We start from the raw sequence: 144,179 nt of genomic DNA, 5'->3' as shown, positions 1-144,179 counted from the left end.
CGAGTGTGTGTTTGAGATCATTAGTAAAAGCAGACTCCTGATTTGAGGGCTCAGGATTGATGCTGGAGGGAATTTTCCATTCATCGATTTCACTCCCTCTCAGACATCATTATACGGCATGGGAAATTCAGAGACAGTAATGCATCATGCAGCACAAGATATGATACATGAGTACATGAGGGCAGAGATTAAAACAATGCTAATGATAGTTATGGAATATTTGTATTAAAAACACTTGGGGGGGGGGGGGGTGTGGAGGAATCAAACATTGGCAAGAGATAAAGTGGAGAGAGATAAGGTACCAACAAATCAGCTCCTATCTGTCATTTTTTTAAACAAAGTTTGCAAGATGGCAGTTAGAAGCTGACTGATAGGTACTTTTATCTCTCTCCACTTTATCTAAGCTTTGATACATCTCTTCCATAGCCTCATATTCTAGTAGTCACCCAATAAATATTATTTTATATAGTTTTTATTGAGTGAATTTTTCCCAATAGCTGCTTGTATATACAATATTGCGCCTAAATTTAGTGCCCCCCCCCTCTCTTTTTAACCCTTTGAGTCTGCAAACTACAGGGGAGAGCCTGGGGAGCTGTCTTCCAGCTATACTGTGAAGAGAAAATGGCGCCAGTGTGCTGAGAGAGATAGCTCCGCCCCTTTTTCGCAGACTTTTCTCCCGCTTTTTTATGGATTCTGGCAGGGGTATTTATCACATATATAGCCTCTGGGGCTAAATATTATGATATATTTGCCAGCCAAGGTGTTTTTATTGCTGCTCAGGGCGCCCCCCCCCCAGCGCCCTGCACCCTCAGTGACCGGAGTGTGAAGTGTGCATGAGGAGCAATGGCGCACAGCTGCAGTGCTGTGCGCTACCTTGGTGAAGACTGATGTCTTCTGCCGCCGATTTTCCGGACCTCTTCTTGCTTCTGGCTCTGTAAGGGGGACGGCGGCGCGGCTCCGGGAACGAACACCAAGGCCAGTTCCATGCGGTCAATCCCTCTGGAGCTAATGGTGTCCAGTAGCCTAAGAAGCCCAAGCTAGCTGCAAGCAGGTAGGTTCGCTTCTTCTCCCCTTAGTCCCTCGATGCAGTGAGCCTGTTGCCAGCAGATCTCACTGTAAAATAAAAAACCTAAAATAAACTTTCTTTCTAGGAGCTCAGGAGAGCCCCTAGTGTGCATCCAGCTCGGCCGGGCACAGAAATCTAACTGAGGCTTGGAGGAGGGTCATAGTGGGAGGAGTCAGTGCACACCAGGTAGTCTAAAAGCTTTCTTTTAGTTGTGCCCAGTCTCCTGCGGAGCCGCTATTCCCCATGGTCCTTACGGAGTTCCCAGCATCCACTACGGACTACGAGAAATAGATTTACCGGTGAGTAAAATCTTATTTTTTTCTATCAGTCTCTCTTTCTATCTATCCCTTTCTTGTTACAATACCCTCAATGTTTATGCAAGCAGGGTAAGTTCTGATTGTACTTCACTTAACATAAGTGAAGGCTGTCACATTTACTGCAGATAGTTACACTGCTGTGTAAATAATATTGTTAAAATGTCCTCTTGAGGCAAGGGTAACAATGCAGTGCTCGCACCCACTTTATTATCATGTTTGTCCTGTAAAGCAGGGTTAACCTCTCAGGTCTTGGTGCACAACGGGTTGTTTGGTAACTGTTATAAGTTCATGAGTAGCCTCCAGCTTTGGGAACAGCTGGCCCTAGGCCAGGAACAGCCCTCCTAAACACTTCTTCTAGATATAAGATCCATGTGATCACAAACGGAGAACCATTCCCAAGCTTTCCCCAGGGGTCATGGTTTGGCTATCTACCCGTAATCTCAGACTGAAGGATCCTTCGATGAAGTTCGCATCTCGATACATTGGATCTTTCCCCATGGAACAAATCATTAACCCTGTGGCCTATAAATTGAAGCTACCATCTTCGCTACGAATATCAAACCATCGCCAAAGGGATATTGCTTCCCTTCTGGCGAAATGTGAAATGCAGTGTATTTTTGAATTTAATACACTCCATCCACATGGCATCAATAATGACTTTGAATTGAAGTAGTTCCTTTACTATATATCATTACAAACTATTTGTTTGTTTCCCCCTCTATTTATGTGCCTCTCTTTCTTTTTATAAAAAATGTTTTATTGTGTTTTTGTATTTTAACTGAGTGTTTTGTATTTTAGATTTTGTGTGGAGTTTTTTCACTATTTTGGACATTCTAAACGTTTTTTTTTTATCAAGAAGGACTTTATAGATTGGATTTTTTATTGTATTTATATTTATCGCTATGAAAATGAAAACGAATGTCCGTGGGTATTTAGAGATATTTCCATGGCAACAAACAAGTCATGTGGGCTGTAGAACGTGAGGACAATGTTCTACCGGAAGTGACGTCACGCATTCCGAACGCGCGGTGACGGACTTCCGGTGGGACGCGCTTTGGACATCACAGAAGCGGCGCCGACTTAGGATGGAAGTCCCGCGCGACGGAGGCGGGATGACGCACTTCCGGATAGATCACACTTCCGAGGTTGTACAGCTATGATTGACATCGGGACCCTCCATAGAATACAATATTGAATGAAGATGGAGGCTCCCGATTGGCTTAGTGATCATTGTATGGACAACGTTTCTGATTGGATATGTTGGGTTTTTAACAAGATCTGGAAAAGGAACTTTTACATTGCTTTGAGAAAGAACCAGAGCATTTGGGTTGAAACACGTTGGGTGTACTTGGACCCCTGAGTTCCAGTGGAAGGTTGGACCGCTGTTCGTTTGCCTGAATGCCATCCCAGACTGTCCACCCGGGAGTACTATTTGGTGACTACCATCTTATATGCATTTGATAGCTGTTTAACACCAGTTCTCAATTAACTCTGGTAATTGTTCAGCTAGTAACATCCACACTGGATGTGGGGAACCTTTTGGATCATATTTTTGTGCATTTTGTGTGTATGTCATTAAAAATTAAGCGTACTGCATATGATATTCTGCTCTTTCCTTATGTGCTGAGTATATACTGTTTGGAAGAGGATGAAGTTTTGCGGATAATCTCCATTATAAGGAATGTATTAACGTTCTACTCACTTGCGCCCGGTTTAAGCATCTACTTAATTTCTTTATGATATCTGTTGTTCTAAAGTGTTTTGGAGGGACGCTTTCTTTGGTATTTGCATTTTCCAGGCATCCTACTGTGCGCAGCCATACTTACCACTAAATTCCTTTTGTAAAATACGAATATCAAACTCCTTCCACATCTCCCTCTTAAAGCCATAATCCTGAATCATTTCCAAGCCTCCTTACCCAGACCACCCAAAGTTCAGTCTCAGCACGGAGAGGAGTTTGAGATAAACAAGATTATGGACTCTCAATGCCGGTATGGTCAACTCCAGTATCTTCTGGATTGGAAAGGATATGGTCCAGAAGAAAGGACTTGGGTTAGTTCCAGAGATGTACACGCTCCTCGTCTGATCCAATCCTTCCATCGTAAATATCCTGAGAAGATTTTTAGGTGTCCAGTGGCCACCTGTAAGAGGGGGGGGGGGGGGGTACTGTCACGGCCTCCAGCCACGACTTAAACCCTGTACCCCATCATTTACCTTCCTGGCCGCTTCGCTGTTTCAGCCGCTGCTTGCGGCTCTCCAGAACTCTCATGACAGAGTCTTCCACAGTGCCTCCTATGTCTGTGTCACCGGCTGAGGACGATCCTCTGTGTCTAGAATGGCCGCAGTCTTCAGATGGGAACCTATTGCAGTTATAGACACCATCTTCTTCCTGCTTCTTCTGTGCTGATTCTGGACACTTCCTCCCCAGCAATGATCACCTGACTCCAGCCTCCAATCACTGACCTCCTCAGGGTATATAGCCCACAGGACTTTGTTGTTCAAATTGCCAGAACTTTGAGTCATTCCTCTTGACTAGTACTCTTAGTGCATGTGCTCCTACCTGTTCCTGGTTATCCAGCTCAGTGCATTACACCGGTTCCACCATGTACTGCTATTCCGGTTCCAGCCTGGATCATCCTGCCGGTTCCAGTCTAGTTCCCATCCGGTTCCAGCCCGGTCGCCATCCGGTTCCAGTTCAATCATCTGCCAGTTCCAGTCCGGTTCCCATCCGGTTCCAGCCTGGTCACCATCTGGTTCCAGTCCGGTCACCTGCCGGTTCCAATCCGGTTCCAGCCCAGTCACCATCCGGTTCCAGTCTGCTTACCTGCCAGTTCCTGTCCGGTCCCCATCTGGTTCCAGTTCAGTCACCATCCAGTTCCAGTCTGGTCACCTGCCGGTTCCAGTCCGGTCACCATTCGGCTCCAGTCCCGTCACCTGCCAGTTCCAGTCTGGTCTTCTCATCTCTGCATTACTCCTATGAGGAGAAACTATCTGCGACCTCCCTGTTTCCTCCCACCCAATATCAAACCTACACCAGTTCCTGAAGCCTCATTAGATACAGCATCAGGTTCAGATAGGTCCGTGACAGTATGGAACAAGAGAACAGTTATCCCATATAGCTAATATCAAGCAAGCAGCTGCATATATTGATGAAGCATGGGTATATTAGCTTCTCAAGCTTCATCTTCCTTAGTAACAGCTCGTAGAGCCATATGGCTACGTTCGTGAAAGTCTTATTCGGAATTAAAAAGGTATTGGATTCCCTAACTTTTGTTGGAAATATTCTGTTTGGAACAGAGTTGGACAATATTCTAATGTCTAAAGAAAACGCCCAAAAAAATGGGTTTCCATCGACATCCACATCAAAACCTAAATTTCCTGCATTTGGATCTTTTGGCCACAAGGTAAAGCAGGATAGAGTATATAACCAAAAGTGTGCAATAAATGTCACAATAGGCAGCCGTTACACAATAGTGAGGGAACACCACATCCCAAAAGTACTGAACAAGAAAAATTTAATGCATACATAGGCGCCTTATGTGACAAAGATGACAAATGGCATGAGTGTTTATAGATAAAAACACAATTTATTATAGAAATAACATAGAAACATGAATAATATAAAAACATGATATAATGCACTGATCTCAAAAATAGTTCTCACCCTCTCTTAGATTTGCGGTGGGCAGATAGCTTTTATGGCAAAAAAGCAATCAAGTCCCGGTGGAATTTAGATGGCACCACCGCAAAAAGGCTTTTTTCTTTAAGAGGCAGAGTAGGGAGTCTAGCGATACACTCACAAGAAGCTGTCCATATCGTCCAAACACAAGGTAAAGCAAAAGGAAAAGCTTATGTCAAGCAGTCTCAAACAAGTGAAGCTGTTAAGTCCAAGGTCAAACAGGCTTGGTCGACTAGGCGCCCGACTGCTAAACCAGAAGACAAGTCTTCTGCCTGACAACATGGGCCTCCATCTAGAGGACTTCTTCAATTTGCACAGGTCTGGCAGCAGTCCGCCACAGATACCTGGGTGCATGAAGCAGTGTCTCATGAGTACGTTTTGTCCTTCAAAAAATGCCCCCCCATAACAGTTCTTTTGTACCAGAACACCACCAGTGGCAACAAAGGCCTGGGCTTTACAAGAGGCAGTTCAGAAGTTGCTACATCAAGGAGTGATAATACCAGTTCCTTCAGCACAACGAGGATGAGGTTTCTATTCAACCCTGTTTCTGGTTCAGAAACCAAATGGGTCTCACTGACCCATTCTCAAACTCAAATCTCTGAACAAATATATTTGGGTGCCTAGATTCCATGTGGAAACACTACAAACCATTATCCTGGCTATGGACCGGGGGGTGGGGGGGATTTCATGGTGTCCCTGGACATTCAAGATGCCTATCTACATATATCAATAGCACCTTCTTATCAGTTCTATATCAGGTTCGCAATCCTCAAACAACATTTTCAGTTTTAGGCTCTACCTTTTGGGCTTGCCACAACTCCAGGGGTATTTACCAAAATTATGGTAGTGATGGCAGCTCACCTACATTGTCATGGAATAAGAATTTTCCCATATCTAGATGACCTGCTAATCCTGGCAAAATCCCAGAAAACTCTCCACTGACATCTACAAGTGACAATAGCCTGCCTACAGGCTCACGGCTGGCTCATAAATTGGACAAAGTCTTCCCTACTTTCATCCAAGTGAATGACGCACCTAGGGGCTGTGTTGGATACAAGTATACAGAGAATCTTTCTACCTCAGGACAAAATATCCACGATACCGATGATATTTTGCGGATTGCTACACAATCGGAAAGTAACCATCCATGCAGCAATGCAGATTCTGGGATCAATGGTCTTGGCATTCAACATGGTAGAATACGCCCAGTTCCATTCAAGACCACTTCAACATCTGATTCTCTCCAGATGGAATGGACAGCATCAGACGATAAAAAGTCAGACAATGACCTTTCCACAGAAAGTTCGTCAGTCATTAACCTGGTGGCTACAGACGCCTCATCGAGACAAAGGTCGACCACTTTGTATCTCAGTGTGGGTGTTCCTGGCAACAGGCACCAGTCTCCAAGGCTGGGGTGCCATAACAGAACAATACTCTCTGCAGGGGCGTTGGACCAAGGAGGAAAGTTGTCTGCCAATCAATGTCCTGGAACTTCGGGCCATCTATATGCCACTCACCCAGGCAAAAGAAGTACTTCACGGCAAACCGATTCTGTCGGACAATGCCACTGCAGTAGCGTACCTCAATCATCAAGGAGGCACTCAGTGTCGAATGGCAATGAGGGAGGTAAGCCGCACATTAAGGTGGGCAGAACTTCATCATCCAGCCATGTACACAGTATTCATACCCGGAGTCCTAAATTGGGAATCAGGCTTCCTCAGTCAGCATGACATTCATGCAGGAGAATGGGCCTTGCACCCTGAAGTCTTTCAGATTCCTGTAAACAAATGGGGCCTGCCGGAAGTGGACCTGATGGCTTCACGTCAGAACAACAAGATACCAGCATACGGGTCATGAATAAAGAATCCTGAAGCAATCTTCATGGATGCCTTGTCACTGAGATGGAAATTTCATCTGGCATATGTCTTCCCACCAGTCTCCCTGTTGCCCAGGATAATTAGAAAATTCAAACTGGAAGGGGGCACCATGATAATAATAGCTCCAGCGTGGCCCAGACAAAATTGGTACATGGATCTGCAGAGGCTATCCGTGGATGCTCCATTCCCACTGCCTCAACAACCATATCTACTGATTCAGGGTCCCTGTCTCTATGAACACCTGGACCGCCTGTCTTCGAAGGCATGGCACTTGAAACATCCATATTAAAAACAAAGGGCTTTTCACAAGTGGTAATTCAAATGATGGTTGAGGAAGCCATCCTCAGCTTGCATCTATTACTGGATATGGCATGCACATTTTCAGTGGTGTCCTACCAGAAAATATGATCCAAGATCTTTCAGAATTTCAAGAATTCTATCATTCCTTCAAGCTGGAATGGAACGAGGTCTCCGAATATCTTCCCTGAAGGTACAAGTATCAGCATTAACTATTTGGTTCCAAAGGAAAATTGCTAATCTACAAGATGTTTGCACCTTTTTCCAAGGAATGCTTCACATTCAGCCTCCATTTGTACCACCAACAGCTCCGTGGGACCTAGGATTGGTTCTCAGAGTGCTTCAAGTTGCTCCATTTGAACCACTGCATTGTGTGGATCTCAGATGGTTAACAGCTAAAGTTCTCTTTCTACTTGCAATTGCTTCAGCTAGAAGAGTATGTGGTAGCAAGAAAAATTAGGTATGCCAGGATCAGATGAAAAGCATATATGGTTTATTTGCACCTAGGCCCAGGTGGGTGTCTAAGAGTACGCAGGCTCAGAGAGAGGAATTGGTTACAGAGCCTACAGTTTATATAGTATACAATATAATACACATTACATCAGAAATGGTTACGTGACAGAGAACACAATCCATCTTTATTACTGTCATCCAGATACTATACTTATTCTTAATTATGAGCATGCAAAGACCTCTGGGCAGTCAGCAATAGAGCACTATCCACTACTCCTAGCCCCCTAATAACAGAAAGAGGCCCTTTTAGAAATTACATTAACAGAAACAGGTGCAGGGTGAGAGATGAACACTTTTATATACTGTTCAGAATATATGTTTCCTGCACCCAGATTACATAGATACACAGAGTTTAACCCTATAAGCATTCAGTCCCATCAAGGGGGTCCAGATTTCTCTGATAAGTATCATACCCCATTTCTGGTATTCCATCCAGACAGAGCGGTTCTCCAAACCAAGTCAGGATATCTTCCTAAGGTGGTATCAAAGTTCCATCTTAATGAAGAAATAGTAGTTCCAGCTTTTCAATCATCGGATCTCTCTGTGGGAGATGCATAATTGGATGTAGTTCGTGCACTAAGAATCTACATGGATCATACCAGTGCTATCAGAAGAACAGACTCTCTTTTTGTTGTATATGGATTTCACAAGAGAGGATGGCCTGCCAATAAGCAAACATTGGCAAGATGGCTTCGGATGACTATTTCAGAAGCATACTCTCAAGCCGATCTCCCTATACCGGATAATGTCTCTGCTCATTCTACCAGTTCAGTAGGTCCTTCATGGGCAGCCCACCGTGGTGCCTCAGCTGAGCAACTCTGTAAGGCAGCCACATGGTCATCCATAAATACATTTATTAGACATTATGCCTTTGATACCTTTTGTCTCAGGATGCTGCATTTGGGCGTAGGATTCTCCTGTCTAATCAGGAGCGTCCCCTAACTTAATTGCTGCTTTGGGACATCCCAATGTAATCCTGTGGAATACTGTGGACCTTGAAAGAGAAAAAGAAGTTATGGTATACTTACCATTGATAACTCTGTTTCTTCGAAGTCCACAGTATCCACAGGGAACCCACCCTGATGCAACTGATTTGAGAATCTATACACTTACCAACTCCTCCCTTCTGGTATGGAAGTGTGTTGTGTTCTTCTCACCTGAATAGGTCTTCCTTCTCACTCTGATCCTGCTCCTACCTGGGCTTTATGACAAAACTGAATTCCCTGGGCCAGGAGGCGGGGTTATAGGGAGGCTGGACCGATGCATGCTGGGAGCCCCAAAAGCTTTAACTGTTTGGTGCCCGATCCTCTGACGCCACCTACAACCCAATGTAATCCTGTGGATACTGTGGAATTTGGAAAAACACAGTTATCAACAGTAAGTCTACCATAACTTCTGTTTTCCACACCTGCCTAAAACTTTTGCACAGTACTGTATATAATATATATTTGCAGTTCTATTATGTGTGAAACAGTTGCCAGGTTTTAAGACTCTGTGATAGTGTAGGACCTGCATGAAGGTGGGGTACCTTGGCGATCGATTTGCAGGCTTCTGTGCATTGGCCAATTCACTAACTAAACCCCCATCATTTATTTATTGATGTGTTGAGGATAAGTGAGCTTGCTATGGTGAGTGCTGGGTTTTCTGTTTGTATGTATTTGAGTGATGTGGTCATGGACTACATGCACCCCACCCGATGAGTGGTAAGTGCATCTGTGTACCCCGCTTCTGAGGTGGCGAGTGCCGAGGTTATGTGCACCTCACCCTATAAGTGGTGAGTGCACTTGTGTGCCCCGCTTCTGGGGTGACGAGTGCTGTGGTTTTATATTTGTGTGTATATTACTTAAACTAGGTATGTAACCTGCAGAAGTTCCTACAGTTGTACGGATGCGTACACACTAGGCGATATTGCATACGATCTGATGGACTTGCATGAAGGTCCGATGGCCATATCACAGACGAGGGCCACACCGCCGAACGCAGCCGATATCGGCAAGGATGTTGCATTGTGCAGACATTGCTGCAATGTGTACATAGCCTTAATGCTGCCCAATATGTGGTTGAGTTCTCATTTGAGAATTCTCAATAGACAGGATTAGCCAGGGCCGTAACTAGGTGTGTGTGGAGTGTGCTCCGCACATAGCGCTGCAGGATAGGTGGCGCTGTTGGCAGCACTTGTCAATTATAAATTATCTAATTACTTTTACTTGCAGCTTCCCCGAACCCCCCTTCCCCCCTTAACCTTTTTGAAGTCCAGCATCTCCTGATCGCTAATACCTATACAGCAGGCCTGGCAAACCTGTGGCTCTCCAGTTGTTGTGAAACTACAAGTCCCAGCATGCCCTGCCACAGTTTTGCTACTAGGGTATGCTAAAACTGGGGCAGGGCATGCTGGTATGTGTAGTTTTGTAACAGCTGGGGAGCCACAGGTTGGCCAGGTCTGCTATACAGCATTCATGGACTTGACTTGAGAGCTCTTTGTTGTTCAGTCGCACTGTCCTTTCTTACATTTCAGGATGCTGATGTGCCCGGGATTCAAACCCATTGCCTATAGCACTGCAGTCGGACACTTTATTCATTGAGCTATCTGCCCTTGCAAAGAAAGCTAGCGAATTCTAAGCTGGACAGTTTTAACTAATACCCCTTTTCCACTAGCTTTTTTAAACACGGGTAAATGCGCGGGGGTGCGCATTTACCCGTGTTTTTCCCTAGTGGAAACGGGTCCCCCGGCAAATTCCCGGATCAAGTGATCCGGGAATCCTACCCGGGTAGCTAGCCGGGTTGAATACGTGTTCAACCTGGCTAGCTGTCTAGTGTGAACGGGTGCCGTGTCGAGCTTACCTTGTACTTTGAAGGGGTGATAAGCATTGCGGCTTGGCAGATTTATGTAGTGTGTGGCTGCAAGGGATTGGATGTATGGCTGCACACTGCATGGATCTGCTTTATTTTATATATATATATATATATATATATTTATGGAAGTGATGGATAAGATCTGAGCGACCAATGGTGGCAGAAGATTAAAAAGGACTGCTATATCAATTAAAAGAAGGGGGTTTATTTAGGAACAAAAAAATGTTTTATATATAAAAAGACTTATAAAAACACATAACTGGCCAAAACGGGGTTACAACATCCAAGGTGCTGAATATTAGCACGATGGGACCCTAGGCACATAACAATGAAAAAGCATCAGAATTAAACTGGCAAAATAACAGTTTAAAATTTATATGGAGCACATAAAAAGTTTGAAAGCAAAATAAAAAAGCATGGGGTTAATAAAAATACAATTCAAATGTTTAAAAATTAAAAATCAAAAACACGGAATTGATGAGAGATAAAAAAAAGATTTGGAATGCAATTAAAATAATGGAGATGGATAGAAGTAGCTTAACTGAGGATTCTGTAGTATCAGGATTCAACCAACGCGTTTCGTCTGGTCTGACTTCATCAAGGGGTCCCCCTTGATGAAGTCAGACCAGACGAAACGCGTTGGGTGAATCCTGATACTACAGAATCCTCAGTTAAGCTACTTCTATCCATCTCCATTATTTTAATTGCATTCCAAATCTTTTTTTTTTTATCTCTCATCAATTCCGTGTTTTTGATTTTTTAATTTTTAAACATTTGAATTGTATTTTTATTAACCCCATGCTTTTTTATTTTGCTTTCAAACTTTTTATGTGCTCCATATAAATTTTAAACTGTTATTTTGCCAGTTTAATTCTGATGCTTTTTCAATGTTATGTGCCTAGGGTCCCATCGTGCTTGTATTCAGCACCTTGGATGTTGTAACCCCGTTTTGGCCAGTTATGTGTTTTTATAAGTCTTTTTATATTTAAAACATTTTTTTGTTCCTAAATAAACCCCCTTCTTTTAATTGATATAGCAGTCCTTTTTAATCTTCTGCCACCATTGGTCGCTCAGATCTTTGATAAAGCTAAATATTTATCTTATAACATTCACTATATGTGGGTAAGAGACTCAGTACGCAATTGGCGTATGGGGTACCGTAAGGGTACGCACTTAGTGTAGCAGACGCTTAGCCGTGGTCGAGACGCACATGCGGCACGCTCGCTCACAGCTTAACACTTGGTGTCGAGCACGCTATAGGCGGCCAACTACCGTAATGCTACGCTACCAGCGTAGCGGACGCTCGTGACCACGAGGGGAACACGAGCGGCGCAGACGCTCACGGGATGACACTCAGTAAACCTTGTATGCAACACAATGAAAGGCTGAGCCTATACTGTAAACCTTGGTTTTGTAATGTGAGCACAATGCAATGCTAATTAACCTCTATTGTATGAAAGCCTCTTGAGCGATTGAGACGCTCTGAATATTCTCAGCAATGTAATAAACACACAATACCTTGCTAAGGTTCCAAAACCTTTACTAACAATATCTAGCTATGTAAAAAGGGGAAAACAGTTAACAGTTCATACACTACAGGCTAACATCAATATCTAAACATAATAACTACACATATACAATATACAACAGTTTAACAATAACAGAGAGAGAGAGAGATAGTATGGCAAATACAAACAGGGAACAAGTTGGTTACAGAGAATTACTTACACACTGGAGAATGATCGCTGCGCAGTCCTGGTACCAGCTCCCTAGTTAGTCAATGATGAAAACCGTTGTGGAGAGAAAGAGACTGTGCTGGCCAGGCTGGCTGTTCTTTTATACACTGCGTACAGTACACTACAAAGGGACCTATAATCTCATTGTTCATTGGGCACAGGAATGTCTCCCCGCATTATAACAAAAGGTCATAGGTTAGTTTGAACAGGTGATGTGTGACTATATCGAACTGCTCAGGTGGGAGGAAATCTCAGGATTCCCGCCGCATGGATAATGAACTGCAAATATAGTAAATGTCCAGAAACTACTAATAGACATAACTATACGCAGGAGCGATTAATCTTTACCTAACCAGCACCGGATTGTTTCTAATAAAATGTTCTTTAGTTAGGTACCAAACACCACTGCTCAAACCCTGTCTGACCCTTCGTATCATGCAAAGAGGAATTCCCCTGTCCAGCGACCAGTTACAATAAACAAACTTACAGTTATTATTAAGGGGAACATTACCTATAAAACATACTATTTGGATTTACTATGTAACATTTGAGTCGCCCGCTAGACGCACACAAACTCTACCGTAAATGCACATACCACGCGTCAATGCGCATGGCCGTAGAAGCTTCATTACGCAACTGCGAATATGCGCACGCACAGGAGAGAATGTGCACATGCAGCGGGCAAGCGCATGGGGTGAATATATGGCAACGTGCAGCATGATATTTTTTCGACTTTGACAGTCCACCCTTTGGCAGTCATCAATAACTGCCACTTCCTAAAACAGTTTTTAAAAAAAAGAAAAAATATATGTCATCATGTAAATACCTTTTTATGATTGGGTAAAGGGAGGAGAGGAGAAGATGGGGAAAAAAAGTATGACCTAGTGAGATAGTAGAAGCATGTGTGTATGAATCCATGTTTGAGGGGTCATGTATCATCGTGCCGTACGTGTTTTAAATCAAGCTTCGAGGTATTGCGAAGTATACATTTGAATCCTTCTTATCCCTTATCAGGGATCTGTGGATGGGCTGTCAAACTCTACCGAGCTCTTTTCGGCTTTTGGTTGCAACAAATGGGGAGCACATTTAGTTGATGATACATGAAGGGGGGGGACATGTGAATGCTGATATATGTGTCTATATTCCCTGTCGACTATATGTGTCATTACCTGGAGGTTGTAGAGATGAAGATAAGAAACAATCATTATAAATGCAGTCGTAAACTATGTGAGTTTAAATAAACAGTCGCCGATTGAGGTCTTGTCTGATGTCTTGTCTTGATGTACATGTTGTCTGATGTCTCTCGGTGCTTTTGCTATAAATAGCGAGCAAAAGCTTTTCCATTGTCCATAAAGTTACAGTCTCTAAAGTATTGGGCTTGCTTAAAAGTTAAAGTCACTAGGGATATTGGGGGCTTGTAGCATAGTTCATCAATGGTCTGTATAAAAGAGGTTGTCAAATTCTTCTTCCAAGCGGATGTCTTTGTACCTTGGAGGAAAACAAAGGAGAAACGGGTGAAAGAAACGGACCGTGGAATCACATTTTCATCACAACATTGTCTCTATCGTTGGGTCATAAATCAAATTAGTTGTTATTACAGTGTCCTCGCTCCTCAGACTCATCACTCTGGTACTACCTTTACACTTCGTTAAAGTCCGAACGCATCTAAATATCAGGCCAACCAATATGACGACTCCCAGAATACACAAGAGAAATTTCCCTACGTCCATTATAATACCTTGGGTCCATTCTCCTAAACCGGAGAACCAATTTCGTGGGTTCAACCATGACACCCAACTGGTCAGCTCATTACCCACAGCAGCGAGTGTGAGATTGTGTTTCCTTCGAAACTCCCACTTTAATTGTAAAATGTAATCCATCTTTTGGTCTATGACCTCGGCTGGGTCCTCCGTGCTGTTTGTAATGTACGTGCAGCACTTTATTCCATACTGAGTTGCTAGGGTAACACAATACCCACCTGTCACTGCTGTGAGGTAATTGAGAATCATCCTATGCTGAACCAGTTCTGTTTTGTAGGCTTGTAACTGTTTCCCAGTGTACCTGAACGTGTCGTCATACATTTCGGTGATATTGTCTAACAAGTTCGCTAGCGCAGATATTTATTTATAATTTATCACTCCTCTGGCGGTACGAGTGATATCTAACGCGAGTAGGAATTGAATCCCGGTGGATTCATGGATCAGATCAGAGGCCGAGTGCTCCGTCCTCTCTATCAGGTGCCGTTTAACGATGTGCTCGTAATGAGTGTGAGTATAAGGAGCTTGGGCACTGCGGTGAATATCTTTCATTTTGTTATGGGTTACAGTCATTACTTCAGGCAGTACTTTTCCAATGTAACACAATCCCTCTGAGTTTGGGGCAAGCCACTTATACGCCTTTCTCCCGCATATGAAATATGCATCATCGGGGAGAACAAATGGGACGGAGTATGACATTACCATGTTACAAATTTTCCATGTGAAATCTCCTAACCCTAACTCTCCCATCTGTCTAGTACACGTATCAGGTTGTTGTGCACAGTATCCTGGTGATACTTCTCCAACTCGCATGGTCCTACTTCCTAGAGTATACCTATACCGGAAATATTTTCCATGGTCGGCTATCTGGCGTATAAGTTCTGTGTCTATGGGCATTCTATCGGCTCTATATGAAAATGTCATGGTTTGATTACTCCATGACACTTCCCAATTTCCCGGCTTTCGGGGATTGGAAATGTTAAAGCATACTAAAGACCTATCCACATGATACTGGTGGAGCTTCAAACTAGGAGGACTAGAGATATTAAACCTCTTGTCCACCGGCCTCCCACCACTTAACTCAAGTACCTCTCCTACAGTTAAAGGGAATGGTACTAGTCCTGATTTGCTATGACCTTGAGGTACTTGAGAGCATACCCAACAGTCTGTCTGATTTAACACTTTACCCACTAAGGAGTGATAGTCACTCAATGGATGCCGGTCCATGTGGACATTAAAACTGGACTGACATTTCTTGATGCACCCATCCTCAACTATATTGTCACAATGCCTACAGATGCAGTTCTCTTCAGCTAACAATCCTTCACAATTCCTTCTATTGTCAATGCTACCAGATCGTTTTCTGATACTCGCCTTTACTCGGAGATTATGTCGCTTTTGGAAATTTACGCCTCCATCCTGGTCATCAGAACCCATTCCAGATCCTTTCTCGACCTCCATGGTACTCTCACCGAAACAGACTGCTCTGGTCAACATCATGGTCAACAGGAAAATCCGGATCACAGTCTCTTGGGGCAAGTCCATCTTAGAGGAGTAAAAGGAGAAAAATAAGAAGGGGGAAGGGAAATAGGAGGGAGATGGGAACTGGAGAAAATAACAAATGGGAAAAAGAAATCTGGCTCGACAACCGCCTCCGATCTTATTATTCTCAGCGCTCAGGTGTCGTCTCAATCTTCCCGGAACAGACACTCTAGTGATACAACCTCTACCGTCTGTTCTTTATCACGGGACCTCTCTGGGTCAGCAACCTTTTTACAATGAGACGAATGGACCCAAGTCTCTCTCTCGGCAACCTTCAATGCTGTTGTGCTGGTCAATAAGACTTGATATGGTCCTTCCCATCTGTCAATAAGGCAACCTGAGCGTAGAAAATTCCGTATCATTACATAATCCCCAGGTTCAATGTCATGACAATTACTGTCTGGCAAATCAGGAATCACCAACTTTAGATTATCATTCTGATTCCTCAATTGCTTACTCATCTTAACCAAATACTTTACAGTGACTTCATTGTTACATTTCAAATCATCCTGGGGGTTAATCATAACATGGGGTTGTCGACCAAACAGAATTTCAAAAGGAGACAGATTAAGAGGGGACCTGGGAGTGGTTCTGATGCTGTATAATACGATTGGCAAAGCTTCGGGCCACAACAATCCTGTTTCAGCCATTACCTTGCTTAATTTGTTTTTAATAGTGCTGTTTACTCTTTCCACTTTCGCACTCGCCTGGGGGCGGTACGGAGTGTGCAGCTTACTATTAATTCCCATCAACTTACACATTGCTTGAAAAACTTCACCTGTAAAATGGGTACCCCTATCACTCTCAATGATTCTAGGGATACCAGAAAGAGATGAGCGGGTTCGGTTTCTCTGAATCCGAACCCGCCAGAACTTCATGGTTTTTTTCACGGATCCGAGCAGACTCGGATCCTCCCGCCTTGCTCGGTTAACCCGAGCGCGCCCGAACGTCATCATGACGCTGTCGGATTCTCGCGAGACTCGGATTCTATATAAGGAGCCGCGCGTCGCCGCCATTTTCACACGTGCATTGAGATTGATAGGGAGAGGACGTGGCTGGCGTCCTCTCCATTTAGATTAGGGTTGAGAGAGAGAGAGAGAGATTGACCTGAGGCTGTGATACTGTAGAAGAGAGTGCAGAGTTTAGTGACTGACGACCACAGTGACCACCAGACAGTGCAGTTGTTTGTTTTATTTAATATATCCGTTCTCTGCCTGAAAAAAACGATACACACAGTGACTCAGTCACATACCATATCTGTGTGCACTGCTCAGCCCAGTGTGCTGCATCAATGTATATATATATCTGACTGTGCTCAGCTCACACAGCTTATAATTGTGGGGGAGACTGGGGAGCACTGCAGTGCCAGTTATAGGTTATAGCAGGAGCCAGGAGTACATAATATTATATTAAAATTAAACAGTGCACACTTTTGCTGCAGGAGTGCCACTGCCAGTGTGACTAGTGACCAGTGACCTGACCACCAGTATATATAATATTAGTAGTATACTATCTCTTTATCAACCAGTCTATATTAGCAGCAGACACAGTACAGTGCGGTAGTTCACGGCTGTGGCTACCTCTGTGTCGGCACTCGGCAGCCCGTCCATAATTGTATATACCACCTAACCGTGGTTTTTTTTTCTTTCTTTATACATACATACTAGTTACGAGAATACTATCTCTTTATCAACCAGTCTATATTAGCAGCAGACACAGTACAGTGCGGTAGTTCACGGCTGTGGCTACCTCTGTGTCGGCACTCGGCAGCCCGTCCATAATTGTATATACCACCTAACCGTGGTTTTTTTTTCTTTCTTTATACATACATACTAGTTACGAGTATACTATCTCTTTATCAACCAGTCTATATTAGCAGCAGACACAGTACAGTGCGGTAGTTCACGGCTGTGGCTACCTCTGTGTCGGCACTCGGCAGCCCGTCCATAATTGTATATACCACCTAACCGTGGTTTTTTTTTCTTTCTTTATACATACATACTAGTTACGAGTATACTATCTCTTTATCAACCAGTCTATATATTAGCAGCAGACACAGTACAGTGCGGTAGTTCACGGCTGTGGCTACCTCTGTGTCGGCACTCGGCAGCCCGTCCATAATTGTATACTAGTATCCAATCCATCCATCTCCATTGTTTACCTGAGGTGCCTTTTAGTTGTGCCTATTAAAATATGGAGAACAAAAATGTTGAGGTTCCAAAATTAGGGAAAGATCAAGATCCACTTCCACCTCGTGCTGAAGCTGCTGCCACTAGTCATGGCCGAGACGATGAAATGCCAGCAACGTCGTCTGCCAAGGCCGATGCCCAATGTCATAGTACAGAGCATGTCAAATCCAAAACACCAAATATCAGTAAAAAAAGGACTCCAAAACCTAAAATAAAATTGTCGGAGGAGAAGCGTAAACTTGCCAATATGCCATTTACCACACGGAGTGGCAAGGAACGGCTGAGGCCCTGGCCTATGTTCATGGCTAGTGGTTCAGCTTCACATGAGGATGGAAGCACTCAGCCTCTCGCTAGAAAAATGAAAAGACTAAAGCTGGCAAAAGCAGTAGCACCGCAAAGAACTGTGCGTTCTTCGAAATCCCAAATCCACAAGGAGAGTCCGACTCCAATTGTGTCGGTTGCGATGCCTGACCTTCCCAACACTGGACGTGAAGAGCATGCGCCTTCCACCATTTGCACGCCCCCTGCAAGTGATGGAAGGAGCACCCGCAGTCCAGTTCCTGATAGTCAGATTGAAGATGTCAGTGTTGAAGTACACCAGGATGAGGAGGATATGGGTGTTGCTGGCGCTGGGGAGGAAATTGACCAGGAGGATTCTGATGGTGAGGTGGTTTGTTTAAGTCAGGCACCCGGGGAGACACCTGTTGTCCGTGGTAGGAATATGGCCGTTGACATGCCTGGTGAAAATACCAAAAAAATCAGCTCTTCGGTGTGGAAGTATTTCACCAGAAATGCGGACAACAGGTGTCAAGCCATGTGTTCCCTTTGTCAAGCTGTAATAAGTAGGGGTAAGGACGTTAACCACCTCGGAACATCCTCCCTTATACGTCACCTGCAGCGCATTCATAATAAGTCAGTGACAAGTTCAAAAACTTTGGGTGACAGCGGAAGCAGTCCACTGACCAGTAAATCCCTTCCTCTTGTAACCAAGCTCACGCAAACCACCCCACCAACTCCCTCAGTGTCAATTTCCTCCTTCCCCAGGAATGCCAATAGTCCTGCAGGCAATGTCACTGGCAATTCTGACGAGTCCTCTCCTGCCTGGGATTCCTCCGATGCATCCTTGCGTGTAACGCCTACTGCTGCTGGCGCTGCTGTTGTTGCTGCTGGGAGTCGATGGTCATCCCAGAGGGGAAGTCGTAAGCCCACTTGTACTACTTCCAGTAAGCAATTGACTGTTCAACAGTCCTTTGCGAGGAAGATGAAATATCACAGCAGTCATCCTGCTGCAAAGCGGATAACTGAGGCCTTGACAACTATGTTGGTGTTAGACGTGCGTCCGGTATCCGCCGTTAGTTCACAGGGAACTAGACAATTTATTGAGGCAGTGTGCCCCCGTTACCAAATACCATCTAGGTTCCACTTCTCTAGGCAGGCGATACCGAGAATGTACACGGACGTCAGAAAAAGACTCACCAGTGTCCTAAAAAATGCAGTTGTACCCAATGTCCACTTAACCACGGACATGTGGACAAGTGGAGCAGGGCAGGGTCAGGACTATATGACTGTGACAGCCCACTGGGTAGATGTATGGACTCCCGCCGCAAGAACAGCAGCGGCGGCACCAGTAGCAGCATCTCGCAAACGCCAACTCTTTCCTAGGCAGGCTACGCTTTGTATCACCGCTTTCCAGAATACGCACACAGCTGAAAACCTCTTACGGCAACTGAGGAAGATCATCGCGGAATGGCTTACCCCAATTGGACTCTCCTGTGGATTTGTGGCATCGGACAACGCCAGCAATATTGTGTGTGCATTAAATATGGGCAAATTCCAGCACGTCCCATGTTTTGCACATACCTTGAATTTGGTGGTGCAGAATTTTTTAAAAAACGACAGGGGCGTGCAAGAGATGCTGTCGGTGGCCAGAAGAATTGCGGGACACTTTCGGCATACAGGCACCACGTACAGAAGACTGGAGCACCACCAAAAACTACTGAACCTGCCCTGCCATCATCTGAAGCAAGAAGTGGTAACGAGGTGGAATTCAACCCTCTATATGCTTCAGAGGTTGGAGGAGCAGCAAAAGGCCATTCAAGCCTATACAATTGAGCACGATATAGTAGGTGGAATGCACCTGTCTCAAGCGCAGTGGAGAATGATTTCAACGTTGTGCAAGGTTCTGATGCCCTTTGAACTTGCCACACGTGAAGTCAGTTCAGACACTGCCAGCCTGAGTCAGGTCATTCCCCTCATCAGGCTTTTGCAGAAGAAGCTGGAGACATTGAAGGAGGAGCTAACACGGAGCGATTCCGCTAGGCATGTGGGACTTGTGGATGGAGCCCTTAATTCGCTTAACAAGGATTCACGGGTGGTCAATCTGTTGAAATCAGAGCACTACATTTTGGCCACCGTGCTCGATCCTAGATTTAAAGCCTACCTTGGATCTCTCTTTCCGGCAGACACAAGTCTGCTGGGGTTGAAAGACCTGCTGGTGACAAAATTGTCAAGTCAAGCGGAACGCGACCTGTCAACATCTCCTCCTTCACATTCTCCCGCAACTGGGGGTGCGAGGAAAAGGCTCAGAATTCCGAGCCCACCCGCTGGCGGTGATGCAGGGCAGTCTGGAGCGACTGCTGATGCTGACATCTGATCCGGACTGAAGGACCTGACAACGATTACGGACATGTCGTCTACTGTCACTGCATATGATTCTCTCAACATTGATAGAATGGTGGAGGATTATATGAGTGACCGCATCCAAGTAGGCACGTCACACAGTCCGTACTTATACTGGCAGGAAAAAGAGGCAATTTGGAGGCCCTTGCACAAACTGGCTTTATTCTACCTAAGTTGCCCTCCCACAAGTGTGTACTCCGAAAGAGTGTTTAGTGCCGCCGCTCACCTTGTCAGCAATCGGCGTACGAGGTTACATCCAGAAAATGTGGAGAAGATGATGTTCATTAAAATGAATTATAATCAATTCCTCCGCGGAGACATTGACCAGCAGCAATTGCCTCCACAAAGTACACAGGGAGCTGAGATGGTGGATTCCAGTGGGGACGAATTGATAATCTGTGAGGAGGGGGATGTACACGGTGATCTATCGGAGGGTGATGATGAGGTGGACATCTTGCCTCTGTAGAGCCAGTTTGTGCAAGGAGAGATTAATTGATTCTTTTTTGGGGGGGGTCCAAACCAACCCGTCATTTCAGTCACAGTCGTGTGGCAGACCCTGTCACTGAAATGATGGGTTGGTTAAAGTGTGCATGTCCTGTTTTGTTTATACAACATAAGGGTGGGAGGGCCCAAGGACAATTCCATCTTGCACCTCTTTTTTCTTTTCTTTTTCTTTGCGTCATGTGCTGTTTGGGGAGGGTTTTTTGGAAGGGCCATCCTGCGTGACACTGCAGTGCCACTCCTAGATGGGCCCGGTGTTTGTGTCGGCCACTAGGGTCGCTAGTCTTACTCACACAGTCAGCTACCTCATTGCGCCTCTTTTTTTCTTTGCGTCATGTGCTGTTTGGGGAGGGTTTTTTGGAAGGGACATCCTGCGTGACACTGCAGTGCCACTCCTAGATGGGCCCGGTGTTTGTGTCGGCCACTAGGGTCGCTAGTCTTACTCACACAGTCAGCTACCTCATTGCGCCTCTTTTTTTCTTTGCGTCATGTGCTGTTTGGGGAGTATTTTTTTGAAGGGCCGTCCTGCGTGACACTGCAGTGCCACTCCTAGATGGGCCAGGTGTTTGTGTCGGCCACTTGGGTCGCTTATCTTAGTCACACAGCGACCTCGGTGCAAATTTTAGGACTAAAAATAATATTGTGAGGTGTGAGGTGTTCAGAATAGACTGAAAATGAGTATAAATTATGGTTATTGAGGTTAATAATACTATGGGATCAAAATGACCGCAAATTCAATGATTTAAGCTGTTTTTTAGTGTTTTTTGAAAAAAACACCCGAATCCAAAACACACCCGAATCCGACAAAAAAAATTCGGTGAGGTTTTGCCAAAACGCGGTCGAACCCAAAACACGGCCGCGGAACCGAACCCAAAACCAAAACACAAAACCCGAAAAATTTCAGGCGCTCATCTCTAATACCATACCTGCACACAAATTCCTGCACAATTTTCTTTGCAGTAAACACAGCGGTATTTGTGGCCGCGGGAAATGCTTCAACCCAATTTGAGAACACGTCAATACAAACCAATACATATTTTAAATTTCTACAAGGTGGCAATTGTATGAAATCAATTTGTATTACCTGAAAAGGGCCATCTGTCGGAGGGATATGGGATGGCTCTGTCGGTATTGCCTTTCCGATATTCTTCCTCAAGCAGGTGAGACATGTCATCGCTCTTTTACCCGCATGGGAAGAAAATCCTGGGGCGCACCAATAAGCTCTTACCAATTTACACATTCCTTCTTTGCTCAGATGAGTCAGCCCATGTGCCGCCAACGCTAGACTTGGAAGGTATGCTCTGGGTGCCACTGGCTTACCCTGTCCATCTGTCCAGAGTCCTGAGGACTCCTGGCCATATCCTTTTGACCTCCAAACTGCCTTTTCTTGTGGTGAACACAAATTTTGCATTTCATATAATTTCTGTGTGATTACAGTATCAAATACCATCAGTTGTGTACTGTCTGTTTGTATGGGGTTACTGGCTGCTGATTTAGCAGCTTCGTCTGCTCGGCTGTTACCAAGTGATACCGGGTCTTGGCTATACGTGTGAGCTTTACACTTGATAACAGCCACTCTGTTGGGTTCCTGTATAGCTGTTAGAAGTATTTTGATGTGGGCTGCATGCGCTACGGGTGTGCCGGCTGCCGTCATGAAATTTCTGAGGCGCCATAGGGCCCCGAAATCATGGACCACTCCGAAGGCGTACCTAGAATCTGTGTAGATATTGGCTGACTTGCCTTTAGCCAATTTGCATGCTCTGGTTAGGGCAACAAGTTCAGCAACTTGTGCTGAGTGTGGTGGGCCTAGCGGTTCCGCTTCTATGGTACCGTGGTCATCTACGACTGCGTATCCAGTACACAAGTCTCCCGAGTCCGTCTGTCTGTGACAACTACCGTCAGTGTAGAAAGTAAAATCTACATCTTCCAGTGGGTTGTCACTGATGTCAGGCCTTGCCGTGAAATTTTGGGCCAAATATTCCATACAATCATGTGTGTCATTTTCCTTACTAAATCCTCCTTCACCATAACTCTCATCCTCCACCCTTTGTGCCTGTCCAGGCACACTTGGGAGATATGTTGCAGGATTTAGTGCGCTGCATCTCCTTATGGTGATGTTTACGGGGGCCATCAACGCCAATTCCCATCTTGTAAACCGTGCTGATGAGACGTGCCTGGTTTGGGCCGAATTCAGTAAAGCTGACACTGCATGTGGTGTATGAATTGTGAGGTTGTGTCCTAGCACTACATCTTCGCTTTTACTTACTAGCAATGCTATTGCTGCAACGCTTTGCAAGCATGTGGGGAGGGATCGCGCTACCGTGTCTAGCTGAGTGCTATAGTAGGCTACCGGCCTGCTGGCATCACCATGCTTCTGGGTTAAGACACCTGCTGCGCACCCAGCACTCTCTGTTCCGTACAGTTCAAAGGGTTTTCCATAATCTGGCATACCTAATGCTGGTGCCTGCGTTAGGCACTGTTTAAGTCTCTCAAATGCCATCTCAGACTCGTCTGTGTGCGAAATCCGATCAGGTTTGTTTGAGGAGACCATCTCCTGTAAAGGCAAGGCCAGTATGGAAAAACCTGGGATCCAGTTACGGCAATACCCACACATTCCTAAAAACGTTCTAATCTGTTGCTGGGTTTGTGGCAGGGTCATGTCACGAATTGCTTGAATTCTATCAGCGGTAAGGTGTCTCAGTCCTTGTGTTAGGCAGTGTCCCAAATACTTCACCCTGGTCTGGCATAATTGTAACTTATCTTTGGAAACCTTGTGTCCTGTGTCTGAAAGATGAAACAGGAGTTGTTTCGTATCTCTCGGGGACGCTTCTAGTGAATCAGAACACAGCAGTAAATCATCCACGTACTGTATTAATACTGATCCACTCTCAGGTTGGAAAGACTGTAAACAATCATGCAAGGCCTGAGAGAAAATACTTGGACTGTCAATGAAACCTTGTGGTAATCGAGTCCAGGTGTACTGAACTCCTCTGTATGTAAATGCGAATAAGTATTGACTGTCAGGGTGCAGAGGTACCGAGAAGAAGGCGGAGCAGAGGTCAATCACAGTGAAAAATTTGGCAGTGGGAGGGATTTGCATAAGGATGACAGCTGGATTTGGCACTACGGGGAATTGACTCTCAACTATTTTGTTGATCCCTCTTAGATCCTGCACTAATCTGTAACCCCTCCCCCCACTCTTTTTAACAGGGAAGATGGGACTATTGGCAGTGCTGGACGTTCTTACCAGAATGCCCTGTTGTAGCAAGCGCTGTATTACAGGAAAAACTCCTAACTCCACCTCTGGCTTCAGAGGGTATTGTGGGATTTTTGGAGCTATCCTACCATCTTTTACTTGTACAACTACTGGGGCTACGTTTGCCATTAATCCAGTGTCTTGTCCATCCTTGGTCCAAAGTGATTCCGGTATCTGGGAAATCATTTCCTCTACCTTGGACGGACACCTATTTACAACAACAGTGTGGGACATTAATCTTGTTGGGGAGTCTAGCATATCCTGCACTTCCTGAGTGTGGTTTTCGGGTATGTCCAAGAGCACACCTTCAGGAGTACAATATATGACACATCCCATTTTGCACAGTAAATCTCTCCCTAGGAGCCGATGCAGCCAGCAGAAAAGAATGCTTGGTATGCAAAGGCCCTATCATAATCTCTGCAGGTTTGCTTAAAGGGTAGTGCTGTACTACTCCTGTTACTCCCATGGCTGGAATTGTTTTACCAGTGGTTCTCAAGCCCACGGTCGAATTTATCACTGACTTGGCCGCCCCCGTATCTACAAGGAAATTTAGAGATTTACCAGCTACATCAATTGTGACCTCAGGTTCATTTCCACGGCTCGCAATTATTTTCACTGGCTGCAGACTACAGGTGTGGCCCAACCCCTATTGTGTGTGGTGGCCTCCCAGCATTGCGCTGGCAGCTATTACCTGTGAAGGGGGTAAATGGGAACTATCAGAGACTTGCCAGTCTCTTCTTGGGGGATACCTTTTTGTTTCCCCTGCGTGTGGCTCATAACTCCGTCTCTGCGGTCCTTGATCCCAATTTCGTGTGTCATGTCGTTGTCTAGGGGGTTGATATGATTTTTGTGCATTTTTCGATCTACAGTCTCATGCAAAATGTCCCTCTTTATGACAGTAATAACAAGTTACCACATTTGACTTACCCACAGGGGTCGGGGACTTATATTGAGGTGGCCTTGTGGTCAAGGCATGTATACTTACGGCCATTAACTTATCACTCTGCGACTCCCTGTGTCTGGTGATGTTTCGATCATGATCAATAGCGGCCTCTCTCAAAGTAGCCACCGACAAACCTCGCCAACATGGTTGGGTGGTCTGTACCCTCGTCCTCAATACTTCCTTTAAACCATCCATTAACACAGATACTGCTACTTCTCTATGATTCACATTTGTTTTAATGTCTTCTATTCCTGTATACTTAGCCATTTCCTGTAGTGCCCGATGAAAATAATCAGCAGCTGTTTCTCCCTCCTTTTGCTTGATGGAGAAAATTTTGTTCCATTTAGCAACAGCTGGGAAATACTCTCTTAACTGTAAATTTATTCTCTTTACATTATCTTGGTTGTACACATCCGTAAGGGGTACCTCTTCGTCTAATTTACAGTCAGCTATAAATCTCGCTGAGTCGACATTGGAGGGTAAACATGCCCTCAGCAATATCTGCCAGTCTTTGTTATTGGGCTCCACAGTATTTCCTAGCTCTCTAATGTACTTCTGGCTTGCAACTATATCTTTCCTAGGATCAGGGAATTCAGACACCATTGATCTTAATTCCATTCGGGAAAAGGGGCAGTGCATGGCGATGTGTCTGACAGGAGTGACTCCTGAAGTGTCAGTTTTCCCATTTGGTACTGCAATTACCCTAACGGGATAAAGATCAATAACATCATTCTGAGTAGATTCTACAACATGTGGTGCAATGGTTTCAGCATATTGTACAGTGCCGTACTTACCAGTTGATACGACCTCACCTGTCCCTCCACTAGGGGCCTTTGATACTGCTCTTACTGGTTGGGACGTGCCCACTGTTGTTTCTGCTATGGTGGCTGCTAGAGAGAGTGCCGATATTGTTGTGGGCTCATCCTCTTGGTCACAATCCTGGGGAAAGTTTAAAACAGGGTACAGCTTGCACGAGTTAGTATTAGCATCAACAATCTTAGTTACATTATTCTTAACATTTATACAGTTACTAAGTGCATGTTTATCATACACCAGTGTGCCATTCTCTGTAACCACCTTCTCTCCCGTTATGTATGGTGGTGGTGGAGCGGTGGCTATCAGTTTTCTGATAGGGTTAGATCCAGCCGCTTGAGCCAATCCTCTCTGTATTTCACCTTCCTGTTGCCATAACTGTAAATAATCATAATGTTTGATCCGTCTCTTTGCAGATTTAATGAGACATATCCTTCTCCTTAGATTTTGTAACACCTCGGGACTAAAACTGCCTACCCGTGGGAACTTTTCCCCGTCATGCACAGTCATTCTTTCCCATTCATCGCACAAAACCTCTGTGTGTGAACCGTATTTCTCACACATGATATACCTTGCCGACCCGATTGGTCGGTTTACTAAGTCAACCTGAACCGAGGTTGATCGCCCCCTACCTGAACAACTGGCCCCCATCTTTGCAGGTGTTGCTTTCACTACCTCTGACCTTCAAATTAGGGTCTTCAGCGAACCCTTACAAAAACCAAGATGTCCGGGGTAGGCCGGCGGCGGAAGTTTACCGAGTACCTCCACTCACTCGCCCACGTCGACCAATATGCCCACACACTGCCTTAGCGCTGGCGTTCTCAACCTAGGGCCCCTGCGACCTGAACCTCTATTTACTGGAACATGTGGGTGTGATCCGAAGAGCACTTAACCCTTCTCAGTAACTATTGGTTGTTAGAGAATTCCCGAGTGACCAGCGAACCTCCCTTAAAATAAAAAAAATTACACAAATCACGTTAGAATGTACAAATAGCGTTTATGACCCCTCTAGCGTACGCAAATGGTACTGGGTCAAGTTACTAACTAATGCACACAATTACATGCGGTACAATCGTTCTGCACATAAGCAACTAATCTTATGTGCGGAACGACCAGTGGAATCGAAAATTGTGACTGCGAATTCCTTCAGCCAGAGCTTAATGGCCTATATGGGTACCGCACCAACCCTTCCTGGTGTTGTGCTTCTTTACTCTTTATCTATAGCGGACTTCCTAGTCTGCTGTACCTGGAGCTCCTGGTCCGTGACCTCCTGGTCTGTGCTACAGTAGACCTCCTGGTCTGCTATACTCTAATGCTCTTCTTTTAATATGTTTAACAAGGGATGCCTCCCAAGCCACCGTGCCGTCACTTACACGTATGTACCTCACGAGAACTCAATGATTTCCTGTGGTTCCACCCAAAAATTAGAAACTTATATATATGTATACACACACTTTCACCTCATATACTCTTTACTTTCGTTTCTGCGCAGAAATCCCTTTCATTCAGTATCGCAGGCTAATCCCGAAAGGAGTTACAACTAGAGAAGGATCTATTAGCTTAAAATTTAGGACACTGAGATTGACTTGCGCTATTATCTCGTTGCCTCCATATCGCCTACTAAAACAATACTATCGTGTGATTTGTATTATGTGGGCGTACCCAGACGATCCGTTGCGTAATATACGCTCCGTGCGTCGGCCCTTGCGTCGCATACGCTAGTCCCGCCCTTTGTTAGAGACACATGTACGCAAGCCAGGTATATCCACAGAAATACAACTAACACGTTTATATCAATGTAAATTATCTTTAACTGTAATCATCTACCGAGCACCACACAGAACTTCCTTGTATTTTAGGCAAGCCGTGTGCGTGTTTTACAAATTACTCCTTAACGTATTAATATTACTTTTAACTACCAATAGCAACAAATCTTTCTCAGCACGTTATCAATGATAAATGGCAAGCAGGAAGGTGAGACGTGAAAATACACAAATAAAAGAAATGCAGGTGTGTGCGTGTGTTGCGTACGCAAAACATAGATAAACAGTTTTAAAAGACAATAGCGTTTTGTTCTTACCTTCCGGTACCGGATTCCACCAGCACTCCTACAGCGTAGCGATGCAGACGCTTATCTAGTCTGCACTACTGTATCCCTCACCACCAATACGGATACGAAGGGATATTGCTGACAGATAAAGTCTGTGTTCGCTAGTGTGGATATGTGGAGGACGGACGAGCCGCCAATTGATAAAGCTAAATATTTATCTTATAACATTCACTATATGTGGGTAAGAGACTCAGTACGCAATTGGCGTATGGGGTACCGTAAGGGTACGCACTTAGTGTAGCAGACGCTTAGCCGTGGTCGAGACGCACATGCGGCACGCTCGCTCACAGCTTAACACTTGGTGTCGAGCACGCTATAGGCGGCCAACTACCGTAATGCTACGCTACCAGAGTAGCGGACTCTCGTGACCACGAGGGGAACACGAGCGGCGCAGACGCTCACGGGATGACACTCAGTAAACCTTGTATGCAACACAATGAAAGGCTGAGCCTATACTTGTAATGTGAGCACAATGCAATGCTAATTAACCTCTATTGTATGAAAGCCTCTTGAGCGATTGAGACGCTCTGAATACTCTCAGCAATGTAGTAAACACACAATACCTTGCTAAGGTTCCAAAACCTTTACTAACAATATCTAGCTATGTAAAAAGGGGAAAACAGTTAACAGTTCATACACTACAGGCTAACATCAATATCTAAACATAATAACTACACATATACAATATACAACAGTTTAACAATAACAGAGAGAGAGAGAGATAGTATGGCAAATACAAACAGGGAACAAGTTGGTTACAGAGAATTACTTACACACTGGAGAATGATCGCTGCGCAGTCCTGGTACCAGCTCCCTAGTTAGTCAATGATGAAAACCGTTGTGGAGAGAAAGAGACTGAGCTGGCCAGGCTGGCTGTTCTTTTATACACTGCGTACAGTACACTACAAAGGGACCTATAATCTCATTGTTCATTGGACACAGGAATGTCTCCCCGCATTATAACAAAAGGTCATAGGTTAGTTTGAACAGGTGGGCTGTGACTATATCGAACTGCTCAGGTGGGAGGGAATCTCAGGATTCCTGCCGCATGGATAATGAACTGCAAATATAGTAAATGTCCAGAAACTACTAATAGACATAACTATACGCAGGAGCGATTAATCTTTACCTAACCAGCACCGGATTGTTTCTAATAAAATGTTCTTTAGTTAGGTACCAAACACCACTGCTCAAACCCTGTCTGACCCTTCGTATCATGCAAAGAGGAATTCCCCTGTCCAGCGACCAGTTACAATAAACAAACTTACAGTTATTATTAAGGGGAACATTACCTATAAAACATACTATTTGGATTTACTATGTAACATTTGAGTCGCCCGCTAGACACACACAAACTCTACCGTAAATGCACATACCACGCGTCAATGCGCATGGCCGTAGAAGCTTCATTACGCAACTGCGAATATGCGCACGCACGGGAGAGAATGTGCACGTGCAGCGGGCAAGCGCATGGGGTGAATATATGGCAACGTGCACCATGATAATTTTTCGACTTTGACATCTTATCCATCACTTCCAACTTTAATCTTTATCCTGCACTCGTACTAGTGCAGAACCCATTTAAGAGGTAGCAGACGCCCTTTATGCTTTAGGGAGTGGCATGTAGAGACTGTTTCTTTGGAGTTATTTTTAAGCTGACATACTGTGAAAAACTTGTGTCCACTGCATATATCTTTTTGGCGCTGTTTGCTCACCCCATACACATATATATATATATATATATATATATACACACACACATATATATATATATATATATATATATATAAGATAGAGGGTCCACACTCACGTTTGAATATAAACAGTGCTGGGGTGACATCCAATGAGGGAGAAAATTTCCACTCCAATACAATTCCAAATTAGGGGAGCACTCACCACTCTTCAAGTAGAAAAAAGTTTATTCAAACCATCAGCAGCAAATAGTTTATGTCGACGTTTCGGTCATGGTTCTGACCTTTGTCAAGATACCAGTGCAATGAACTAGTGCTACCTATATACCCATGTAAATCCCTCCCTCCAATTAATCTCAGCAGCTCCCCCACACCCCATATCACAAACAATTACATACATTAGACATTTCAACAGACATATACAGGTTGAGTATCCCTTATCCAAAATGCTTGGGACCAGAGGTATTTTGGATATGGGATTTTTCCGTATTTTGGAATAATTGCATACCATAATGATATATCATGGCGATGGGACCTAAATCTAAGCACAGAATGCATTTATGTTTCATATACACCTTATACACACAGCCTGAAGGTCATTTTAGACAATATTTTTTATAACTCTGTGCATTAAACAAAGTGTGTGTACATTCACCCAATTCATTTATGTTTCATATACACCTTATATACACAGTCTAAAGGTCATTTAATACAATATTTTTAATAACTTTGTGTATTAAACAAAGCTTGTGTACATTGAGCCATCAGAAAACAAAGGTTTCACTATCTCAGTCTCACTCAAAAAAGTCCGTATTTCAGAATATTCCGTATTTCGGAATATTTGGATATGGGATACTCAACCTGTATTAAAATCAAAAGGTCACTGTATTATATCGTATCACCATATGAATGATATCTCTCTCACCCCCTCTTGCAGCCAACATCCCATTCTTACACAATAGAATCAATAAACACGGCGTGCGTTCCACCGCCGGCCGCACTTCCGGTTCGTGGAACGCATTCGTGAAAGCGCATTAGCATACAGGACATCATCATAGTGTGTCCTCAAGCGGCGGGTCACATGATCGACGCTTCAAGGTGCTACCTAGCAACAAGCTTAGTGAGATCCAATGCGCTCCACCATAGGCCGGACATCCGGACTGTGGAACGCAAAAGGTCACATGATCGGAGCTTCAAGGCGCTACCCGGAAACAAGTTTAATGAGATCCGATGCACTCCACCATAGGCTGGTCATCCGGATTGTGGAACGCATAAGTTCACCACATACTCAGTTCTTCAAGGCGCTATTTACTAACAGGCCCAGTGTAATCAAATGCGTTCCACCATAAATCGGACATCCGGGTCGTGGAACGCAAAAAGCCACTACCACAGAGAGAGGTGCGTCTTAAGGGCGCACCACATTCCTATTGAGTTTATAATGCACAGTTAGCAATATAGTATATGTAATCACCTTAATAGGACATATGTGTATATAAAAAATATACACACATATATATCTAGTTAAGGCTGCAGAAGGAGTAAGTTTTTGTCAGAGGAGAATAAGATATACTGAGTATCATTATAAAGACCATCACATAACAATTCAAGATCTATTACTTGGTCCTAATTATACACATACGATGGATCCCGTCCCAATCATTAATATATGATTCCTCAGAGATCCCTAATGTGTACAATAGGATCCTATATCTCATATTGGTTTTCGGTTTCAAAGATTGTATAGAACAAAAGAAAAATTAAAAAACCGACGACAGGAACAAAAAAAAAAATATATATATATATAAAAAAAAAATGAATAAAGAAATAACCATGGAGCCATCATGGGACCGTCATTACAAAAAGATACTGCAGTGTATTCCATCATTAAGGCCACGAGGTCGTATTGTGTCCAATCTATGAATCCACGCAGCTTCTCGTTTCAGTAGAAGTTTCGCTCGGTCTCCACCTCTTTTTGGCAGCTCCACTCTGTCAATCACCATACTCCTCAGGGATGCCAAAGGATGTCGTGCTTCACAGAAGTGTCTGGCCACAGGTTTATCTGAGGTGCCACTTGTTATAGCATTCCTGATGGAAAGTCGGTGGTTGGCCATTCTTTCGCTCGCCATGCTTCGGGCATGGTGCCTTCGCTCCGCTCCGCTTCGCTCGGCACAGATTACCGTTCCAATCGTAGTCCACGTGGATCGTTAAGTATGAAAAGGTTCCAAAAAAGAAAAAAATTGTGAAAAACTCACGTCGACCTTTTTCCATGTCGACCTTTTTCCATGTCGACCTTGTTCCTGTCGACCTTTTGTCAATGTCGACCTAAGGTGTGTTGACCAATTGGCGTCGACCTAAGGTGTGTTGACCTTTTTGTTGTCGACCTGGAGTCCTGATACCCATTTTTCTAGCGGGAGGATGAGTGCTTCCATCCTCATGTGAAGCTGACCCACTAGTCACGAGGAACATAGGAGAGGGCCTCAGCCGTTCCTTGCCACTCCGTGTCGTAAATGGCATATTGGCAAGTTTACGCTTCTCCTCAGACGCTTTTAATTTAGATTTTTGGTTCATTTTGCTGAACTTTTGTTTTTTGGATTTTACATGCTCGCTACTATGACATTGGGCATCGGCCTTGGCAGACGACGTTGATGGCATTTCATCGTCTCGGCCATGACTAGTGGCAGCAGCTTCAGCACAAGGTGGAAGTAGATCTTGATCTTTCCCTATTTTACCCTCCACATTTTTGTTCTCCATTTTTTAATGTGTGGAATTATATGCCAGTAATATATCAATAGCAATGGCCTACTGTACCGTACTGCTATATATTATATACTGGTGGTCAGCAAAATTATGCACTGTCCTCCTACTACTGTGCACAACTACTAAAATGCACCACAGGTATGGATGGATAGTATACTTGATGACACAGAGGTAGGTAGAGCAGTGGCCTACTGTACCGTACTGCTATATATTATATACTGGTGGTCAGCAAAATTATGAACTGTCCTCCTACTATATATACTGTGCACAACTAAAATGCACCACAGGTATGGATGGATAGTATACTTGACGACACAGAGGTAGGTAGAGCAGTGGACTACTGTACCGTACTGCTATATATTATATACTGGTGGTCAGCAAAATTATGCACTGTCCTCCTACTACTGCGCACAACAACTAAAATGCACCACAGGTATGGATGGATAGTATACTTGACGACACAGAGGTAGGTAGAGCAGTGGACTACTGTACCGTACTGCTATATATTATATATTGGTGGTCAGCAAAATTATGCACTGTCCTACTACTACTGCGCGCAACAACTAAAATGCACCACAGGTATGGATGGATAGTATACTTGATGACACAGAGGTAGGTAGAGCAGTGGCCTACTGTACCATACTGCTATATATTATATACTGGTGGTCAGCAAAATTATGCACTGTCCTCCTACTACTGCGCACAACAACTAAAATGTACCACAGGTATGGATGGATAGTATACTTGATGACACAGAGGTAGGTAGAGCAGTGGTCTACTGTACCGTACTGCTATATATTATATACTGGTGGTCAGCAAAATTATGCACTGTCCTCCTACTACAGTATATATACTGCGCAAAACTTAAATGTACCACAGGTATGGATAGATAGTATACTTGACGACACAGAGGTAGGTAGAGCAGTGGATTACTGTACCGTACTGCTATATATTATATACTGGTGGTCAGCAAAATTATGCACTGTCCTCCTACTACTGCGCACAACAACTAAAATGCACCACAGGTATGGATGGATAGTATACTTGACGACACAGAGGTAGGTAGAGCAGTGGCCTACTGTACCGTATTGCTATATATTATATACTGGTGGTCAGCAAAATTATGCACTGTCCTCCTACTATATATACTGCGCAAAACTTAAATGCATCACAGGTATGGATGGATAGTATACTTGACGACACAGAGGTACGTAGAGCAGTGGCCTACTGTACCGTACTGCTATATATTATATACTGGTGGTCAGCAAACTGTGCAAAACTGAAATGCACCACAGGTATGGATGGATAGTATACTTGACGACACAGAGGTAGGTAGATCAGTGAACTACTGTACCGTATTGATATAATACTGGTGGTCACTGGTCATCAAAATTCTGCACTGTCCTCCTACTATATACTACAATTTAGCACAGATATGGAGCGTTTTTCAGGCAGAGAACGTATAATACTGGTGGTCACTGGTCAGCAAAACTCTGCACTGTCCTCCTACTATATAATACTGGTGGTCCCCAGTCCCCACAATAAAGCACACTGAGCACAGATATTTGCAGCACACTGAGCACAGATATGGAGCGTTTTTCAGGCAGAGAACGTAGATATTTTCAGCACACTGAGCACAGATATTTGCAAGCACACGGAGTACAGATATTTACAGCACACTGAGCACAGATATTTTCAGCACACTGAACACAACTGAGCAAGGCGGGAAGATTCAAGTCCGCCTCGGAAACGTGTAAAATGGGTGAAGTTCGGGGGAGTTCGGATTCCGAGGAACCGAACCCGCTCATCACTAGTTACAAGCTATGTTTGAAAAATGATAGTAGCTGATTGGTTGGTAGTTTAGTCTCTCTCCACTTTACCGCTCTCTAAGGCTTAATATATTTCCCCCACAATGTCGTTTTTCTGTATTGCAGAAGATATGAAAGTATGCCTCGGCATGCAAGATTATAGTATATTACATTCAATGGCAATAGCCGTTGTGGGTATATTAGAATGTTTAAATTACATGGGGACTATCACAGTGCTTAAACACAGGACTATTTGCCTGATTTTTTCTGGTTCACACTTGTTTGTTACTGACAGGTGAATAGGGACTGATTGTATGTAATATACTGTATATTCAACTCATTTGGTACCACACTCTTACTCTACCTGTTTTTAAAACAAGCTGAATAAAAGGGATGTGTATCACCACCTGCTGAATATAAGTGGCACTACAATCCCCTCTAAAATCTTTTCAGCAGTACTGGAATCAATAAAGGATGCTTCTGTTTCTATGTAACAAAAAAGACACCCGAAAAAAAGAATGAAGAGAAACATTTTCATAAGGTCACCTGCAGCCTACTTCTGCTCAATTTTCAGTCAAGTTTTGTGCAAATGGATTCGCGATCAGTGATATTTTATGAAACATTCATATCGGGTGGTGACAGCTGTAATGCCTATTATTATTTTAGTTTCAGTAGTTTTATATTTGTCGCCGAGTGTACCACCCCTCAAGATTGTGTACATATATCATACAATTCACAAAGGGGTTTATGGGCACTTTAGTTATACTGTATAACTCGTGAATCCATTTGCACTAAACTTGACTGAAAATGGAGCTTAAGGGGGATATCCATTTATCCCCGGTAAAACATCGGGCCCGAAAAGCGTCCATTTTCAGACGTTTTTCGGACATTTTTCTGATGTTTCACAGGTTTTTTTTTTACAGGCTATCCAGATTGATCGCCTGCAAAAAAAAAAACCCTTTCTCCCGAAAACACACAAGTTCAGTGAAACCAGTGTGTTTTTGTGTGAAACAGCACCGTTTTCAGATGAAAACGGGGCTGTTTCCGGGGATTCTGCTTCAACTGCCGGAGGCAGGTGAAACAAAACAATTGATAACCTGCGGCACGTCCCGGCTTATCGGGGCTAATTAGTTAGCCCCCGCAGGACAATTAGCCCCGGTAAATTAAAGGGGCTAATTGGATATTCCCTTAGTAGGCTGCAGTTGACCTTAGGAAAGGATTCTCTCCACAGGCACAAATCCACTTTGGTGTAATAATAATCCTACTGGCATCCATGACTGGATGCGTACATTTATGATTCTATTTCCAGCTTCAGAGTCCATTATGGATGATTAACCAGCATCATATTCTTTATGCCGGTCGCTTTGCAATAATAATTGGGGTTATTACACTCCTACAACTATACCAACCTATACTCCCAGCCTAGTAATAAGGGGCATTCCTTTAAAGGTATAAATATAAATAGTGAGTATGAGGTGATAAGATACATAAGAGTAATTTGCGACGTGGTAAGAGAAATTAAAGGCACTAATATTTGTGGAGGCCTTTTAAATGGAGGTCAAGTTTTACATACTCGCAGCCTCTTAATAATAGGAACTTTCCTGTGAGGTATTCTTCAACGAGCAGTGGTTGTGGCAACAGTGTTACGTTAATACAATCAGGACAATCTTTGACACTATACATATTCGGGCCCCTTTGCAATGGGATTAGACACTGATGATATAGTAACCAATAACATTATATCATAGATATTGACCGAGTGGCGGTATATTACAATTATTATACCACTCCATCAATAATAACACATGGCCCCGTTTTTTAACATCTTTATTCACAATCTTTATTTTTTCTCATATTCACATATGTGTTAGTCTTTGTAATTTTAACCTCCATGTTTCACTGTATTCTGAGATAATTAAATTACTATCCTATTTTAAATAATGTTACAATAAAGGTTATATTTTATGTTAAACTTATCTTTCTCCATGTGCGTCAACAACACAGACTCTCTCTTTTCTCCAAACTTGTTAGCTGTATATGCACTGTAGTTGACAGCACCCCCTAAATTGATAATAAATTGTGTGTGATACCAAGAGGGGCTCTGTGAGTAGATGTATGGTAAGCAATTCCAAACACTTACAATATTAATTTATATTGAGCGTGCACATACCAAATCCCCAGCAATACAGGGTACACAGACCATAATATTACAGTAACTGAAAAACTAAAACAGAGCACAAGTATCAGTTAGCACCACAATTCTCAGTAGAAGCGTAGGAGTAATCGGCATATGAATAGGGGCGGGCAGCCGTTGGAAGAGATGAACGATTACAAGTGAGAGGAGATGCGGGTATAGATAGTCGATGAGTAGGAGAGAGGGCCCTGCTCCAAGGAGCTTACAATCTAAAGGGAGGTAGGAGACAGATGTGACATGTGGTACAAATAAGTAGAGGGTGGCTTGAAGGCAGAAAGTAAATGAGGCAGAGATGGCCATGGCTTGAGGAAACTGGTTGAGAGAGCACCTCGAAGCCTTGGCCATCTCTGCCTCATTTACTTGCTGCCATGCGGAAGCCAGGTATGCTTTGTTGAACAGGTGGGTTTTCAGATATGTAATAGTAAAGAGATCACTACTTAACATCCTTATTTGTAGTCGGCTTTGCTACAGTGCATGTGCAGTAATCGGACAACACATGTGAGTGGCCATTGCTGGGGAGGGATCCTAGGGATCTTTCTCCACATATATGTTGTGAAATGCAGCCCATAGGCAACACAGCCTAATACTGATGTGCTATAAGACTTGCAGAGGGGATGTTTTCTCCAGTCTGGCAGCCGGGTTCTTAATACATCTTGGAGATAATGATTCCTGCTTCTCCTTGATAATAGGGAAGCCTGAAGAACTATGGTGAACAATAAGGGCCACACTAACACTTCTTCCTGGGATGCAGTCAATTTGCTGGCGGTTGGGATCCCGGTGTTCAATATACCGATGCCGAAATCCCGACAGCTGACAATGCTGCCAGCCAGAATCCCAGCGCAGCAGGGATATTGACAGAGTGGGAATAGATCCTGTGGAGAGCGCAGCGAGCCATCGAGCCCGCAAGGGGACTCTTAGCGCTCGCCCTGCTGCCGGCATTCTGGCTGGCAGGATGCCGCTGTCAGGATATGGACAGCCGGCATCCCGTCCCCCGATAATACATACCGTACCTATCTTCCCCACATAGCTTAACTAGATTCTTCTGTGCTAAAGTCTGCAATAAACTAACATTGTGCTGTTAACGTATTGCTGCCTATGTAAACCTTACATGCATGTGTTCTTATTTTGCTGATAAGAAATTTTAGTTGTAAATAATCTTGTAAATAATCTTATGGTGTATGTTTACACCATTGTGACATATTTTCCAGTTGTTGTCATTGCTATTATTAACAGTAAACTTTTATTGATCAAAATTACTTTGTTCGTAACATACGGTATATAAACATACATATGAACGATTTAAACCTAATGGTTTAAATGAAAACATCTCACTTGGCTGTTTCTTGTACTTCATTCCAGCATTTGTCATTCTAGGTATTAGATATGTGCCCCCTATGTAGAAACAGGGTATCTAATGTTGCAGAACTTATAGCTGCTATTATAATTATCTTTTGTACTATTTACTATAGATGATACTATGTTTTAAGCTACTATTAACTGTAAAGTTGGTTCAGGGTAGTTTATGTGCGGTAACATTCTAAGCATTATTCTTATTACTCTCAGCCAGATTGTTTATGCACGGACATTGTTACGGTTTGGTCTCTATGGTGATGGCACTGATGCTCCAGGGCTTCTGTAACGGAATGAAGTAATTTTAAGGCATCCCTGGACGGGTGCGTGGTCCCGTTCCGGTCAGCCCGATGCACTATGGTGTTCTATAAAGGTATGTAATGTTTTATGTCTGGTTATTCTGATGACAGTTTAAATACTGAAACGTTAATATACAACAGCGTCTTGTGCGTTTGATAAGCCTGGAGTGCCGCACCAGAGGGGAGGTATTGCATTGTTTTTTGTGAGGGCACCGGCTGAGGTTTTTTGTTCATAGCGAGTGCCAGCCATGGAGCCAAATATATATATATATATATATATATATATATAGTTAATTTGTATGTATGTTCACCATAAACTTGAGAGCCACTGAACCGACTTTGATCAGGTTTTCACTGAAATGTTCATTGAGATCCTCCGAGTAACAGAGGCTATGAATCATCTCACTATCATTTAAATTGGTTAATTAGTGAACAAGATCATCAACACATCAAATACAGAAGGTATTAAGGTAAAATGGGAAAGGAGAAATATCATGGAATAAAATTAATCACTCAGCATCATTGAATAAAATTAATAATCACTTAATGGTAGGCACTGCTATATATATATATTACATATACAAACACTATGCAGGCAAAAGTGAGTGGACACCCCCTGGCGCAAGCGAAATAGTGTGTTCCTGTAGCACACAAGTGTTCGTGAAGGTATAATATGGGTGGAGGGGCATTGATTAGATCATTAGCTAATGAAATGGCTTGCCGGAAGGAGCTTATGAGTTTGAAAAGGGGGTCATCGTAGGCTGCACAATGTCAGGTTTCCAGGGCAACGCTGGACTGGTATACAGAATCTATCCCCTACCCAGCCCGACATTGCTATATTCCTTCCATGATGTAACTACCCACTAAGCAAGGATTGTTAAAAATTTGACCCGTAAGGGGGTGAAAAGGGGTAACATTTATTTTTACAGATTCCTCAAAGTCTCATATGTCCTATGAGATATTGACTTGTTTTTGGGCTTACAAAGGTTACCCATACAAATACCTAAAAACTTAATGCAGGATTTTGCCCTAATCTACCCGAAAAACTGTGAATCTGAATGCCCTTTTCAGCTCCAAACACCGGCCTGGCTGTCAGCAGGTTCCTGCTACTGCATCAACTGGCTGCCTCACCATGTACACCTCAACACCTCCAGATTCCACAACACCTCCAGATTCCACATGGCCTAATTCTCTGTACTGGCTCCTAGCAATTGCACAGCTCTAAACAAGGCAGCACCAGAGTGCCTACAGGCAAGCGCAAGAGAGGGAACTGCAGACTCCCTCACAGGCTTCACACCCCCTGTGCCTGGCTGTCCACTCGTAGCTCATGTTTATAGCTCGGCCGTCAGGTCACAGGGAAGTTAGCACTGGAGGTAGGGAACAGCAGTCTCTCTAGACTAAGAATATCCAGAGTTCAAGGGAAAGGTGACCATCCCTGCAGACCTAGGCTCAGTAGTGATGACCTTAGCAGGACTCACAACCATGATATACCTTGATATCACCAATATCAAAAAGAAGTCCATTGGTTGGTTGTGCAAATGTGCCATTCAGACCTCAAGAACAACAAGGCTACTTTCAGTACTCTACTTTAGTCGTTCGAAGGGGCACAAATGGAGTACAAGTCTGTGGAATCTGTGATGCAAACAGGGTCCACTATCCTGTGGAGTTCCTCCTCAACACCTTCAAACCTTGGGTGTATTTAGTGGTCATTGCCCTCCTAGACACAACAGTAATGGCTGCCCCCCTCTGCCTAGCTTTATTATTATCTTTGATTGGTTATAAGCCCTCATTTGATGATTGCCAATTTAATATAATAAAAAAATCCATAAACAATGATATTTTATTTTTAAGTATACATATTTATATATACTTATATATGTTAATTTGGTATGCAGACACAGTTACAGCCACACACAGAATATAGGCATATCATTTTAATCAGCAGAATGTACATATGCATCTTTTTTGTGTAGCTATGTGAAAATTAGAGATGAGCGGGTTCGGTTCTCAGAGACTCACCATTCGAGCACGGATCCGAGTCAGGTTCAGGTTTTCCCACCTGACTCGGAAATCAGAACGAGGCAAAATGTCATCATCCCGCTGTCGCATTCTCGCAGGGTTTGGACTCCATATAAGAAGCCGCGCGTCGTCGCCATTTTCACTCCGGCATTGGAGAGTGTAGAGAGAGGACGTGTCTCCGTTCTCTCTGTGTCCGTGTCTTGTGCTGTATTTGTCCAGTCACAGTAGTTGTATCCTCTTGCTGCCATATGTCCAGTGCAGCTGTATAAGTCCGGTCCACTGGTGCTGTGTTGTGCTGCATCAGTTCAGGAGTGGTGTATTGTGCTGCATCATTCCAGTGGTAGTGTCCTGTGCATCAGCCATCAGTCATTCCAGTGACCAGTTACAGTGGTATACTCTGCTGATATATGTCCAGTGCTGCTGTATAATAATAATAACAAGTCCCTTACAGTGTTGCTGTGTTGTCCTGCATCGACCAGTGGTAGTGTCCTGTGCATCAGCCATCAGTCATTCCAGTGACCAGGCAGTCACAGTGGTATACTCTGCTGCCATATGTCCAGTGCTGCCGTATAATAATAAGTCCAATACAGTGTTGCTGTGTTGTCCTGCATCAGACCAGTAGTAGTGTCCTGTGCATCAGTCATCATTCATTCCAGAGACCAGGCTATCACAGTGGAATACTCTGCTGCCATATGTCCAGTGCTGCCGTATAATAATAACAAGTCCCTTAAAGTGTTGCTGTGTTGTCCTGCATCAGACCAGTGGTAGTGTCCTGTGCATCAGCCATCAGTAATTCCAGTGACCAGGCAGTCACAGTGGTATACTCTGCATCCATATGTCCAGTGCTACCGTATAATAATAATAACAACAAGTTCCTTACAGTGTTGCTGTGTTGTCCTGCATCAGACCAGTGGTAGTGTCCTGTGCATCAGCCATCAGTCATTCCAGTGACCAGGCAGTCACAGTAGTATACTCTGCATCCATATGTCCAGTGCGGCCGTATAATAATAACAACAAGTTCCTTACAGTGTTGCTGTGTTGTCCTGCATCAGACCAGTAGTAGTGTCCTGTGCATCAGACATCAGTAATTCCAGTGACCAGGCAGTCACAGTGGTATACTCTGCTTCCATAAGTCCAGTGCTGCCGTATAATGATAACAAGTCCCTTACAGTGTTGCTGTGTTGTCCTGCATCAGACAAGTGGTAGAGTCCTGTGCATCAGCCATCAGTCATTTCAGTGACCAGGCAGTCACAGTAGTATACTCTGCATCCATATGTCCAATGCTGCCGTATAATAATAACAACAAGTTCCTTACAGTGTTGCTGTGTTGTCCTGCATCAGACCAGTAGTAGTGTCCTGTGCATCAGACATCAGTCATTCCAGTGACCAGGCAGTCACAGTGGTATACTCTGCTTCCATAAGTCCAGTGCTGCCGTATAATGATAACAACAAGTCCCTTACAGTGTTGCTGTGTTGTCCTGCATCAGACAAGTGGTAGTGTCCTGTGCATCAGCCATCAGTCATTCCTGTGCCGCATATTGTGTTATATAACTTCTGAAAAATAATGGAGAACAAAAATTTGGAGGATAAAATAGGGAAAGATCAAGAACCACTTCCTCCTAGTGCGTAAGCTGCTGCCACTAGCCATGACATAGACGATGAAATGCCATCGATGACTGCCAAGGCCAATGCCCAATGTGATAGTAGAGGGCATGTAAAATCCAAAAAGCCAAAGTTCAATAAAAAGACCCCAAAAAAGAAATAAAAATTGTCTGAGGAGAAACGTAAACTTACCAATATGCCATTTATTACACAGAGTGGCAAGGAACGGCTGAGTCCCTGGCCTATGTTCATGACTAGTGGTTCAGCTTCACATGACGATGGAAGCCCTCATCCACCCACTAGAAAAATGAAAAGAGTTAAGCTGGAAAAAGCACAGAAAAGAGCTGTGCGTTCTGAGATGGTATCACAAATCCCCAAGGAGAGTCCAAGTGTGGTGGCGGTTACGATGCCTGACCTTCCCAACACTGGATGGGAAGAGGTGGCTCCTTCCACAATTTGCACGCCCCCTGCAAGTGCTGGAAGGGGCAGTCCAGTTCCTGATAAGGATAAGATTTCCTAGCCTACCCGCTGGAGTGATGCAGGGCAGTCAGGAGCGAAAGCTGACATCTGGTCTGGACTGAAAGACCTGCCAACGATTACTGACATGTCTACTGTCACTGCATATGATTCTGTCACCATTGAAAGAATGGTGGAGGATTATATGAATGACAGCATCCAAGTAGGCATGTCAGACAGTTCGTATGTATACTGGCAGGAAAAAGAGGCAATTTGGATGCCCTTGCACAAACTGGCTTTATTTTACCTAAGTCCCCCCCCCCCCCCCCCTCCAGTGTGGACTCCTAAAGAGTGTTTAGTGCAGCCGGTAACCTTGTCAGCGATCGGCGAAGGAGGTTACTTCCACAAAATGTGGAGAAGATGATGTTCCTCAAAATGAATTATAAATTCCTCCGGGAACACCTTTACCAGCAATTGCCTCCAGAAAGTACACAGGGACCTGTGATGGTGGATTCCAGTGGGGACGAATTAATACTCTGTGAGGAGGAGGATGTACACAGTGAAAGGGGTGAGGAATCGGAGGATGAGGATGAGGTCGACATCTTGCCTCTGTAGAGCCAGTTTGTGCAAGGAGAGATTCTTTTTTGGTGGGGGCCCAAACAAACCAGTCATTTCAGCCACAGTTGTGTGGCAGACCCTGTCACTGAAATGATTGATTTGTTAAAGTGTGCATGTCCTGTTTATACAACATAAGGGTGGGTGGGAGGGCCCAAGTACAATTCCATCTTGCACCTCTTTTTCTTCTTATCATCATGTGCTGTTTGGGGACTATTTTTTTAAAGTGACATCCTGTCTGACACGTTCGTATATGTCCAGTGGTACTGCCATTTAATTCCAGTGATTTTGCCGTATAATTCCAGTGATTTTGCCGTATAATTCCAGTGATTTGGACGTATGATTCCAGTGATTTTGCCATTTAATTCTAGTGATATTGCCATTTAATTCCAGTGATTTTGCTGCATAATTCCAGTGATTTGGACGTATAATTCCAGTGATTTCGCCATTTAATTCCAGTGATTTGGACGTATAATTCCAGTGATTTGGGTGTATAATTCCAGTGATTTTGCCATTTAATTCCAGTGATTTGGACATATAATTCCAGTGATTTGAGCGTATAATTCCAGTGATTTGGACGTATAATTCCAGTGAGAATTTTTTGTGTCGCTTGGCTTAGTTATACAGCTACCTCAGTGCACCTTTTCGACATCTTTGCATTAGGTGCTGTTTCGGGCCTAGTTTTTGAAAAGTGCCATCTAGTCTGACACTACCGTATGAGTCCTGGGGTACTGCTGTATTAGTTCTGGGGTACTGCCGTAAAAGTCCACTGTGAATTTCCATATTATTTTAAATAAACATTTCAATGCCAGCGTTAATATATACTGCGGACGCAAGACGCATCTTATAACCATATACGATACTAGTGCGCTGAACGTCGCAGTACTATGTTCCTTAAGAGAAAGCAAGTACTCACACACATGGTATACTGAGGTCCAATGCTCAGAGATATATATATATATATGGATTTGATATTAAAAGTTATGCATACAAAATAACATATGTACAGGATATCATTCAGTATAACATATATAAATATAAAATAGGGTTACAGATTGTTACAGTTACATAAGAAACAGTTGCAGCCAGCATACATTACCCTATCCCATAGAACAGTCCTCTGTAGATAGACTCAGCATATCTTCCCCACAGCAACTAACTAACTATGCCTTAGAAAACTGCCTATATCAAACAGTGGGCGTTAACAGGTTGTTGGTTTTGGTCTCCTTCCATTGGCACAGGACAGGGTAGTTTCTCAATCCTTGGGTGAGATTCAAATGACATATCATGCCCAATTTCCTTTCTAAAATAATCTCCGTTATTGCGCACATTGCACCCATAGTGATCAGGTTTAGCTGTGTAAAGGGTTGGGTGCCTCCCTACTCCGGGGGTAGCGAGCTGAAATAATGATACCACGCCCCTGAGGGCAGAAACAGAATGGGTGTGGAAAGGGGTGAAAAGAATTGAATCCCACCCCTTGTGTGTTATTGGTCAGTTCATATGTAAGCAATGTCCAGTTTCAAGTCTCAGGATGTCCTTTGTTCTCGTAGAATGTGACTTTATATTCATACATTTGATCATAACTAATCATTGCAATGTGCTACAATTTACCCATAGCTATCAAATTAATCCACACATTCTCCTGACCATTTTGACACTAAGCATGATATAATTAACTTGTTCCATCCCAATAATACATATATATCTGGTTTTACCCTTTATTATATAAATACGATATAATGTCTGGTGCTGGACATGTTTTGTCTGTGTGTAATTTATGTGTTGTATGAAATATATGTCTATGTGCGTCTTTATGGTGCTTCTCAGTGATTGCGCCTTTTACTGTATACACACCTACCACGCTGCAACACGCACCCTGTGCGACTCTATGCATGATGCACGGTAAAGAAGCATGGTGCATCCATACACACCAATTGCGGCCTTACGCTACCACTGAGAAGTGCAAATCTGTGTGTAGTTTGTATTGTCTTCTTTTTCTGACTTTGTCAGTCCACCCTTTGATAGTCAACAAAACTATCATAACTGTCACACTAAACATGCTAAAAATATTTCAAACAATAATTGGTGACCTAGACGGGATCCGGTCTGAAGATCGACAGTGTCTAGGTCGATAATGTTTAGGTCGACCACTATAGGTCGACAGTCACTAGGTCAACAGGATCAGAAGGTCGACAGGGTCAGAAGGTTGACATGTTCTAGGTCGACATGTCAAAAGGTAGACATGAGGTTGTTGTTTTTTTAAATCCTTTTTTTTACTTTTTCATACTTAACGATCCACGTGGACTACGATTGGAATGGTAATCTGTGCTGAGCGAAGCGGTAGTGGAGCGAGTCACCTCGCCCGAAGCATGGCGAGCGAAGCGAGCCATGCAAGGGGACACGGTGCACTAATTGGGGTTCCCGGTCACTCTATGAAGAAAACAACACCATTTTTTTTAAAAACTCATGTCGACCTTTTGACCTGTCGACCTAGAACATGTCGACCTTCTGACCCTGTCAGCCTAGTGACTGTAGACCTATAGTGGTCGACCTAAATATTGTCGACCTAGACACTTTCGATATAATGATCCACACCCACCTAGACACATGTATGTATTCATTTCGCAAATCAGACATTGACTATAGTTGGGTAAGACAGGGAAGAGGATGGGACATCCTCTATATGCGCTCAGCGGTCATGAGACCACTGGTTGGATGTGGGATGACATTCAACCTATAGAGTATGCTGGGACAGTGCTATAGCTTATGATGTCTGATCTGAACAATTGTTGCATACATACATGTACCTACGTCTTTGTACACTGATGTTCGGATTCGATAGAGGTTTTGCTGGGTAGAGGGAGAAAACACAAACAAGTCGTGAAAGAGACATATAAAATTTTCATGGTATATATTCCTATCACTCCCTGAACATTGTTTCAATTTCTGGATCGTATACCAAATCTGTTTCATCATTGAACAAGGGTTATTATTTCAGGTAGTATCCTTCCAAGATAACATACTCTGGCCTTAAACAAAGTGATAGGCTGATCCTGGGATCCTATAAAGACATAACTCCTTTCTCCAGAACCAGTTCCAGTCCCATGCTCGACTCCTAAGGAAACCTCACAAAAATAGAATGTCCTGAAAAAATGTTTGTCAACGGAAAAAAAAGAAAGATAGAACAAAAATACTCTTACTTATACCAAATCCATTACAACGACTGGTCTTTTGTAATCCTTTAGTACATGCAGGTAGTGTTCAACAGTGCCGCCTCTCAGTTTTCACGAAACAGATTCTCGGTGATATTTCTGCGATTTCACTCCTTTTACGAGTTCCTTCTGGACTAACGACTTTCTTGTGATGGGAATCGTGGACCCAAGTCTCTCTCTCGGCTACTTTCACTGGAATCGTGCTGTCAACAAAACTTGGTGCAGTCCTTCCCACCTGTCTATTAGTCAACCTGAGCATAAGAATAATCACACAGTCTCTTGGTTCACAATCAAGACAGTAGTTGGCATACCAGGAATCAACAGTTTCAAGTTCTTTTGCTAAGTTCTCAAATGCTGGCTCATCTTGATAAGGTACTGTACTGTCACCTCATTGGTGTGGATCGATCATGACATGAGGTTGTCTTACAAAAAAAAAATTCAAAGAGGGTGATTCGTTAAATGGGGATCTGGGAGTGGTTCCGATGCTACATAACACTAGTGGCAGTGTCTATGACCACAATAGTCCAGTTTCAGCTAACACTTTGCTCCAAATCCTAAGGATACCATAACTACACACAAATTCCTGCACAATTTCTTTTCGGTAAACACAACAGTATTTGTAGCAGCAGGGAATGCTTCTACCCAGTTTGAGAAAACATCAGTGCACATCAATACATAGTTCAAATTCCTACAGGGTGTTAACTGTACGAAGTCGATCTGTATTACCTGAAAAGGTCCGTCTGCAGGAGGAATATGGGATGGCTCTGTTGGTACTACCTTACCAAATGTTCTTCCTCATGCAAGTAAGACAGGACATTGCTTTCCTGCTTGCCTGAGAAGAGAATCCTGGTACACGCCAGTTATCTCTTGCCAATTTGCACATATCTTCCTTACCCTAAAGGGGGGTACACACGGAGAGATCCGTGCTTAAAATCTAAGCAATCTCCAGCGATAGCGGGGATCGCTATCGCCGATGTTAGATTGAGCCTGCATGCAGGCTCAATCTAGCGGGTCGCTCACTTCACCGTTGTGTAAAGTGAGCGGCCCCCCGTCGGCTTTCCCCCTCGCTCAGCACATCGCGCTGTGCTGAGCGGGGTGAGAGATGTGCGCTGAGCGGTCTGTGTTAAGATCGCTCAGCACACATCTCTCCCGTGAGTACCCCCCTTAAGTGAGTCAGACCATGTGCCACCTCAGCTAGGCTTGGGAGATACGCCATGGGGACTACTGGCTTAACTTGTCCATCTCTTCAGAGTCCTGAGGACTCCTGACCATACCCCTTCGGCTTCCAGACCGCCTTCTCCTATAGGGAACACAAATTTGCATCTCAATTTAATTGTGTGTTTGCAATGTAGAGTACCATGAGCATCAGTCCAAAAACGTCTCTAGACGTTTTTGAAGGACCAATATGGCACGTGGTGCATGAACTGTCAAATAATGTACCAGTATTACGTCCTAATTATTTGACCCTTGTCTTACACAACTGCAGTTTATCCTTTGAGACCTTGTGTCCTGTCTGGAAGTGATGAAACAATTTTTTTTTTAAGTATCCGCCAGTGAAGACACAATTGTATCGGAGCACAGTAATAAAGTCATATCAATACCGATCTCCTATCGGGCTGAAACGATAGTAAGCAGCTATGCAAGGCCTGGGAGAAAATACTCAGGCTGTCAATGAAACCTTGGGAGAGTCGGGTCCATGTATTGTACCCAGTGCCAGATTAAGGTCCGCATGGGCCTGGAGCTGAAATTTATGAAGGGCCTATTGTGTACCTTTGAAGTGTGGTGTGGTCTAAATAGGGGGTGTAGCCTGTGCCATGAGTGTGGCTATCTCCATGAAGATCATAGCTAGTGTTTACCTATTACCACTTCATAGTTAACTACAACAAGAAAAAGTTTGTGACCACCTTATAATACAGAACTTCCGTGACCACAATATCAAGCATGGAGCATCACAGTGACCGCCATATAACATGCAAAGAAGGATGAAGGGCAATGATGGGGCAAAACAGAGCAGATGTGGAAAGATTAGAAAAGATGGGGGCAATACAGAGTAGACAGGGAACTGAGGGCTCCTGTGACACACTTATCAACACAGACAACACTTACTGACATACACCCCCTACTGACACAAACACACTGATATAGACACACACACACACACACACACACACACACACCACTGACACATACTGACATACAGTACATTACTGACAAACACATACTGATACACACATTTATTGATACAGACACCACTTACTGACAGATACTGTACCCATTGTAGACACAGACATCACTTATTGGCACATACTTAATGACAGACACCCCTTACTGACACAAACGCACCTTACTGTCAGATGCCACTTACTGACACAGACACCCCTTACTAAAACAGATTCCACTTACTGACACAGACACCCCTTACTAAAACAGATTCCACTTACTGACACAGACACTCCTTACTAAAACAGATTCCACTTACTGACACAGACACCCCTTTACAAAAACAGATTCCACTTACTGACACAGACACCCCTTACTAAAACAGATTCCACTTACTGACACAGATACCCATTACTAAAACAGATTCCACTTACTGACACAGACACCCCTTAATAAAACAGATTCCACTTACTGACATGGTGCACTGATACATACACACTTACTGACAAACACACTTACTGACACAAACACCCCTTATGGATACCACTTACTAACACAGACACCCCTTACTGACACAGATTCCAGCTACTGACAAACATACTAACAGTCAAACTTACTGACACACTGATGCACACACTTATTGATGCAGATACCCCTTACTGATAGATACCACTTACTGACACACATACCCCTTACTGACACACATGACAGACATCACTTACTGACACAGATACCATTTACTGAGACAGACGCCACTAAATGATCGATACCCCTTACTGACACACACATACTTACTCAGATACCACTTACTGACACAAAAAACACAGATAAACTTACTGACACAGACACCACTTAAATATGGGAGAGGAGACCCCCGAGCCTGGTGTGTTTGCAGGGATGCTAACGTCTCTGCCTGATTGACAGGCAGGGGCATTCAGAGGGAGTGGCGAGGCCAAGGGCTATGTCCCAGACGCAGTTTCCTTGGCCACGCAAGCTGCACAGCGTCTGCTAGTCTGGGTAAACTCAGGCTTACTAGCCTGCAGTCACAGATGAACATTGCGACCAAAGGAAATACACACAAGTATGGGGACAATATACAAACTCCACACAGAACCATTGTAGAGATCAAACCCACAACCTCAGTGCTGTGAATAAGCTGAGTCATCTGTAACTTTATTATACATAAATGACCTTTGATATGAGAGAACTCCACCCCTCTATAATACATTTTCAGATTATTGACACAAGTTCCGTTCTATGAGAGCAATACCAAGCACAGGTGTAGTATGGTATGCCGGCGGACGGGATCCAGGCAGCCAGCATACTGGCGCCGGGATCCTGAATGGCGGCATACCGACAGCTGGGCGGGCGCAAATGAACCCCTTGCAGGCTCGCCACGCTGCGAGCACAAGCGCCACACTATTTATTCGCCCTTCAGGGGGGTCATGGAGGGAGAATAGTTGTCGATATGCCGGGTGTCGGGATTCCAGTGCCGGTATACTGAGCGCCAGGATCCCAACAGCCGGCATACTGAATACCACCTACAAGCACATCCTACATTAAGTTAGACTCATACCAAAACTCTGCCAATACCTGGGGTTAAATAACATGAACCATTTTCATTTTTGTGTAATTTCCCTATAAATAAATATTTGTACAGTATTTAATTCTTATATGCCACCTGCCTTCACTCCTTATATAGGCATGGATTAGCTTGTGCTGTAGTCTTGCGAAAAATCGCAAAATTAAAACTTTCTCTAGCATGCGGGGGGCCACCCAGCACAGGGCAAGGCCGCCCCGCATGCCGGGTCCTTCGCTAATCGCATTTTAAGGGAAGCCCCTTGCCAGTTTCCGAACCACCATGTTTTGGATCGCAGTGGCTGCATTTAACATTATGCAGCCACCACAGCCTGCCCCACAAACGGTCCGGACCCACCTCCGTTGTCCGCACTGCACCCCTGCATCGCCAACACCAAAAAGGCCGCCCACACCGGGACTTAGATTGCGTACGATCGCAATCTAACTCCTCACGCATGCCCACAGCAATGTGCATTCTCAGAAGTGCGGAAATCGCCAAATAGCGATTTCCGCACTTCTGCTAATGATACTGAATCAGGCCCATAATGTCTCATTAATATGTGCAACCTGTTCCCTTTTATGCTTAATTAATGTGTACTTTATTTATGTCACATGCCCTCCCCTTACATATATATATATATATATATTTAAGTTGTAGCCCCGGTCTCCTCTTACATATTCAATTTGTGTCCCCTGCACACCCATATATTTTTATTGTGAGCTTCCAGTTCTCTCTTATTTATACCCCTTTTCCACTAGCTAAAAAAAAACAGGTTTTTGCATGGGGGCACACATTGACCTGGGTGGTTTTGATAGTAAAAACTAGAGATGAGCGCCGGAAATTTTTCGGGTTTTGTGTTTTGGTTTTGTGTTCGGTTCCGCGGCCGTGTTTTGGGTTCGACCGCGTTTTGGCAAAACCTAACCGAATTTTTTTTGTCGGATTCGGGTGTGTTTTGGATTCGGGTGTTTTTTTCAAAAAACACTAAAAAACAGCTTAAATCATAGAATTTGGGGGTCATTTTGATCCCAAAGTATTATTAACCTCAAAAACCATAATTTACACTCATTTTCAGTCTATTCTGAATACCTCATACCTCACAATATTATTTTTAGTCCTAAAATTTGCACCTAGGTCGCTGGATGACTAAGCTAAGCGACCCTAGTGGCCGACACAAACACCGGGCCCATCTAGGAGTGGCACTGCAGTGTCACGCAGGATGTCCCTTCCAAAAAACCCTCCCCAAACAGCACATGACGCAAAGAAAAAAAGAGGCGCAATGAGGTAGCTGTGTGAGTAAGATAAGCGACCCTAGTGGCCGACACAAACACCGGGCCCATCTAGGAGTGTCACTGCAGTGTCACGCAGGATGTCCCTTCCAAAAAACCCTCCCCAAACAGCACATGACGCAAAGAAAAAAAGAGGCGCAATGAGGTAGCTGTGTGAGTAAGATAAGCGACCCTAGTGGCCGACACAAACACCGGGCCCATCTAGGAGTGGCACTGCAGTGTCACGCAGGATGTCCCTTCCAAAAAACCCTCCCCAAACAGCACATGACGCAAAGAAAAAAAGAGGCGCAATGAGGTAGCTGTGTGAGTAAGATAAGCGACCCTAGTGGCCGACACAAACACCGGGCCCATCTAGGAGTGGCACTGCAGTGTCACGCAGGATGTCCCTTCCAAAAAACCCTCCCCAAACAGCACATGACGCAAAGAAAAAAAGAGGCGCAATGAGGTAGCTGTGTGAGTAAGATAAGCGACCCTAGTGGCCGACACAAACACCGGGCCCATCTAGGAGTGGCACTGCAGTGTCACGCAGGATGTCCCTTCCAAAAAACCCTCCCCAAACAGCACATGACGCAAAGAAAAAAAGAGGCGCAATGAGGTAGCTGTGTGAGTAAGATAAGCGACCCTAGTGGCCGACACAAACACCGGGCCCATCTAGGAGTGGCACTGCAGTGTCACGCAGGATGTCCCTTCCAAAAAACCCTCCCCAAACAGCACATGACGCAAAGAAAAAAAGAGGCGCAATGAGGTAGCTGTGTGAGTAAGATAAGCGACCCTAGTGGCCGACACAAACACCGGGCCCATCTAGGAGTGGCACTGCAGTGTCACGCAGGATGTCCCTTCCAAAAAACCCTCCCCAAACAGCACATGACGCAAAGAAAAAAAGAGGCGCAATGAGGTAGCTGTGTGAGTAAGATAAGCGACCCTAGTGGCCGACACAAACACCGGGCCCATCTAGGAGTGGCACTGCAGTGTCACGCAGGATGTCCCTTCCAAAAAACCCTCCCCAAACAGCACATGACGCAAAGAAAAAAAGAGGCACAATGAGGTAGCTGTGTGAGTAAGATAAGCGACCCTAGTGGCCGACACAAACACCGGGCCCATCTAGGAGTGGCACTGCAGTGTCACGCAGGATGTCCCTTCCAAAAAACCCTCCCCAAACAGCACATGACGCAAAGAAAAATTTAAGAAAAAAGAGGTGCAAGATGGAATTGTCCTTGGGCCCTCCCACCCACCCTTATGTTGTATAAACAGGACATGCACACTTTAACCAACCCATCATTTCAGTGACAGGGTCTGCCACACGACTGTGACTGAAATGACGGGTTGGTTTGGACCCCCACCAAAAAAGAAGCAATTAATCTCTCCTTGCACAAACTGGCTCTACAGAGGCAAGATGTCCACCTCATCATCATCCTCCGATATATCACCGTGTACATCCCCCTCCTCACAGATTATCAATTCGTCCCCACTGGAATCCACCATCTCAGCTCCCTGTGTACTTTGTGGAGGCAATTGCTGCTGGTCAATGTCTCCACGGAGGAATTGATTATAATTCATTTTAATGAACATCATCTTCTCCACATTTTCTGGATGTAACCTCGTACACAGATTGCTGACAAGGTGAGCGGCGGCACTAAACACTCTTTCGGAGTACACACTTGTGGGAGGGCAACTTAGGTAGAATAAAGCCAGTTTGTGCAAGGGCCTCCAAATTGCCTCTTTTTCCTGCCAGTATAAGTACGGACTGTGTGACGTGCCTACTTGGATGCGGTCACTCATATAATCCTCCACCATTCTTTCAATGTTGAGAGAATCATATGCAGTGACAGTAGACGACATGTCCGTAATCGTTGTCAGGTCCTTCAGTCCGGACCAGATGTCAGCATCAGCAGTCGCTCCAGACTGCCCTGCATCACCGCCAGCGGGTGGGCTCGGAATTCTGAGCCTTTTCCTCGCACCCCCAGTTGCGGGAGAATGTGAAGGAGGAGATGTTGACAGGTCGCGTTCCGCTTGACTTGACAATTTTCTCACCAGCAGGTCTTTCAACCCCAGCAGACTTGTGTCTGCCGGAAAGAGAGATCCAAGGTAGGCTTTAAATCTAGGATCGAGCACGGTGGCCAAAATGTAGTGCTCTGATTTCAACAGATTGACCACCCGTGAATCCTTGTTAAGCGAATTAAGGGCTCCATCCACAAGTCCCACATGCCTAGCGGAATCGCTCCGTGTTAGCTCCTCCTTCAATGTCTCCAGCTTCTTCTGCAAAAGCCTGATGAGGGGAATGACCTGACTCAGGCTGGCAGTGTCTGAACTGACTTCACGTGTGGCAAGTTCAAAGGGCATCAGAACCTTGCACAACGTTGAAATCATTCTCCACTGCGCTTGAGACAGGTGCATTCCACCTCCTATATCGTGCTCAATTATATAGGCTTGAATGGCCTTTTGCTGCTCCTCCAACCTCTGAAGCATATAGAGGGTTGAATTCCACCTCGTTACCACTTCTTGCTTCAGATGATGGCAGGGCAGGTTCAGTAGTTTTTGGTGGTGCTCCAGTCTTCTGTACGTGGTGCCTGTACGCCGAAAGTGTCCCGCAATTCTTCTGGCCACCGACAGCATCTCTTGCACGCCCCTGTCGTTTTTTAAATAATTCTGCACCACCAAATTCAAGGTATGTGCAAAACATGGGACGTGCTGGAATTTGCCCATATTTAATGCACACACAATATTGCTGGCGTTGTCCGATGCCACAAATCCACAGGAGAGTCCAATTGGGGTAAGCCATTCCGCGATGATCTTCCTCAGTTGCCGTAAGAGGTTTTCAGCTGTGTGCGTATTCTGGAAACCGGTGATACAAAGCGTAGCCTGCCTAGGAAAGAGTTGGCGTTTGCGAGATGCTGCTACTGGTGCCGCCGCTGCTGTTCTTGCGGCGGGAGTCCATACATCTACCCAGTGGGCTGTCACAGTCATATAGTCCTGACCCTGCCCTGCTCCACTTGTCCACATGTCCGTGGTTAAGTGGACATTGGGTACAGCTGCATTTTTTAGGACACTGGTGACTCTTTTTCTGAGGTCTGTGTACATTTTCGGTATCGCCTGCCTAGAGAAATGGAACCTAGATGGTATTTGGTACCGGGGACACAGTACCTCCAACAAGTCTCTAGTTGGCTCTGCAGTAATGATGGATACCGGAACCACGTTTCTCACCACCCAGGATGCCAAGGCCTCAGTTATCCGCTTTGCAGTAGGATGACTGCTGTGATATTTCATCTTCCTCGCAAAGGACTGTTGGACAGTCAATTGCTTGGTGGAAGTAGTAAAAGTGGTCTTACGACTTCCCCTCTGGGATGACCATCGACTCCCAGCAGCAACAACAGCAGCACCAGCAGCAGTAGGCGTTACACGCAAGGATGCATCGGAGGAATCCCAGGCAGGAGAGGAATCGTCAGAATTGCCAGTGACATGGCCTGCAGGACTATTGGCATTCCTGGGGAAGGAGGAAATTGACACTGAGGGAGTTGGTGGGGTGGTTTGCGTGAGCTTGGTTACAAGAGGAAGGGATTTACTGGTCAGTGGACTGCTTCCGCTGTCACCCAAAGTTTTTGAACTTGTCACTGACTTATTATGAATGCGCTGCAGGTGACGTATAAGGGAGGATGTTCCGAGGTGGTTAACGTCCTTACCCCTACTTATTACAGCTTGACAAAGGCAACACACGGCTTGACACCTGTTGTCCGCATTTCTGTTGAAATACTTCCACACCGAAGAGCTGATTTTTTTGGTATTTTCACCAGGCATGTCAGTGGCCATATTCCTCCCACGGACAACAGGTGTCTCCCCGGGTGCCTGACTTAAACAAACCACCTCACCATCAGAATCCTCCTGGTCAATTTCCTCCCCAGCGCCAGCAACACCCATATCCTCCTCATCCTGGTGTACTTCAACACTGACATCTTCAATCTGACTATCAGGAACTGGACTGCGGGTGCTCCTTCCAGCACTTGCAGGGAGCGTGCAAATGGTGGAAGGTGCATGCTCTTCACGTCCAGTGTTGGGAAGGTCAGGCATCGCAACCGACACAATTGGACTCTCCTTGTGGATTTGGGATTTCGAAGAACGCACAGTTCTTTGCGGTGGTTTTGCCAGCTTGAGTCTTTTCAGTTTTCTAGCGAGAGGCTGAGTGCTTCCATCCTCATGTGAAGCTGAACCACTAGCCATGAACATAGGCCAGGGCCTCAGCCGTTCCTTGCCACTCCGTGTGGTAAATGGCATATTGGCAAGTTTACGCTTCTCCTCCGACAATTTTATTTTAGGTTTTGGAGTCCTTTTTTTACTGATATTTGGTGTTTTGGATTTGACATGCTCTGTACTATGACATTGGGCATCGGCCTTGGCAGACGACGTTGCTGGCATTTCATCGTCTCGGCCATGACTAGTGGCAGCAGCTTCAGCACGAGGTGGAAGTGGATCTTGATCTTTCCCTAATTTTGGAACCTCAACATTTTTGTTCTCCATATTTTAATAGGCACAACTAAAAGGCACCTCAGGTAAACAATGGAGATGGATGGATACTAGTATACTTATGGATGGACTGCCGAGTGCCGACACAGAGGTAGCTACAGCCGTGGACTAACGTACTGTGTCTGCTGCTAATATAGACTGGATGATTGATAATGAGATGAAATCAATATATATATGTATGTATATATAATATCACTAGTACTGCAGCCGGACAGGTAGATAATATATTTATTAGGTAATGATGACTGATGACGGACCTGCTGGACACTGTCAGCTCAGCAGCACCGCAGACTGCTACAGTAAGCTACTATACTATAGTAGTATGTACAAAGAAGAACGAAAAAAAAAAAACCACGGGTAGGTGGTATACAATTATGGATGGACTGCTGAGTGCCGACACAGAGGTAGCTACAGCCGTGGACTAACGTACTGTGTCTGCTGCTAATATAGACTGGATGATTGATAATGAGATGAAATCAATATATATATGTATGTATATATAATATCACTAGTACTGCAGCCGGACAGGTAGATAATATATTTATTAGGTAATGATGACTGATGACGGACCTGCTGGACACTGTCAGCTCAGCAGCACCGCAGACTGCTACAGTAAGCTACTATACTCTATAGTAGTATGTACAAAGAAGAAAGAAAAAAGAAAAAACCACGGGTAGGTGGTATACAATTATGGATGGACTGCCGAGTGCCGACACAGAGGTAGCTACAGCCGTGGACTAACGTACTGTGTCTGCTGCTAATATAGACTGGATGATTGATAATGAGATGAAATCAATATATATATGTATGTATATATAATATCACTAGTACTGCAGCCGGACAGGTAGATAATATATTTATTAGGTAATGATGACTGATGACGGACCTGCTGGACACTGTCAGCTCAGCAGCACCGCAGACTGCTACAGTAAGCTACTATACTATAGTAGTATGTACAAAGAAGAACGGAAAAAAAAAAACCACGGGTAGGTGGTATACAATTATGGATGGACTGCTGAGTGCCGACACAGAGGTAGCTACAGCCGTGGACTAACGTACTGTGTCTGCTGCTAATATAGACTGGATGATTGATAATGAGATGAAATCAATATATATATGTATGTATATATAATATCACTAGTACTGCAGCCGGACAGGTAGATAATATATTTATTAGGTAATGATGACTGATGACGGACCTGCTGGACACTGTCAGCTCAGCAGCACCGCAGACTGCTACAGTAAGCTACTATACTCTATAGTAGTATGTACAAAGAAGAAAGAAAAAAAAAAACCACGGGTAGGTGGTATACAATTATGGATGGACTGCCGAGTGCCGACACAGAGGTAGCTACAGCCGTGGACTAACATACTGTGTCTGCTGCTAATATAGACTGGATGATTGATAATGAGATGAAATCAATATATATATGTATGTATATATAATATCACTAGTACTGCAGCCGGACAGGTAGATAATATATTTATTAGGTAATGATGACTGATGACGGACCTGCTGGACACTGTCAGCTCAGCAGCACCGCAGACTGCTACAGTAAGCTACTATACTATAGTAGTATGTACAAAGAAGAACGAAAAAAAAAAAACCACGGGTAGGTGGTATACAATTATGGATGGACTGCTGAGTGCCGACACAGAGGTAGCTACAGCCGTGGACTAACGTACTGTGTCTGCTGCTAATATAGACTGGATGATTGATAATGAGATGAAATCAATATATATATGTATGTATATATAATATCACTAGTACTGCAGCCGGACAGGTAGATAATATATTTATTAGGTAATGATGACTGATGACGGACCTGCTGGACACTGTCAGCTCAGCAGCACCGCAGACTGCTACAGTAAGCTACTATACTCTATAGTAGTATGTACAAAGAAGAAAGAAAAAAGAAAAAACCACGGGTAGGTGGTATACAATTATGGATGGACTGCCGAGTGCCGACACAGAGGTAGCTACAGCCGTGGACTAACGTACTGTGTCTGCTGCTAATATAGACTGGATGATTGATAATGAGATGAAATCAATATATATATGTATGTATATATAATATCACTAGTACTGCAGCCGGACAGGTAGATAACATATTTATTAGGTAATGATGACTGATGACGGACCTGCTGGACACTGTCAGCTCAGCAGCACCGCAGACTGCTACAGTAAGCTACTATACTATAGTAGTATGTACAAAGAAGAACGAAAAAAAAAAAACCACGGGTAGGTGGTATACAATTATGGATGGACTGCTGAGTGCCGACACAGAGGTAGCTACAGCCGTGGACTAACGTACTGTGTCTGCTGCTAATATAGACTGGATGATTGATAATGAGATGAAATCAATATATATATGTATGTATATATAATATCACTAGTACTGCAGCCGGACAGGTAGATAATATATTTATTAGGTAATGATGACTGATGACGGACCTGCTGGACACTGTCAGCTCAGCACAGCACCGCAGACTGCTACAGTAAGCTACTATAGTAGTATGTATAAAGAAGAATGAAAAAAAAAAAAACCACGGGTAGGTGGTATACAATATTATATATATATATATATATATATATATATTATATACAATTATATATATATATATATATATATATATATATATATATATATTAAACTGGTGGTGATTGATTATTAAACTGGTGGTCACTTCAGGACAGGTCACGTTGCAACTTGCAACTAGTACTCCGAGGCCTAAGCAGACAATCACAAAATATATTATTATACTGGTGGTCAGTGTGGTCACAACAATGGCAGTGTGGCACTGACTCTGGCAGCAAAAGTGTGCACTGTACGTTATATGTACTCCTGAGTCCTGCTCTCAGACTCTAACTGCTCCCCACTGTCAGTGTCTCCCCCACAAGTCAGATAATACACTTACAGTCACACTATCTAATCTATATATCACTTCAGCAAGTAGTATAGTAGTATACAGTAGTACTCCTCCTAATAATGCTCCCCGAAAATACTGTGTCTCTCTCTTCTCTAAACGGAGAGGACGCCAGCCACGTCCTCTCCCTATGACTCTCAATGCACGTGTGAAAATGGCGGCGACGCGCGGCTCCTTATATAGAATCCGAGTCTCGGGATAGAATCCGAGCCTCGCGAGAATCCGACAGCGTAATGATGACGTTCGGGCGCGTTTGGGTTAGCCGAGCAAGGCGGGAAGATCCGAGCCTGCTCGGACCCGTGTAAAAAACCTGAAGTTCGGGCGGGTTCGGATTCAGAGGAACCGAACCCGCTCATCTCTAGTAAAAACTGCTCCCTCTGAAAAAAACCGGATCAAGTGACTCGGGAATCCAACCCGGGTAGCTACCTGGGTTGGACTCGGGAATGACCCGGGTAAGGGTATAGTGTAAACGGGTTACCCGGGTCATCCGACCCAGGACCCGTTTACAGCATGTTGAGCCCATTCCTCCCTGACTGCAGTGACCCGCAGGCGGTTGGGGGGGAAGAGTATGCTATCAGTGCTGCTGTCTGTCCTGCTATGCAGACAGCAGCGCTGGCTGGGAGCAGCGTGACAGTAGGCAGCATCACATTGGGGGCGTGGCCTAATGGGGCCGAGGCCATGCACCGAGGGTCTCGCTCTGCTGGTTTTCCAGGAGCTTGGAGATGACGTCATCTCCAAGCATCGGCCAGACGACACTGCCCCCGGGTGCAGTGTAAACGTGTTTCAGATCCCGGGTCAGACCCAAGACTTCTAGTGGAAAAGGGGTAATAGTTAACTTATGCCACTGTCACATTGTTAGATAATATTGTTCTGCCACCTGAGTCCCCCCCATTTATTTTTAAGTTGTGCCTTCTGTCCCCAATAATATATAAATTTAACTTGTGCCCATCCTCCTCTTATATATTTAACTTATGTCGCTACCTCATCTTAAATAATATATTAAGATATGATTTTATTAATTTATGCCACATGCCCCCTTACATACAGTATTTATATTGTCACTTGCCTCGCGATATATATTTACTTTGTACCCATATCCGCCCTTTTATATTTAAGGTGTGCTTCCTGAGTGACTCCCTTTATATTAAAATTGTGGCCCTGTTCCTCCTTATATTTAACTTATGCCCACTAACCCCCCTTTTATATATTTGTGTAACTTGAACTTCCTGCCCCCCCTTTTATTACAATATAATTATTTAACTTATGCCCCCTGTTCTCTTATATATGTACTGAAGTTATGAAACCCCACCCCACCACCTACCTTGCTCTTCTGCTGTCCTACTGTTCTATTTATTATGTGCAGCAGCCGCACACCAGACAGGGCAAGCTGAAGAGGCTTCCTATGTGCTGCCAGTGCCACATCGAGTGCGGGGGCGGAGCTTCGGGCGGAATGGGGGCAGAGCCTCAGATGGGACAGGGGGCGGAGCCTTAGGCAGATACAGACGGGAAGCAGCCCCTTCTGGACAATCCCTGTGGTTGTCGCTTGTCGGGAGTCGGACTTTGGCCAGCCGATCAGGGGTGGAGGTGAGTGAGATGCTGGTGATGACAGGATCTTTTTTCTCCTGTCAGCGCTGGCTGCACTGCAGGGGATCTGTGGGCCTATTTTCAATGGGAGGCTTGGAGCTGCAGCTCCATCCGCCCCATTGTTAATCCGGCCCTGATTGTACCCCCTTTGTGAATGTAAAGATGAAGAGGAAACAGTGAAGAAAACAGAATAGAGGTTGGTGACAGTAAAGTTTGTAGAGGTGGAGAGGATTTTATTAAAATGACAGCTGGATTGGGCACTACAGGGAATTGATTCTTAACTACTTGGTCTACCCCCCTTAAATCTTGTGCTTGCTGTGTCACTACTGGGACTACCTCAGCCATCAATCGAGTGTCCTGTCCATCCCAAGTTCATAGGGAACCCGGTATCTGCGAGATAATATCTAGAGATGAGCGGGTTCGGTTTCTCTGAATCCGAACCCGCCAGAACTTCATGTTTTTTTTCACGGGTCCGAGCGACTCGGATCTTCCCGCCTTGCTCGGTTAACCCGAGCGCGCCCGAACGTCATCATGACGCTGTCGGATTCTCGCGAGGCTCGGATTCTATCGCAAGACTCGGATTCTATATAAGGAGCCGCGCGTCGCCGCCATTTTCACACGTGCATTGAGATTGATAGGGAGAGGACGTGGCTGGCGTCCTCTCCGTTTAGAATAGATTAGAGAGACACTTGATTTACTAATTTTGGGGAGCATTAGGAGTACTCAGTACAGTGCAGAGTTTTGCTGATAGTGACCACCAGTTTTATTTATAATCCGTTCTCTGCCTGAAAAAAGCGATACACAGCACACAGTGACTCAGTCACATACCATATCTGTGTGCACTGCTCAGGCTCAGGCCAGTGTGCTGCATCATCTATTATCTATATATAATATTATATATATCTGTCTGACTGCTCAGCTCACACAGCTTATAATTGTGGGGGAGACTGGGGAGCACTACTGCAGTGCCAGTTATAGGTTATAGCAGGAGCCAGGAGTACATAATATATTATATAGTGAGTGACCACCAGACACACAGTGCAGTTTATTTAATATATCCGTTCTCTGCCTGAAAAAAGCGATACACACAGTGACTCAGTCAGTCACATACCATATCTGTGTGCACTGCTCAGGCTCAGGCCAGTGTGCTGCATCATCTATATATATTATATATCTGTCTGACTGCTCAGCTCACACAGCTTATAATTGTGGGGGAGACTGGGGAGCACTACTGCAGTGCCAGTTATAGGTTATAGCAGGAGCCAGGAGTACATAATATTATATTAAAATTAAACAGTGCACACTTTTGCTGCAGGAGTGCCACTGCCAGTGTGACTAGTGACCAGTGACCTGACCACCAGTATATATAATATTAGTAGTATACTATCTCTTTATCAACCAGTCTATATTAGCAGCAGACACAGTACAGTGCGGTAGTTCACGGCTGTGGCTACCTCTGTGTCGGCACTCGGCAGCCCGTCCATAATTGTATATACCACCTAACCGTGGTTTTTTTTTCTCTCTTTATACATACATACTAGTTACGAGTATACTATCTCTTTATCAACCAGTCTATATTAGCAGCAGACACAGTACAGTGCGGTAGTTCACGGCTGTGGCTACCTCTGTGTCGGCACTCGGCAGCCCGTCCATAATTGTATATACCACCTAACCGTGGTTTTTTTTTCTTTCTTTATACATACATACTAGTTACGAGTATACTATCTCTTTATCAACCAGTCTATATTAGCAGCAGACACAGTACAGTGCGGTAGTTCACGGCTGTGGCTACCTCTGTGTCGGCACTCGGCAGCCCGTCCATAATTGTATACTAGTATCCAATCCATCCATCTCCATTGTTTACCTGAGGTGCCTTTTAGTTGTGCCTATTAAAATATGGAGAACAAAAATGTTGAGGTTCCAAAATTAGGGAAAGATCAAGATCCACTTCCACCTCGTGCTGAAGCTGCTGCCACTAGTCATGGCCGAGACGATGAAATGCCAGCAACGTCGTCTGCCAAGGCCGATGCCCAATGTCATAGTACAGAGCATGTCAAATCCAAAACACCAAATATCAGTAAAAAAAGGACTCCAAAACCTAAAATAAAATTGTCGGAGGAGAAGCGTAAACTTGCCAATATGCCATTTACCACACGGAGTGGCAAGGAACGGCTGAGGCCCTGGCCTATGTTCATGGCTAGTGGTTCAGCTTCACATGAGGATGGAAGCACTCAGCCTCTCGCTAGAAAAATGAAAAGACTCAAGCTGGCAAAAGCAGCACAGCAAAGAACTGTGCATTCTTCGAAATCCCAAATCCACAAGGAGAGTCCAATTGTGTCGGTTGCGATGCCTGACCTTCCCAACACTGGACGTGAAGAGCATGCGCCTTCCACCATTTGCACGCCCCCTGCAAGTGCTGGAAGGAGCACCCGCAGTCCAGTTCCTGATAGTCAGATTGAAGATGTCAGTGTTGAAGTACACCAGGATGAGGAGGATATGGGTGTTGCTGGCGCTGGGGAGGAAATTGACCAGGAGGATTCTGATGGTGAGGTGGTTTGTTTAAGTCAGGCACCCGGGGAGACACCTGTTGTCCGTGGGAGGAATATGGCCGTTGACATGCCAGGTGAAAATACCAAAAAAATCAGCTCTTCGGTGTGGAGGTATTTCACCAGAAATGCGGACAACAGGTGTCAAGCCGTGTGTTCCCTTTGTCAAGCTGTAATAAGTAGGGGTAAGGACGTTAACCACCTCGGAACATCCTCCCTTATACGTCACCTGCAGCGCATTCATAATAAGTCAGTGACAAGTTCAAAAACTTTGGGTGACAGCGGAAGCAGTCCACTGACCAGTAAATCCCTTCCTCTTGTAACCAAGCTCACGCAAACCACCCCACCAACTCCCTCAGTGTCAATTTCCTCCTTCCCCAGGAATGCCAATAGTCCTGCAGGCCATGTCACTGGCAATTCTGACGAGTCCTCTCCTGCCTGGGATTCCTCCGATGCATCCTTGCGTGTAACGCCTACTGCTGCTGGCGCTGCTGTTGTTGCCGCTGGGAGTCGATGGTCATCCCAGAGGGGAAGTCGTAAGCCCACTTGTACTACTTCCAGTAAGCAATTGACTGTTCAACAGTCCTTTGCGAGGAAGATGAAATATCACAGCAGTCATCCTACTGCAAAGCGGATAACTGAGTCCTTGAGAACTATGTTGGTGTTAGACGTGCGTCCGGTATCCGCCGTTAGTTCACAGGGAACTAGACAATTTATTGAGGCAGTGTGCCCCCGTTACCAAATACCATCTAGGTTCCACTTCTCTAGGCAGGCGATACCGAGAATGTACACGGACGTCAGAAAAAGACTCACCAGTGTCCTAAAAAATGCAGTTGTACCCAATGTCCACTTAACCACGGACATGTGGACAAGTGGAGCAGGGCAGGGTCAGGACTATATGACTGTGACAGCCCACTGGGTAGATGTATGGACTCCCGCCGCAAGAACAGCAGCGGCGGCACCAGTAGCAGCATCTCGCAAACGCCAACTCTTTCCTAGGCAGGCTACGCTTTGTATCACCGCTTTCCAGAATACGCACACAGCTGAAAACCTCTTACGGCAACTGAGGAAGATCATCGCGGAATGGCTTACCCCAATTGGACTCTCCTGTGGATTTGTGGCATCGGACAACGCCAGCAATATTGTGTGTGCATTAAATATGGGCAAATTCCAGCACGTCCCATGTTTTGCACATACCTTGAATTTGGTGGTGCAGAATTTTTTAAAAAACGACAGGGGCGTGCAAGAGATGCTGTCGGTGGCCAGAAAAATTGCGGGACACTTTCGGCGTACAGGCACCACGTACAGAAGACTGGAGCACCACCAAAAACTACTGAACCTGCCCTGCCATCATCTGAAGCAAGAAGTGGTAACGAGGTGGAATTCAACCCTCTATATGCTTCAGAGGTTGGAGGAGCAGCAAAAGGCCATTCAAGCCTATACAATTGAGCACGATATAGTAGGTGGAATGCACCTGTCTCAAGCGCAGTGGAGAATGATTTCAACGTTGTGCAAGGTTCTGATGCCCTTTGAACTTGCCACACGTGAAGTCAGTTCAGACACTGCCAGCCTGAGTCAGGTCATTCCCCTCATCAGGCTTTTGCAGAAGAAGCTGGAGGCATTGAAGAAGGAGCTAAAAGGGAGCGATTCCGCTAGGCATGTGGGACTTGTGGATGGAGCCCTTAATTCGCTTAACAAGGATTCACGGGTGGTCAATCTGTTGAAATCAGAGCACTACATTTTGGCCACCGTGCTCGATCCTAGATTTAAAGCCTACCTTGGATCTCTCTTTCCGGCAGACACAGGTCTGCTGGGGTTGAAAGACCTGCTGGTGACAAAATTGTCAAGTCAAGCGGAACGCGACCTGTCAACATCTCCTCCTTCACATTCTCCCGCAACTGGGGGTGCGAGGAAAAGGCTCAGAATTCCGAGCCCACCCGCTGGCGGTGATGCAGGGCAGTCTGGAGCGACTGCTGATGCTGACATCTGGTCCGGACTGAAGGACCTGACAACGATTACGGACATGTCGTCTACTGTCACTGCATATGATTCTCTCAACATTGATAGAATGGTGGAGGATTATATGAGTGACCGCATCCAAGTAGGCACGTCACACAGTCCGTACTTATACTGGCAGGAAAAAGAGGCAATTTGGAGGCCCTTGCACAAACTGGCTTTATTCTACCTAAGTTGCCCTCCCACAAGTGTGTACTCCGAAAGAGTGTTTAGTGCCGCCGCTCACCTTGTCAGCAATCGGCGTACGAGGTTACATCCAGAAAATGTGGAGAAGATGATGTTCATTAAAATGAATTATAATCAATTCCTCCGCGGAGACATTGACCAGCAGCAATTGCCTCCACAAAGTACACAGGGAGCTGAGATGGTGGATTCCAGTGGGGACGAATTGATAATCTGTGAGGAGGGGGATGTACACGGTGATATATCGGAGGGTGAAGATGAGGTGGACATCTTGCCTCTGTAGAGCCAGTTTGTGCAAGGAGAGATTAATTGCTTCTTTTTTGGGGGGGGTCCAAACCAACCCGTCATATCAGTCACAGTCGTGTGGCAGACCCTGTCACTGAAATGATGGGTTGGTTAAAGTGTGCATGTCCTGTTTTGTTTATACAACATAAGGGTGGGTGGGAGGGCCCAAGGACAATTCCATCTTGCACCTCTTTTTTCTTTTCTTTTTCTTTGCATCATGTGCTGATTGGGGAGGGTTTTTTGGAAGGGACATCCTGCGTGACACTGCAGTGCCACTCCTAGATGGGCCCGGTGTTTGTGTCGGCCACTAGGGTCGCTAATCTTACTCACACAGTCAGCTACCTCATTGCGCCTCTTTTTTTCTTTGTGTCATGTGCTGTTTGGGGAGGGTTTTTTAGAAGGGACATCCTGCGTGACACTGCAGTGCCACTCCTAGATGGGCCCGGTGTTTGTGTCGGCCACTAGGGTCGCTAATCTTACTCACACAGCTACCTCATTGCGCCTCTTTTTTTCTTTGCGTCATGTGCTGTTTGGGGAGGGTTTTTTGGAAGGGACATCCTGCGTGACACTGCAGTGCCACTCCTAGATGGGCCCGGTGTTTGTGTCGGCCACTAGGGTCGCTTATCTTACTCACACAGCGACCTCGGTGCAAATTTTAGGACTAAAAATAATATTGTGAGGTGTGAGGTATTCAGAATAGACTGAAAATTAGTGTAAATTATGGTTTTTGAGGTTAATAATACTTTGGGATCAAAATGACCCCCAAATTCTATGATTTAAGCTGTTTTTTAGTGTTTTTTGAAAAAAACACCCGAATCCAAAACACACCCGAATCCGACAAAAAAAATTCGGTGAGGTTTTGCCAAAACGCGTTCGAACCCAAAACACGGCCGCGGAACCGAACCCAAAACCAAAACACAAAACCCGAAAAATTTCAGGCGCTCATCTCTAATAATATCCTCTACCTGTGATGGACATGAATCTAGAACAGTGGAATGCAACATTAGTTTTTGAGGAGTATCTAACATACCTTGTACTTCCTGAGCGGGAGTACAATATATGTATTACACATTTCAATTTACACAACAAAATCTCTGTCGATTAAGTTAGTCAGGAGCCACTGCTGCCAGAAGAAAAGAAAAGGGTTTAGCATCATAGAGGCCCAATCGTAACGTCTGCAGGTTTTGTCAAATGGTAATGTTGCACTTCTCTCGTTACTCCCATTTCCGAATTAGTGTTTATCTGTGATCTTTTCCTAACAGAGAATTTTCTAGTACTACAAAAAAAAAAAAGCTTCTAGGTCATGCAAAGTATTCATTTAATCCTTCTCATTCCGTATTAAGGGTCTGTACATGGTCCAACAAACATTCACCGAGCTCTTCTAGACTAGGGCATTCCCAGAAAAGAATACTTCTTATGTGATAGTTAAAAAGAAGCATCCTGGGGGTTACCCCTTCTCTGTCCGCTTTCCTGCCGGGAAATACTAATGTGCGGACAGGATATCCTCCATTTGTGTTATTACTTTCCAGATTTTTATTTTATTTTTGGGTCTTACTATATATGTACTTGAATGGCACCATACTTACCAGTTCCACTGGTCTCAGCCACTTCCCCTACAGCTCCTCTTTTACCTGTTGGATATTACTCCTCTGAGTGCCTGAGAAATGGATGAAACCAGAGTCGGGTCACCATCTCCTCCTGAATAAAACTTTTGACATTCATTAGTACATACAGTATTATAGGTTACATTAATTTTTTTTAAATTATTTTCTATAGTTTGTATACTGGCTGTATCTGCTTCCATATCCACATATGGCGGTGGTGGTGTACCTGCTTTCTCCTTTTTTTCTTACTTCTCCCCATTGTTACTACGAGTTTATACAGTTATTATGTTTTTGTTCTTATCTTATATGACTTTGGTTAAACATATTTGTTTTCATACTACCTGCAATACTTCCAAAACCACCAATCACTGGAAATGATATTCCACTCATTCATCGTCATTTTTATCCAATCATTACAAAAAGCCTCCGTGTAGAGAACATACTTCCTACACATAACCAGCGGACCCTTTCAGCCCCTGCTCCTCAGCCTGAACCCTGGCTCCTGAACGCCTCTCGCGTGCACGCTTAGCTCCCATTGTGGACTTTTTAAACACAAGCACTAAGTGGCCAACGCAAGACGACGGTGAAAAGTCCTCTGAGCGATTTTGACCCGCTCCGTCTCCTATGGACAGTACCATGGTCCACTCCTGTAGTGGTTGCCTCGCGTACCCAGTGACGACCCTACCAGACCCCTCAGCACTGGAAGTATGAAGTATTAACAGCAATAAATTAATACCCTGCCTTTTTCAGTGGAGGTTAAAAGCCTGATCTTTTTGGTTTCTTTCCACAGGATTTCCACTTGGGAAACGTCACCAAGCCTTCCTATGGAGTTCCACCAGGAATATTTCCTGAGAGAGTCAGCGAAAATTCCTTCTCTTTACACAAATCACGTCTGCATATGCTAATACAGCGCGTTTGATGCCGCAATTGCGTGAAATTATGCAAATGGTATCATGTTGCGCCACGTATCACATACACACACGTGCGGTCCAATCGCATGGCTTATAGATACTTGCTATCTATACGCCCTACGATCACGGGAGTCAAATTCACTAGCTGTGCTCCACAGTCATAGCGTAACACCAGAAATCACGCTCCTCCACACGTTTTACCTTTAAAACACACACACTACGTGCCTCAATACCAATAAATACGTGAGGTTGCTAACCTCCACGCCACCAAGCCTCTGCTTACTCAGTGCCTCACCGACGGGATCCCGAATTCCGGGGTTCAATCCACTCACACTTACTTTCAACCCACACAAATTCACAATATTTTCTTTACAGAGGTACAGTATTACACTTCAATTCAATATGGCTATTGACTATAATTTAAATGCTATGATTCAGATTGGATAGCTATCTTGCAGAACCTACAATGATATAAATATACATATTTTATATTATAATAATAATAATAATAATAATAATATAACATATATATATATATATATATATATATATACACACACACACATTTATTACACTCTATGAAACCCTCACACAGCATATGTATTTATACACATATATTGATTGTAGTTTCCACAGCAGCCTAATTTGCATCTCAACAGATATCCACATACTATGCTCTACCCCTGTTCCAGAGTAGTTGAACAAGTTCATTAATATTTCAATAGTATAGGTCTTGTAACAAGCAGAGTGTCTCATTTTACACAATCCTTATCTTCCAAGTATTAATCTCACTATTAATCTCACTAGGTCTAATTGAAACACTATTTATAATTGACTATGGCATGGGTTAGTTAAATTCATTGGTAGCTTTTAAATGGTGATGGATTTGTACATATATATTGTTTACTTTGTGACAAAGGCTACAGATTGTTTAACAATGGCTTTCAGGAACAGCTGAAAGTCAGCTGTTAGCTACGTGGGTGGGGAGTGACTTTAAGTTATGTGGGTCTTAAGACCAATGCAGATTGTGCTGCTGTTACTACATTAAACCTAAAATGGCCACTGCTCCTCCCCCTTCCAAGCCATGTGCTTGGACAAGAAATGGAGTCCATGCCATGCGGCCAGAATACACAAACACTCTCTTTTGTCACTAGTAAATCCCAAATTATACAAGCACCGGAAGTCGCCCTGATGGACAATTCCCACTGCATGGTAACAAAGTTTCCACATGCTGCTTTTTCAGCGCGAACGAATGTTTGTTACTTCAGGCCTGTGTTAGCACTATGCGAATAAGACGCAGCATGCTAACCAAGCTATATCCGTACTCTGCGAATTAGACGCATGCACCAACTTTTAAACGCTCTTTAAATTTGCTTTACAGATAAACAATCCAATCTGAATCAAACACAACATGACTTATTGAACCCCATTGGCAACAATAAAAAGTACGCTGTAACATTTCTAGTATTGTGCATTTTTGTCACACTCACAGGCAACAAAGAAATCTATTGTCCCTTGATTCGCATCAGCGCCTTACTGATAGCGCCAAAAGCGGATGTTCATCCACATTAAATGCATCCATTCTTAGCTGGTAGACAACAGCGCGTCTGTACTGCGCATCATTAAGTATGTGATATCCCTGACGTAGCCCCCAACTGTGAATCTCCATATTATTTTACATAAAAATTTCAATGCCAGCGTTAATATATACTGCGGACGCAAGATGCATCTTATTACCATATATGATAATAGTGCACTGAACGTCGCAGTACTATGTCCCTTAAGAGAAAGCAAGTACTCACACACATGGGCCCTCATTCCGAGTTGATCGCTCGCAAGGCGAATTTAGCAGAGTTGCTCACGCTAAGCCTACGCCTACTGGGAGTGTATCTTAGCTTCTTAAAATTGCGACCGATGTATTCGCAATATTGCGATTACAAACTACTTAGCAGTTTCAGAGTAGCTTCAGACTTACTCGGCATCTGCGTTCAGTTCAGTGCTTGTCGTTCCTGGTTTGACGTCATAAACACACCCAGCGTTCGCCCAGACACTCCCCCGTTTCTCCGGCCACTCCTGCGTTTTTTCCGGAAACGGTAGCGTTTTTATCCACACGCCCCGAAAACGCCGTGTTTCCGCCCAGTAACACCCATTTCCTGTCAATCACACTACGTTCGCCAGAGCGAAGAAAAAGCCGTGAGTAAAAATACTATCTTCATTGTAAAATTACTTGGCGCAGTCGCAGTACGAATATTGCGCATGCGTACTAAGCGGAATTTCACTGCGATGCGAAGAAAATTACCGAGCGAACGACTCGGAATGAGGGCCATGGTATACTGAGGTCCAACGCTCAGAGATATATATATATATATATATATATATATATGTGTATTTGATATTAAAAGTTATGCATACAAAATAACATATGTACAGGATATCATTCAGTATAACATATATAAATATAAGATAGGGTTACAGATTGTTACAGTTACATAAGAAACAGTTGCAGCCAGCATACATTACCCTATCCCATAGAACAGTCCTCTGTATATAGACTCAGCATATCTTCCCCACAGCAACTAACTAACTATGCCTTAGAAAACTGCCTATATCAAACAGTGGGAGTTAACAGGTTGTTGGTTTCGGTCTCCTTCCATTGGCCCAGGATAGGGAGGTTTCTCATTCCTTGTGTTATTGGTCAGTTCATATGTAAGCAATGTCCAGTTTCAAGTCTCAGGAAGTCCTTTGTTCTCGTAGAATGTGATTTTATATTCATACATTTGATCATAACTAATCATTGCAATGTGCTACAATTTACCCATAGCTATGAAATTAATCCACACATTCTCCTGACCATTTTGACACTAAGCATGATATAATGAACTTGTTCCATTCCAATAATACATATATATCTGGTTTTACCCTTTATTATATAAATACGATATAATGTCTGGTGCTGGACATGTTTTGTCTGTGTGTAATTTATGTGTTGTATGAAATATGTGTCTGTGTGCATCTTTATGGCGCTTCTCAGTGATTGCGCCTTTTACCGTCTATACACCCACCATGCTGCAACATGCACACCGTGCGACTATATGCATGATGTACTGTAAAGAAGCATGGTGCATCCATACACATCAATTGCATCCTTATGCTACCACCGAGAAGCGCCAATCTGTGTGTAGTTTGTATTGTCTTCTTTTTCCGACTTAGACATCACCAATTGCAGAAGTTTGGAAAAATTACAGGGGCGTGAAGGAGATGCTGTCAGTGGACCGAACAATTGCGGCCCACTTTCGACATTCAGCCACTGCGTGACACTACTAGATGGGCCAGGTGGTTGTGTCCCTTAGCTTAGTCATACGGCAACCTCGGTGCATCTCTTTATCTTCATTGCATCATGTGCTGTTTGCTGTCTTTTTTCTGGATATCTGCCCTCCTGTCTGCCACTGCAGTGCCACTCCTAGATGGGCCAATTGTTTGTGTCACTTGGCTTAGTTATACAGCTACCTCATTGCACCTCTTCTACATCTTTGCATGAGGTGCTGTTTGGGGCCTTTTTTTATATCTGCCCTCCTGTCTGTCACTGCAGTGCCACTCCTAGATGGGCCAGGTGTTTGTGTTGTCCACTTGTGTCACTTAGCTTAGTCATCCAGCGACCTCTGTGCAACCTTTTGGCCTGAAAACAATATTGTGAGGTGTGAGGTGTTCAGAATAGACTAGAAATTAGTGAAAATTAATGTTATTGAGGTTAATAATACCGTAGGAGCAAAATTACCCCCAAATTCTGTGATTTTAGCCATTTTTATGGTTTTTTCAAAAATCATCCAGATCCAAAACCAAAACACGAAAGGGTGGTTTTGGCAACACGAAAGTGAGATTAGAACCAAAACCAAACCACAAAACACGAAAAGTGCCAGCCGCACATCTCTAGTGAAAATGACACATTTTGGGGAAAAAATGCACAAAAAGACGCCCAGTGTTAGTAAACACGCTCACATCTAGGCGTAATTAGAAGGGCAGTTTAATGTGACTGCAGCAAGGATGTAGGAAGACACATCTGTATATGCCCTTTGGTAGCATTAAAATTGCTAGTACAATGCATGTCAAAATATAGCAGCGGGTCCGAGGCCTAAGTACACTTATTACTACCTGTATTATGTTTTATTTTGAAGGCAGCACAAAGTTTCCACAGTGACAAAGTATTTAAACTATTTAGCATTATGCAAAATATTCATTATAAAAAGGTTGATGCTGCATGTAACTGTAAATATACAGCACACAATCTTTGCATGATAATGTTTTTACTTTGTTCAAGTGCATGGAGTCAGTATATGTTTATTTTTCCACTTTCAAATGTATATTTGTGCACTTTATTGACGTTTATTTTGTTTCTGCTACAGGCGTAGGCTTGTGAGTAGGAGGACCAATCAGAAGCACATTGTCTGTGATCGCAGCTTATGGGAGACTAATCATGATAATACTTTACTAGATCTAGGAAATAATGGACACACTAAGCAAGATGATGTTCTAAATGCTTTGGGCGGTAATGCAGCTTTAAAGTTACATAATTTAAAGATCTGGGACTTCCGTGAGACAAAGTTTATTGCGTGCTGCTGAACTACCCAAAACAAGCAAGCCATACTGAAGAGAAGTTTTCCCTGAAAGCAGCTCTCAGCTGAGTCACACAGTCCTTCCCAGGAGCAATCTAGGAGCCGTCCTGAGCTCAAAGTCATCACAGTAGAAGAAAGCCCTGACTTGGATGTGGTTCTGAAATCTACTAGACTGACATTTGTGCTTTCAACATCAAGCTCTATTGCAGAAAAAAAAGCATCTGTTAACAAGCACCTTTACCAACCTACTACCATGGATTGTGACATTCCATTTAAAGAGGCTGATTCCTTTTACCCCCAAAAATGGAGACAGGGGCGCATCTAGAGAGGAGGAGGCCCGTGTGCAGGTGCAGACGGAGTGTCTGGGCTCCCTCCACTCTTGCCGACAGCGCTGTATACTCTGGGCACTAGGGTCAGTGGAAGACTAGTCCCAGAGTCTAGTATGCATGTGCAGATCTCCGGGAAAGTGACACGGCAGCCATTTTCCAAGTGATTTCCATAGTACAAATGTGTAAAACGCCGGAAAAATGGCCACTGCACCATTTTCCCAGTGATTTCTGCAGTGCTGCTACTGCCGATGTGGTAATCCAGAGGGTAAGTATTTAAAAAAATGGGTGCTGGGTGTGTGGTGTGGGCCCCCTAGACCCTGGGGACCCATGTGCACCGCACACACTGCACCCATTTTAAATACGCCAGTGAATGGAGATCATCGGTGGGATATAACACAAGGCAAAGCCATGTCTTGTAAGTGATTGCCCCTTTAAAAAACATCCGTGATCGGCCGGTATTCCGCACCTCTGGTGATCTCAGACTCCATTACACCCTCCACATGTTAGGCCCCTTCTCTGCAGCATATGCATTGCTTTTTCAGATGCTGCTTCACCCTTTGTTAGCAGCTGTACAAATTTCAGACACTGCCATCAAGCAGTTATAAACGTGAATCCTCAAAAGTCATTGTGATGCTGGTTATGCATACCTCATTGTAAAGAAGAACAAAAGCACTAACACATTAATAAGTAACGAACCTGCTTCAAAGGAAAAGAAAGGAGTGCGTAAATCTATCCAAGTAATGAAATGCTGGGAAACAAGGATTGCCATTTCGTGCCCATGGAACTATGAGTTACTCTACAATCGTAACAACAGTAAGATCAACAATACAATTTTTTTTAATAAACAATCTTATCCCATTATGATGTCAGCTAGAAAATCACATTGAAAAAATGAATTCAAGAAAGTGGAATAAGAAAAAATGTTTGCAAGAAAGAGGCAAACCTGGAAAACAGGCAGATGGCCGAGGAAGTCTAGTGACTTTTTATCATGTGAGATAGTAAATAGAGTGGTTATGTCAATTGTTCATCAAGTATGGAGTGTAATACAGTACCAACCCAATCAGCTGCTAACTGTCATTTTTTAAACACAGCCTGTAACATGGCAGCTAGGAGCTGATTGGCTAGTATTTTATCTCACTCCAAGCTTTGATAAATCTCTCCCAAAGTACCAACCAATCAGCTCCTAACTGTCATTTTTCAAACGCAGTTTGTATCCCGCCATCAGTATTTAATTTGATTTCACACATGATGCAGGAATTGTAGACCAAGCAACAACTGTCCTTAGGTATAAGAAAAAAGAAGAGATCCAAGAATTGCTTATCTCTGTTCTCCCATTTACAGAAGAATCAGGACAAGAATTCAATGAGCTACTGTATTGATGGCTAATTTTCAAGGGCTTGAGCTTGACTTCCATAAAATTTAGGTGAATCATTTGATGATGCAGCAAATATGAGGAGCTAAAATGTATTTCTACAGACATAGATCACTAAAGAAATCCTAGATTCCATCTACATCACATAGGAGTTAAGGTATCAAGCAGTCAAAAGTGTGGAGAAGAGGACTAATGGAGACATTGCCCATAGCAATCAGTTACTACTTATAATTCTATAGAATGTATTTTATAAATGCTTCCTCAAAGCTCATTGATTACTATGCACATAATCCACTTCTCACTCTTTTCACTGCTTGATTTACCAACCCCATAGTCACATCCTTATTCTATAGGGGATAGTCAATTGTTTGAAAGGTCAGTTGGGTGTCTTTTTTTTCCTATCTAATAGACAGGAAAAAACAGACACCCAACCGACTTTTCAAACATTTGAATTCCCCCCTATGAGTCTCTGACTGTTGTGAAGTACTTGAAGCAAAAACTTCTTTGGCCTTTTAAATCACATGGCATCTTTCATCGGAGGCTCCCACAAAAGAATGAATATATGGGTAGAACAACTTCATAAAAGACAGGGACAATAAAAGTTTTTACGATTGCAGAAAATTTGGGAGACAAGATGAGGAGAAGTACCTTAATTGGTTATTTGGAGAGGAGCAGACAGTACTCTGTATTTGGATGCAGATTTTCAATGTCACAGTTGGGTAATTGTAACTTAAGGGCCACTTCAGAGGCTACAATATTGTATGAAAAAAAAGCTGTGTGAGTGCAAGATTATTAAAACAGCAAATGTATTTATTCCTGTATTTGATGTGATTGGTCCAGTTTCAAATAAATGACATATTGGGGGTCACTCCGACCCGTTCGCTCGCAGCGGTTCTTCGCTGCGGTGCGAACGGGTTGGGACTGTGGCTGCGTGGTGCTCACAATGCACACACACGTCGTTGCCCAGCGACGGCAGTCGCCGGGCAACGACGCCAGGACCGAAGAAAGCGATTGCAGGCCCGATCGCAAGAAGATTGACAGCGGGAAGGAGGATTGGGGCGTCTACTCACTGTTTCCCGGGTGTGGTAAAGCAAACGCAGGCATGTCCAGGCTTTTGGAGAGCGGATGTCTGACGTCACAGCCGGGACCTTCATCGCTGGATCCGTCACACTGGGTAAGTAGCTGCAGGGCTGTTTTTGTTTTGCAGGAAACATTTTAAGCATAGCAGGGCTGCACAAGCGATCGCAGCCCTGCTATGCTAAAATACACTCCCCCATAGGCGGCGCCAAGTTGATCACACAAGCAGCAAAAAGTTGCTAAGTGCGATCGACTCGGAATGAGCCCCCCCCCCCCAGCGGCCATGACTTCATGATCGCATGGAAAATGGTTGAGAATGCCATTGACCAGCTTAAGAAAACTGAATTTTCTCTAAATAAAGACAAGTCTACAAATTTTGCATTAACAATGTTTGACCTGATTAGCAATGATGGAAACATGGAACATTCTTTCATGGAGACTGAAACTGAGCTTCTAGTGAGAAAAGTTGCCCAAAAAAAATTAACTGAATGTTTTCATGTAAAAGACTACAGGCCAATTTTTGAACAAATTTTAGCAACTTTCACAAAGAGATTTTCAGAACATAAGCAGTTGGTGATGGACACAGTTTTTTGATCATTACATTTTTATGGGAAATATTTGAAATTATCCAAAACGACTTGAAGAGGGATCTCTTAAAAGGATTTCAGAATTGGCAAAAGTTAATGAAGAGTCTTTTATTAGTGAGCTTACTAGTTTGCAAACCTTTTTCCTAAGCTGTTAGGGCACTTGGATGAATCAAAAAGAGAAGATATACAGGTTGAGTATCCCTTATCCAAAATGCTTGGGACCAGAGGTATTTTGGATATCGGATTTTTTCATATTTTGGAATAATTGTATACCATAATGAGATATCATGGTGATGGGACCTCACTCTAAGCACAGAATGCATTCCATCTGCAATCTTTGTGAGTTCCTGAGAACACAGAGAACACTTTAGTGACCGCCAGACAATACCGACAGCAATTTTGTGACAACCAGACAATACTGAGAGCTTTTTTTTGACAGCCAGACAATACTGAGAGCATTTTAGTGACCACCATATAATACACATAACTGGATAAATGACACCATTGCGAATAACCAACGTGTAAACTGCAGAGCACCACCTGCCATTGGTGAACGTTGGTTACGAAGGTGCAGGTACAGTATAGCAGCTCACTGTCAAAATGAACCTGGGGGTTACTAAACGTGTGTCCAAAATGACAGTTCAGCGAATGTCTAGCTGCTGTACGTGCTGGACACGACAGTTACTCCTGCTATTAGCTGGTGGTCATAATAATGTGTCTCAACTGTGTCTGTCTGTCTATCTATCTATCTATCTATCTATCTATCTATCTATCTATCTATCTATCTGTATTATTTATTTTTATCATTTGCAATGTAATAATAAAGTATCTTTGGGTTAAGCAACACCAGGCTTCATTTGATTAACCCAATTCCAGCCATCTGCTGCCCACAGGTGCTTTTTGATAAATATGCCTCTTAGCCCCTTCACAAATATGACACATTGGCAAATACAGCTTGTTTAGTGCAATTCTTTTGAAAGTGACAAGAGCAACGATACAGAAATGGAAGCTGCTGAATCAATTTATACATTCATATCAGGTACTAGAAAGGGAGATGTTATCAAGAAAAGACACAAAAATAAAATCCCCCAGTACACTGCTGGGAACCAATAAAACAAGATACTTTTCTATTTGTATATAACATGCAGGAATCTCAGTTATACACATTTGTAAATATACAATAAGCCACCTGCCATGTGGAGGTGCTGCTGCTAATAGAGTGTGCAAAGCTCTAAACAATGAGATTCCTATACTGGGTCACATAGTCATGTATTTTTAAATGTGGAACTAACTTACCAGAGGTACCCTAGGGGCTCCCAAAATGACAATGGAAGGGTCAGCACCAGGGGTTAAAGTGGGGGCGGGGGGGGGGGGGGACAGGGTGGAACCGAGTTCCACCAGCTGTAATGGTAGGTGGAGCTAGTTCCACCTCCTTCACGGCCCTGCACAGTAACTCAACAGAAAAGTCTGCCCCACTACCTATGTTAATAGATGATATAGGCGACACTGAGCTGCAGCCACCTCCCCCTACCTCAGATCATGGCGTCTCCATGGCCCTCCACCTGCGGACTGCCTCTCCTGGTACACGGACGGGAGGGGAGGGGGTACTATTGTGTGACCACGCCCCTTCCTTGTGAGACCAATGTCTCTTTATAAAGTATGGGACGTAGTTCATAAATTTATAGTTTGCAGGGCGGCACCGAAAACCCTAGCACTGGCCCTGGCTATTGATTATGGGAGGGCAGGGGAGTAGTTGGCAGGGGAAATGAGTTCCACCACCTCCCCAGGACCACTTTAAGCCCTGGTCGGCGCTCCATGCCAGCTACAGTTCCCAAATATACCTCCAAATCAACAATACAGAAATGGAAGTTGCTGAGTCACAAGAGTCTCTGCAACTGCTCTGCTGCTCTTTCCATCTGTCAGCACAGCTGTCATCACTAGTATATGCAATTACAGCTACCCTGTGCTGGGGCAAGAGATCTGTCCGATATAAGCATTCCCTCTGCATATGTGCACTCAGAATATGGTGTAATTCTGGCTCCACGCCCATGATACTCCCACAGGACGGTTCTCTTCTGCTTATAATGCCTATTTGCTGGTTGACATCCAGAAATGCCCATTTCCCGGACAGAGAGAAACCATTGAGATCCATCTGACTCAGAATCACCCAGAGATATGCAAAGATGTGTATGTTCACTAGTTATGGCACATGTGCAGTATGCGTATAGTCACAGGATGCAACACTTTCAGACTTGCATGCAACTTGGACTGAAATCAAACATTTACATCAGGTGCCGGAACAAGACTGCTTATCTAAAGCCCCGTACACATGGGGGAGATGTGTGCTGAGCGATCTAGCACAGGCCGCTCAGCACACATCTCACCCACCGCTCAGCACTCAGCGCGGTGTGCTGAGTGAGGGGGGGGGGGGGCTCATTTCACCCAGCGGTGAAATGAGCGATCTCACTAGATTTGGCATGCATGCCAAATCTAGAGCCGGCGACAGCGACACATGGACTGCACATCGCTGTCGCTGGCACCCTACACATGGAGAGATCCGTGCTTAATTTCTAAACAATCTAGTCAGATTGCTTAGTATTTAAGCACGGATCTCTCCATGTGTACACCCATAACACTAAAGCACGAGATCTTACTTTGGCATCAATAAATAAAGACAGTGACCTGAGATTCTCCCTATTCATCTTATCATGGACAAATGAGACATAAGCAGAGCTTGAAATAGCGATAATTGATCCTTATGGTAATTGGAGATTCCATGCGCTTTGAATGGTAATGGAGGTCATCCTGGTGGAATGAACATGGGTACCTGGACTCTGGCTTGCTGTAGCTGCTGGGCCCCAGGCTTGGTAGCTGGTCATGCTGTATCTTATGCTGTGTGGCACTACTAATATCCATATGAGGCCATGTGGCAAAGGACAAAAGATGTATAAATTATAACGTGAGGATCTTTACTGAGCATCAGTCCAGCGATCTGTCAGTTACTGTCCATCTTGAATAAACATGCACCTTCCCCATTAATCATTCTCTAAAGAGCTGCAGATATCACCTGTGTGCGTTGCTAAAGTAATATAACTGTTCTGCGTGATGTGCCGCATCATGTGATCCTTAGCTGCGCACTTATTATGGCAGACACAACACTGTACATTTTTCTGCTTACATATTAAGAGTCTGAGGAAAAACACAGCACATGGCAATTATCATGCAGGACTGAAACACCCCTCTATGCATTAGAAACAAGAGTGTTATGATCAAATATTTGATCAAACTATTTGCCCAGTGCTGTTTATTACTGTATAAGCACTCATTCTCCCTTCATATAATCTGTAATAATACGATTTACCCTCACATCCTCCAACATCCTGACAAAGTCACTGACACCTTTTTTGGTTTATATTACAGTCAGGCTGAGACTTGCTATTGAAGTTACCAGGGAATCCATTACTGTACACCAAGCCTACAGTAAGAGTTTCCACCTGGAAAATAGGGGTAACAGTGATTCTGTGATGTTTTATTTTTAACCCACAGACTGTTTCCTAAACATATGGTATGTCACTTTGCAGTGCAGTATATCATGTGGGGTACATACTGTATACCGGGCCTGATTCAGATCTTCATGCAAAGTCAGCTGTAGATGTGGAGGAGGGGGCAGCCAGGTCAGCACAGTGGGGGTGGGGCATAGCATGACATAAGGAGTGGAGTAGGGGCATGATGCAGCAAAAGGGGGTTATGTGTGGGGTATGACTTCTTAGTCGTGCCCTCCACTATGCAATTCTGAGATTACCAGCATTGTACAGTGGGGGCATGGTTACGATGGCATGATTCAGCACAAATCACATCCTCACCCACCGGGTCCACTCACTTCACCTAGCTCCGGAAGACTTGCTCACTCTTCCAGGTGACTGTGAGGGCCATCTGAGTTTTGGAAGCCTCCTGGCAGTTCCGGGAGATTAGGCTAGTATGCTATGAATGCACATTTGCACTAGCCCGAACTTTGGTGAAAAAGATATATCCAGGGGGCCTGGAATGACCAGAGTGTCCTTGCCTGCAGATGTAACTGGGTATGCTTCTACCAGGGAGGTGCATCTAAGCATCCAAGGCTTCCAGTTGGCCTATGCAGCATGTAAAGTGAACTTCATGGCCATGCCCTTTTTATGCTGGCCCACGCATCCCCCCCAGAATTGAGCCCCTTGCAGAGGTTCCTGGTGAAAGCCACTGGCATGTTAGGTTCCTTGCCTCTGTTCTAGGTATGACTCTTGATTGCCAATACCTAATAAGCTCTTGTAAAAATGTCCAGTCTTTTTGCTATAGTAAAGAAACTCTACAACCACTTGTTTACTAGGAACTCCCCTAAATGTACCCTCTCCAACCCTTCAATCTCTTGACTTAATTTAAGTTGGCGATGTCAAGGGGCCTACACACTGGGCGATGGTTTCGACCGTCGTTATTATCGACCAACAGTATTATCGATGATCGATTTTTACTACACACTGGATAATATCGATGGTCAATTTGAAAAGGTTGAAAGGTAAGGTCAACAGGTACAAAGGTGCGTAAGGTCAACAGGTACAAAAGGTAGACAGTGTGAAAAGTTCAACATGACAATGGATCATACATAAAAGTTGACCCGATTTTTAAAAAGTTTTTTGGGTGTCATTTTGTACATTTCATCATATGTGACCACAATCAGTTTAAACGTGTACCCTGGCTTCACCTCTTGGGGGGTGTAAGGAGGTAGATGCTCCCTGCTGTTGGGTCCCGAAACAGAGGCTTGCTGAATGGGGTGGAGCCAGAGACTGTTATGTTTATACAGACTCTATAAGAGCTCTGCGGCTGTGCTACATTACCCTGGCCCCACCCTTATGTATAAGAGCACTAACATCCTGTTGTTAATCCAGCACTGCTTAAATGGTAGGCAGACGTGTGGAAGTGGGAATAATGACATAATCATGCCAGATTTTCATAGACATTGTTTAATATTTAAAGGTAATTTCATACATCTACTTCTGAATGGTCTGATTCCATTCCACTGTTGGGTTAGAGTAATGACCAATAAAATGACCACTGGCTGCTACAGTATTAGACCATTATTCATAAGGGGCGTTCTATTTTTGTAGGTTGTGTACTTGTACTTTTAATCTGTGCTGTACAATGGCTGAAGGCTTTTCGTGTACTAGGAGCTGCAATGCTGATTTACAATGCTGCTTTAACTGATACAGTACCTGAGGTTTGGGCAGAACTCTGCTGAAAGGGTTAAAGAGTATTGGAACATACATTTACAGTAACCCCGCGATTGGGGGAGCAGGACTTATTTTAATGTTTCTGATGCTGTACTATTGACAGAAGAGTAGTAATTCTGCTTTTAATATTCATAAAATGTGGGATAAACAGAACAAAATACACTGCAGTTTGCATGCTTTAGCTATTCAGATCAATATGCATATTGACCTCTCTGTTAAATGAGCTTCAGCCCATGCCCCAGCAAGCCCATTAATGAATACTCAGTAATGCAAGCTAATGCCTGTCTCTATTGCTCTGTCTGTTTACAAATATAATTTTTTCATTCATTAATTTGCAGCAAGTGGCTCAGGACTGCAGCCCAACACCTCAAAGTTAGCAATGCAAGTAGACTGTGGGAAGCACTCACTTCAGTCACTTCCAAGCCTGCTTAAGGAAGGTTCATCCTCATAGGGGACTGGGGTGAGAGGTGATTGGCTGAAGGCCTCAGGCACTGCTGTGATTGGATCAAAAGATTGAGCACCTCGGTGCTGATTTAATTTTATTCTCTGAAATTGCCACTTGTCAAGCTGGAGAACTGAAGAGACTGACAGGCAAGTGCTGGCTGACAGGACAGGGGACAGCTATAATAAAATAAGGGTGCTTTTTGAATTGAAGCTGGCCGGACAGGCGAGCAGGTTACATAAACCTTTATCAAGCAGAAGAAAATTGGCGACTTAAAGAAATTATCCAAACTTACCAAGAAGAAAGGATATCAGGGAAAGAAGTGAAGTGTGAAAACAGACATGGCATTTCCAGGTAAGAGCCCTTATTTCTGTATGACTCTGATGCATAGCTGTGTATTCTCTGATGGGAATGATTATGCTGCTATCAGACAGGCAGGCAGAGGCAAGGTAACCAGAGGCCAGGACACAGGAATTAGGAGAAAGAGAGACAGGCTTAAGGGAAACCGACAAAATCACTTGATCCTTATTAAAGAGGTGAGAATAACAACATAATAGAAACAGGATGTTTACAGTGATGAAAAGACACAAAGTAACAGTTTCTTCACTTTAACACAACAGACTAGAAATCAAACCTAATGGAAGCTCTTTAGATCTCTGTTATTGTATAGTGCCTTTAAACCACAATATACAGATTTTGTGTGCTGTGAATATATCCATCTCTGTACTGTATATTGAAGAAGGGGCAGAACAACGTTCCTGTATAACAATCATTTATACCTACTTAAAAACAACACTTTAAAATCAACTTCTTTTTCTATATATAATCACATATAGAGAAGACTCCCAGCTTTCTATAGGTGCAGTAGAATCATAGAGGTTGGCCCCCTGGTTATAAATTGCACACTTGTAACAGTTATTGCATTTCACGTGACAGCTTGCAGGATGAAACGGTCAACTTTTTATATTAACCTTGTCAGTGCCATCAAAGTCTTCAATAGGCAGGCCTGGTTAACTTGCCTTCTGGGGATCTAGTTACTTAATTATTGTTACTTGCAATAACAAAACTACTTTTGTAGACTTTATTAATGTTGTATTAACGGCCTTCTCCCCACATATGCCTTTCTTCTCTTACTTACACTATCTTATATTCAATACTCCTTTTGATGGCACCTAATCCCTGGTTTTCTGTATATACAGTACCTTGTACTTGCCCTATATTTTGTCTCAAAGTGTAAAGGTGCATACACACTTGCTGATAAAGTAAACAACGTCGCTCATTTTGCCCTTCCCGAGCGACATCGTTTACCATATCGACTAGTGTGTATGCTGCAGAATGAGGAGCGATGCACAACCTCGCTGTCGGCCGTGCATGCAGCTCAATTTGGACTGTCATCTAAAAGCTGCATGCACGGCCTAGTCGCAGTGTGACGTCGCTGAGCGATATAGTTTGCATATCGCTCAGTGTGTACGCACTACCCACATAGAGCACATCGCCTAGTGTGTACCCACCTTAAGCGCTTTTTTCCTGTTTCGCTCATTTGTTTATGTACTCTGTAATGGGCGCTGCTGATCTGGTGCCATATAAATAAAAGATAATAATAATAATAATAATAATAATAATAATAATAATATCTTAAACCACAATCTTTGCATTGTATGTATATCTCATGCACTGTATGTATAACGCATTAGCCACTAGAAGTGACTGCGTTGGTTTGTGTCTTTAGTCTGCCATCAATTTCACATGTTCAACATCCTCTCAATACTTATTAGATATTCAGCAGTTTCCACTAGAGACCAGTGACCTGACCCTTACAACCATTAATGGATCACAGTTTATAGCACAGAGGAAATGGGAACAATTTTATTATTACTGATGTATTCCAAAAGGAAACAATGCTATAACTGCAGATAGACACCGTATCTCATCCTTCTTTGTTGTTTGTATATCTTCACAATAACTGACAGGTTCATAGAAATGGGCTGACTAGCATACTGGTGTGGCTAAGTACTGTCAGTTATTTCTTGTTCCAATTAATGTATGATTTCATTTTTATTTAGGGGGGTATTTATCAAAATATGGTGAGAGATAAAGTGGAGACCTATAAAGCACTTAATAGTCAGCTTCTAGTGGGGAAAGTTGTTCTGTCCTAACACATGATATCTATGAGGTATACTATTATCTACATTACATAACACAGCCTCCAAGCAGAAATAAACTACTGATAGCTAACTTAAAGAGACAGAGTTAATTATATACTGGGCTTGTATAAGTGTTCCAATAGATGGAGCATCAACACATATATAAACATAGGCTCACCCTGAGAATAGGTCTGACATCCGTATTCTTTGCTGTTATGCTTCAAATTCACTAGGGTTTACACTATGTTATAATTAGTATTAGGGGGTATTTATTACAGCATGGCGAGAGATACAGTAACGTAAGCAATAACCAATCAACTTCTAACTCATTTTACAGGCTGTGTTTTACAAATTGGATTGGTTTGTGCTTTATTTCTCTTCACTTTTACCATGCTTTTATATAAAAAAAAACCTATGCAAGATAGGGATTGTTTATATGTTATACAATAAAAACTTTTAATAGCTGTGCTTCATCATAGTAAACTCAATTGTTTTCCCTGTAAACGCACCCCCATCCTCCACACACTCACTCACTCACTCACCACCCCATACTGAAACATTTGAGAACAATGCAGGAAAATGCATGATCTTACCTACATGGGAACTGTGTAACCTTCCATTACATGACCCGCCATTACATGAATGTATAGGTTTAGCAGTGTTCAATTTTTATATAAAGAGTAAGTCCCACTTATTCTTAGCTATCATGGGATTGAAACTAGAGTATAAAATAAACACACATTAAATACAAAATGTAGCAATCACACTTATGTTACAAGCTTTGTACGTTACATATGACACTTGGTGGTTTCTACAATAGGCGACCCTGTCATTTTCAGACATTGTTCTAAAAGGGATGTTTTTGGGATCCTCGCGCTTGGGATGCCGGCAGTCAGAATACTGACGGCGGTATCCTGATGCTCAGGATCCTGGCACTTAATAGGGAAGTGCTCTACCCCTAATCCCTAACCACCTTAACTCTAACCCTCCTTACCTGCATCCTGATCCTAAACCCCCCCCCCCCCCCCCCTTCGCAGCCTAAACCTAACCCTCCCCGGTGGTGCCCAATTCTAACTCACCCGCCCCGCAGCCTAATCCCAACCCTCCCTCCTCCGCAGGCTACACCTAACCCCTACCCCTCCCCCACGGATTACCTCTCCGCAGTCCCTGTATACTTATGTTTGGAATCCTGGCATTTGGGATTCTGGCATTGCGATCCATGTCGGGATCCCCTCATCGGTATTCCAAGCAGTGTCGGTATTCCGACTGCCGGGATCCCGAACATAAGTGAATGTTTATATGGTCAATATTACTGAAAACAATACTATTACAGGCAATTTTTCAGTATCATTAGGCATGATTTTAATCCAAATTGCAGCACTCCACAACAGCCAGTTGATTTTTGATATATCCAGCACCAAGTTATATTCATGAATATACTTCTGATTGCTTGGTAATAGTTAATGACAGTGTTAGTAAAATGATTAGTAATACTGAAGCATGCATTATAATAGCCTTTTCCAAGGCTTCACACATCTTTCAAAAGACCTAATGAAATGCAGTATGATGGGCACATGAAAATATCTTCTTATATACTCACAATGATCCGATGGCACACATAAGGGCAGATGTACTAAGCCTTGGACACTGATAAAGTAGAGAGAGATAAACTTCCATCCAATCAGCTCCTGTCATTTTGCAAACACAAACTGTAACATGGCAGTTAGGAGCTGATTGGTTGGTAAATACCCTCACTTATACACTGAGGATTGGATTTGTTGGGTGTTCTTCAGAAATGGATTGAGATGCTATTCTTTTCTTAATATAGGGGTTCATTCCGAGTTGTTCGCTCGTGGCCGATTTTCACAACGGAGCGATTAAGGCAAAAATGCGCATGCGCATGGTACGCAGCGCACATGCGCTAAGTATTTTAGCACAAAACTTAGTAGATTTACTCACGTCTGAACAAAGAATTTTCATCGTTGAAGTGATCGGAGTGTGATTGACAGGAAGTTTCTGGGCGGAAACTGACCGTTTTCTGGGAGTGTGCGGAAAAACGCAGGCGTGCCAGGATAAATCGCGGGAGTGTCTGGAGAAACGGGAGAGTGGCTGGCCAAATGCAGGGCGTGCTTGTGACGTCAAACCAGGAACGAAACGGGCTGAGCTGATCGCAGTGTAGGAGTAAGTCTCGAGCTACTCAGAAACTGCTAAGAATTATTTATTCGCAATTCTGCTACTCTTTCGTTCGCTATTCTGCTATGCTAAGATACACTCCCAGAGGGCGGCGGCCTAGCGTGTGCAATGTTGCTAAAAGCAGCTAGCGAGCGAACAACTCAGAATGACCCCCATAGCCAATTGATTGTTTTGCAGTATCTTACAGTATGACATCAGTTCAAATAGATTATTCCTCATAAATATTGATTGTAAAGTATTTACTTAATAAACACATAATGATATATTAAAGAGCAACTCATATATGTACCTGGAATACAACACTTGGCAATTAATATTTTGAAGAGATGGTAAGAAATATTAAGGAGGTGATGCAGTACCACTTCTAAGCACCAGGTGATGCTGCAAAGCCCTCCCAGTCAACTCTTACGCACAGATGATTGGAGGCTACATTTGGGCATAATTCATATATACACACCCTACTTATCTAAATATGAAACTTCTAATATTCGCATATCAAAATCAGATATACAGAGCCTAATTCAGTGTCACATGCAGCTGTGGAAAATGAAATAAAGGTTGAATTCCACCCAGGAAAAGCATGGGTATCCGTTCACATGGTCGACCATGTTATGGTCGACAGTCATTAGGTCGACCACTATTGGTCGACATTGACATGGTCGACATGGACACATGGTCAACACATGAAAATGGTCGACACATGAAAGGTTGACACATGAAAAGTTCGACATGAGTTTTTTTAACTTTTTTTTCTTTTGGGGAACTTTTCCATACTTTACGATCCACATGGACTACGATTGGAACGGTAAAGTGTGCCGAGCGAAGCGTTAGCGGAGCGAAGGCACAATGCCCGAAGGGCGAGCCATGCGAGGGGACGCGGTGCACTAATTGGGGTTCCCAGTCACTTTACGCAAAAACGACACAAAAAAGCAAAAAAACTCATGTCGACCTTTTCATGTGTCGACCTTTCATGTGTCGACCATTTTCATGTGTCGACCATGTGTCAATGTCGACCATGTCAATGTCGACCAATAGTGGTCGACCTAATGACTGTCGACCATAACATGGTCGACCATTCATACCGGAACCAAAGCATGTCAGCTCCTGTGACAAATTAATCAAAATCATGCAAAGTAGAGATTGTTACTTACTGTATTACTTGTACACTTTTTTGTCCTCTTTCTTGATAATTCTATGAAGCATTTAGTCATCCCTTTTTTGCAACACAATTTATCATCAGAGAAGAGTTCTGAATGAAGCTTTTATAGAGTACTTTTATTCATGTAATCCCCAATTAATCACAAATACATCTGAAGCTTTCACTTTCTCTGTGATTCCGGTGATTCCGGCCTTGATTCAGAGGTGGTGCAGTGCTGATGCTTGCGGATCTGATTGATGTATTTGAGCTGTGTATGCGTCACAGTTGCGCTGAGCATGAGATATGATTGACTAGCGATGGCGGACGCTATAAGAACGGGTAGTGAGCATTTGTGGGAGGTAACGTGGGGTGGCAAGTCATGCACAGGTGTGTTGCGATGGTTTTGGGGCATGTCTGAGCCTGAAACTGTGTCTTTGTACACAGTTGTAAATTTTCCTGCTGGCTAACTTGCAATAGACATTCTGCCTAACCACAGGGCTCAGAGTCATCAGTGGTCCGATGTTGTGACCGATAGTGTGTCTTTTTATGAAATGACGCTTTCTCAGGTGCTGTCAGTGGGCGATTGTACAAATCAAATCAGATAATAGTATACCTCACAGAAATCAGTGTCATTAGCATATTATCACCAATCACCAATCTGCTGCGTCTGGATACGCAGCTGCCCCTCTGAATCAGGCCCTACCTACTTAACTAAAAATAGCTGTTATGGAAGCTTGAGTAATCCAGATCTTTTGCCAAAAGATTAGAATTGCTCATTAAGTTTAGAGAAAAAGGAACGCATGTTCTAAATTCAATCTTTATGTTCCTAGCTAGGACAGTGATGTTTTTAATGCCTAAAAAGTTATTTAGCAGTGCTCAGAATTCCATTTAATTCCAGTAGTGAAAGAACAAGGGGCCGAATTCAGAGTTGACCGCAGCAGCAAATTTGTTAGCAGTTAGACAAAACCATGGGGGTCATTCCGACCCGATCGCTCGCTGCAGTTTGTCACAGCACAGCGATCGGGTCGGAACTGCGTATGCGCTGGTGCCGCAGTGCGCCATGCATGGCAGTCGTCGTTGCCTAACGATCGCCTCTGAGACAGAGGGGGTCGCTGGGCGGGAGGGGGCTGGACGGCGGTGGTAAGCCGCCGTTTAGGGGTGAGGTGCAGCCAATGCAGTCATGACCGGACCATTGGGGAGGCCGGCTGTGGCGGCTGCGTGGTGTCTCACGCAGCTGCGGCCAGCGGCAGCGACGACCAACTTCCGGCAAACCGCAGGAGCTGCGCTGGCCAGGAGTTACTCCAGAAATACAAAAGCATCGCCGCTGTGCGATGCTTTTGTATTTGTGCAGAGGGGGGATGGCACTGACATGCGGGGCGGACTAGCCCTGTGCTGGGCGTACCCCGCATGTCAGGGAAGATGATCGTAAACAGCTACGATCAACTCAGAATGACCCCCCATGTGTACTGCAGAGGAGGGCAGATATAACATGTGCAGAGAGAGTTAGATTTGGTTGGGGTGTGTTCAAACTGAAATCTAAATTGCAGTATAAAAATAAAGCAGCCAGTATTTACCCTGCACAGAAACCAATGTTATATCTGCCCCCCCTGCAGTGCACATGGTTTTGCCCAACTGCTAACAAATTTGCTGCTGCAATCAACTCTGAATTACTCCCAACATGACTGTAAGTGCCAGTCGTCCCTTGAGATGTTAGATCTGTTTGGGTTAGGAAAGTGCATGATGCTGATGTTGGGAAGCTGCATTCTGTCACAAGAACACTGCAGTGAATCATCTTTCAGTAGGGATGAACCAGTGTCATAAGTTAGAGCAGGGGTGAGAGCAGTAAGAGGCGCTCCAGCTGTTGTTGAACTACACATCTCTGACACCTTTTTGCTATTTGACCACGCTAACACTGCTACAGGGCATGCCAGGATGTGTAGTTCCACAACGGTATCCGGTCTTTGGGCATAATTCCACACTTAGGTTGACAGCCATTAGGTCAACCACTATTGCTTTAGATCGACATGGTCAGTAAAGTGGTCTTTATGTCGACATGGTCAGTAGGTCGACATAGCAAAGGTCTACACATGAGAAGGTTGATTTATTTATTATTTATGTATTTTCTTTTTTTAACTTTTTCATACTCTACAATCCACATGAACTAAGATTGGGTAAGGCAACCCGTGCTGAGCGCAGCGGTAGTGGAGCGAGGCACCTTGCCCGAAGCATGTGAGAGGATACGGTGCACTAATTGGGATTTACAAAGAAAACGACACCAAAACTAAGGAAAAAACTCATGTCGTCCTTTTCCTATATCGACTTTTTCCATGTCGACCTAATGACCGTGTCAACCTATTTCAGGTGTCGACCTAGTCACTGTCGACCAATAGTGGTCCACCTAATGACTGTCAACCTAGTTATGGCCAAGACAATGAACCACACCCTTCCAGAACAACTGCAGGGCCACTTATTGCCCATCCCTGAGATAGAGGCAATTAGGAACTCCAATGCAAAGGCCTAATAGGAACTTATTTAACATCCAGCATGAGAGACTCCATATTTGTACCAAGATCCCCCTTTACAACGAGTCGTTCCTACTTTAAACAAAGAAAGCCCTTCAAGAGATGACTGTGTTTTAGGTTTCAGGCCTCTAAAAAAGTATGAACATTACACTGTATATCATGGATTCTCATAAATTTGTAGGAAGAATCAATCAGTGCCACAACATCAGGACCAGATTCATCTCTACTCTGCCAAGGATCATTTGCTATCAGTCCCCCCCCCCCCAACATTATCACTGATGTTTAAGACTCCAACCATGAATCTGTAGAAAATAAATTTATGTATTTAGGGCAGTACGAACAGTATAATGGTTAGCATTACGGCCTCACAGCACTGAGGTCATGGGTTTGATTCCCTCCATGGCCCTGTGTGGAGTTTATACATTCTCCCCATGCTTGCATGGGCTTTCTCCGGGTACTCCGGTTTCCTCCCACACTCCAAAAATATACTGATAGGTTAATTGGCTCCCAACAAAAAAATGAACTAGTGTGCAAGGGTGTGTGTACATAGGCAGACTAGCTGAGCCAAGTGGTTCTTATCTGCCGTTATATTCAATGTTTCTATGTTACCAGTGAATAAAATTGATCCTTGGCTGTCCACAGTGGCCTACATGATAAAACACACTACCTCCCAAGCGCCAGGCTAATGTGGCCTTTCCATAAATCCAAACACAGATACAGGCATTTCTGTGCAGGATTTATCTTTACAGCATTTCCACAACAATATGTATCTTCTCTTTCTATCATATCTGGTTAAGCAATAGTATGAAGTTGAAATGATCACATAGGCAAACAAATGATTTCCACAGCAGGCATTCCATATGTACCTTCTGTAAATTTCCCATCTTATTTTATACCAGTATCATAAACTATACTCAGTAGTATGAAAGAGATGCAGGGCCTGATTCATAATGGGGGGGAAGGGACTACAAGTCCAGGCCTCCACATAAATACAGGCCAGTTTTAATACAGCATGAAAATATGGCTGATCAGCCATATTTTCTTCACAAAAAAGGGCCACTATAGGGCCATACCCGGGGTACTATAGTGCCATACCCGCACAGCACTGGTTATAACTCCTGCATCTCGCAATATGTCCATGATAATTTTCACCCCATAGGTAATACGGCCCTGTAGAGATGTATCACATAGTACAGACTAGATTGTACAATTAAATGTATACAATCGGTCACAAGTGGTACAAAAGCTTTATTTTGGAACCTGTTTTAGGGCATATGTTGGCTTTGCAGATTAGAGATACTGATTTTTTAATTCAGCAGATCACCAAAACTGCCTACACTGTATGATGAAAGTCAATGGTTGTAGAATTCTTTACTTTTTAGTTTTGTATTGCCATCTCACCATATCAGATAACGGGCTAGATGCATCATCGCTTGGAGTGTAATAAAATGGAGAAAAAACACCAGCCAATCAGCACCTAACTTCCATGTCACAGTCCCTGTTTGAAAAATGACAGGAGCTGGTTGGCTGGTCATTTATCACTTTCCATTTTATCATTCTTCAAGCGATGACGCATCTAGCCCCTTATGTCTATACTTTTTTTTGTGTTTATGATTCAGAGAGAGAAGTAACAGCTGAGCAGTAATTCTAATGGTTTAAAAAGAAAGACAACACAACATATGATCATGTAGCTTTTTTGTTCACTTGTTTGGCACATACATCAAAACATGTTTAGTAAATAGCACTGATTATTGTTTTTTTGACTATTTACTATCCAAATTTATTATAATTTTTATTATTTTTACTTTCAATGTGGTGTTTTTTGCTATCAGGCTCAACTGCTGAATTATCTAAACACTTATTTCAGAGCTAAAGAACTTTTCTCTGAGCATTTTATAGAACGTACTTGCAAGCTTGCCACGTGCTGAATTTACAGGTGACCGTATTATTAGTCAACCATTTTTCCTCTATGTATTAATTTGAACTATTGGAGCATTCTCTGATCACGTCTCTGTGCAGATTCCTTGAATTTCCTTCTATTTTGAAATCCACAATTGGTGTGTTAAAGACATCAGTGTGTCTCCATGTGTGGATGGCAGATCTACATAAAGGTTTAGTTTCTTTTTGTGTAGATGAATTTGCCATATTGAATGACCTCACCAATACAAATTATGCACAATACAAAGTGATAAAACTTAACCATGTCATACAGGAGGACACACCCAAAAGTCTCCACCCATACACTGCTGACAATATCAAATAATATAAAACAACTAATTCACCTTGCCCCATACGATGGATCTACATGTTTATATACACAAATGCCCACATTTAAACCCATAGGGAGAGGAGGAATAAGGGGGAAGGGGGGACCTGGGGGTAAGTACCATGGTCCCCCCATTCTGAAAGGGCCCCCAGCAATGCCGCAGATTGGATCTCTCTTACTATCCGATCTGCGGTGCAGCGCTCCCGAGGCTCGTCCCCACTCACTAGCAAAATCAGCCAGCAGCGCAGCACAGACAGGACAGCTGAGCGACGGCTCAGTTGTCCAATAATGCATGTAGAAGGCGAAGCAGCCTGCCGCTCAGTTATTGGCTGGGCGCACAAGGAAGGATGAGGAATCCCTTCCATAGCAGCGATGTGGAGCATGTGGCTGTTATTGGAGGTTATTTTATTGCCAGCAACAGCAGACCCCCTCCCCCCCCAAAATGTAAGACGGGCTGTATTTATACAGCATCTTACTCCTCCCCTTACTATTCCTGACTCCTCCTACTTCTTAGTCTATGCTCTTACAAATATAATTAATTTTATAACAACATACAAGTGTACATCATTCTCTATTAATATACACACAACCAGTGGTTGAAGTGGAAATGTTAAATTGGGGGTATGGAAAAGTAAAGGTTGTAACTAATCGCACGCCGAAGGCGCGCGCTCTGGAAAAGGGGCATAGCCGCCCAAAAGGGGGCATGTCCTTCAGTGTAGTTTTCCACACCATATACCCCTTGTACACATTACGCACCACAATAGTAGGACCTCTTATACTATCTAGTACTGGTGCCCCTTTCACATTATACCACACAGTATGAGCCGAAATTCACATTATACCACACGGTATGAGCCGAAATTCACATTATAGCACACGGAATGAGCCGAAATTCACATTATATCACACGGAATGAGCCGAATTTCATATTATAGCAGACGGAATGAGCCGAAATTCTCATTATAGCACACAGAATGAGCCGAAATTCACATTATAGCACACGGTATGAGCCAAAATTCACATTATAGCACACAGTATGAGCCGAAATTCACATTATAGCACACGGTATGAGCCGAAATTCACATTATAGCACACGGAATGAGCCGAAATTCACATTATAGCACACAGAATGAGCCGCAATTCACATTATAGCACACAGTATGAGCCGCAGTTCACATTATAGCACACAGGAGCTGAAATTCACATTATAGCACACAAAATTAGCCAAAATTCACATTATAGCACATAGAATGAGCCGAAATTCACATTATAGCACACGGTATGAGCCGAAATTCACATTATAGCACACAGAATAAGCCAAAATTCACATTATAGCACACAGAATGAGCCAAAATTCACATTATGCCACATGGAATGAGACAAAATTCTGGGAAAGTGACAGCAGGGACATAGGGACAGGGAGGGTGACAGAGGGACAGGGAAAGTGACAGCAGGGACATAGGGACAGGGAGAGTGACAGAGACAGGGACAGCAAGGACATACAGTAGGGACTAGGGAGAGAGAAAGGCAGCAGGGTAAGATTATCTTTTAGCAGCGGCGGTGCTGAGGATGCTGTGTTCTGTGGTGTGGTGGATGAGGAGGCTGTGGTCGGCGCAGGGCGGAGGAGGCTGTGGGCCTCGAAGATGGTGCGGAAGAAGAGGCTGTGGGAGCTGGCGGAGGTGCAGAGAAGGACTGAGGGCACAGGTCTATCCAGTTTTGCTCCTCACTGTACGCCCATCTAGAGCAAAGCAATCTATATTTTAAAGCCAAACAGAGAACTTCACCCATACCGATGTCGGCAAAGGAAGCTGAGGGCAGTGCCGGTGCAGCGGAGGAGGAGGCAGAGGCTGGCGGCGGTGCAATGGAGGAGGAGGTGGCTGTGGTTGGCGGCCTTTGATGCGGCACTGCAGTGCGGCTCCTATGACCACGGCGCTACTATTTCAAATCTGCCACGGACTGGCAGCCAATCAGGAGCGGACAAGAGAGAGGTGAGGACAAGAGAGATAGAGAGGTGAGGACAAGATAGAGAGGTAAGGACAAGAGAGAGAGAGAGGTGACGACAAAAGAGAGTGTGAGAAAGGTGCAGACAGAGAGAGAGAGAGAGAGGTCAGGACTTAAGAGAGAGGTGAATGTGAGAGAGAGGTGAGGGCAAGAGAAATACAGGTGAGGGTGAGCGAGAGAGGTGAGGACAAGAGACAGAGAGAGGGTGAGGACAAAAGAGAGATAGAGAGAGGTGACGACTAGAGAGAGGGGGTGAGGACAAAAAAAAGAGAGAGGCGAGGACAAAAGAAAGAGAGAGGGGGTGAGAACAAAAGAGAGAGGTGAGGACAAAAGAAAGAGAGAGGGTGAGGACAAAAGAAAGAGAGAGGAGGTGGGGACAAAAGAAAGAGAGAGGGGTGAGGACAAAAGAAAGAGAGAGGGGTGAGGACAAAAGAAAGAGAGAGGGGTGAGGACAAAAGAAAGCGAGAGGGGTGAGGACAAAAGAAAGCGAGAGGGGTGAGGACAAAAGAGAGAGAGGTGAGGACAAAAGAAAGAGGGGGTGAGGACAAAAGAAAGAAAGGGCGGTGAGGACAAAAGAAAGAGAGAGAGGGTGAGGACAAAGAGAGAGAAAGAGAGGGATGTGGATGGGAGAGAGAGGAAGGACAAGAGAGGGATGAAGACAAGAGACAGAGAGAGGTGATGACAAGAGATAGAGAGATTGTGAGGACAAGAGGGAGGTGATTACAAGAGACAGAGAGATGGTGAGGATAAAAGAGAGATAGCGAGAGGTGAAGACAAAAGAGAGATAGAGAGAGGTGAGGACAAGAGAGAGGGGGTGAGGACAAAAGAAAGAGAGGTGAGTACAGCGGAGAGAGAGAGTAAGGGGGGTGAGGAAAACTAAAAGAGAAAGGGGGGTGAGGACAGAGAGAGGGAGCGAGGGGGTGAGAACAGAGAGAGAGAGGAGAGAGTCAGCCAGAGCATGTACACTAGCACTCACCTTGGCCAGAGGGCAGCACTCTCCCTGCAGTGCTGCAGCTGGCCATGTGTGTGCTGCTGCTGGGGCCGGGATCCAGTACTGCATGGTGGCGGGACTCCTCAGTGGCTCAGGCAGGCAGCAGACATAGTGCTCGCGTGTAGTACACAATGTGCTGGGGCTGCTGCTGCTCCTCCTCCCCGGTCTTCTCCCACCACAACGGCCGCTCCCAGAATGCTGTGTGCGATGACGTCGCACAACATCAGCACTCTGGGAAGGTGGGGAGGGAGAGGAGAGCACTTTTCCGCAGAGCACAGTGGCCGGAGCAAGGAGGTGGGATTGTCGAGAGGGATGGGTGCTGCAGCTCGGGCAGGCAAGCGGATAGCCAGACTGGCCCACCTGGCCATCGGCCCCTCTGGCATTTGCCAGAAGTGCCAGATGGCCAGTCTAGCCTTGTATATGGGTATATATGTGTATATATATATATATATATATATATATGCATATATGCTTGTGTGTGTGTGTGTGTGTGTGTGTGTGTGTGTGTGTGTGTGTGTGTGTGTGTGTGTGTGTAATATATATATATATATATATATATATATATATATAAAATATATCTAGAAAATCCCTGCGGTTGAGATGCCGGCGTTCACATAATGACACCGGCATCCCGACAATTAGAATTCTGACAGGTCCCCCTCTCTTAAGTACCCCAAGACCCCCACAGCCTTAATCCAGCTCTGCTTATAGGGGTCTGTTTACTAAGACATTGATGGAGATAAAGTAACAGCCAATCAGCTCCTGACTGCCATGTCACATGCTGTTTTTGATAAATCACAGCTGGCTGGTACTTTCTCTACATCCATTTTATTTCCACCCAAGGCTCAGTAAATAGACCCAATAATATGTTGAAAGAATTAAAACATTAAAAACATTTCAGCTTTCACCATTAAACATTATAACAAATATTTAGGGGACACAGTTATCCACGGTGTAATTCAAAGGACTGAACAGCTTGGAAGATCTAAATGAACACACAGTAGAGAACCAACACTTTGCCACCTTTTTCATGTCTAGAGATCAGTCACAATGTGAATATTGCTCTGCAAAATATTTCACTCATTAGGATAAGGCAACGGGGGAGGGGAGGGTTGGGTTTAGGCGTTGGGGGCACAAGGTTAGGTTTAGGCCCCTCTGGGGGAGGTTAGTGTTAGGCACCAAGGGGGGAGGTTAGGAGGTTGGGGAGAGGGGAGAACACCCCTTACTCACCCCTGTCGGCTTCTGCAAAATCGGATCACGGCGTCAGTATTTCAAGCGCCAGGATCCCATGCGCCGGGATCTTATAATGATCTCTGTTGCCATACTCCAATACCTGTCATCAAGACACGCCTGGTTACTTTAAGGAGCAATGCTACTGTAAATAATTGAATGATGAGGATACTGACAAAAGCAATGTGACCTATACAATGTATTGTAGTATTTTCTTTGTACTGTGTAGCAATTAATGGATTTTTCATGACATGCTAAATCTAACCTGTTCCTCATAGTACAATAGATTCTATGCCTGTATTTGTGTCATGTAATGATTTCTCACCAGCTGTAATTATAATTTACAGAATGAGGGTTATGTGCGCTCACCTACTTGGATAATGCACTATAGTAGCAGCAGAAAGTATGGAGGGGAATCCAGTGTTCCCAATAAGAGTAGACAATTTTTATCACAATCCGCGCTCAATGTATTGTTTTTATGTATAGTTTATACCCACTGTAGTTATCTAACGTTGGAGTGACTCAGCAGTACAGTCACTATTTGATCTAACTTACTCTGAAAAGAGCAGCACTTTAACAATGGATCATTTGATTAGTTATAAGGATGGACACAATGTAAATTCTAAAGTACGTGAGTTAAAATGTTTCAATATGACAGATAATACGGACTTATTACATATATTTCAGTGGCATGCATACGGTACAATGCAGGGAAATAATAAAACAAAAGTAGAAGAAATAAACAAACAAAAATGGTAAATAGGTAGTTAGGGGTCTATTTACTAAGCCTTGGATGGAGATAACATAGCTGGAGATAAAGCGCCAGCCAATCAGCTCCTAACTGCCATGTCACAGGATGTGTTTGAAAAATGACAGGAGTTGATTGGCTGGTACTTTATCTCCAGCGACTTTATCTCCATCCAAGGCTTAGTAAATATACCCCTTAGTGAGGTGCGGTGTCCCGCTCCTTCGCTGGGAATATTCAGTGCACAATGCAGTGGGTACCTTAACGCTCATCTATCCAGGGGTTGATCCTTATTGTGACCTGTGGCGGTGGCTTTCAGGGGCTCTGGGTTGAGTTTGGTAGGAATACTGCAGCCAGTGCTCCATCCTTGTTCAGGATGTCCCCCTGGTCTTAGATCCCTGTCTGAGTTTTAATAGTTCCGGCTTTGAGCCTTAGCCACACAACCTCTCCACTGCAGAGTACTCACCTAACAAAAGCCTCTGCCTCTTGTTGCACCTTCCAATGATGCGGGGTCATTTGCTGGCTGCTCTTTCTCCTTTATACATCCGAACTTCCGGGTGCAGCGCTGTGATATTGCTGTGTACGGCCGCTGCTCTCCACTGTGATACTGCAGAAGTTTATATGTTTGTAGGTATGAGTACAATGAATGTCTCTGGTGCGTTGTGGCCTCCTGGCCTTCCTCAGGGAAGGATAATTATAATTTAGTTTATCTTGCAATCACCGCAAACACATACATTACCTAACATCAGTTAATGTTACTACACACAGCATGTGCAGCACAAAATGATTCCTATAAATACAATATAGTAATTGGGACACATCTGAAGTATGTACAGCCTCTTCTAAGTCCATATTTAGAGATTGTGAAACAATTTTGTGGAACCTCTCTGACTAGTAGCAACCAAAATAAATTATTATCACTGTGAGGTATACACTAAAATAATGACATGGGGTAACACATAAGCAACAATAGCTATACATAATATGAATGAATCTCCTATATAATAGTCCAGATCTGTGACTCCTTGCCTGTGTGGATAACATTGGGCATGGCTAGAAGCTCTAATTGGGTTAGCAGCAGGTCTATCACACCCAGTCCACAGCTGATTGGGTGAGAAACACCCTCCTACACAGGTTACATCCAATGGGAGGCTCTGCCCTTTGGCTGCTGTGTGTTCCCAGAGCAGGAGTAACAATGGGGCTGATGGAGCAGCAGCTCCCGGTCCACACCCCAAAATATGCCTACTGCATCTGCAACAACATACCATCCAACAATTTACACATAAAAATCGCTACTAATTCAAAAAGGGGGCGTGGCCATGAGCACAGTGGCGTGGTCAGGGTCCTTTTCCTATACTTTCAATTTAAGTTTGGAGAGCCAAAAATCGGTACAGACCATAAAAAAAAGGTACTGTACCTGACAAATAGGTACAGCTGGACGGTATGCCACTGCATCTGCAGCAAGTCTCTGCGCTGTAGATAGGGAAAAAACAAAACCTTTTACTGCAGCATCCTATGTCCTGCTGACAGTCCACCTGCCCCCTCCAGCATCAACAATCCCCACTCCCTTGCCGCGGCGCAGGTGGAACAAAAGCTGCTGCGGCCACCGGCATAGATGTGTATGAAAGGGGCACAACGGAAGGCTTTCATAACCCTCAATGCGCCGCATACTCTCAGAGCCCCGGAGCCTACTCTGCACGTGATGTCACAGAAGTGCCTCCCCCCCACAGCCACGCCCAGATTCCCGGAGGCCCTAACACAGCACCTGGGCTGCCGGCCTGCAAGCCCCGAGATGGCTAATGTAATGGATAGAGTAGGTGATATTGCGAAGGGTAATATCTGGACACTGAAACAATGTAAAAGGTGACAGTGCTGTGCAGTGCAGTGGGCTGTGCAGTGTCACCGACACTGCACAGCACTCTCACCTTTTACAGTGATTCAGCGAGTCAGTCAGTTCTGCCAGCCAGTCACTATTGTTAGCGCCGGTGTCCCAATGCGCCGCATCACAGGGAAGTAGACGCACTAAATAAACTACAGGTCCCAGTAGCCCTTTGCGCCGAAGCATTCCCGCGCTAAGGCCTGCTGGGAGCTGTAGTTAATTGAGTGCATCTTCTTCCCTGTAATGCGGAGCGCTGGGACACCAGTGTTAACAGTAGTGACTGGCTGGTTGGCTGCTGTGCGAGTCTCGGGGAGAGCCACTGCCAAAAGGAAGACAGCAGCTTAGCTGCTTCCAGGAGGAGTAGCAGGAGAAGCATTACCCACCCCTTCCCCACTCGCAGTACCTCTGGGCCGCATCCGCGACACCCCCACACACCCCCTCCGGAAACCCTCCCCCACCTGCAGCACCACTACCACTCCCCCACCTGCGGCACCTCCCCAACCCGCCGTGGCTCCAGACACCCACCCGCAGCACCCACGCACCCGTCCCTCCACCACCTGCGGCACCACCACACCAGCCCCTACCCTACCCGCGGCACCCCTGCAAATGCCCCTCCCCCAACCGCCGCACCCCCGAATCCCCTCCCCCATCCACATTTCCACCGCACCTGCCACTCCCCAAACCACAGCACCTACTAGGTAATTCCTCAGGCCCTGGGTACACTGTTCACGCCGTTGCAAGGGGCTATGACCCCTTAACCATTGCACTCCTTTTGTCCGTGCAGTATTTAACCACTCACACAATTATGATTGGAGGTAATACTCCATATAATACAAATATTGCACGCCACAAGGGCGTGCAAGGGTTATGGGGGCGTAGACCCTTCTGACTGTGTGAAGAGCACCCGTAGGGCGTGATGAATCACCTAGTAAGTAATAAGTAACATGAGTGCATCCACATCCCTTTGTCACTAGTCTAAGGGTCATAGGCTGTAATGGTATCTGCAGAAATACAGGAAGGATTCTCCTATGGGATATGAGAGACAATGCATCAATAATGCAGCTGTGCCTGGAAAAGAACATTGACTTTTTTGCTTACTCTTTTATTTACATATATTCCTTACAACAGAATATGTGATCCTCACATCATGGTGTATTAATATCAAGACCTCAAGCATCCGTTCACTGACAGGTTCAAAGGAGCACTTGGAAAGCGCCAACAACTATAAACATTATATATATATATATATGTATATATATATATATATATATATATATATATATATGCTGTGTGTGTGTGTGTGTGTGTGTGTGTGTGTGTATGTGTATGTGTGTATATATATATATATATATATATATATATATATATATAAAACTATTTGTATGTATGTGCCCAATAAACTTGACAACTACTGAACTGATTTTGATGACATTTTTACTGAAATGTACCTTGAGATCCTCCAGGTAACATAGGCTATGAATCAACTTGCTATCATGTTAATTGGCTAAAAAACAAACAAACAAACAAACAAAAAATGTGGGGACATCCTGTGGCCAAGAAGTAGATGTTAGGTTCCTGGTGCTCAGAACAAGGGAGATGTTGCGTAGTGAGTCCTGAGCACCAGAACGTGACGCTGAAATAAGGTGTGGTGTGGAAATAGCCCCTAGCACCCTACCTCCATTGTTTCACCCGTGTGGTCAGTTCACGCCTGAGTGACTATGGTTTCTTGGGCCCACAGCAGCCGCATTTGAAGGGCGGATTAGGTCTGCCCAACTCCGATGCCTCCAGGTCTTAGATTGAGACAAGGCGTGAACCGAGACAGGATAATAACAAGGGGACCTCTAGCTAAAACAAACAGAAGGCTAGGGGCTACTAACAACCCTAAACCTAAATATATGTGATGCACGCCGCCAAAGGAAAAGAACAACAAAGGAAATGCTGTCCACTCGCCGACACAATACCGTTGTGTACCGGCGGTGACAGCACAAGCAGAACCCTCTGCAAAACACCAGAAACAAATTATAACCAAAGAATACTGCGGCCTGAGCCGACGGACGCGGCAAAGCCGCTACTCACGGAACCGGTACAAATACTGGCAAACGGACAGGAACCCCCAATGTAGCCGACACAGACTCTCAGAACTGGAGGACAGGCGGAATCCCAAACGACAGACCGGTGGACACCAAGAAGCCAGATATTCGACCAGGCACAGACAAAGCCACAGGACTCCTGGACAGGAACGCTTCACGGCAGGACACAGGATCAGACACCGGAATCGACACTGGAATCGACACAGGAACCGACACTCAAAGCAGCTAGACAGACACTGCTAGACAGGAGCTCAGGAACTGGCAGGGACTAGCTCAGAACTCAAGAACTCTGGAACCTTGGATATCTGGAAATATCACCAGACTCTGTGAATTGCACTGAGCCAGCATATAGCAGAGAGTCTTAATTAATTATGTCGTACAGCTGCCCTGCTGCACAACTGAGAGGTGCAATCAACAGACAGGTGAGGCTGAACACATGGGAACAAGCTGCAATCACACAGACTCACCACTGGCAGCAAACAAGAATCTTCTTAAACCAGAGCAAAGGGAAATCCTGGCCTGCAAGACTACTTATAAACATAAAATAGGAATGAACCACTTCCTGTGGTTCATAACAGTACCCTCTCTTTAAGGGTGGGCTCCGAACACCCCATGACACCCACGGGGAACAGAAACAGAAGTATAACATAAAATACATAACCAAAAATGCAAAACAGGAATGAGCCACAGCCGTGGCTCATAACATTACCCCACCCCCTTGAGGAGGGGTCAAAGGACCCCAAAATTCAGACTTTCCAAAACAAGGGATACAAAAAAAAAACCCTGACACACTGGTCTAACAGAAACAAGCTGTGACAACAGCTTGTAACGGTGCCCCCCCCCCCCCCCCCCCCCTTGACGGTGGCCACTAGACACAAGACAAGGAAAAAAAAAATAATCTTTTTTTTTTTTTAACAAGGCAAGAGTCAATAATCATTTCTTTTTCTTCTTCTTATTTTTACAAAGTTATTGAGGTCTGACCAAGGTAATTCCCCAAACATTGTCTGAACTGATGGTACCTCCCAGCAAGGCTGGGTTCAAATCAGAGATTGGTTTCTTAACCTTGGGAGCTGAACTTTCAGGCAAAGTACTACTATTAGAAGAAGAGAGAAAAGCACATCCTGCAGTCAAAACAACGGGCTGAGACTCTTGTGCCAAATTTACAGAATACGGTGAACTCTCAGCAGATAAGACGGGTGACCTAGAGGAACCTGAACCAATTTCTTTGGAACCATATCTCTTAATAACTGCATCACTGAATGCCGGGGGATCCTGAAGAATGGGATCTTCAGCTTTCATTAGGCTGGTTGCCCACTCAAAAGGCTCTCCTCTATAGGAATATATCAGATAGAGCACAAGGTTCTCTGAAGTGATGCCCAGAAATGGTCTAAACAACAAAATGGTGTAATAGTGTTTGTAAAGCGCCAGAAATTGGACTAAGTCCCCATCAAAGATTATAGATGTTGAGATATCAACAGAGTCAGGATCTGCTTCCTTCCCATCTGACTGACTAGAGTGCTTTGCTAGGACCTGGTCACTATTGACCTTACTCGAGGCTGAAACTTTCTGAACCCCACCTGGGGCAGTGACTTTCTGAACCCCACCTGGGGCAGTGGCCCTCGGAACCCCACCCGGGGTAGTGACTTTCTGAACCCCACCCGGGGCAGTGACTTTCTGAACCCCACCCGGGGCAGTGACTTTCTGAACCCCACCCGGGGCAGTGACTTTCTGAACCCCACTGGGGCAGTGGCCTTCGGGAACCCCGCTGGGGCCAGCACCTCGGATTCTTTTACTGGGACCGGGCCGTCGGCCTCCCTCACTGGGAGCGGGCCGTCGGCCTCCCTCACTGGGACCGAGCCGTCGGCCTCCATCACTGGGACCGAGCCGTCGGCCTCCCTCACTGGGACCGAGCCGCCGGCCTCCCTCTCTGGGACCGAGCCGTCGGCCTCCCTCTCTGGGACCGAGCCGTCGGCCTCCCTCTCTGGGACCGAGCCGTCGGCCTCCCTCTCTGGGACCGAGCCGTCGGCCTCCCTCTCTGAGTTGATAATTATCGAAACTTCTTCCGGGACCTTTGCTGAAGCTATAACCTTCAGAACCTCCACTAACGCTATGCCTCTTGAGTCCTTTCCTGGGGAAGCGACCTCTAGACCCTTCTTTGGGGCTGCATCTCTCGAGACCCCGCTTGGGGATATTACTTCAAAGATCCCTTCTGGGGTTTTGCTTCTCGAGTTCCCTTCTAGAACTATGGTTTTAGACACCTTCTCTGGAGTTGCGCTTTTCAAGTCTCTACCTGGGGTAACAGCTTCTGAGACCCCTTCTGGTATTGACACCTGAGCAATAATATTCGATGTCCATCTATAACCTAGAGCATCGGGTACCGCTCCAGAACTCTGGGCATCGGGCACCGCTACAGGACTCTGGGCATCGGGCACCGCTCCAGGACTCTGGGCATCGGGCACCGCTCCAGGACTCTGGGCATCGGGCACTGCTCCAGGACTCTGGGCATCGGGCACCGCTCCAGGACCCTGGGCATCGGGCACCGCTCCAGGACCCTGGGCATCGGGCACTGCTCCTGGACCCTGGGCATCGGGCACCACTCCAGGACCCTGGGCATCGGGCACCACTCCAGGACCCTGGGCATCGGGCACCACTCCAGGACCCTGGGCATCGGGCACCACTCCAGGACCCTGGGCATCGGGCACCACTTCAGGGGTTTGCAACTCTGCTTCCACAGGAAAATCAAGAGATGAGAGAAACATTCTCCTTTGGTTCCTGAATCTATAATGGGGCTCCCTAGCCCAAGGACCCCAATTATAGGACAGAGTGCTTTTTAGTGTGGGTTGTGTGACAAGTACCTCTGCCACAGTAGAGACAGGAGTAGGTCTTGTATCCTGACTCAACTTGGCCAGAGGGCAGGACTTGTCGCCACACTTTGGCTTGCGCAACTCACAGGTCTGCAGATAGTGGCCTAAACCCCCACAATATAGGCATAAATCTAAGTTCCTGCGACGCAGACGCTCCTCTTCTGAGAGCCTGGGCCGCAGAAAACTTTCAAACTTTTCTCTCTAATTAAACCTGAGGATTCACTTGTCACCATACTGTGAACAAGAGTCTCTTTAGAGAATGAACTCTCAAGAACTTCTGGCAAAATAAGCAAAATTTTGGTCAGAAGGTTTTGCAGTTGCTTTAAGGATTGCTGCAAAACTTCCAGCCGCTCAGGTTTCAAAGCACTGAAAGCAGAGTTCTGGGCTGAGAGAGATGCTTGCAGGGCTTGCATAGTAGGCATAGGAGGATTTCAAACTAGACAAGACTAGACTAGACACGATTCTAAGACAAGATTCTAGACAAGATTCTTAGACAAGATTCTTAGACAAGATTCTTAGACAAGATTCTTAGACAAGATTCTAGACATGATACTAAGACAAGATTATAAGACAAGATTCTAGACAAGATTCTTAGACAAGACAAGACTGGACTGGATTTTTAAACACCGGACTGGATTCTGCACACTGAGTTCTAAACAGGACTGGATTCTAAACACCGGACTGGATTCTGCACACTGAGTTCTAGACAGGACTGGATTCTTGACAGGACTGGATTCTGCACACTGAATTCTAGACAGGACTGGATTCTAAACACTGGACTGGATTCTGCACACTGAGTTCTAGACAGGACTGGATTCTTGACAGGACTGGATTCTGCACACTGAATTCTAGACAGGACTGGATTCTTGACAAGACACTGGACTGGGCCAAAAAAGAAAAAGCTTTATTTCTTTTTTGTTGTATGGCTGGTGTCGAAGTCAGAAAAATGTCTCTATGCACGATGCCATATTTGCACCGCACACTGGTCCGTGCTGCGCGTGCATACGCTCTCCCGTGGAAGCGCATACCCGCAATAGCGTGCACTCGCACGCGCAGTATGCGCATTTACGGTAGAGTTTATGTGATCGTAGCGTGCGACTCATTAGTTACAAATGTTCACAATTAATGTAGTTTATAGATCATGATCCCTTTGATAGTTTCTGTAAGTTTGGTTAAAGTATAATGTCCCAGAGCTGAGGAATCCCTCTTTGCATCGTACGAAGGGTTTAACAGGAATCATACTGCAGTGTTTGGTACCCATCGGAAGAGTATTTAATTAGCAATATTCCGGTGTTGGTTTGGAGCGTATTAATCGCTCGTGCGAATAGTTATGGACATAAGAAGTTTATGTCCATTTCTATGATTTGCACATACTCAGGTATGCGGCGGGAAACCCAGTTTCCCACCCACCTGAGCTGTTGGAAATCGTCACAGCCCACCTGTATGAATCACCCTATGACCTTTTGTTATGATGCAGGGCCGAATTCCTTCGGCCAATGGACAATGGGATTGTAGGACCAGGAGATTGCATTGTGTGTGGAGCATAAATAGGCAGGCCGACCACATCCAGCTCTCACTCTCTCATCAACGGTTATCTGCTGATAATCGGGAGCTGGATATCGAGGCGCTGGCGATCATACCCTTTGTGCGTAAGTTCTCTCCGTAATCATTGTCTTTCTGTGAGCCAATTTCTCTCTCTCCCTCTGTGTCTATTTCTCTCTCTCTATTTTCTCTTTTCTCTCATATCTCCCCTAGACTAAACTTTATTGTATTGTATTGTATTGTATTAGATCAGGATAGTATTGTAGTTTATCCCTTAGTTAGGTGTTTGGTTAGGAAGTCTTTGTTATATTGTAGTGTATCATTTGTACTGTGTTACTCTTTTACAAGTATACTAGATATAATACAGATAATAGGCTTTGGAACCCTAAACAAGTATCTGTGTATTTTCTATAGTGTTAAGTGTTCACTTGAGCGTCGGTGACGCTCAATCAGCTTTGTAGTTAGTCAGGTTACACAAGGTTGCACTTACACCCTGTATTCACATTAAGATATATAGCGCATTACATTGTTAAAAGGTTTAAATATAAAGGTATTGTGCTGTGAGCGCCTGCACCGCTGGTGACCTCCTCGTGGTCTCGAGCGTACGCTACGCTACAGCTAATCATTCCCCTAGACATAACCAATAACGTGTCCTGTGATCACTGGGCCGTGAGCGAACGTGACGCTTGAGCGTCTCGCCTACGGCTGAGCGATCGCTACGCAGATAGCGTACCATTGCGGTACTTCTTAAGTAAACAGCGTACAGTGTTCTTAGCTTCATAAGGGTTGTTTATACGACAAAGGAATTTAGCATTGTCAATTGCGGGCTCGTCCGGTCCTTTTCACATCTGCACTAGGTAGATCAGCAGACATTATCCCCCAGCAAAAGGGTGGGAGGTTATCTCGCAGTTGCTGACGGGATAAGCGTCTGCTTCGCTTAGGTAAAGAGTGCTGAAGGAATCCGGTAACCGGAAGTAAGAACAAAACGCTTGTGTCTTTTAAAACTGTTTATTTTTCTTTTGTCTTGCGTACGCACGCATATATCTGCATTTCTATTTCATTTTTTCGTATATCACTATTCCTGTTTGCCAAATTTTATAGTTGATAGAAAGGGCTAAAAGGAGATTTGCTGTTATTTAATAGTAGAGGTAATAGTTAAAGTATAGAACAAACACACGGTTTGTCTGAGATACAAGGCAGTCAGTGTGGATTGCGGTAGATGATCAGGGATCATTTACATTGATAAAAGTATATATATTGTGTTACGGTGGATCCTTTGCATTGCGTACACGTGTCGCTAACAAAGACTAGCGTACGCAATCCAAAAGGCAGACGCACGCAGCGTTCATTACGCAACGTAGCGTCTGGTTACGCCCACGTAGCCCAAGTCACGAAAAGTTGAATTAGCGCAAAGCGATAATTAGCGCAAAAGCGATAAGTAACGCACAGCGGTAGATAACGCGAAGCGGTAAATAACGCAAATCTATTTTTGGAAAATCTAAAAATTTAGTTTAACAGATCCTGCTCCTAATTGGTAACACTTTTGGCCTGAAGACAATTTCTGCGCAGAAATAGATATAGAAACAAAAGTGTACATGTGTTGAGTGAGTGTGTTTTGTATACAAAAGTTTATACAATTTTAAAGGTGGAACCAAAAGGAAAGTCGGGTACTCGTCGAGGAACATACGTGTAAGTGACATATACGGTGGCTAGGGAGGCATCCCTGGTTAAAATAATATTTGAGCATTAGAGTATAGCGGACCATAAGGTATCAAGACCAGGAGGTCATAAGGTAACAAGACCAGGAGGTCATAAGGTAAACAGACCAGGAGGTCGTAAGGTAACAGGTAAATAGACAAAGAGGTCCGCTATAAAAGTCCAGTGGCACAACGCCTGGGGTGTTGGTGCAGAACCCATATAGGCCATATAAGCTCTTGCTGAAGGAATCGCGGCCGGAAACATCGATTCCATTAATCTTTCAGTACATGACAAGTAGTGTTCGTGAACTGAACGATTGGACCGCACGTAATTGTGTGCAGTAGTTAGTAACCTGACCTAATACCATTAGAGTAAACTGGTCACAAACGCTATTTGTACATTCTGACGTGATTTGTGTAATTTTTTATTTTTGGAAGGGAAGTTCGCTGGTCACTCAGGAACTATCCAACAACCGATACTTGCTGGGGACTGGTAGGTCCAGCACGCCCCAGTAAGTAAAGGTTTACAGGGGCCCTGGGTTGGGTACCACAGCTCTGGTTACAGTGATTGCGGCACAGGCCAACGTGGGCGAGAAGTAAGTGGGGTACTTGATAAACCACCACCGCCGGCCTGCCCAAGGACATCTTGGTTTGTTTGTAAGGGTTCGCTGAAAACCTGGAGATAAAAGATCCAAGGAGGAATAAGCAACGCCTACAGATTATGGGGGCCATTTGTTCCGGTAGGGGGCGATCAACCCAGGTTCAGGTTGATTCGGAGGACCGACCAGTTGGGTCGGCAAGATACATTATGTGTGAAAAATACGGTAGTCACACAGAGGTTTTATGTGATGAATGGCAAAGAATGACTGTACAAGACAGGGACAAGTTCCCAAGAATAGGTAGCTTCAGTCCAGAGGTGTTACAAAATTTAAGGAGGAGGATATGTCTCGTAAAATCATCAAAGAGACGAATTCAGCATCATGATTACTTACAGTTATGGCACCAGGAAGGTGAGATACAGAGAGGTTTGGCTCTGGCAGCAGGATCTGGGGCAGTCAGGAAGTTGATTGCCACAGCTCCTCCTCCACCATACATTGCAGGAGAGAAGTTGATTGCGGAGAGAAACGCACTGGGTTGTAAAACACAAACTCTTAGTAACCCTGTAAATGTAAATGATGTTAACCGAATAACTCATGCAAGTATTAACCCGTGCAAGATGTACCCTGTTTTGAACCTTCCTCAGGAGTGTGATCAAGAAGACGATTCAGCAACAATTTCAGCTCTCTCTCTTGCAGCCACCATAGCAGAGACCACAGTAGGCACAGCGACACCCACGAGATTAGTGAAAGCCCCTAGCGGAGGGATAGGTGAGGTCGTGTCAACGGGTAAGTACGGCACCATGCACTACACTGAAACAATTGTACCACAACAAGCTGTAGAATCTACACAGGAAGAGGCTGTTAGAATTGCTCCTGTAAGGGTAATAGCAGTTCCCAATGGAAAAACAGATGTGTCTGGAGCCACTCCCATAAGGAATATTGCCATGTACGCCCCATTTTCCAGAATGGAAATAAGAACAATAGTGTCCGAATTTCCTGACCCCAGGAAGGACTTAGTTGCTAGCCAAAAATACATCAGGGATTTAGGAAACACTTTAGAGCCCAACAACAAGGATTGGCAGATACTGCTAAGAGCTTGTTTACCTTCAAATGTTGATGCAACTCAATTTTTAGCCGATTGTGCATTGGATAAAGATGTACCGCTTACAGACGTGTACAATAAGGATAATGTAAAAAGGATAAATTTGCAGCTAAAGGAGTATTTCCCAGCCATTGTTAAATGGAATAAAATATTTTCCATTAAGCAAAAGGAGTCCGAAACGGCAATAGAATATTTTCACCGGGCACTATCAGAAATGGCAAAGTACACTGGTATAGAAGACATAAAGACCAACCCAAACCATCGAGAAGTAGCAGTATCTGTACTAATGGATGGTTTGAAAGAAACATTAAAAACTAGGGTACAGACCACACAACCATGTTGGCGAGGTCTGTCAGTGTCCGGCTTGAGAGAGGCTGCTATTGATCATGACAGAAACATCACTAGGCACAGGGAGTCGCAAAGTGATAAGTTGATGTCAGTAAGTATACAGGCGCTGACCACAAGGCAGCCTGCGTATGTACCACCGAATCCTGTGGGTAAGGCAAGTGTAATAACATGTTTTTCTTGTAACAGACAGGGACACTATGCACGAGACTGTAGAGTAAGAAATGTACAAAGATCTTTTCAACCCCCTAGACAACAACACAACACACGACATTGGGAGCAGGGTCCACAGAGGCGGAGTTTTGAGCCACATACAGGGGAAACAAAAAGATACCCTCCGAACAGAGATTGGCATGCCTCTGGTAGTTCCCAACTAAACCCCGCACAAATAGTTGCTGCCAATGGGATTCAGGGAGGTCAGCATACCCAATAGGGGTGTGGCCATACCTGTAATCTGCAACCAGTTAAATTGATTGCCAGTCTTGGAAGCGAACCAGAGATTGCAATCAATGTGGCTGGTAAAACTTTAAACTTTCTTGTAGACACAGGGGCGGCCAAGTCAGTGATAAATTCGACAGTGGGCATGAGAACCACTGGTAGGACAATTCCAGCCATGGGAGTAACAGGAGTAGTCCAGCACTACCCTGTTAGCAAACCAGCCGAGATTACAATAGGGCCTTTGCATACCAAGCATTCCTTTTTGCTGGCTGCATCTGCACCAACTAATCTCCTGGGAAGAGACTTACTATGTAAAATGGGTTGCGTCATTTATTGTACTCCTGAAGGTGTATTCTTGGACATACCTGAGAATCACGCTCAAGAGGTACGAGACATGTTAGACTCCCCATCAAAATTAATGTCACACACCATTATGACAAATAGGAATCCATCCCAGGTAGAAGAGATGACATCTCAGATACCAGAGTCACTTTGGACAAAAGATGGACAGGACACTGGATTAATGGCAAACGTAGCTCCAGTAGTAGTACAAGTAAAAGAAGGTAGGATAGCTCCAAAAATCCCACAGTATCCTCTGAAGCCAGAGGTGGAGTTAGGAGTTTTTCCCGTAATAGAGCGCTTGCTACAACAGGGCATTCTAGTAAGAACGTCCAGCACAGCAAATAGTCCCATCTTCCCTGTTAAAAAGAGTGGGGGGAGGGGTTACAGGCTAGTGCAGGATCTAAGGGGGATTAACAAAATAGTCGAGAGTCAGTTCCCCGTAGTGCCTAATCCAGCTGTCATCCTAATGCAAATTCCTCCCACTGCCAAATTTTTCACTGTTATTGACCTCTGCTCCGCTTTCTTTTCGGTACCTCTGCACCCTGACAGCCAATATTTGTTTGCATTCACATACAGAGGAGTCCAATATACGTGGACTCGATTACCCCAAGGTTTCATAGACAGTCCAAGTATATTTTCTCAGGCTTTGCATGATTGTTTACAGTCTTTTCAACCAGAGAGTGGGTCAGTATTAATACAGTATGTGGATGATTTACTGCTGTGTTCAGATTCACTGGAAGCTTCCCTGAAGGATACGAAACAGCTCCTGTTTCATCTTTCAGACACAGGTCACAAGGTTTCCAAAGACAAGTTGCAATTATGCCAGACTAAGGTAAAATATTTGGGACACTGTCTAACACAAGGACTGAGACACCTGACCGCTGATAGAATCCAAGCCATTAGAGACATGACACTGCCACAAACCCAGCAACAGATAAGGACGTTTTTAGGAATGTGTGGGTATTGCCGTAATTGGATCCCAGGGTTTTCCATATTAGCACTACCTTTGCAGGAAATGGTCTCCTCAAACAAACCTGATCGGATTTCGCATACAGACGAATCCGAAACAGCATTTGAGAGACTCAAGCAATGCCTAACGCAGGCACCAGCACTAGGTATGCCAGACTATGGGAAACCCTTTGAGCTATACGGAACAGAAAGTGCTGGGTGCGCAGCAGGGGTACTAACACAAAAACACGGTGATGCCAGCAGGCCAGTTGCATACTACAGCGCTCAGCTAGACACGGTAGCGCGGTCCCTCCCCACATGCTTGCGTAGCGTTGCGGCGATAGCATTGCTAGTGACGAAAAGCGAAGATGTCGTGCTAGGCCACAACCTCACAATCCATACACCGCATGCGGTATCTGCCTTATTGAATTCTGCCCAAACCAGACACGTCTCATCAGCCAGGTTTACGAGATGGGAATTAGCACTAATGGCCCCCGTAAACATCACCATAAGGAGATGCAGTGCATTAAACCCTGCAACATTTCTCCCAGGTGTGCCTGGACAGGCACAAAGGGTGGGAGGTGAGAGTGATGGGGAAGGAGGATTTAATGCAAAGGAAGATACACATGATTGTATGGAATATTTGACCCAAAATTTTACCGCAAGGCCTGACATCAGTGACAATCCACTAGAAGATGCAGAACTCACGTTCTACACGGACGGTAGTTGTCACAGACAGTCAGACTCGGGAGACTTGTGTACTGGATACGCAGTCGTAGATGACCAAGACACCATAGAAGCGGAACCGCTAGGCCCACCTCACTCAGCCCAGGTTGCTGAACTGGTCGCCCTAACCAGAGCATGTGAATTGGCTAAGGGTAAGTCTGCCAATATCTACACCGATTCTAGATACGCGTTCGGGGTAGTCCATGATTTCGGAGCCCTATGGCTGCTCAGAAATTTCATGACGGCAGCTGGCACACCGATAGCGCATGCAGCGTATATAAAAAGGCTTCTAACAGCGATACAGGAACCCGACAGAGTGGCTGTTATCAAATGTAAAGCACATACATATAGCCAAGACCCAGTATCCCTTGGTAACAGCCGAGCAGACGAAGCCGCAAAGCTTGCAGCTGCTACCCCCATACAGACAGACGCCACACAGTTGATGGTATTTAATACCATCAACACACAGAAGTTGTGTGAGATGCAGAATTTGTGTTCCACTCAGGAGAGAGCAGTCTGGAAAGCAAAGGGATATGGCCAGGAGTCCTCAGGGCTCTGGACGGATGGACATGGTAAACCAGTGGCCCCCAGGGCATACCTTCCGTGTCTGGCTGAAGCAGCTCACGGGCTGACTCATCTAGGCAAGGAGGGGATGTGCAAATTGGTAAGAGCATACTGGTGCGCCCCAGGATTCTCCTCTCATGCTAGTAAAAGAGCAATGTCATGCCTTACCTGTCTGAGAAAGAATATTGGAAAGGCAATACCTACAGAACCATCCCATATCCCACCTGCCGGCGGCCCTTTCCAAGTAATACAAATTGACTTCATTCAATTACCCCCATGTAGAAATTTGAAGTATGTACTTGTTTGTATAGATGTTTTCTCGAATTGGGTCGAAGCTTTTCCAGCAGCTACAAATACCGCTATGTTTACAGCTAAGAAAATTGTGCAGGAATTTGTATGTAGATATGGTATCCCTAGAATCATTGAAAGTGATAGGGGTACCCATTTTACAGGTGATGTCTTTCAAGGAATGTGTAAGTTGATGGGTATTGATAGCAAGCTGCACACTCCGTACCGTCCACAGGCGAGTGCGAAGGTCGAAAGAGTGAACAGCACCATTAAAAATAAATTGAGTAAAGTAATGGCAGAGACAGGTTTGACGTGGCCAGAAGCTTTACCCATTGTTTTGTATAGCATCAGAACCACTCCCAGGTCCCCTCTTAATCTGTCTCCTTTTGAAATTCTGTTTGGTCGACAACCGCATGTCATGATTAACCCTCAGGATGATTTGAAATGTAACAATGAAGTAACTGTAAAATACTTAATTAATATGAGTAAGCAGTTAAGGAATCAAAATGATAATCTGAAGTTGGTGATTCCTGATTTACCAGATAGTAATTGTCATGACATTGAACCTGGGGATTATGTAATGATACGAAATTTTCTACGCTCAGGTTGTCTTATTGATAGATGGGAAGGACCATACCAGGTCTTATTGACTAGCACCACAGCATTGAAGGTTGCTGAGAGAGAGACTTGGGTCCATTCATCCCACTGCAAAAAGGTTGCTGATCCAGAGAAGTCCCGTGATAAGGAACAGACGGTAGAGGTTGTATCACTGGAGTGTCTGTTCCAGGAGGACTGAGGCGGCACCTGAGCCTTGAAGATCGAAAGCAGCTGTCGACTCCCTTCTCCCTTTTATTGTTTTTCTCCACTTCCCATCCCCTCTCCCGTGATATTTCTTTTTCCCCATTCTCATTCTTCTCCATTTCCTCCTCAAAGATGGACTTGCCCCAAGAGACTGTAATCCGGATTTTGATGTTGACCATGATGTTGACCAGAGCAGTCTGTTCCGGCGAGAGTACCATAGAGGTCGAGAGAGGTTCTGGAATGGGTGCTGATTATGATGATGGAGGCGTAGTTTTCCAAGATCAACCAAACCAACAAGCAAAGGCGAGTATCAGAAAACGATCCGATAGAAGAAATTGTGATGGATTGTTAGCTGAAGAAAATTGTATCTGTAGGCTTTGTGATAATCTGGTTGAAGATGGATGCATAAAGAAATGCCAACCTAGTTTTAATATCCATATGGACCGGCATCCATTGAGTGACTATCACTCTCTAGTGGGTAACGTATTAAACAAGACCGATTGTTGGGTATGTTCTCAAGTACCTCAGGGTCACAGCAAATCAGGGCTAGTACCATTTCCTTTAACGTTAGGGGAGGTACTTGAGCTAAGTGGTGGGAGACCGGTGGACCGGAGGTTTAATATCTCCAGCCCTCCTAGTTTGAAGCTCCACCAATACCATGTGGATAGGTCCCTCTTATGTTTTAACATCTCCAATCCTAGAAAACCGGGAAATTGGGAAGTGTCATGGAGCAACCTTACCATGACCTTTTCACACAGAGCAGATAGAATGCCTACAGATACAGAGCTCGTACGCCACATAGCCAGTAGAGGAAAATCTTTTCGGTATCGATATACCTTAGGAAATAGGATTACTAGAGTTGGAGAGGTATCACCAGGATACTGTGCACATGTCATACAAACTGATACGTGCATTAGGCAGATGGAAGAATTAGGGTCAGGAGATTTCACCTGGAAGGTTTGTAACATGGTCATGTCCTTCTCCGTCCCTTATGTTCTCCCCGATGATGCATATTTCATATGCGGGAGAAAGGCGTACAAGTGGCTTGCCCCAAACTCTGAAGGATTGTGTTATATTGGAAAAGTATTGCCTGAAGTGATGACTTTTACACATGACAAAATGAAGGACATACACCGTGGTGCCCAAGCTCCTTACACTCACACTCACTACGAGCACCTTGTTAAAAGACACCTGTCAGAAAGGTTAGAGCATCCGGCCTCTGATCTTATCCATGAATCCACCGGGATTCAGGTTCTGGTAGCGTTAGATTTCACTCGTACCGCTCGAGGAGTGATGAATTATAAATACATTTCCGCACTCGCCAATTTGTTAGATAATATCACTGAAATGTATGATGACACGTTTAGATACACTGGAAGGGAACTCCAAGCTTATAAAACAGAACTAGTTCAGCATAGGATGGTTCTTAATTACCTTACAGCAGTAACAGGCGGATATTGTGTTACATTGGCAACACAGTACGGCATAAAGTGTTGCACGTACATCACAAATAGTACCGAGGATCCGGTAGAGGTCATAGACCAAAAGATGGATGATATTCTGCAATTAAAGTGGGAATTTCGTCGGAAACACAATCTCACCCTTGCTGCTGTAGGTAATGAGCTGACTGGTTGGGTGTCATGGTTGAACCCGCGAAATTGGTTCTCCGGTTTGGGAGAGTGGGCTCAAGGAGTCATAATGGATGTTGGAAAGTTTCTCCTGTGTATCTTAGGTGTTGTTATATCTATTGGATTGATATTTAGATGCGGGCAGGCTTTGATGAGGTGCAAACAAAGTACAAAAGTGATGAGCTTGAGGAGTGAGGAAACTGTAATTAACCTGGATTTGATTTATGACCCAATGCTAGAAACCATGACGTAATGATGTAATGAGTATACGGTCCGTCTTTCACCCATTTCTATGTTTTCCTCCGAGGTACAAAGACCCACGTAGACGAAGGATTTGATGAGCCAAGGGGCCGACAACGGAAAGATGGAAAGAAGAAGAGCAGACGACCTGTTATACAAGATTTTGATGGACAATGCCATGGGTACCCCAGTTTCCCTAGGAACTTTAAAATCACGCTAGCCCAACATTTTTTTTTTGTAAATCCATGGACGTTGTTTGCTTTACTCACGATTTATGAGCAAAAGCACAAAGAAGAAGACTCCAATCAACCGACACCAATCAAGACCTCAATCGACAGATGTACATTTCCCTGACATAGAATATCATTGCATTTTCCATAAGTGTTCTTTATCTTCATCTCTACAACCCTCAGGTAATGACACACATAGTCGATAGGGAATACAGGCACAGATATCAGCAACCACATACCTCCCCCATTCATGTATCATCAACTAAAATGTGCATCCCCATTTTGTTACAACTGTAAGCCGAAATGAGCTCGGTAGAGTTTGACAGCCCATCCACAGACCCTTAGTACGGGATAAGAAGGAATTCAAATGTATACTTCGCAATACCTCGAAGCTTGATTTACCACACGTACGGCACGATGATACATGACCCTCCAAACATGGACTCATACACACATGCTTCTACTTTCTCACTAGGTCATACCCTTTTCACACCTACTCCTCTCTTCTTCCTTACCCCACCATGGAAATCAATTAACCCCTGACTTACATTTTTCTCCTTAAATGTTTTGTGGCAGTTATTATTGACTGCCAAAGGGTGGACTGTCGAAGTCAGAAAAATGTCTCTATGCACGATGCCATATTTGCACCGCACACTGGTCCGTGCTGCGCGTGCATACGCTCTCCCGTGGAAGCGCATACCCGCAATAGCGTGCACTCGCACGCGCAGTATGCGCATTTACGGTAGAGTTTATGTGATCGTAGCGTGCGACTCATTAGTTACAAATGTTCACAATTAATGTAGTTTATAGATCATGATCCCTTTGATAGTTTCTGTAAGTTTGGTTAAAGTATAATGTCCCAGAGCTGAGGAATCCCTCTTTGCATCGTACGAAGGGTTTAACAGGAATCATACTGCAGTGTTTGGTACCCATCGGAAGAGTATTTAATTAGCAATATTCCGGTGTTGGTTTGGAGCGTATTAATCGCTCGTGCGAATAGTTATGGACATAAGAAGTTTATGTCCATTTCTATGATTTGCACATACTCAGGTATGCGGCGGGAAACCCAGTTTCCCACCCACCTGAGCTGTTGGAAATCGTCACAGCCCACCTGTATGAATCACCCTATGACCTTTTGTTATGATGCAGGGCCGAATTCCTTCGGCCAATGGACAATGGGATTGTAGGACCAGGAGATTGCATTGTGTGTGGAGCATAAATAGGCAGGCCGACCACATCCAGCTCTCACTCTCTCATCAACGGTTATCTGCTGATAATCGGGAGCTGGATATCGAGGCGCTGGCGATCATACCCTTTGTGCGTAAGTTCTCTCCGTAATCATTGTCTTTCTGTGAGCCAATTTCTCTCTCTCCCTCTGTGTCTATTTCTCTCTCTCTATTTTCTCTTTTCTCTCATATCTCCCCTAGACTAAACTTTATTGTATTGTATTGTATTGTATTAGATCAGGATAGTATTGTAGTTTATCCCTTAGTTAGGTGTTTGGTTAGGAAGTCTTTGTTATATTGTAGTGTATCATTTGTACTGTGTTACTCTTTTACAAGTATACTAGATATAATACAGATAATAGGCTTTGGAACCCTAAACAAGTATCTGTGTATTTTCTATAGTGTTAAGTGTTCACTTGAGCGTCGGTGACGCTCAATCAGCTTTGTAGTTAGTCAGGTTACACAAGGTTGCACTTACACCCTGTATTCACATTAAGATATATAGCGCATTACATTGTTAAAAGGTTTAAATATAAAGGTATTGTGCTGTGAGCGCCTGCACCGCTGGTGACCTCCTCGTGGTCTCGAGCGTACGCTACGCTACAGCTAATCATTCCCCTAGACATAACCAATAACGTGTCCTGTGATCACTGGGCCGTGAGCGAACGTGACGCTTGAGCGTCTCGCCTACGGCTGAGCGATCGCTACGCAGATAGCGTACCATTACGGTACTTCTTAAGTAAACAGCGTACAGTGTTCTTAGCTTCATAAGGGTTGTTTATACGACAAAGGAATTTAGCATTGTCACTGGTGATAATGTTAGGTTCCTGGTGCTCAGAACAAGGGAGATGTTGCGTAGTGAGTCCTGAGCACCAGAACGTGACGCTGAAATAAGGTGTGGTGTGGAAATAGCCCCTAGCACCCTACCTCCATTGTTTCACCTGTGTGGTCAGTTCACGCCTGAGTGACTATGGTTTCTTGGGCCCACGGCAGCCGCGTTTGAAGGGCAGATTAGGTCTGCCCAACTCCGATGCCCCCAGGTCTTAGATTGAGACAAGGCGTGAACCGAGACAGGATAATAACAAGGGGACCTCTAGCTAAAACAAACAGAAGGCTAGGGGCTATTAACAACCCTAAACCTAAATATATGTGCGGCACACCACCAAAGGAAAAGAACACCAAAGGAAATGCTGTCCACTCGCCGACACAATACCGTTGTGTACCGGCGGTGACAGCACAAGCAGAACCCTCTGCAAAACACCAGAAACAAATTATAACCAAAGAATACTGCGGCCTGAGCCGACGGACGCGGCAAAGCCGCTACTCACGGAACCGGTACAAATACTGGCAAACGTACAGGAACCCCCAATGTAGCCGACACAGACTCTCAGAACTGGAGGACAGGCAGAATCCCAAACGACAGACCGGTGGACACCAAGAAGCCAGATATTCGACCAGGCACAGACAAAGCTACAGGACTCCTGGACAGGAATGCTTCACGGCAGGACACAGGATCAGACACCGGAATCGACACAGGAACCGACACTCAAAGCAGCTAGACAGGAGCTCAGGAACTGGCATGGACTAGCTCAGAACTCAAGAACTCTGGAACCTTGGAAATCTGGAAATCTGGAAATATCACTAGCCTCTGTGAATTGCACTGAGCCAGCATATAACAGAGAGTCTTAATTAATTATGTCGTACAGCTGCCCTGCTGCACAACTGAGAGGTGCAATCAACAGACAGGTGAGGCTGAACACATGGGAACAAGCTGCAATCACACAGACTCACCACTGGCAGCAAACAAGAATCTTCTTAAACCAGAGCAACGGGAAATCCTGGCCTGCAAGACTACTTATAAACATAAAATAGGAATGAACCACTACCTGTGGTTCATAACAGTACCCTCTCTTTAAGGGTGGGCTCCGAACACCCCATGACACCCACGGGGAACAGAAACAGAAGTATAACATAAAATACATAACCAAAAATGCAAAACAGGAATGAGCCACAGCCGTGGCTCATAACAGTAGAATGCTATTAAGCTACAAACTAGAGTCTGAGCACTTATGGAGTAACATAGGCTACGAATCATCTTGCTATCATGTCAATTGGCTACACCCACACACGCACACCACACAAATACTGTACAACACACATACATCACACATATACACACACCACACACATATACACACCTATAATATTAATAAAATAGTTTGTTTCTATGTATGATCGTAATAAACTCAAGATCTACTGAACCGATTTTGATGGGGTTTCACTGAAATGTATAGTAACATAGGCTATGAATCATCTCACTATCATGTTAAATTACTATTTAGTGAACAGAGTAATCAAAATAACCAATAGTGATGTGCACCGGACATTTTTCGGGTTTTGTGTTTTGGTTTTGGATTCGGTTCCGAGGCCGAGTTTTGGATTCGGACGCGTTTTGGCAAAACCTCCCTGAACATTTTTTGTCGGATTCGGGTGTGTTTTGGATTCGGGTGTTTTTTTACAAAAAACCCTCAAAAACAGCTTAAATCATAGAATTTGGGGGTCATTTTGATCCCATAGTATTATTAACCTCAATAACCATAATTTCCACTCATTTTCAGTCTATTCTGAACACCTCACACCTCACAATATTATTTTTAGTCCTAAAATTTGCACCGAGGTCGCTGGATGACTAAGCTAAGCGACCCAAGTGGCCGACACAAACACCTGGCCCATCTAGGAGTGGCATTGCAGTGTCAGACAGGATGGCACTTCAAAAAAATAGTCCCCAAACAGCACATGATGCAAAGAAAAAAAGATGCGCAATAAGGTAGCTGTGTGACTAAGCTAAGTGACCCAGGTGGCCAACACAAACACCTGGCCCATCTAGGAGTGGCACTGCAGTGTCAGACAGGATGGCACTTCAAAAAAATAGTCCCCAAACAGCACATGATGCAAAGAAAAAAAGAGGCACAATGAGGTAGCTGTGTGACTAAGCTAAGCGACCCAAGTGGCCGACACAAACACCTGGCCCATCTAGGAGTGGCACTGCAGTGTCAGACAGGATGGCACTTCAAAAAACACTCCCCAAACAGCACATGATGCAAAGATAAAAAGAGGTGCACCAAGGTCGCTGGATGGCTAAGCTAAGCGACACAAGTGGCCGACACAAACACCTGGCCCATCTAGGAGTGGCACTGCAGTGTCAGGCAGGATGGCACTTCAAAAAAATAGTCCCCAAACAGCACATGATGCAAAGAAAAATGAAAGAAAAAAGAGGTGCAAGATGGAATTGTCCTTGGGCCCTCCCACCCACCCTTACGTTGTATAAACAGGACATGCACACTTTAACAAACCCATCATTTCAGCGACAGGGTCTGCCACACAACTGTGACTGAAATGACTGGTTGGTTTGGGCCCCCACCAAAAAAGAAGCAATCAATCTCTCCTTGCACAAACTGGCTCTACAGAGGCAAGATGTCCACCTCCTCATCGTCCGATTCCTCACCCCTTTCACTGTGTACATCCCCCTCCTCACAGATTATTAATTCGTCCCCACTGGAATCCACCATCTCAGGTCCCTGTGTACTTTCTGGAGGCAATTGCTGGTGAATGTCTCCACGGAGGAATTGATTATAATTCATTTTGATGAACATCATCTTCTCCACATTTTCTGGAAGTAACCTCGTATGCCGATTGCTGACAAGGTTCACCTCTTCAGACAAGCTTATCAAATTCCAGACCCACCCACATAACCTTCAGTGCTTCCCTATCTAATTACATCCTCTGTTGAGTATTCATAACATCACATATCTTGTCTTTCTTTAGTCTCACACCCTCCTGACACTTGGATAACTTTGTGGGTATCATCATACAACCCATTAAGAACCTAGCAATCTGGTGGACCATTATGCAATAGGTAGCATCTATCCTTGTGTATCTATGCCTATTTCCCTATAGATTGTAAGCTTGCGAGCAGGGCCTTCCTACCTCTGTCTGTCTGTTTTTACCCAGTCTGTTCTATTACTGTTGTTCTAATTGTAAAGCGCAACGGAATATGCTGCGCTATATAAGAAACTGTTAATAAATAAATAAATAAGGTGAGCGGCTGCACTAAACACTCTTTCGGAGTACACACTGGAGGGTGGGCAACTTAGGTAAAATAAAGCCAGTTTCTACAAGGGCCTCCAAATTGCCTCTTTGTTCCTGCCAGTATACGTATGGACTGTCTGACGTGCCTACTTGGATGCGGTTACTCATATAATCCTCCACCATTCTTTCAATGGTGAGAGAATCATATGCAGTGACAGTAGACAACATGTCAGTAATCGTTGGCAGGTCCTTCAGTCCGGACCAGATGTCAGCACTCGCTCCAGACTGCCCTGCATCACCGCCAGCGGGTGGGCTCGAAATTCTTAGCCTTTTCCTCGCACCTCCAGTTGCGGGAGAATGTGAAGGAGGAGCTGTTGACGGGTCACGTCCCGCTTGACTTGACAATTTTCTCACCAGCAGGTCTTTGAACCTCTGCAGACTTGTGTCTGCCGGAAAGAGAGATCCAACGTAGGTTTTAAATCTAGGATCGAGCACGGTGGCCAAAATGTAGTGCTCTGATTTCAACAGATTGACCACCCATGAATCCTGGTTAAGTGAATTAAGGGCTCCATCCACAAGTCCCACATGCCTAGCGGAATCGCTCTGTTTTAGCTCCTCCTTCAATCTCTCCAGCTTCTTCTGCAAAAGCCTGATGAGGGGAATGACCTGACTCAGGCTGGCAGTGTCTGAACTGACTTCACGTGTGGCAAGTTCAAAGGGTTGCAGAACCTTGCACAACGTTGAAATCATTCTCCACTGCGCTTTAGTCATGTGCGTTCCCCCTCCTTTGCCTATATCGTAGGCAGATGTATAGGCTTGAATGGCCTTTTGCTGCTCCTCCATCCTCTGAAGCATATAGAGGGTTGAATTCCACCACGTTACCACCTCTTGCTTCAGATGATGGCAGGGCAGGTTCAGGACTGTTTGCTGGTGCTCCAGTCTTTGGCACGCGGTGGCTGAATGCCGAAAGTGGCCCGCAATTCTTCGGGCCACCGATAGCATCTCTTGCACGCCCCTGTCGTTTTTTAAATAATTCTGCACCAACAAATTCAATGTATGTGCAAAACATGGGACGTGCTGGAATTTGCCCAGATGTAATGCACGCACAATATTGCTGGCGTTGTCCGATGTCACAAATCCCCAAGAGAGTCCATTTGGGGTAAGCCATTCTGCGATGATGTTCCTCAGTTTCCGTAAGAGGTTGTCAGCTGTGTGCCTCTTCTGGAAAGCGGTGATACAAAGCGTAGCCTGCCTAGGAATGAGTTGGCGTTTGCGAGATGCTGCTACTGGTGCCGCCGCTGCATTTCTTGCTGCGGGAGGCAATATATCTACCCAGTGGGCTGTCACAGTCATATAGTCCTGAGTCTGCCCTGCTCCACTTGTCCACATGTCCGTGGTTAAGTGGATATTGGGTACAACTGCATTTTTTAGGACACTGGTGACTCTTTTTCTGAGGTCTGTGTACATTTTCGGTATCGCCTGCCTAGAGAAATGGAACCTAGATGGTATTTGGTACCGGGGACACAGTACCTCAATCAAGTCTGTAGTTGCCTGTGAATTAACGGTGGATAACGGAAACACGTTTCTCACCGCCCAGGCTGCCAAGGCCTGAGTTATCCGCTTTGCAGCAGGATGACTGCTGTGATATTTCATCTTCCTCGCAAAGGACTGTTGGACAGTCAATTGCTTACTGGAAGTAGTACAAGTGGTCTTCCGACTTCCCCTCTGGGATGACGATCGACTCCTAGCAGCAACAACAGCAGAGCCAGCAGCAGTAGGCGTTACACTCAAGGATGCATCGGAGGTATCCCAGGCAGGAGAGGACTCATCAGACTTGACAGTGACATGGCCTGCAGGACTATTGGCTTTCCTGTGTAAGGAGGAAATTGACACTGAGGGAGTTAGTGGTGTGGTTTGCAGGAGCTTGGTTACAAGAGGAAGGGATTTAGTGGTCAGTGGACTGCTTCCGCTGTCATCCAAAGTTTTTGAACTTGTCACTGACTTATGATGAATGCGCTGCAGGTGACGTATAAGGGAGGATGTTCCGAAGTGGTTAACGTCCTTACCCCTACTTATTACAGCTTGACAAAGGCAACATACGGCTTGACACCTGTTGTCCGCATTTGTGTTAAAATAATTCCACACTGAAGAGGTGATTTTTTTTGTAATTTGACCAGGCATGTCAATGGCCATATTCGTCCCACGGACAACAGGTGTATCCCCGGGTGCCTGACTTAAACAAACCTCCTCACCATTAGAATCCTCCTTGTTAATTTCCTCCTCAGCACCAGCAACACCCATATCCTCATCCTGGTGTACTTCAACAGTGACATCTTCAATTTGACTATCAGGAACTGGACTGCGGGTGCTCCTTCCAGCACTTGCAGGGGGCGTGCAAATGGTGGAAGGCGCCACCTCTTCCCGTCCAGTGTTGGGAAGGTCAGGCATCGCAGCCGACACAATTGGACTCTCCTTGGGGATTTGTGATTTAGAAGAACGCACAGTTCTTTGCTGTGCTTTTGCCAGTTTAAGTCTTTTCATTTTTCTAGCGAGAGGATGAGTGCTTCCATCCTCATGTGAAGCTGAACCACTAGCCATGAACATAGGCCAGGACCTCAGCCGTTCCTTGCCACTCCGTATTGGAAATGGCATATTGGCAAGTTTACGCTTCTCCTCAGACGCTTTTCATTTAGATTTTTGGGTCATTTTACTGAACTTTTGTGTTTTGGATTTTACATGCTCTCTACTATGACATTGGGCATCGGCCTTGGCAGACGACGTTGATGGCATTTCATCGTCTCGGCCATGACTAGTGGCAGCAGCTTCAGCACGAGGTGGAAGTGGATCTTGATCTTTCCCTATTTTACCCTCCACATTTTTGTTCTCCATTTTTTAATGTGTGGAATTATATGCCAGTATCAATAGCAATGGCCTACTACTATATATACTGCGCACAACTGAAATGCACCACAGGTATGGATGGATAGTATACTTGACGACACAGAGGTAGGTAGAGCAGTGGCCTACTGTACCGTACTGCTATATATTATATACTGGTGGTCAGCAAACTGTGCAAAACTGAAATGCACCACAGGTATGGATGGATAGTATACTTGACGACACAGAGGTAGGTAGATCAGTGGCCTACTGTACCGTACTGCTATATATTATATACTGGTGGTCAGCAAACTGTGCAAAACTGAAATGCACCACATGTATGGATGGATAGTATACTTGATGACAAAGAGGTAGGTAGAGCAGTGGCCTACTGTACCATACTGCTATATATTATATACTGGTGGTCAGCAAACTGTGCAAAACTGAAATGCACCACAGGTATGGATGGATAGTATACTTGACGACACAGAGGTAGGTAGAGCAGTGGCCTACTGTACCGTACTGCTATATATTATATACTGGTGGTCAGCAAACTGTGCAAAACTGAAATGCACCACAGGTATGGATGGATAGTATACTTGACGACACAGAGGTAGGTAGAGCAGTGGCCTACTGTACCGTACTCCTAAATATTATTTACTGGTGGTCAGCAAAATTATGCACTATACTCCTACTATATACTACAATGCAGCACAGATATGGAGCGTTTTTCAGGCAGAGAACGTATAATACTGGTGGTCACTGGTCAGCAAAACTCTGCACTGTACTCCTCCTATATAATACTGCTGGTCCCCAGTCCCCACAATTAAGCAGTATGAGCCAGTCCCCACAATTAAGCAGTATGAGCCCAGATATATGCAGCACACTGAGCACAGATATGGAGCGTTTTTCAGGCAGAGAACGTATAATACTGGTGGTCACTGGTCAGCAAAACTCTGCACTGTACTCCTCCTATAATACTGCTGGTCCCCAGAATAAAGATATTTGCAGCCCCCTGAAAGTTCTGAAACAAAGCGAGAGGACGCCAGCCACGTCCTCTCACTATCATTTCCAATGCACGAGTGAAAAATGGCGGCGACGCGCGGCTCCTTATATAGAATCCGAATCTCGCGAGAATCTGACAGCGGGATGATGACGTTCGGGCACGCTCTTGTTAACCGAGCAATACTGGAGTATCCGAGTATGCCTCGGACCCGTGTAAAATGGGTGAAGTTCGGGGGGGTTCGGATTCCAAGGAACCGAACCCGCTCATCACTAATAACCAATGCATTGAATTGTCTTGTTGTCATCCTACAGAGCAGGTAATGCAGGGCACAGAGCCACATATGGGTAATGGACATGCATACATTGTTACCACATCACTAAAACTACACACCCGATAAAGATGAAACGTGTGCAAGTGAGACACGTAATGTGGTTTACAACAAGATCAGGGGCACTTTAAGAGAGGAGGAGGCCCATGTTCAGCCTCATCCGTTCGAGCCCCTTCCTCTCTACCGGCAGCGCTAAAAGTCTGAGCACTAGAGCGCTCAGACTCTACTGTGCATGCGCAGATCTCCTGGAAAATGGCGCGGCGGCCATTTTCCCTGAGATCTCTCTATTGTGCTGGTCCATTTTTACAGAGTTTTAATCCCACCGTGGACGTCGCCGAGGGACTCCGAAGGGGTGAGTATTTAGAAAATGGGTGCAGCGTGTGCACTAAGAAATACCTCCTACTAGAATTGAAATAGAGCAGAACAAAGAATTCTCATGGGAGCTAAACCACCACAAATATCACAGAATACAATAAAAGATTGTTTATTCATAAAATTAACAATAAATACTATAGCATTGTCGTAAAAACGTCCATGATGTAGATAGATACAAATTCTAACAGTACCTTCATTTGCAATAGTCTGGTGAGTTATCATTTGATGATATCTACTATTAGATAAGATATCTATTCTTCAACCAGATAGTTCAGATGTATGATCTAATCCACAAACTCGTATATATATATATATCCACTAGACATCAACTTGAGTGTTCTCTTGGTATTGGATATATATATATATATATATATATATATATATATATATAGTCTGTAGATTCGGCACTCACGAATGAGAATCAGCTTGCCCGGTGCCCACTAAATCAACTTTGCAGGTTGAAGATATAAGCACAATTTAAGCGGCACTCCAGGTCTTAGCTCAACTAAACGGGTCCAGTCCCCCGGTTTTGCTTTGCAATGTTTCGGTTTTAATCACAAACCTTCGTCAGGCATATGCCTGACGAAGGTTTGTGATTAAAACCGAAACGTTGCAAAGCAAAACCGGAGGACTGGACCCGTTTATTTGAGCTAAGACCTGGAGTCCCGCTTAAATTGTGCTTATATACAGTATATATATATATATATATATATACATATATATATATATATATATATACATAAAACCAATACCAAGAGAACACTCAAGTTGATGACTTGATGACTAGTGGATATATCACACTTTGAAAATACATACAATAATAGTAATACAGGTTGTTGTGCTTCTCTAGAAGGTCATACTTGAAATCACAGAGTTTAGATCAAGAGAGTTTAATTCCAGAACCCACAAGGAACTATTTTCATTATACAAGGATAATCTTGGTGATTTATAAGGAGGATATCTCATTTGGAAATTTTCCTATTAAGGTCAAACAATTCTACAATACACCCATCTCAACGGCTCATTTGAACAATCAGTGTGTTGTGATTTCAACTACGACCTTTTGGGCACCAAGAGGCAGGGTGGTCCCTACTGTATGTGCTTTAGATTCCCTTTAGAGTTCAGATAAGTGGGAGAGGACACATTAGGTTTAAGGGCGAATACTGGAAATTAAGGAAAAATTATACATGCTTATTATACAAAATGTATTTAGTTATCTACCAAATCCTGTTCAGACATCTTATGAGTCATGAGCATTGTTTTGAGTAATATCTTTGGTTATTAGGTAGGCAAGTTGGACTGAGTTCACTTGCAAAACATTGGATGAGGAATTCTGTAAGGTGGTGGAAGCCAAAAGTGAAGGTAAAACGATCTTTACATTTGTGATAAATAACTGCCATATAACTATACAGTCACAGTGGTGTTAAACTGAAGGTAAAACTGGTGGTATTTTTTCTCTTTTAAGTTTGTGGAATCAAGTAACACTATGGGGTCGATCCTATTAGCTGTGATGATATTGCGGGTGTGAACCATCGCGGCAGCAGCCGCACTTTATGGGGGATCGAATTCGCACAAAAGTGCTCGCTGCCCCATATGGCTCCAAGCACTTCTATACGAGTTCAACCAGAAACCAGCCCATGAAGCGTGCAAGATCAGGTGCCGTTGCCAGCATTTGTGTGTGTGTGTGTGTGTGTGTGTGTGTGTGTGTGTGTGTGTGTGTGTGTGTGTGGCCAACTACAGTCCAGCACACTGCATTGTGTGCTGGGCTGGGGAGAGAGACGGCTGCCGACAGGTCAGATAGATGCAGCTGCAGACCCTGGCCCCTAATAAACCCTTCCAACAAGCCTGGGCCCGGGTAATTAGTACCTGCTCCCCCCCCCCCTTTGGGAGCCCTGTGTCTCCCTTTTATTAATGACAGAAGTGTCCTCATACATCTTTGCTGACAGTTGCACTAAACCACTCCTATCTGTGCTCCAGATCCTGCTAGCGTTGGGCGTCTTTTTTACTAATAAAACGTCTTCATCACAATGCGATGTGACTAGGATGCACCAGGAGACTAAACTGATTAATCTGATATACGACACTTGAATGTATACTGTATCTGTGTGCAAAGTATATGAAGTGCTATGTTTTTTTTCCCATGCCAAGTTCTGTTGTGCTTTGTATACAGACTCGATCACACACAGATATGCAAGCATTGCATATCAAATTGATCAGCGCAGTCTCCTGGTGCGTCCTAGTAACATTGCGTTGTTGCTGTCCTGTGATATTCTATAGTATGCCCATGGTGGCAAATCTATCGATATTACACACATGCTGATAATATTATTTCTTTTTGGCAACAATGTTAACTATTTTAATAAAATGAAACCAGGATCATGATAATATATGCTTATGTTGAATAAAATACAGTTCATATAATCAGAATAGCATGTCTATAGTAACACACACTAGTTATCCTGCTTATGTACAGTATGGATGTACTGAATAAAAATTGCATTTGTATGCAGACATCAGGAGCTGTAAAAGTAACCAACATACATGGAACCTGAGTCATGTCACAGCAGGTGGGCACACCAGCTGTTCCTTTGGCCTAGTGATTTTTCACAGCGTTTGGGATGAAGACATTCAGAATGTTGACACCAAAATGTCAATATACTTTGTCAGCATTCAGAATGTTGACATGGATGGGAGATCGACATGTTAAATGATGACACTCCCAGTGTCAATATTGACATAAAGTCAACTTTGTGAATGTCGACAGTCAGCATATCAGCCATGCAGATGGCCATTGGCTAGGTGAGTAAGGCTAACCCTCAATCTAACTCTACCCACAACCTAACCCTAACCCTAAAATCGTAAAAAAAAATGATCTGTCAACATTCAAATGTTAGCATTGATATGTTGACATTCTGTCATTATTGACATTGTGAATGTCAACATTATGTATGTACATTAACTGATAAATAAGTCAAATTTAAATGATGATAACACGAAAATAGATTTCCTGCAATTTGCTACTGGTCCAAGCACACTTTCCATCAATACATTATTGGCAGTATTTGCCATGCACACTATATGTAAGGGTGTGTATACACTATGTGTAAAGGTGTGTATATGTGTAAGGGTGTGTATATGTGTAAACAACTGGGTTCATTTAAAGAGTAAACTGATCACATGCTGTATCCTACTTCTCATAGGTTTTGCTGCCCCCTATGAGCCATCATTGCTTGGGATTACATCACTAAACGGGATAAATCCAGGGACTTTGTGCAGTTCATACAAAAAGTGTTCCTGAAAGGCTGGTACATGAGTCATACCCATATTATTAATGTGTTCAGCAATATGGCGCGTGGCCTCTTTGTTATTCATCAGCTATAGGCCCAAAGAAGTTAAGAGCTCTCATTATTGATGTTGTTTGAACCAGGCGTTTACATGATTGCACAGTTAGCCCCACACTAACTACTAATCCTTGCCTAAGGCCTCACAAAATAACAGACCTAGGCAGATTCTTCTCTGCCTTCTATGAATAGGATACATACTAAACCCATGGTCATGTCATGATGAAAACTGGCAGCAAGAACAGAAATATATACAACTTGTACACTCTTCAGAGACCTTTTCAACCATTCACAATAAAAGGACAAACCATATAAATTTACTCATGTACATTAGACGCATTGAGTATGATATACTGCCACCCGGGATGCTGAACGTCAGGATCCCGACATTGGCATACCAAGCGGGAGAATGCCGGCAGGGGGGCGAGCTCAATGAACCCTCGTGCAGGCTCGCTAAGCTTGCCACAGGTTCTATTCTCCCTCTATGGGTGTCATGGACACCCATAGTGGGGGATTCACCTACCTTGCCAGTATACCGGCGGCGGAATGGTGCCCCTGTTGGGATCCCAATGTCGGTATTGTGACAGCCGAGATCCCGACGAGCGGTATGCTAACCGCATACTCATTAGATATTCGCAAGACATGTTAATGAGTATCATGTTAATCAACCATTATGTTTTTATAAACTGTATGATTGGACACTTACCTGTTTTCTTTATAGTGCTAAAGTATTGACCTCCATTAATTCTTATACAGCTAGATAATGGTTGATGACTGATTCAAAGTTGCACGAAAGTCCGTCTTTCAAATGTATCTTGTGTTTTTATTTTGCAATGTGCACGTTATGTAGTCGAGCTCATGAAATTGAACAACTACGGGTAAGTCACAGTCATATGCATCTTAGCCGTATTTCCACTTGCGACTCATGTAGGACAAGTGTTCATGGCTGTTTAAACGGAATTGTAGGTTATTCATAATTGTCAGAGATCTGTCTGATTTTACTATTGGTCATTATTAATTATATTAGCAAACTTGCTCATTTTTGTCCAGCTGTCAATTTTGCATCCCCGGCGATGTTGCCCAACTCAGGGCCAGATTCAGATTTGTATGCAAACCCGATGGTTTACGTACAACTCCAACAGCTAATGATCTGCATGCTGCAGTGTTTTGGGGGCAGATTGGGTGGGTATTGCTCACATTTTGTAGATGTGCTGGGCCCAGGGTCTGCGTTGCAGGACACAGACTTCCTAGAACCAGCTGTCCGGATCCTATGGCCAGTCTGATACCCCTTTTCCACCTACGAGCACGAGTCGCAGCCAGGAGCCTGACACGGGAACTGCCCGGCTGCGACCCGTGCTCAGCCCCTTTCCCATCAGCAGTCACCAACCCGGCATATTGCCGGGTTGGTGACGCTGCTAGTGACACGGCAGGGGCGGCGCTGGGAGATCACATGTTCTCCCAGCGCCGCCCTTCCATACAGTGTAAACGGGAGCTGTGTCACATTGACACAGCTCCCGTTTACACTACAACCCTACCTGGATCATTCCCTTGTCCTACCCAGGTAGATAGCCGGGTAGGATTCACGGGTCACTTGATCCGGGTTTTTGCGGGGGGAACCTTTTCCACTTGCAAAAAACACGGGTAAATGCGCACCCCCGTGCATTTACCCTTGTTTTTGGAGCTAGTGGAAAAGAGGTATGAGTAAGCAATGGTTTACGCAGACTGACCACGGTCTGTTACCATGGTGAGTTGCGACCGATGGTTGCTAAGGTGATCCAATGCTGCGCCCTCAGATGCAGCACTTGGATCTCGCAGATGCATGCAGGACGCATCTATCTCCTACAGACTCCTCCTGCTGCCTCTGCATTTTGTTTATACAGAGTTGCACAGCCTCTTCCCTGTGTGATTCTATACAAATCGGAATCAAGTCCTCAGTCAGAAATCCTTGCGCTTCCTCATAAAGACTAGTGCATCTGCTCAAAGCAAGTGCAGGAAACCACAAAACTTACTTTTGCAAAGTCCTTCATTAACCCAGCTGAGATGATGTACTGTGATCATGCAAAGGAGATGAAAACCAGCAGTTCTACAGAGAGGAACGGCCCAAAATACATCCAATCCCATGTGGCATTGATCAGTAGGCACATAGAACATTAGCTTGTAATCATTGCTGAAAAAGGTTCCCATACTATTCCCAACAAAGAAAGTTAGCGTTGAATCAGTAACGTGTTCACAAAAGACAACAGGTAGAAATGATACATGCTTTGCTTAAACTGATTTATTTAATAAGAGTATAAATTAAAATCGGATTGCCTATAAATCTATAATTTTCTCCAGTACTACAGATGTTATACAGCTGTATACTGCAGGACTATAAAAAAATGAAATATTTTTCCCAAACTACCTCATATCCCCCCTTCATACCAAAGGTTTCTGAGACTAAAATTTTTTATAAAACGTGTAAAACATTTTTTCAAATGTCGATGGTGCATATATCACATATAGAATGTCCTTAAAATCAGTAGAGTACGGTTTACTCAATCTAGGTTGCGTCTGTTGTAATTATAATTATTTGAGCCACCAATAGGAGTGGGCATTGAAATCATATGCTCTCAACAGAGCAGGAACAGCTGCAAAATGTATTGGCCCTCATTCCGAGATGATCGGTCGCAAGGCGATTTTAGCAGAGTTACACACGCTAAGCCGCCGCCTACTGGGAGTGAATCTTAGCTTATCAAAATTGCGACCGATGTATTCGCAATATTGCGATTACTAACTACTTAGCAGTTTCAGAGTAGCTCCAGACTTACTCTGCCTGTGCGATCATTTCAGTGCTTGTCGTTCCTGGTTGACGTCACAAACACACCCAGCGTTCGCCCAGCCACTCCCACCGTTTCCCCGGCCACTCCTGCGTTTTTTCCGGAAACGGTAGCGTTTTCAGCCACACGCCCCTGAAACGCCGTGTTTCCGCCCAGTAACACCCATTTCCTGTCAATCACATTACGATCGCCGGAGCGAAGAAAAAGCCGTGAGTAAAAATACTTTCTTCATAGTAAAGTTACTTGGCGCAGTCGCAGTGCGAACATTGCGCATGCGTACTAAGCGGATTTTCACTGCGATGCGATGAAAAATACCGAGCGAACAACTCGGAATGAGGGCCCTTGTTTCTCTGTTGACATTTGTTATGGATGGGCAGAGTTACTTGCTAACTCTGCCTGATTGTCAGGGAGACTCCCTGAAAAAGCAGTAATCTCCCTGACTCCCTGAAGAGTCTATAAATCTCCCTGATTCCACCGTTCCTCCATTATGTAGCTGTTATATTCTTGGGAAACAAAAGCAAATAAGAGATACATACATTTATATGGGATCTTCAGTGCTATTTCCATGTATTGATTATAAAGCACAATAATTCCTAAAAGCATTTTCAAATAAGGTTTTTTGTGGAACCACATGTAAAACACAATAACCAAGAAAGTCCTTTAAAGTATTGGTATCTTTCATCAACAAGTAGATCTCATTAATTGCTTTGGGGCTCATTTACATTTGGATGTACTGTAAGTCATTTATTTGACACGCCTCTCAGATGTAGCAGAACACGTCTACTTTAACACTGCGCTTGTAAGGGTATGCGGTTAGCATACTGATCGGCGGGATCCCGGCGGTCACAATACAGATGCTGGGATCCCGACAGGAGCACAATACCGCCACCGATATATCGGCGAGGTAAGTGATTCCCCCTATATGGGTGTCCAAGGGGCTTAGTTGCGATTGCCTCCCTACCGGCATTCCACTGCTCCCGATGCCGATGTCGGTATACTGACATTCGGCATCCCGAGCGATAGTAGACCATACCGAACCCCTTGTAAGTGGAGCTTTCACAATCTCCCTGAAATGCTTTTTCAGACGTAGGCAAATATGGTCCATACTCTCCTACTTAACCATAATTGACTTGCACCTGCCACATGCTGGGTGCAAAAGATGCATCTGAAACAGGAATCCCATCTCTGTCAGTTTACATGCTTCCCATGCTCCAATGATATTTCTAGGCAGAGGCGGTGCTAGGGTGCCCCCCCTGCAAACTATAAAATTGCGCCCTCCTTTACAAAGGGACCTTTTTGGTGTGTGCCTGGAAAAAGGTGTGTGGTCTCACAAGAATAGTACTCCCATTTTTAATTATGCTACACAATAGCACAATCTTATTCACATTACACCACAGATAGTAGTGCTGCTTATACACATAATGCCTACAGTAGTAGTGCTGCTTATACATAATGCCAATAGTAGTAGTGCCGCTTATACATACAATTCCCCCAGTAGTAGCGCTCATTATATACATAATGCCCCATAATACACATAATGCCCCCAGTAATAATGCCACTTATATACAGAATGCCCCAGTAGTAGTGTCCCTTATACACATAATGCCCATAATAGTAGTGTCTCTTATATGCATAATGCCCATAGAAGTGCTGCATATACACATAATGCCCACAGTAGTAGTGAACCTTATACAAATAATGCCCACAGTAGTAGCGCCCCTTATACACATAATGCCCACAGGAGTAGTGCCACTTCTACACACAATGCCCACAGTAGTAGCACCCCTTATACACATAATGCCCATAGTAGTGCCCCTTATACACATAATGCCCACAGTAGTAGTGTCTATTATATGCCTAATGCACATAGAAGTGCCACTTATACACATAATGCCCATAGTAGTAGTACCACTTATACACATAATGCCCCCCGGTAGTAGCCTCCCTTATGCACATAATGCCCATAGTAGTAGTGCACCTTATACACATAATGCCCACAGTAGTAGTGTCTCATACACATAATGCCCATAGAAGTGCAGCTTATACACATAATGCCCATAGTAGTAGTGGTGCTTATACACATAATGCCCACAGTAATAGCACCCCTTATACACATAATGTCACCAGTAGTAGTTCGCTTATACACATAATGCCCTCAGTAGTAGTGCCACTTGTACACATAATGCCCACAGTAGTAGTGCCGCTTATACACACACATGCATACACATACACACACACACACACACACACTTTCTTACTCTCTTTCCCTCCACTTACCTAACAAAGTCTGACTATCCAGATCAGTTCACATCTGCCATCTCTGTACAGTATGCATACATATTATGTGGCTCATAGACAGCGATCACTTTCTGCGGAGTATGCGCCGTTTGCAGATATTCACAAAGCTCTTGCTTCTTTGTCTATCTGTTATTACCCAGTCTTGTTTTATTACTATTTCCTTCTCAATTGTAAAGCGCAACGGAATATGCTGGAGCTATATAAATACCTGTTAATAAATAATAAATAGGATCCATCTGCATTTCCACTAGCATGCAACTCAAAAACTGGCCCAATGTATTTGTTTTAGAATAGAAATGCTCATCTATGGCTTTTGATCATAGGGTGGTTTATAACTGATATGCTTTTATATGTGTATACTATTTATAATAAACACCGTTTTATGCCATGAGAAGCTTTTATTTATATTGTTTGGAGATGCTGAGCTAATTTATTGGAAGTCATTGAATCCTTAACTGATACCTAATGCACAATTGATGGATATGATTATGAGCCTTTGGACAAAGAAGTTCTATGTGAATAGGATTCTATTCTACCGTACTTCTACTCATGATATATCTCCATCCTATTTAAGGTTATTGGAAATTAAAAGATAATATCGGCAGAGACATTATTGTGCTTGGACATTATACCAATTAGGATGCACTTATATTGATGTTTTTTGTTCTATTTTGTACATGGATTTGTGATACCAGTTGAAGCATGAGCTGCTTCTAGTTTAGTTTGTGCAGTGGTTTCATTCATTTTTTATTTACAGTTGTTTTGCTATCTATGAAAAATTTCCATGTCCTTAAAATTTATATTTCCAAAATCACATGCCTACTATCTGAAAAGTTTGCAGTTTGGAAATATTCTCTGCTGTGAATAAACCATGCTTGTACGGTACATGCATATAGTTGCACTTATATAAATAAATAGGGGCCACAAGAGGACACTGTGATTTCCTGGATCTGGGGATTTGGGCAGCTGGTGTCACTGTAAAAATCCATCTGCTTTCGTATAACCTCCAGCATTGTTAGAACTGGGAATCTGAAATGACTTTTGCATAAGTATTAGAATTGTTGACACTGCAACTGTATTGTGGTCTTTCTAGTAACAGATTTGGGATATAAGGGCTGGGGAAAGCTATGCAGTCACGTGTAAGACAAAGTAAACGGGCCCTAGGACTAAAGGATTATGAGCCTATAGCTATTTCATGTAGCGTGCGCGCAGAGTTTGTCTGCACGCTACTGTCTGGGTGTTTGAAGACTGAAAGATTGATCTGTGCACACAGCAAAAATTGCATTACCAGCAAGAGCTATTGTAATTTTTCCCAATGAATCCCCAGATGACCTTTAAGTTTACCGTTTATGGAACTTATTTAATATCTTTGGCATGTCAAAGATACTTTACTGTTCTAATGCTCTGCAGTGATGTTCTATCAGTTGCCAATTAACCCAGACTTGGTTTTTAATGCTTCCTATAAAATGTTATTTCCTAATTGTAATTGAGTATTATATAGTGAAATGTATAAAACAATAAAGTGTTTATAGGGAGACAAGATTACTGAAAGCCCAAGAACAAGCAGAAGGTTAAAATGTAGTGATGAGCACCGGAAATTTTTCGGGTTTTGTGTTTTGGTTTTGGGTTTGGTTCCGCGGCCGTGTTTTGGGTTCGAACGCGTTTTGGCAAAACCTCACCGAATTTTTTTTGTCGGATTCGGGTGTGTTTTGGATTCGGGTGTTTTTTTCAAAAAACCCTAAAAAACAGCTTAAATCATAGAATTTGGGGGTCATTTTGATCCCAAAGTATTATTAACCTCAATAACCATAATTTCCACTCATTTTCAGTCTATTCTGAACACCTCACAATATTATTTTTAGTCCTAAAATTTGCACCGAGGTCGCTGGATGGCTAAGCTAAGCGACCCAAGTGGCCGACACAAACACCTGGCCCATCTAGGAGTGGCACTGCAGTGTCACGCAGGATGGCCCTTCCAAAAAACACTCCCCAAACAGCACATGACGCAAAGAAAAAAAGAGGCGCAATGAGGTAGCTGTGTGAGTAAGCTTAGCGACCCTAGTGGCCGACACAAACACCTGGCCCATCTAGGAGTGGCACTGCAGTGTCACGCAGGATGGCCCTTCCAAAAAACACTCCCCAAACAGCACATGACGCAAAGAAAAAAAGAGGCGCAATGAGGTAGCTGTGTGAGTAAGCTAAGCGACCCTAGTGGCCGACACAAACACCTGGCCCATCTAGGAGTGGCACTGCAGTGTCACGCAGGATGGCCCTTCCAAAAAACACTCCCCAAACAGCACATGACGCAAAGAAAAAAAGAGGCGCAATGAGGTAGCTGTGTGAGTAAGCTAAGCGACCCTAGTTGCCGACACAAACACCTGGCCCATCTAGGAGTGGCACTGCAGTGTCACGCAGGATGGCCCTTCCAAAAAACACCCCCCAAACAGCACATGACGCAAAGAAAAATGAAAGAAAAAAGAGGTGCAAGATGGAATTGTCCTTGGGCCCTCCCACCCACCCTTATGTTGTATAAACAGGACATGCACACTTTAACCAACCCATCATTTCAGTGACAGGGTCTGCCACACGACTGTGACTGAAATGACGGGTTGGTTTGAACCCCCACCAAAAAAGAAGCAATTAATCTCTCCTTGCACAAACTGGCTCTACAGAGGCAAGATGTCCACCTCATCATCATCCTCCGATATATCACCGTGTACATCCCCCTCCTCACAGATTATCAATTCGTCCCCACTGGAATCCACCATCTCAGCTCCCTGTGTACTTTGTGGAGGCAATTGCTGCTGGTCAATGTCTCCACGGAGGAATTGATTATAATTCATTTTAATGAACATCATCTTCTCCACATTTTCTGGATGTAACCTCGTACGCCGATTGCTGACAAGGTGAGCGGCGGCACTAAACACTCTTTCGGAGTACACACTTGTGGGAGGGCAACTTAGGTAGAATAAAGCCAGTTTGTGCAAGGGCCTCCAAATTGCCTCTTTTTCCTGCCAGTATAAGTACGGACTGTCTGACGTGCCTACTTGGATGCGGTCACTCATATAATCCTCCACCATTCTTTCAATGGGGAGAGAATCATATGCAGTGACAGTAGACGACATGTCCGTAATCGTTGGCAGGTCCTTCAGTCCGGACCAGATGTCAGCATCAGCAGTCGCTCCAGACTGCCCTGCATCACCGCCAGCGGGTGGGCTCGGAATTCTGAGCCTTTTCCTCGCACCCCCAGTTGCGGGAGAATGTGAAGGAGGAGATGTTGACAGGTCGCGTTCCGCTTGACTTGACAATTTTGTCACCAGCAGTTCTTTGAACCCCAGCAGACTTGTGTCTGCCGGAAAGAGAGATCCAAGGTAGGTTTTAAATCTAGGATCGAGCACGGTGGCCAAAATGTAGTGCTCTGATTTCAACAGATTGACCACCCGTGAATCCTTGTTAAGTGAATTAAGGGCTCCATCCACAAGTCCCACATGCCTAGCGGAATCGCTCTGTGTTAGCTCCTCCTTCAATGTCTCCAGCTTCTTCTGCAAAAGCCTGATGAGGGGAATGGCCTGACTCAGGCTGGCAGTGTCTGAACTGACTTCACGTGTGGCAAGTTCAAAAGGTTGCAGAACCTTGCACAACGTTGAAATCATTCTCCACTGCGCTTGAGACAGGTGCATTCCACCTCCTATATCGTGCTCAGTTGTATAGGCTTGAATGGCCTTTTGCTGCTCCTCCAACCTCTGAAGCATATAGAGGGTTGAATTCCACCTCGTTACCACTTCTTGCTTCAGATGATGGCAGGGCAGGTTCAGGCATTTTTGGTGGTGCTCCAGTCTTCTGTACGTGGTGCCTGTACGCCGAAAGTGTCCCGCAATTCTTCTGGCCACCGACAGCATCTCTTGCACGCCCCTCTCGTTTTTTAAATAATTCTGCACCACCAAATTCAAGGTATGTGCAAAACATGGGACGTGCTGGAATTTGCCCAGATTTAATTCACACACAATATTGCTGGCGTTGTCCGATGCCACAAATCCACAGGAGAGTCCAATTGGGGTAAGCCATTCTGCGATGATCTTCCTCAGTTGCCGTAAGAGGTTTTTAGCTGTGTGCGTATTCTGGAAACCGGTGATACAAAGCGTAGCCTGCCTAGGAAAGAGTTGGCGTTTGCGAGATGCTGCTACTGGTGCCGGCGCTGCTGTTCTTGCGGCGGGAGTCCATACATCTACCCAGTGGGCTGTCACAGTCATATAGTCCTGAGTCTGCCCTGCTCCACTTGTCCACATGTCCGTGGTTAAGTGGACATTGGGTACAACTGCATTTTTTAGGACACTGGTGAGTCTTTTTCTGAGGTCTGTGTACATTTTCGGTATCGCCTGCCTAGAGAAATGGAACCTAGATGGTATTTGGTACCGGGGACACAGTACCTCCAACAAGTCTCTAGTTGCCTCTGCAGTAATGATGGATACCGGAACCACGTTTCTCACCGCCCAGGATGCCAAGGCCTCAGTTATCCGCTTTGCAGCAGGATGACTGCTGTGAAATTTCATCTTCCTCGCAAAGGACTGTTGGACAGTCAATTGCTTGGTGGAAGTAGTAAAAGTGGTCTTACGAGTACGACTTCCCCTCTGGGATGACCATCGACTCCCAGCAGCAACAACAGCAGCGCCAGCAGCAGTAGGCGTTACACGCAAGGATGCATCGGAGGAATCCCAGGCAGGAGAGGACTCGTCAGAATTGCCAGTGACATGGCCTGCAGGACTATTGGCATTCCTGGGGAATGAGGAAATTGACATTGAGGGAGTTGGTGGGGTGGTTTGCGTGAGCTTGGTTACAAGAGGAAGGGATTTACTGGTCAGTGGACTGCTTCCGCTGTCGCCCAAAGTTTTTGAACTTGTCACTGACTTATGACGAATGCGCTGCAGGTGACGTATAAGGGAGGATGTTCCGAGGTGGTTAACGTCCTTACCCCTACTTATTACAGCTTGACAAAGGCAACACATGGCTTGACAAATGTTGTCCGCATTTCAGTTGAAATACTTCCACACCGAAGAGCTGATTTTTTTTGTATTTTCACCAGGCATGTCAATGGCCCTATTCCTCCCACGGACAACAGGTGTCTCCCCGGGTGCCTGACTTAAACAAACCACCTCACCATCAGAATCCTCCTGGTCAATTTCCTCCCCAGCGCCAGCAACACCCATATCCTCCTCATCCTGGTGTACTTCAACACTGACATCTTCAATCTGACTATCAGGAACTGGACTGCGGGTGCTCCTTCCAGCACTTGCAGGGGGCGTGCAAATGGTGGAAGGCGCATGCTCTTCACGTCCAGTGTTGGGAAGGTCAGGCATCGCAAACGACACAATTGGACTCTCCTTGTGGATTTGTGATTTCGAAGAACGCACAGTTCTTTGCTGTGCTTTTGCCAGCTTGAGTCTTTTCATTTTTCTAGCGAGAGGCTGAGTGCTTCCATCCTCATGTGAAGCTGAACCACTAGCCATGAACATAGGCCAGGGCCTCAGCCGTTCCTTGCCACTCCGTGTGGTAAATGGCATATTGGCAAGTTTACGCTTCTCCTCCGACAATTTTATTTTAGATTTTTGAGTCCTTTTTTTACTGATATTTGGTGTTTTGGATTTTACATGCTCTGTACTATGACATTGGGCATCGGCCTTGGCAGACGACGTTGCTGGCATTTCATCGTCTCGGCCATGACTAGTGGCAGCAGCTTCAGCACGAGGTGGAAGTCGATCTTGATCTTTCCCTATTTTTGGAACCTCAACATTTTTGTTCTCCATATTTTAATAGGCACAACTAAAAGGCACCTCAGGAGATGGATGGATACTAGTATACTTATGGATTGACGAGCGACTGCCGACACAGAGGTAGCTACAGCCGTGGACTACCGTACTGCGTCTGCTGCTAATATAGACTGGATGATAATGATATAAAAAATATATATATATATCACTACTGCAGCCGGACAGGTATATATTATATAATGACGGACCTGCTGGACACTGTCAGCTCAGCACTGCAGACTCCTAAAGTAAGCTACTAGTAGTATCAAGAAGATAGAAAAAAAAAAAACACCACAGGTAGGTGGTATACAATTATGGATGGACGAGCGACTGCCGACACAGAGGTAGCTACAGCCGTGGACTACCGTACTGCGTCTGCTGCTAATATAGACTGGATGATAATGAGATATAAAATATATATATATCACTACTGCAGCCAGACAGGTATATATTATATAATGACGGACCTGCTGGACACTGTCAGCTCAGCACTGCAGACTCCTAAAGTAAGCTACTAGTAGTATCAAGAAGATAGAAAAAAAAAAACACCACAGGTAGGTATTATACAATTATGGATGGACTAGCGACTGCCGACACAGAGGTAGCTACAGCCGTGGACTACCGTACTGCGTCTGCTGCTAATATAGACTGGATGATAATGAGATATAAAATATATATATATCACTACTGCAGCCGGACAGGTATATATTATATAATTACGGACCTGCTGGACACTGTCAGCTCAGCACTGCAGACTCCTAAAGTAAGCTACTAGTATCAAGAAGATAGAAAGAAAAAAAACACCACAGGTAGGTGGTATACAATTATGGATGGACGAGCGACTGCCGACACAGAGGTAGCTACAGCCGTGGACTACCGTACTGCGTCTGCTGCTAATATAGACTGGATGATAATGATATAAAAAATATATATATATATCACTACTGCAGCCGGACAGGTATATATTATATAATGACGGACCTGCTGGACACTGTCAGCTCAGCACTGCAGACTCCTAAAGTAAGCTACTAGTAGTATCAAGAAGATAGAAAAAAAAAAAAACACCACAGGTAGGTGGTATACAATTATGGATGGACTAGCGACTGCTGACACAGAGGTAGCTACAGCCGTGGACTACCGTACTTCGTCTGCTGCTAATATAGACTGGATGATAATGAGATATAAAATATATATACAGGTTGAGTATCCCATATCCAAATATTCCGAAATACGGAATATTCCGAAATACGGACTTTTTTGAGTGAGAGTGAGAAAGTGAAACCTTTGTTCTTTGATGGCTCAATGTACACAAACTTTGTTTAATACACAAAGTTATTAATAATACTGTATTAAATGACCTTCAGGCTGTGTGCATAAGGTGTATATGAAACATAAATGAATTGTGTGAATGTAGACACACTTAGTTTAATGCACAAAGTTATTAAAAATATTGGCTAAAATGACCTTCAGGCTGTGTGTATAAGGTGTATATGTAACATAAATGCATTCTGTGCTTAGACTTGGGTCCCATAACCATGATATCTCATTATGGTATCTAATTATTCCAAAATACGGAAAAATCCGATATCCAAAATACCTCTGGTCCCAAGCATTTTGGATAAGGGATACTCAACCTGTATATCACTACTGCAGCCGGACAGGTATATATTATATAATGACGGACCTGCTGGACACTGTCAGCTCAGCACTGCAGACTCCTAAAGTAAGCTACTAGTATCAAGAAGATAGAAAAAAAAAAAAACACCACGGGTAGGTGGTATACAATTATGGATGGACGAGCAACTGCCGACAAAGAGGTAGCTACAGCCGTGGACTACCGTACTGCGTCTGCTGCTAATATAGACTGGATGATAATGATATAAAAAATATATATATATATCACTACTGCAGCCGGACAGGTATATATTATATAATGACGGACCTGCTGGACACTGTCAGCTCAGCACTGCAGACTCCTAAAGTAAGCTACTAGTATCAAGAAGATAGAAAAAAAAAAAACACCCCGGGTAGGTGGTATACAATTATTAATGGACGAGCGACTGCCGACACAGAGGTAGCTACAGCCGTGGACTACCGTACTGCGTCTGCTGCAGTGCTAATATAGACTGGATGATAATGATATAAAAAATATATATATATCACTACTGCAGCCGGACAGGTATATATTATATAATGACAGACCTGCTGGACACTGTCAGCAGAATGCGTTTATAGAATAAAAACACCACACGACGAGTGTTTAACTTTTTCAGGCAGACAATCACAATATACTGGTGGTCAGTGGTCACTGGTCAGTCACACTGGCACTGGCAGTGGCACTCTGGCAGCAAAAGTGTGCACTGTTAAAATATGTACTCCTGCTATAACTGCTCCCCAGTCTCCCCCACAATTAAGCTGTGTGAGCAGTGAGCACTCAGCACAGTCAGATATACAGTATTACATAGATGATGCAGCACACTGAGGGCACACTGAGGCTGAGCACAGATATGGTATGTGACTGTGTCACACTGTGTATCTTTTTTTTCAGGCAGAGAACGGATTAATTAAACTGGTGGTCACTGGTCACACTATCAGCAAGTAGTACTCCATCCTAATATGCTCCCCAAAATTAGTAAATCAAGTGTCTCTACTCTCTACTACTCTCTAGTCTACTCTAAACGGAGAGGACGCCAGCCACGTCCTCTCCCTATCAATCTCAATGCACGTGTGAAAATGGCGGCGACGCGCGGCTCCTTATATAGAATCCGAGTCTCGCGATAGAATACGAGCCTCGCGAGAATCCGACAGCGGGATGATGACGTTCGGGCGCGCTCGGGTTAGCCGAGCAAGGCGGGAAGATCCGAGTCTGCCTCGGACCCGTGTAAAAAGCGTGAACTTCGGGGGGGTTCGGTTTCCGAGAAACCGAACCCGCTCATCACTATTAAAATGGTAAAACAGACTGAGAGAATACATAACTATGCAAGGATAACTACCGCAGTTATGCAATCATAAGAGAACATTGCTAATTTCTGTTTGCATTTTCAAAATGTTTTATAAATACAACTTACCCATAATTAAAGTTTCTCTATTTAGGGGCTCATTTATCAACGAATGATAAAACTCGCTGAGTATAATCAGCTCATACCTGTCATGTGTTTGAAAAATGACAAATGGGAGCTGATTGGCTAAGGCACCATTTATCATACGCAACAAGTTTTATCATGCACAGTGAGTTTTATCACTTGTTGATAAATGGGCCCCATAGTTCCAAAATCCAGCATCAAATGTTCCCCATTTTCAGCAAGTTCTTGCACTATCAATAATGCTTTCAACAATATAAAATTGCAGTTAACGTGTACTCACACTTGTGGATCTCGCCTAAAAGGCAAATGAGCTCCAAACTGTCATTTTTTAAGTTAACATCATTTTATAACATGGAAGAAGCTGATAGGTTAGTACTTTATTTCTCTCCACTTTATTTCTCCAAGCTTTGATACATCTCCCCCTAAATAATCGTCTGTCCAGTGTTGGATATGGAAAAATGTGTTACTAGCCTTGCTTCTTTTTGTGTGTTGTGAGCAGTGGTGGCTGCAGTTCCGACCACCCAGTCCAGGGAGGGTGGGGGCTTAGCACATACAGTATAAACTAGTGATGTGCACGGAAACATTTTTTGGTTTTGGGTTTTTGTTTTTGATTCGGTTCCGCGGCTGTGTTTTGGATTCGGACGCGTTTTGGCAAAACCTCCCTGAAAATTTTTTGTCGGATTCGGGTGTTTTTTTACAAAAAACCCTCAAAAACAGCTTAAATAATAGAATTTGGGGGTCATTTTGATCCCATAGTATTATTAACCTCAATAACCATAATTTCCACTCATTTCCAGTCTATTCTGAACACCTCACACCTCACAATATTATTTTTAGTCCTAAAATTTGCACAGAGGTCGCTGGATGACTAAGCTAAGCGACCCAAGTGGCCGACACAAACACCTGGCCCATCTAGGAGTGGCACTGCAGTGTCAGACAGGATGGCCGATTTAAAAAATAGTCCCCAAACAGGACATGATGCAAAGAAAAAAAGAGGTGCACCAAGGTCGCTGGATGGCTAAGCTAAGCGACCTAAGTGGCCGACACAAACACCTGGCCCATCTAGGAGTGGCACTGCAGTGTCAGACAGGATGGCCGATTTAAAAAAATAGTCCCCAAACACCACATGATGCAAAGAAAAAAAGAGGTGCACCAAGGTCGCTGGATGGCTAAGCTAAGCGACCCAAGTGGCCGACACAAACAACTGGCCCACCTAGGAGTGGCACTGCAGTTTTCTAGCGAGAGGATGAGTGCTTCCATCCTCATGTGAATCTGAACCACTAGCCATGAACATAGGCCAGGGCCTCAGCCGTTCCTTGCCACTCCGTGTCGTAAATGGCATATTGGCAAGTTTACGCTGCTCATCAGATGCTTTTAATTTAGATTTTTGGGTCATTTTACTGAACTTTTGTAGTATACTTGACGACACAGAGGTAGAGCAATGGACTACTATACCGTACTGCTATATATATACTGGTGGTCAGCAAAATTCTGCACTGTCCTCCTACTATATAATACTGCGCACAACTAAAATGCACCACAGGTATGGATGGATAGTATACTTGACGACACAGAGGTAGTTAGAGCAGTGGACTACTGTACCGTACTGCTATATATTATATACTGGTGGTCAGCAAAATTCTGCACTGTCCTCCTACTATATAATACTGCGCACAACTAAAATACACCACAGGTATGGATGGATAGTATACTTGACGACACAGAGGTAGGTAGAGCAGTGGCCTACTGTACCGTACTGCTATATATTATATACTGGTGGTCAGCAAAATTATGCACTGTCCTCCTACTATATAATACTGCGCACAACTAAAATGCACCACAGGTATGGATGGATAGTATACTTGACAACACAGAGGTAGGTAGAGCAGTGGACTACTGTACCGTACTGCTATATATTATATACTGGTGGTCAGCAAAATTCTGCACTGTCCTCCTACTATATAATACTGCGCACAACTA

This window comes from Pseudophryne corroboree, chromosome 10 (genome assembly GCF_028390025.1).
Source record: "Pseudophryne corroboree isolate aPseCor3 chromosome 10, aPseCor3.hap2, whole genome shotgun sequence".
Lineage (NCBI taxonomy): Eukaryota > Metazoa > Chordata > Amphibia > Anura > Myobatrachidae > Pseudophryne > Pseudophryne corroboree.
The sequence above is the reverse complement of the archived record's forward strand: the minus strand, read 5'-3'. Positions refer to the sequence as shown.